The 136333-nt window shown below is 45.0% G+C and overlaps 1 protein-coding gene across 3 annotated transcripts; it reads left to right on the top strand.

Moving 5' to 3' along the window:
- The first annotated feature begins 40212 nt into the window (after positions 1–40212).
- Positions 40213–119031, top strand: LOC137383272 (cytochrome P450 3A21-like). Of its 3 annotated transcripts, none has more exons than XM_068055816.1 (13): positions 40213–40356; positions 51034–51127; positions 74584–74636; positions 75154–75253; positions 82960–83073; positions 89644–89732; positions 97926–98074; positions 99907–100034; positions 102124–102217; positions 102957–103117; positions 106745–106971; positions 118126–118288; positions 118467–119031. In XM_068055816.1, exons 1-13 carry the CDS (start codon positions 40259–40261, stop codon positions 118560–118562), a joined length of 1566 nt encoding a protein of 521 aa, XP_067911917.1. In that variant the 5' UTR covers positions 40213–40258; the 3' UTR covers positions 118563–119031. The 3 variants fall into 3 exon arrangements, with proteins under 3 accessions (XP_067911917.1, XP_067911919.1, XP_067911918.1); XM_068055817.1 differs by lacking the exon at positions 40213–40356 and adding an exon at positions 48384–48550; XM_068055818.1 differs by lacking the exon at positions 51034–51127 and having other exon boundaries at positions 40275–40356.
- Positions 119032–136333: the final 17302 nt, after the last annotated feature.

The raw sequence follows: 136333 nt of genomic DNA, 5'->3' as shown, positions 1-136333 counted from the left end.
GCCCCCTTTTGTTTTTGACAAGGGTTCCACACAATCCGCCAGCACTCTGCTGAAGGGTTCCCCAAAAGCCACTCTGGGAATTAGGGGTGCAGGTTTTATTGCAGGTTAGGGCTTCCCCACAACCTGGCATGTGTGGCAAGTTTTACAGAACTCCACCACATTTTTGTGGAGTTTTGGCCAGTCAAATACTGTCATATGTGGGCTTGCGTTTTTCATACACCGACATGTCCAACCATTGGAAGTTCATGGGTTATTCTCAATTTTTCCTTACTGAACCGCCATGACACCACTATATGATGAACCACTGTCCACTCTTTGTCTCCAGGACTTTGAGGAGGTCTCCACTTCCTCATCAGCACCTCATTCTTTAAATAGTAGCGCTCTGGAACTGCCTCTGCTTCAGCTTCAGTTTGGACTGCCTGTGCTAACTTTTTGAATACTGGGTCGGCTTGCTGAGCCTCGACCAAGGAAGACCTGTTGAGCACTTCCTTTTGGTCCTCTAATTTACCAAAGAAGATTTCAGATAACCAAACAGAGTCATCTGTCTGCAGTGCCAGTTCAGCCGCCTCTGAGGGAGCTTGTTTGTCCATGGACCAAATCACCGCACAGTCAGGGAAAATGTCAGGGACTTTCTCCTGCACCTGTCTCTGTCACCCTGACCACTTTGGGTCTCTAAAACTACTGGAGAAGCTACCACCTTTGCCCCTGCCAGTTCATTACCCAGGAGCAGGTCGACCCGTCCACAGGTAAACTGGGGACAATCTCCACGGTTACAGGTCCTGAAACAAGGTTGCACTCCAGCTGCATCTGATATAAAGGTATGGGTATATACCACCCTCCAATACCATTCACTAACACCCTAGCATTCAATGCGCTCTCTGAGGGGAAAGGTCATGCCTTTTCCCAGCAGAAAGGATTGGGTGGTCCCTACATCCCGAAGCATGACTGAGCTCACGGGCCTGGCTTGAGGGTTTGGGGTCACTTTTCCTTGGGGCACAAAATCCTGGTAACTTTCAGGGATTTTGTTAAGTTTACCTGCAATCACAGTGGTAGGTTACTGGGTCTTACTCCTGCAGTTAAAGGCACAGCCTGTTCTGCTGTGTTTTCCAACAGGGCCCCTTTTTCTGAATTGGTCTGGTGTGCCCTGATTAATCTTATAGGTTTTCCCCTTAACTTCCAGCAGTCAGCTCCAAGGGACTTCGGCATCGCTCCTGCTGTCAGCGCCGTCCTTTTTGGCCTGAGGAGGGCCCCCTGTGTGTCCAGCTTTCCCTTCTCGCCCTTGGCTGCTTGGGCTTCTATCACCTTCCCACCTTTTGGGGTTTTGAAGGTGACTAGGGAAGGGTTTCCCTTGGGGTAAAGGCTTGTCTACAAGGGTAAATTTAGTAGCCTGAATTGCAGCATGCCTGGCTCTTGGAACCTTTTTGTTCCTCTATGTGGGTTTTAATGGAAAGAGGGAGCCAGTTTTTTAACTCCTCGAGAAGGATCACAGCTCTTAGGTTTTCATATGTGGGCTGTATCTTGAGTGCCTGTATCCACTGGTCAAAAGCAAGCTGCTTAACTCTTTCAACATCGAGGTAAGTTTTTGTTCAGGTTGCTTTCGGGGGATTCGGAATATTTGGCGGTACACCTCCGGTATCAGTTCATATGCGCCCAGGATTGCATTTTTAGTCATCTCATAGTCGAATAAACTTTCATCAGGCAGCAGTGGATAAACCTCATGGGCTTTTCCTGTTAATTTGCTTTGCAATAACAGTGTCCGGGTTTCTGCCGGCCACCAGCTGTTTTGCAAGCTTTACAAAGAGATGAAAAATGCTTTCACATCCCCCTCATGGAACTTTGGAATCAACTGGGAGAACTAAGAGCTCAGCACTGGATCCTGAGCTAGGGATTGCTCCCTCACTAGCTGTGCCTTCACTGTGTGTATTGGGTCTTCCCCTAGTTAGTTCGAGCCACTTTAACTCCCTTTCCTCCTTCTCCTCCTCCTTCTGGAACGCTCTTTCTTTTCCCCTTTCCTGATACGTTCCTCTTTTTCTCTCTGGAAAGCTCCCTCTTTTTCTCTTTGCTGAATCTCTCTGCTCTTTCTCCTTCTGGAATTCTAATTCTAGTCTCCTCTGTTCTAGTTGTATCGTAGCTAATGTTACTTTGTCTGTTTCAGGATTCTATGCCTGTCTCTGGATCTTCAGGGTCATTTTAAAAATGGTTGGCCACAGGTTTTAAGATTTTGGATTTCTGAGCTTTTGGACAGATAGTAATCTCTATCTGCTCAGCTACATTCCTCAACTCTTCAATTAATAGGGTGTTTAACCTGTCCCAAGTTACTTCACTCTGGCTTAGGAAGGTACTGGTTTCAAATGTGGACATGGTAGTACTCTAGCAGTGAAAACCACAAGTAAATTGGTATTGAAGTTGTTAAATGTTTACTAGGAATGAATTTGGTTTCCCATTTCCAATTTCTTGTTTGTCTTTGGTTTCTGATCATGGACGAGCCACAATTTTCTAATACGATCAGGTGAGGAGGGTTCACAAGGCTCCCCTCTTGTCCTTCCTCTTGTTTGATCGCCACAGGGTTTATTCCTTTTTAAGCAGTGGATGTGCTTACCACTTTAGTGAGTGTTTAACCTTTTACCTTTTGCTGTCATCATAAAAATGAATCGGATAGGTTTTCTTGAGTTTAAACAAAAAAGAGGTGAATTTATTGTACTTAAAAATCTAAACCCGCTCGAGATAAAATAATAATAAACGCACATACGGACACACACACAAGAATCTCACACATACAAATAGATGACAGAGTAATGAGGAATAGTTTTTGGGTTGGATTAGAGTCCAGAACAAGTAAAAATAATATACAGTCTGTGGTGTCTGGTAAGTCAGTTGTCTTCTGCCTGCAGTTGGTGTTCCCAAATCCCTGACTGGTGGCAGCATTTTGCAGCTGGCCCACCTAGTTCAGCTCCTTCTTGGAGGCAGTGATTGTAGGTGGTTTTCTTCCCCGTGGATCTTTGTCTTGGTTCTTTTGCAAACCAGCAGGCAAGCTTTGAATGCCCCCATGGTCGCTTCGAGAGAGAGGAGAGAGAGAGAGAGAGAGGCATCCCCTGGCTTCAGCATACGAGGGGCTGGATCTTACCAGCCCCTTGACGGCATGGGTCGTGACAGGGAGGCCTGTAAAATGCTAACGGGAGCAGCCTGCCATGACACATGACGCCGAGAAGTTCCCGTCGGATATTAGCGGTGGTGGTGAGGCCTCGGAGCGGCCCCTGGGCTCTTCATTAAAATATTGAAATGAGAGAAATTAGCATGCAAATGAACTTGCCTGTCACCGGCGGCCATCCCATGCTGATATTATGGCCAACCAGCCACAACGTGCGCACCTTCGGAACTCGATACGGAGTTCAGAGGTGAGATACTGGTGGGGAGGGGGAGGAATAAAATTATCAGGGTGGGAGGGAGGGAAGGAGGGGAGTGGGGAAAACTATTCCTATTGGTTGTGGGGATGGTGGCAAGGGGTTGAGGGTCAAAGATGCTGAAGTTCGGGGGGGTGAAAGTCCAGAATTTCAATGTGTTTTTTTGGTGGATAGGTCAATTTATTTCTTGAGGGGTGGGGTGGGACAGGGGATTCAAACTTAAACTTTTATTGACATTTTTATCACACCGGCATCTTTCAATATTGAAATCTCTCCTGAAGGGTTTGAAGCCCTTTACAAATGGCACCAGCACCTGCGTGGTGGCTGGCGCCAGACGCCATTGCTGGGGGTGCGGATGCCGCCCCCTCTGTCATCGGGTGGCTGCTTCGCCCCCTTCATTTAAATGAGCCCCCGTGTGTAATATCATGGGAGCTGTGCGGTGGCATTTCCGTGTTGGAAGGCCACTGACTGGGATGGAAACCATCTGGTCCTGGAGATTTGTCACTCTTTACTGCCATTATTTTCTTCATTACTGTTAATTTTTGTTATTTCTGGTGAGTTTCTGACCCCAATTCAATATTAGTTTCCTTGGGATGTTTGACATGCTTACCTCTTCCTCTACTGTAAATACTGATACAAAGTAATTATCCGAATGACTGCCATTTCCTAATTTTCATTGACAATTGAAAATATCACCATGATAGGTGATAGTGCTCAGGATCAAGTAGGACACAGTCTGGTTTAACCTGTGACAGTGACCAGGGAAGACAATGGATTCAGTGGCTAGAAAATGGAGTTTGTGAAAGATAATGGGGGCAGCTTCTCACCTTAACCCCTACCAGAATGGTGGGATTATCTTCAGATCAGGAACCCGTCTGACCGATTTGCCCGGCTGTTGTTCTATCCCAGAGCAAACTAATTATCATTCCACCTCCAGGCTCCCCAACCAATTAGGGTGGGCACCCGGGATGATGCGTCCATTATGTCAAAGGAAGGGTTTCTAGTTAAGGGATCACAACATGGGTTCGAATGGCTTACCAGCACTTAGATTTTTGAGGCTGCTGCAATCACAGGAATGGAGAGGAGACCTGGGAAGGCTGGCCCGTAGGTCTGTCACTCTTACTTGGAGGTCCTGCTGCAAGATGAAGGGCTGCAGTGAGTTCAGCTCTCCCAACGATGGGGGAAGAGAACAACCTCCCCAACTAAGCAGGCATGGATGGAAGTAGCTGAGGAAGACAACGGAAGTGTGGTTCCTCCAATCTGGAGAGAGTGCTCTAGGAGGGTCCAGGACCTCAGGAGGGCAGGAAAGGTGAGTGACATAACACTTTCAGGTGCCAAGTACCACGCTCTGACTTTACCAGCATTCTCCTGAACAACACACCTCAGGTCAACACACTTCATCCCCATCCAAACAGCCAACACTCACACTTATGCTTGCTGGGGTACGGTGGCATAGTGGTTATGGCGATGAACTAGTAAACCAGAGACCTGGACTAATAATCCAGAGACATGAGTTCAAGTCTCACCATGGCAGCTCTGGTGTTTAAATTCAATTAATTAAATAAAAATCTGGAATAAGAAGCAAGGATCAATAATGGTGACCATAAAACTACAGGATTATAGTGAAAACCCATTTGGTTCACTAATAATATCCTTGAGGGAAGGAAATCTGCCATACTTATCTGGTCTGGCCTATATGTGGCTCCTGACCCACAGCAATGTGGTTGACTCTTAACTGCCCTCTGGAATGTCCTAGCAAGCTACTCAGTTGTCAAGGAGGTGGCTCATCACCACCTTCTCAAGGGCAGTTGATGATCGGCAATAAATGCTGGCTTTGACAGCGATGCTCACATTCTGTGAATAAATAATAAAAAAATCACCCTCACCCTATTGCCCTCTCACACCCAGGCCTCACACACACCCTCCAAAAATGTTGTCCTTCCCTCCTCTCCACACAAGCCATTACGAGCACACACACAACTCTTTCTTTTCTCTCCTTGCAGGAGAAGAGAGCGCACTACTTAGTGAGATGTCGAGAACCAAGGGGAGAAGGGGGTGATCCTCCAGTGATTGGCTCCTTGTCGGCCACTGGAAATGCCTCCCCACCTGCTCCGTTGGGAAGAAGGTCTTGTTCCAGGAGGATGCAGATGTCAGCAGCAATCAACCACGAGAGTCTGAGCCTCCTGAAGTACTGGTGCTTAGACATGTTGAGAGATCTGATCCTTTGCCTGTAGACCCTCAGTTGGGGTCTCGCCTCCTTCCAGCTGGATCTTGGTATCCATCCCCACTGCCCTGTGGAGGACATGCAGCTGAGGAAAAGGCTGTTGGTGTTGCTGCTGTTGCCGGTGGTGTGGCTTCTGCTCTTCTGCCTCATCAGAGGTGTAAGGTGGAGCTGCATAAGCTGCTCCCATGCCATGTTGAAGGCTGGCAACAGGGAAGTGCAGTTGAAGGTGAGTGATGTGCAAGACAGGTGAAATGCCTTCCAGAGGTTAGCAATCACCTGTCAAACATTGATAACACTCTCTGGGAGAAGAAGTGCTTTGAACAGCAGACTCTCAATGTCCATGGCTGGAGTTCTTCAGTTTCACTGATCAAAGTTTTCCCAGTTTATCAGTTTCACTGAAGAAGCTCTTCCCACTGCGCACTCGCCTTGGTGACCCTGGCAAATTGCAGACTGATGGGGAAACAAGTCACCTGGCTGGGAAATCCAGGATTCAGGGTTCAAACCATACTTAATTACCTTCATAACTACCTCAACTACTCTTAATTACTTACCCAAAAGATCTAAGGAGGTTCCCTGCTTGCTTTAAACTCCACCCCAGGCAAAGCCGGAAGAGGGCTGGATGATGTTGGGATCCTGATCCAATGTCAGTTTCAGGACTTTCCGGGAAGGAGAGGGATAGATCCTTGGAGGAAACTCCAAAAATAATGGTGCAGAAGTGTGAAGAGAAACCATTACTGGAGATGTTTTGGCTACAGCTGGATAGGAAAGAGGAGCCAGGCAAGGGCAATCGCACAGCAGGAGAATGGTGCTGTCAAAGATTGCAGGGGCAGGTTGAGAATGTTGAGGATGGATAGTTTACAACATCAAAGTCACGGGAGGTCATTTGTGAATTTGGTAAGAGCCTTATCAGTGCTGTGGCAGGGGTGGAAACCAGTTTGGAGCAGTTCAAACATAAAGCTTTATTGTGTGTGTTTTTATTAGCAAACTCTCAACTCAATCTGGCAGAAGTGTGGATAATGAAACTTAATTTACAGCCATTAAAAAATTACTATTCATCCTGCTAAGGGTATGTAATGAATCATGTCGGAATCTGGCAGATTTTCGATTAAAGTTGCTTTTATGCTACATCAGTGCAGGTTTTCTGTAACCTGCATTCTATGATGTAAACAAGTATGGCTCCCTTATCCCTGTTGCCTCATATTGTGCTTTTCCATTTGGTACTTGTGTAGCCTGAGTTGCACAACAGTGTTAGTGTGTGCCAGCACCCTTGTGTACAAACTGCAACAACTGGCACTCATCCACTGGTGAGATTGTAGACTTTGCTCTTGTGCTGGCCTGAAAACTGAACTAAAGTGTTAAATATAAAAAGTTAGCTTGTTAAACACCAAGTCCCCCTCGAACACCAGCTTGCGTTTATGTGGCACCTTTAAAATAATAAAGTGTCTTGAGACACTTCACAGGAGCGTCATCAGATTGGAGAGAATTTTATGCTCTCCCCTGTGAGAGTTTGGAGACAGAGAGCATTTAATCAGACAGAATGGTCGGGGGTGGGGAACCCCGCCACATTCCCTTATCCACCCGAATTAAGTCCGTAGTGGGAAGGCCCTTGGACTGCCTATCCGCCCTGCTGCCAATTGAGGCTCTTAAGTGGGCACCTAATATCCAGTTAAGTGCCTCACCCCGCCCCCAGTATTGGCCCAGTGTCGGGTAGACCTTTCACTGTCCAGGGAGCTCAACAAGCAAAACAGTGCAGGTTGCCTGCTGGCTCTGGGAGGAGGGGGGATGGTTTCCTCGTTCATAGGCACTTACTGCCTGATCGTGGAGTCAGGCATCGGGAAGGGGGGCGGCCCACTGAGAGATGCCTCCCTGCCTTTGCTGCCTACCTCCCTACATCCCTCTCCCCCACAACCCCCACCATATGAAATTCTTCCCACCCTGACTTCCCTGTAGCCTGGGTCCAGCGCCTCCGGTGAGTCCATTACCGGCAGCAACCACCGCCTCTGTGTTGGCACTGCTCAGTAAAAGAGCAGGCAGAACTTCCATCGTCGGGGTCCTTAATCCTAGGGAAGACCCATCACTGTGCACTTCATTGCTTAAGGACCTTCCCCAGAGGAGGCAACGCGGGGCTCTCACTGGCGAATCAGCCGGTGTCTGAGACCCCCGGCACCCACATAAAATTCCCCCCACTAAATTTGACACCAAGCCATATAAGGAGCTGTCACAACAGTGACCAAAAATGTGTTCGAAGTGATATGTTTTAATGAGCTTTTTAAAGGAAGAGAAAGAGACAGAGAGGCAAAGAGTTTTAGGGTTAGATTTCCAGAGCTTAGGATCCAGACAGCTGAAGACACTCTCATTTTCCGGAGCTTTGCCAACAAAGACAAATAAACAGTTGGATTTTCTTCCCTTTGGTTGCCCATTGTTGGACATATTCCAGGCACACAACGGAGGAAAATGTCTCAGAAAGATCCTGACAGATTTTCCTCAGATGCCACTGAGGGTGGGGGGTGAGGGGGAGTCAGATCTTCAGCCGCTGCATCCTCACCTCACCATATGCCAGTTGCATTGGATGGTCTCCAAGACATATTTTCAAGATATGTTGGGATCTACTTGTGGACGTCATGAGGAACTCAAACCCACAGGCCACTGGAACCCAGTAATTATGTTTTTCTAGTGGTTTTTAGTTTCAAGTAACATGCACTGAATAAAGGGGAGCTCGTTGACATACTGTACTTGGACTTCCAGAAGGCATTTGACAAGGTGCCACATAAAAGGTTATTGTGCAATGTAGGAGCTCATGATGTAGGGGGTAACATATTAGCATGGATAGAAGATTGGCTGGCTGGCTGGCAGAAAACAGAGTATGCATAAATGTATCCTTTTCTGATTGGCAGAATGTGACGTGGAGTCTGCAAGGGTTGTGCTGTTTACAATTTATATCAATGACTTAGATGAGGGAGCAATGGCATGGTAGTTAAATTTGTAGATGACACAAAGATAGATAGGAAAGTATGTTGAGAAGAGGACATAAGGAGATTGCAGACTGATGCAGATAGGTTGAGTGAGTGGACAAAAATCTGGCAGATGAAGTATAATGTGGGAAGATGTGAAGTTGTTCACTTTGACAGGAAGAATTTTTTAAAAATCAGTATTATTTAACCAGAGGGAACAACTGCAGAATTCTGAGGTGCAGAGGGATTTAGGTGTTCTAGTGCATGAGTCACAAAATGTTAGTATGCAGGTACAGCAAGTAATAAATAAGGCCAATGGATGCTATCCTTTATTACGAGAGGAATTGAAAATAAAAGTAAGGATGTTATGCTTCAGTTATACAGGGCATTGGTGAGACCGCATCTCGAATACTGTGTGCAGTTTTGGTCTCCTTATTTAAGGAAGGATGTAAATGTGTTGGAGGCTGTTCAGAGGAGGTTTACGAGATTGATACCTGAAATGAGCGGGTTGTCTTATGAGGAAAGGTTGGACAGACTAGGCTTGTTTTCACTGGAGTTGAGAAGAATGAGGGGAAACTTGATTGAAGTATACAAGATCCTGAACGGTCTTGACAAGGTGGATGTGGAAAGGATGCTTCCTCTTGTGGGTGAGTTCGGAACTAGAGGGCACTGTTTTAAAATTAGGGGACGTCCTTTTAGGACAGAGATGAGGAGAAATTTTTTCTCTGAGCGTTGTGCAACTTTGGAGCTTTCTGCCTCAGAAGGTGGTGGAGGCGGGGTCATTGAATATTTTTAAGATGGAGATGGTTAGATTCTTGTTAGGCAAGGGAATCAAAGATTGTCTGGGGTAGATGGGAGTTTGGAATTCGAGACACAATCAAATCAGCCATGATTTATTGAATGGCGGAGCAGGTTCAAGGGGCCAAATGGCCGAATTCTGCTCCTAATTCATATGTTAATATGCTTTTTAAAAAAAATTATTAAAGCTTCTTTAAATTTTTGAACAATATAAAGTCGATTTAAGAATTTGTAATCATTTAACAGTATTGTTAAAGGCTTTTTGTTCTACACTTTTTTGAAGTTTTAAGGTTTCAAATGGGATCTTCACGTGTCAAAGGGGTTTCTGTTTGCACCGCCCACTACCCCAACCTTCAAACCCGTTCCCTTGTTGTCACTGACTTTCCGTTCCTCAGTTAGCCTCAGTTCCTCTGTCAGCATCAACCCCCTTCCTCTGCTTTGAGGAGAAAAATCAGAAGACCCAACACAGAGATATCAGGGTGCAGAGACACCATAGTCAACCTCTAGTCCGTGTCTGCTGCTACTCAGGCCGTACCATCTGCAGATCGAGGTGAAATAGTTCACCCCAACACCATGGTGTCACTTTGGTTGTGCAGCCCCCGGCAGCCATTCACTGATGAGGTAAATCCAGCCCTCTGTTTCTGTCAGAAAGAGCTGAGGCATTTTTATATTCTGTTATGAAAGTGATTCTGTTTTGTTAAAAACATTTTTTAAAGGAATTTATGATCAAGCTGAATAAATGTTGGACCAGGTTTTTTTAAAAAAAGAGCCATCGAGAGGATGCTGAGGAAAGCCGGATTGGCAACAGTGTTGCTGATTGTCATATGGCTTGGGTTGGAGATGGAAGATGGTAGTTGATTCGTTTTAGAGGACCTCTTATCTCATGTCCATAAACTAATTCAAGAGGACAAAAACCTGTCGACTCATTCGATGAATCTCTAATAGCAAACAAAAGAAATTCTAGCCCTTTATCCCAATCATGGGGTTATTCAGGACAGTATGCCCTGCTCATTGTTTTGATGGTCTGATAGTACCATTCTAAAGCTCCTGTGTCTGTGGGTGGTTGGCTGAAGACTTTAACTGTGTTATACCGAAGTTACCCATAACTTACTGAAAAATCTACGACATAAAATTGAAACCGTGATCCGACTGAACCTCAATCGGTAATCCATATCTAGTGAAGAACTGGGTTAACTTCTCTACCACGACCCTAGCAGAAATTGTTCTCAAGGGAATGGCCTCAGAACCGAATGGCCGCATCCATAATAGTGAGTATATATTAGTTTCCCGCTATTGTTTCAGTAAAGGTCCTATACAGTCTGCTAGCACCCTACTAAATGGTTCCCCAATGACTGGGTATGGGAATTACAGGTGCCAGTTTTATGGCCCACAATCTGGCACGTATGGCACGTTTTATGAAACTGCACCACTTTCCTTGGAAAGACCTGGCCAGTAAAAATGTTGACTTATACATGCTTTGGTCTTCTGGTTCCCCACGTGTCCCGTTATAGGAATCACATGTGTTAACCTTAATAGTTCCCGGCGACACTTTGGTACCACTATTTGACGAACAACTGTCCAGTCTTCGTCTGCAGGTCTCTGAGGAGGTCTCTACTTCCTCGTCAGAATCTCATTTTCAATCTAATAGCCTTCTGGAACTCCATTTGCCTCAGTTTCTGTTAGAGCTGATTGTGCCACTTTATTCAACTCTGGATCAGCTTGCTGAGCCTTGATCAGAGAAGACTTATTAAATATTTCCTTTGGATTATCCAAATCTCCAAAAAAGTTTGAGATATTCAGCTATCTGACAGCGGTGCCAATATTCCCTCCGACAATGAAACTTGTTTAGCCATTGATCGGGTTACTACAGAAGAAGGAAAAATTCCTGGAACCTTTTCCTGTAACTGTTCTGTCTCTTTAATTTCACTTGGTTTTTCTGTGACTATGGGAGAAGCTACTACTTTCTCTCCGGCCAAATCATTCCTTGGGAATAGGTCAACGCCGTCGACTGACAAGCTATGGACAACTCCTATAGTTACTGTTCCAGACATCAGGGCCTGCATTTTGCCCTTCTCTGTGGCTCCGGGGCGGACGCGACTGAAGTGGATGAGGGCTCCGATTCTGCTCCGCGCCTCCTGGCCACTGGCATCACGCGCAGGGAAGCCAATTCGCGGCTCCGTGGCGTATTTGTGAAATGAAAGGGCGCGCACGGGCGAGATGATGATCAGCATTGGGGGCGGGGCCACATCCGGGAAAGGCTGCTGCAAGCCCTTGAAAAAGATTTACAGCAATGAAATTGAACAGTTAGTTCTTAACTGGCTTTAGATGAAGACATCAGTGGCATTAGTACTGGAGGATTAAAAGGCTCTACACCTGCAAGGAGAGAAGGAGGACTGGCAGTGTACAGGAAAAGTAAGCAAGAAACGTATAAAATCTGAATAACAATCAGCAGTGATGCAGGGGAGAAGCTTTTGGTCAGCAGCCCGATTATCAGATGAATCACTGCAGGTCCTCCTTCAGGCGGTTGAGGAAAGGCGGGAGATCCTCTTCAATCCAGATGGCAGAAGGCAACCCTCCCAAGTGACCAAGAGGGCCTGGCTGGAGGTCGCGGAGGAGGTCAGCAGCTGCGGTGTTGTAAGGAGGACATGGCTCCAGTGCCACAAGCACCTCAATGACCTGCTTCGCTCTGCCCGGGTAAGGGGCATTCCACATTCATCTAATCGTTAATGTGTCAAGGGAGGGTCTATGTGTCCTCATGCTGCAATGTGGAAGCCCGTATGATCGCTGCTTGGCTGCTGCCTTGCTTGGGGATGCAAGATGAGTAAATCTGAGATGCACGGTGATGTGGACGTGTTCAAGTTGCGCTTTGCACTGGCACAGCAGTGAAATGCAACATCAACCCCTTTGGGTGAGTGTGTGAGATGCCAACTAATATTTTTAAACTAAGTATTTTTGTGTAATTCGGGAAAGAGGGCACACAATGCCCGAGAGAGGTCCTGGACCAGTGGTGGTGTAGCCAGTCAGGCATACCGAAGTAGAATGGAGGAGGATGCACCGTTGCAGATGGCGAGGCTGGTGGACCTGGCCATGAGAGTGAGTGATCCAGAATGTGGTGTTAATGTATGGTGGGGGGGGGGGCAGTGATGGGCCAAGGGTGTGGTGATTGTCTAATGCACTGAAGGGTGTTCTCTATAGTTTAATCACACAGATGTGACCTAAATGGAGACAATAACATATACTTAAGTCTGGATTGCTGATCAAACCGATCAATATGATTTTCCCAACAGGTGAAACACAGCAGGGGCCAGGAAGCGTCTCCGTTGCTCAACCATCCACCTCTGAGGTGGAAGAGGGCGCCTCAGAGGGTGCACGGTCACATCCTCACAATGCACCAAGTACCAGCGTAGATACTTACACCACGATGGGGTTAGTGCGTCCGCGGAGTCAAATTCACAGACAGGTGTGAGCACAACACAGTTACCAGGCCAGCCACCAGAGGCAGAACTGGCCGATGCCTCACACACTCGGAGTGTGGGATACCAGGCCAGTGCAGAGCTGCAAGATGATGACGTGCCTCTGAGAACATCCATTCGTCGGGAGATGTTGCAGGTGCAGCATGCGGTGCATGGAAATCTGGCAGAGTTGCCAGACACGCTGCAAGCTATGACTCATACTCTGGAGACATCCATCCAGTGTATGACTTCAGCAAATTCTCAGGCATTTGAACATCTGGCTTCCTCCGTTGAAAGACTGGCGGCTGCAGTAGAGAGGCCAGTACTGGATGCAATTCGTGACCTCAGAGCGAGTGTGGCCTCCCTGGACCAGGGCACCAGAGAGCAGAATCAGATGCGCTGGCGACAGGTCGAGGCTGCTCATCCCTCTGATGTCACCATTTAGGACCAGCCAAGCCTCAGAAGGGCACAGGGGCAGCAGATCGCATATGGGAGCTCCTCTCAGCGTGCCTCTGATACATCCTGCAGCTCCTTGCTCCCTCTGCCAGGGACATGTGAACTGCGAAATCCCCGGGTGTTAGAGGGTGCTCATGATATTTATCAAGAGAACCCCGAGATGCCGCGGCCCTCATGGCCACAAGCAGACAGAGGACGTCCGCCAAAGTCATCACAAGCAGGGCGACAACCAGATCATCCACCTGCCTCTGGTGCGTCTGGTAGCGAGGGATCATCCACCCGCATGAGCACTCGTAAATGAATTAAGAAATCACTTTGACTTCACTCCTGGTTCACTGGGTTACTTGTGAGTTCTTTATTTGATTTGTATAAGAAAAAAGTGTAATAAATTGTGTCATGACTCTTTTACATGTCATTCCTGAAGTCACATCCAACATTGTTGCTCAACACAAGTAGTTTTAAATGCGAGGTCACAACCTTTATGCAGTGGTGCGCTGCTGCTTGTGAGACTCCACACAAGTCTGCCGCCGAGGCTTGGAATGAGACACACGCATAGAAGTTAAGAGCTATTGTAACCTTAAGAGCAACCGACATTGGATGGCCACCGATAGTTTGAGGCAACATCTACTGCCAGCATCTCACAAAGAGATGTGACCGTCTCCCGCAACAGCTGCAGTTGTCTTCTGCACTGGCGTTCTGACAGTTGCAGGTAGCTCAGACACGGTCGGTATGCCCTTCCTGCTGGGTAGGCACGTCTCCTGACATGTGTTTGCTCCCGGGCGACTCTGTCACCTGCTCTCCCTCCCACATTATGAGGATGCACTGGGCCAGCTGGTTGCACATTCCCCTGCCCATTTGTCCTTCTGTCTCTCCTTGGAGCATAGTCCTCCTCTGATGATGATCCAGCTCCAGAGTGAACAATTCCCATTGTTGTGCAGCAGACCAGATGCAATGACCACAGATATTAGCTTCCAGCTGTTAGGTCTGGCTCATGAAACCCCCTTCCATTCACCCAATAACTGAGCAGCTGGGGCCCGAGCAGCAGTGAATAACAGTTAGATGAACCCTTGTGCACAAGCTGCAAATAACACCCCTTGTTCGGACACACAAATAACATCACAATTAATAAAGAGCAAAAAGAAAATTAGTACCTCCAACTCCCTCATGAATCAATGCCTGCCGCCCTTTTAAACCTGCCAGGTTCCTGAGACGCCCCACGACCCGATTTACGGCCGTTAAGTCAGACAGCATACGTTAAATTGTTGTCAATTGCTTTATCAAGCACTTTGATGAGCTTTCAGTTGCTTGTGTTTGGGCAGTAAGCGCAGACTCGATCTCGCCCGACTTCCTACGTTCGTTAAATGGTGTCTGCGTGTCATGACGCCGGGGACCCGGCCCGACGTTATCGCATTCCATTTTACCTGCCGGACACCTCCGATGGGACCTGATTCCTGAAGGTAAAATTCTGGCCAAGGTCACACTCTCGGTGCACCCGATACAAAGGTACAGGTATATACTCCCTGCCAATACTGCTCACTAAAACTTTAGCGTTCAGTGCGCTCTCTTGTGGAAATGTTATGCCTTTCCCCAGCATAAGAGTTTGGGTGGCTCCTGTATCCCTAAGTATAACTGTAGGTTTACCTTCCTGGCCTTGAGGGATAAGGAGTTATGTTTCCTTTCGACAAGAATTCCCTATAACTCTCAGGTATCTTATTCACAACCCCTACACCCACAGTGGTTTTTGCAGCCTTACAGCTGCAGTCAGAACTATAGCCTGATCTGCTGTACTCTTGGTCAGGGTACCTTTCACTGCATTGCCTTTTTGCACCCTAATAAGTCCCATGGGTTTTCCCCGCAACTTCCAGCATTCTGCGTGAAAATGTCCCACCTTGTGACAATGGTAATATTTAGGCTTGCAGACCTCACTTCCACCCTCAGCACCTTCCTTTCTGACCTGAGGAGGAGATCCCAGGGCATTCCCAGCTGTCCCTCTTGTCTCTGACTACTTGCCTTCCTTTCACTCTCCCACCTTCTATCCTTCTCTGGTTTGTGGGGGTGACAGACAAAGGGTTTAGGCTTAGACACAAGCTCAAACTCATCAGCAATTTCTGCTGCCTGTCTGGTCGTTAAAACCTTCTAGTTCTCTACATGGGTTCTTACTAATGGAGGAAGTGAATTTTTGAATTCTTCCAGGAGAATTAGTTCCCTAAGGCTCTCACATGTGGCCTCTATCTTTAGTGCCTGTATCCATCAATCAAAATTAATTTGTGTTATCCTCTCAAATTCTATGCAAGTCTGCCCAGATGATCTCCAGAGGTTCCGAAATTTCTATTGGTACGATTCAGGGACTAACTCATAATCGGCAAGAATAGCCTTTTTTGCCATCTCATAAACTGCACAAGCCTCCTCAGAAAGCATGGCATAAACTTCATGAACTCTGCCCATCAACCTGCTTTGTATAAGCAGTGTCCAGCTTTCCTTTGGCCACTTTATCTGTTTGGCTATCTTTTCAAAAGCATTGAAAAATGCCTCTACATCCTTTTCCTCAAATTTTGGGAGTGCTTGCACAAATTTAAACAGCTCTCCACTGTGGCCTGAACTGGAGACTGATCTTTCCCCACCAGAACTTTCACTGGAGTCGAGACCACTCTTTTGACTTAGTTCCAGCTTTCTAATCTCAACTTCCCTTTCTTCTCTCTCTCTCTCTCTCTCTCTCTCTTTGCAATTCTAGTTCACGTTTATGTTGTTGTCAATTTTTCCTCAACCCCAAGTTTTCTTATTTCTATTTCTTTTTCTTTTTCCTGTTGAAGTTGAAGTTTTTCCAAATCTTGTTCCTGCTCAAGTTTTTTCATTTGCAACTGAATTATAGCTAATTCAACTGCACTACCCTCTGACTTGCCGCCTTTTTCTTTCAATTCCAAATGCTATGCTGTTACTTCAATCATGGCTACTTTCTTAGCTCCTGATTTTAACTCTAATGCCAACAGGTCTGCCAAATTCTTTGGTTTCACCTTGGTTAAGTATCTCATCACTGGGGGATACATCTTCCTTCTCCAGAAAAGTCGCAGCAACTAGTAAATACATTACCGTGGTGTAAACTTTATTCTATTGCACAAGAAACCTGGTTCCTTTTTTTCCCTTTTTCAATTATTATTCCCCTATTTACAATTGTATGTCATCAGCATTGGGTTTATCCCAGCATAAGCGAGCCCCCAATTAAATATGTTACGACCGAGGCAGGAGGAAACCCTGGTAACAGGGCTAATGAAATGACAAGTGCTCCTTTGATTGGACAAGCCCAGTAGTAGTAGAGCACTTGGAAGGGCAGAAAAACTGACAAGCTTTTTGGTTGTTGGTCAGTATGTGTGTGTTTTACGTTCTGGAAGGACATAAAGTTAAGACTGCTGCAGAAGAAGAGTATTCCAAGGAAGAACAGAAGACTACAACCCAGCTCACCTTCCAGCAGTTCCTTAAAAGACCCTGTGAAGTCCACTGTGTCAATTTATCTTGTTTCCTGTATTTGAAGAAAGCCTGCTAAAGATAATTTTCACCATTGCCTGAAGAGAGGGATTTTCACCATTGATTTTCACCAAGAGAGGAATTTTCACCATTGCCTGAAGAGGGAGTTCGGTGGCCTGCCTCAGTGTGCTTGGTGGTTGGACTGTGTGTCAGTTTTGGTGCAGCATGTCTCATCTGCTGTTTTCTTCAGGGATGGGCAAGAGATCTGCCTGGGGTTTTTTTTTGTCTGCAACAGAGCTCTTATCCAAAGCTCTTTTGACTTAGTTCCAGCTTTCTAATGATTAGATTAGATTAGATTAGAGATACAGCACTGAAACAGGCCCTTCGGCCCACCGAGTCTGTGCCGAACATCAACCACCCATTCATACTAATCCTACACTAATCCCATATTCCTACCACATCCTCACCTGTCCCTATATTTCCCTACCACCTACCTATACTAGTGACAATTTCTAATGGCCAATTTACCTACCAACCCGCAAGTCTTTTGGCTTGTGGGAGGAAACCGGAGCACCCGGAGAAAACCCACGCAGACACAGGGAGAACTTGCAAACTCCACACAGGCAGTACCCGGAATCGAACCCGGGTCCCTGGAGCTGTGAGGCTGCGGTGCTAACCACTGCGCCACTGTGCCGCCCAATGTACAATTCTCCCACTGGATTCTGCAGTGGCAAATGGAAACAACTCAACCAGCAGAGAATGGAGGGCACTGTAAACCCACAACTGCTCCCACTACACTACCTGTGCCACCCTGCTACCTTCCCAACCCTCACCCCTCCACACACAATGTGGTCAAGACCATAGGTATGCATCCTTGTCCGTCTTCGAAAGAGCCCTGCTCGCCCAGCCAGCAGGTGAGATAAGGACATAGAGATGCAGGACCCCCATCCCATATATCATTACAGGTGATCGGAGGGAGGTGTGGCCTGACTGAGTAAATGGATGAGATGCTGCATCGAGGCCCCGTCTGCCCTCTTGGGTGGAGGTAAAATATCCCACAGCACTATCTCGAAGAGCAGGAGGGCTCTCCCTGCTGTCCTGGACAAGATTTATCCCTCACACCAACATCACTAAAACCGATTCTCCGGTCATTATTATATTGTTGTTTGCGGTTAACCGGTGTATATATGTATGTGTGCGTGAGTGTGAGCTGCGAAGATAAAAAAAGTGGGACTTTTAAAATTTAATGTTGGTACTTTAAAAAATTTAATCTGTGGTGTTTATGTTTCACTTCATTAGTAGTTAAGGCTTGTTCTATGATAAACTGATAATTTTGTTGTTTAGTAAAGAAACGTGGTTAATGCATTCTATTCTGGGGAAAATAGAGTATATGATTGCCTGTATCGAAAATTTTAAATAATATATTTTGACTTGTGGAAAAGTGGGACTGAATTAACAGTGCACTCCTCCTGCCTCGGTCGTAACAATTTGAGGAGTGCAGTAACAGGAAATGTCTCATTCTTCCTTTGTTCCAACTCCCTGAAGGAACCTGATCTGTAAGAAATGATGCCATAGGTCTAGTGTTGGATTATAGCCTCCTGTTGAGTCAATTTAAACAAGGAAACTGCTCTGGCACATTTGCACTCTGTAAGGTAGATCTTCACTTTATGTGATAGCATAAAACAGGCAGTTCACGCATCTCCTGATTTCCAATGGAAACAAGAATCGGGATAAAGAAAGATTTGACAAACTTACATTTATATAGCACCTTTCAATACCTCAGGATGTCCCAAAAGCACTTTATCACCAGTGAAATACTTTTGGAGTTTAGTTCCTGTTGTAATGTGGGAAATGCAGCAGGCAATTTATGCACAGCAAGCTCCCACAAACAACAGTGTGAAACTGACCAGGTGATCTGTTTTTTAGTGATGTTGATTGAGGGATAAATATTGGCCAGAACACTGGGGAGAACTCCCCTGCTCTTCTTCAAAACAGTGCCATGAGACATTTTACATTCATCTGAGTGGACAGACAGAGCCTTGGTTTAATGTCTCATCCGAAAAAAACAGGAGAGATGCAGATAACCGACGGCCAATCCAAGATCACACATTCTACACGAGTTAAATTGTACAACTGTCTAGGTGAGTAAGAGGCGCCACCTTTTGTGAAAAAAATGGTGGAAAGTTAAGATAAAAGAGAGGGAAAAGTTTCAAATACAGCTCTGGAATTTAAGTTAAAGTGCTGGAAAATGGAGAATATAGCCAAGGTCTGAAGTTACCAAAGGGCTGCAGAGTGCCCAGGAGATCCTGCTCCTGACACCTGCACTGAGCTTGATCAGAACAATGTGTAAAGTCAAAGGTGGAGAGATCAGAGCAGGTCTAGGAGGACCAGTTAAGCTAATGCACCACAGGGAGCAGATTGTCACACTTGTGGACACCTAGGGCTGGATTTTAAGAGCCCACCGCCAATCTCGGCGGCGACTTCAGAACAGGTGGGCTGCATGCCATAGAGACACAGCAATCTCCTGTGCAGTGGCTCATTTAAATAGCCGGGAGGGCTTGCCTCCCACCCCCCAATGAAATGGAGGGGACGGTCTGTCCGTCTCAGGCAATGGCGCAGCTGTCTGTACAGCCAGCCCTGTTGGCAATTTAAATTTTTAAAGAAGTTACCCACCAAAATTAAGCACATTTTTATAATGCCCCTTTCCCACCCCCAGTAACAATTACAGTAACTATTTGCCCTTTCCCCCGCCCCTCACTGAAAACGTTTAATTTACCTTTTACATTGACTTTTCCAACCCCAAACTGCACAAAATTTAAAGTTCAACTCTTCCCACCATCCCCTACACCCATTCCATTTATTTGACCCAAATCCCTCTCTCCCCCCGGCACTGAAAGCCTTACCTCCTCCCTCTCCCTACCAGTGTGGCGCTGCCTTTCCCCAGAGGGCTTTTTGAAGGTGCAGGAGCTAAGACCGCAGCGGGCCCTCAAGTTTGCAGGTAAGTGTATGTTAATTCATTCATTTTATTGATGTGAATATTTTAATTGAGGTCTCATCTCCCAGTGGCAGGGCGCCCGCCACGGAGCCTTGCCGCCGCTGGGAGGATCGGGCCAGGCCCTCCTGGCATCCAAGTCCGTGGCGGGCCACATCCAGACCCATCTTCAACCCCCCAAATACGGAACCCGACGCTGGGGGGACAAGAAGATCTAGCCTATAATTTATGTCCGTTTCCCCATTGTAGAGGAGGCTGCAATGTGAACAGTGAATACAGTACAACGGACCAGAGGAAGGAAACATAATTTGCCATCTCACATGGAAGAAGGGTTTGTGGTCTTGGACAATGGTGTGGGAGAAGGTGAAAGAGCAGGTGTGGGGAGAGTGGAACAAGGCCCAGTTTCTTCATATATAATAATAAATAAAAGCAAGAAATGCTGGTCTGGCAGCATCTGTGAAGAGCGAAGCAGAATTAACGTTTCAGATCAGTGACCTTTCATCAGAACTGGAAAATATTAGAAATGTAATAGGTTTTAAAGAAGTAAAGTGGGGGTGGGGCAAGAGATAACTGAATATAACCAGTTTCTTCATGGTAGTTTAAAAAGAACAACATTTGGCGGCTGAGACCATTAATTACCATCCTCTATTCTGAGACACTGAAAACTAAAATGATGAAAATGTGTGGATAGAAGGGATAATAAAGAAAAAAATGTATACTGCAGAACTGATTGAAATGCATCAGTGAGTGACGAAAATGCAAAGTTTTCTTTTAGGTTTTTTTAAGCAAGATGTAAATTTAACTCCAAAACGCTGAGATTCTTGGGTTCTTCAGTTTCATTCTGGAAAGTTATATCGCACAGCTGCGAGAAATGGGGTTTCAGCACAGTCCAGCTGGTCAATGAAGATTGGCAATGTAAAAATGGGAGAGCAACAGATGGTGATGATTCTCATGAGACAGAATTTAGGAACAACAGCAATGTAAAAGCCTGTAATGTATAAAACATTAGAAACAGTCAAAGCTCAACCAGATGTTTGCCTCCTCTTCCCTCTCCATCCAAACACTGGAAACATCATTGAATCGATGGGGAGGGGTGGTGAACTAAGTTATCCAGCATGCAACGGAGAACCAGGGAGCCCTCTCTCTGGCTTGTTACTGCATTGGTAGTTTTATTCCTGCCCTAGCAGAAAAGGAAAAAAGAAAAACTTGCATTTGTATGACCTCAGGACATCCTAAAGCTCTTTACAACCAATTAAGTACTTTTGATGTGTAGTCACGGTTGTAATGTAGGAATCTCGGCTGCCAATTTGCAGATAAGGTCCCATAATCAGCAATGTGATAAATGACCAGATAATCATTTTTTGTGATAATTGAGCCATAAATATTGGCCAGAACCAGGGGAGAACTCCCCTGCTGTTCCTCAAAATAGTGCCATGGGATCTGTTCCATCCACCTAAGAGGGCAGACAGGGGTAACATCTCATTCGAAAGACAACACCTCCAACAGTGCAGCGCTCCCTCAGCACTACACTGAAGAGTCAGTCTAATTTTTTGTGTTCAAGTCTCTGCAGTGGGACTTGAATGCATAATCTTTTGATTCAAAGGCAAGACTGACCAACTGAGCCATGGCTGACACTGGACTTTCACAAACTGTTCCACCAGATGCTGCAGCCTGAATTCATTTCCCCTTTAAGAGGGGCAGATTACCTTCAAGAAATATGGGCTAACTGTAACTGGTGCTAGTCACACACACACCTGGGAACCCGGCTGACCATGCAGCTAGTCAGCAGCGGGTTTAGTGCTGGGTTGCACGCTGCAATCATGAACAGGAAAAACAAAGTCTGCATTCTGCCTGCATCAGCTCAACTTGGTATTTGCACATCACAAACTCTGTGCATGCTAATGAGCTTAATCGAATTTTTAGTCCTTAGAGTTTAAGCACGGTCTGTTATGTGCTGCTACTTAGAACTGCCAGTACAAATAAACATGTTGGGATAGACATGGTTGGAGATCAATATGACTGCACTGATTCTCTATTAATGATCTGTGCATAAACAAAAGGCCTTCATTTTGAGATCATCTTTGAAAGGTCCTCTCTCCAACATGCAGATTAGATGCAGAGTTTGTTCTGAGGATTAAATGAAGAGGGTATCTATCAACTTCTGAAATGCCTGGGTTATAAAGTGGTGAATTTTCACCATTCTACCCGGGTTTATTCTGCACTGCCTCCATGTAATGGATACAAGAAAGGTGACGGACTTGAATTTCGTTGACAAGGTCTGTGCAGGTTTCTGTGGAGCAGAGTACATTACTGCAGTGGTTCTCAGACTGGGATTTGTAGAGACTTTCCAGGGGATCTGTGAAATAATGTGAATGGGATCCGTTGCTGTGATGGTGTGGGGTGGGTGTGCATTGTTGGCCATTATTTTGATTTCCTTCATCCACTCGAGCAGCATTGCGGAGAGTCCGTGCACCAGGGAGTTTGATGTCAGGCCTGGGCCTGGTGCACTCGCACAGATACAGCGATCACTGGGCTGGCACTGGGGCCGAGGTAGCTCTGGAAGCGGACATGTAACCGGATTAACGGGTCCTCAAACTGACTGAGAATCCTGAGAGAGGAGACGAGAGGCGTCAGACACATTGGGTCAGGAGCTGGGGGAGGGTGGGAAGGAGCCACCACATCAGCCTTGTCCAGCAGCCTGGAATAACAATCAAGCTGATCTTTGTTCAGCAACTGGACCTGTGACCAGACCCAGACTGAAGCCACGGTCCCAATAACTGGCGGAGTCCCGATGGGAGAACGTTCACACATCAGGCAGCGTGCCAGTGATATTCCAGCACAGACAGACTGGCAAACAGCAGAGGGGGAGATAAAAAAAACCTGAAACACTCAGCAGCTGTGCAGTGGATATGCAGCAGTGGAGGGTTACACCTGAAACAGTGTTAGTGTTCTCAACAGGAGCTACCGAGCCCAATCTCACTTTGGGAAGAGCAGGAAGGTATCGTGTGGTGAATTATTCAACTGAACCTAGAGGGTTACCTTTCAAATGAAGGGAAGATAAAATGTTTCACATCACCAATCAGATCAATGTTCACTATATCAGACAGCCGAGGAAAACTTCATGCAAGTTTCTTTAACAGGGCATTGATGAACTTAATCTTCAGAAATGTAAATGTGCAAAGAGTTTATAGTATTTAGATCAGGGGTGTTCAATCTTTTCACATCACAATTTTTTTCTTATATGGGGCCGGGGAGACAATTTCGGAAAGATAAAGGCATTAAAAATGTAACTTACTATTAATCAAAACAACAACAAATGTGCATTTTGTGAAGAAACTTTAAATGAGAAGATTAATTACTTTCTCTTCACTATGTTGGACACTGATTTAGTGAGATAACTGGCATTTGTTTGCTTGCACAAGTAGTTCAACGTCTGCCTGCACACACTGTAGCGATGCAGAGTATAGGTGTCCATCCGTCAGGAGTGATCTTGATCACTCTCTCTCCCTCTATTTCTGACTCTCTCTGTCTCTGAGTCCCCCTTCTCTGTGTCCACCCCTGTCTGTATCCACCCCTTTCTGTGTTTTCCCCCCTTCTCTGTGTCCTCCTCGCTCTGTGTCCCCCCCTCTTTTTCCCTCTGTCACCCCTCCCTCTCTCTCTTTCTGCCCATCTCTCTTTTTGTCCTGCTCTCTCTGTCTGTCCCTCCCCTCTCTCTTTCCCCTCTGCTCTCTGTCGCTGTCTCTCTCTCTGTTCCACCCCCGCTCTCCCTTTCTCCCCTCTCTCTGTCCCTCTCTCTCACTGTCCCTCTCTCTCTCTTCCCCCCCTTTCTGTGCCCCCCTCTCTGTTCTCCCACCCTCTCAGAACAGACAACACCAGTCCTTATGGAATACCTTCTCCTCTACTTCTCTCCCAAAGCTGCAAATCCCTGTCCCACACACTCTCTCTCTCTGATAGTTGCGGAGAATGGGAAAACTCAGCACAGCAGCTTTGTGGTTGGTCAGTTTTTAAAAGAAAATCTTAAGTCAGTTTCACAGCTGTCAAGTCCCGCATGAGAGCGGGAACAGCAGCTTCTGAACTTCCCGGTTTTCCAGCAGCATCTGACTTTTTTTAAAAGCCCACCGGAAAAGCCCGAAGCTGTCCCAAGTTCAGAAACCATTGTTCCCGCTCTCATGCAGAACTTGACAGCTGTGAAACTGACTTATGATTTTTTTAAAAAGCTGGTCTGATAAAGAAGGCAATGGAAAATTTCTCATCTCATCTCTGAAGTACATCCACAGGCCGATGGAAATCTTTGGCGGGCCGGATCCTGGCCCACGGGCCATACGTTGGACAACCCTGATTTTGAAGGTGGGGGGTGGGGAGGGGGGCAGGGTCTGTGATTACTAATCCATTTGAAAAGGTGTCCTTCAACTAAAAAAAATTGAGAACCACTGCATTAGTGAATATAATATAGTCTGATTACTGTCTATGTTCAACACACCAGATATCAAAGCAACTCCTGTGCAACGTTTATGCCACAGGTTAGGGGGATGTTCTATGCTATTGCAGAGCTCCTTACTGTGCAGGAGACTTCAGTACAATGGTCGTTTGGTCCAGATACCAAGAGTCATGTTCATACAAGGTGACTCTGAATTTCATCACTAGGTGTAAAATAAGCCAGTAATAGAATATTGTAGAAATGTTTCATTGACCTTGAGAACTATTGAGACTTTAAGATCTTGAACAGGAGAGAAACAGAAAGGATTAACTGAACTCTTGACCTCTTATAAGGAGGATTAGTCAGTACTGCTCCTGCATGATTTTCAGAGGCTTTCATACTGATGGGTTCCTGGGTTTAGCTTCAGATGGTCTGTGACATGACCACATAGTTCCCAACTGTGCAAAAAAAAGTCAGTGTTTCGAGCTCCTGTCTCCACTGGAGATAGAGAAGGAACTGATTTGGGGACTACTGAACTCACCCAAAAATACCCTGTGCAGTGTTTCAGCAGTCCCAAGCTGTAGCTGACTCATGCCTGAATAGCACAAATGGAGGCTAGCAATGCTGCAATAGGCACAGGTCTACCCTCTGAAAGGCAGCCTAGCCACCTCAAACAGAAGAGGTCTGAACAGGTTCAATATGCCTTTCTCAGTTATATTATGGACATCAGTTCCTGCGCAAAACTAAGGAGTGAAATTGTAACACTTCTAGTCTTCATATTGCAGAATCATAGAGCACAGAAGGAAGCCATTCAGCCCATCATGCCTGTGCTTTTTGAAAGAGCTATCCAATTAGTCCCACTCAGCAGCTCTTTCCCTCTAGTCCTGCAAATTTTTCCTTTTCAAGTAGTGATCCAATTCCCTTTGAAAGTTACTGTAGAATCTGCTTCCATCACACTTTCAGCGATTGTATTCCAATTCATAATTATTTTCTACGTAAAAATGTTTTCTTCATGTCACCTTTGGTTTGTGTTAAAAATATCTTTTTCTTTTAGGCCTCCTTATCTCGAGAGACAATGGATACGCGCCTGGAGGTGGTCAGTGGTTTGTGAAGCAGCGCCTGGAGTGGCTATAAAGGCCAATTCTGGAGTGACAGGCTCTTCCACAGGTGCTGCAGAGAAATTTGTTTGTTGGGGCTGTTGCACAGTTGGCTCTCCCCTTGCGCCTCTGTCTTTTTTCCTGCCAACTACTAAGTCTCTTCGACTCGCCACAATTTAGCCCTGTCTTTATGGCTGCCCGCCAGCTCTGGCGAATGCTGGCAACTGACTCCCACGACTTGTGATCAATGTCACACGATTTCATGTCGCGTTTGCAGACGTCTTTATAACGGAGACATGGACGGCCGGTGGGTCTGATACCAGTGGCGAGCTCGCTGTACAATGTGTCTTTGGGGATCCTGCCATCTTCCATGCGGCTCACATGGCCAAGCCATCTCAAGCGCCGCTGACTCAGTAGTGTGTATAAGCTGGGGATGTTGGCCGCTTCAAGGACTTCTGTGTTGGAGATATAGTCCTGCCACCTGATGCCAAGTATTCTCCGAAGGCAGCGAAGATGGAATGAATTGAGACGTCGCTCTTGGCTGGCATACGTTGTCCAGGCCTCGCTGCCGTAGAGCAAGGTACTGAGGACACAGGCCTGATACACTCGGACTTTTGTGTTCCGTGTCAGTGCGCCATTTTCCCACACTCTCTTGGCCAGTCTGAACATAGCAGTGGAAGCCTTACCCATGCGCTTGTTGATTTCTGCATCTAGAGACAGGTTACTGGTGATAGTTGAGCCGAGGTAGGTGAACTCTTGAACCACTTCCAGAGCGTGGTCGCCAATATTGATGGATGGAGCATTTCTGACATCCTGCCCCAAGATGTTCGTTTTCTTGAGGCTGATGGTTAGGCCAAATTCATTGCAGGCAGACGCAAACCTGTCGATGAGACTCTGCAGGCATTCTTCAGTGTGAGATGTTAAAGCAGCATCGTCAGCAAAGAGGAGTTCTCTGATGAGGACTTTCCGTACTTTGGACTTCGCTCTTAGACGGGCAAGGTTGAACAACCTGCCCCCTGATCTTGTGTGGAGGAAAATTCCTTCTTCAGAGGATTTGAACGCATGTGAAAGCAGCTAAAAATATCAGCACTGCAGATTCAATAGTAACTTTCAAAGTGCAACTGAAGTTTGAACAAAAGTTTGAATATCAATATTGCCTCGAGATCTCAGCAAGGTAAGTGGCGCAGAATATAAAATAACATAGGAAAGACCTTTCATCAGAACTGGGAATGGTAGGAAATTGAATAGGTTTTAAGCAAGTCAAAGGGGGAGGGGGGAGAAAGAACAAAAGGAAAGGTCTGAGAAATTTGGTGGAAGACAGCAGAGATTAAATGACAAAACCATTCATGGGAGTGGTAATGGGACAAATAAAGAAACAAAAGATGTGTCTAGAGGAGATGTGAATGGCAGAATCATGAACAGCTGCTGCCTGAAAGCAAGGTTTAGCCAAGTTTAGTAAGACAAAGACTGAGCCAGCATGATGTTAAACACAATGGAGTCTTTCTTTATTCTGTTTTTACTTTCACTTTCTCTTTCAGCTCCCTCTGCTAGCTCATGTGTGCATGGTAGCCTCAAGTGAACAATATGTGCAATGCAATTGTCAAAACACCACATCCCTCCCCTTCTTAGTAAATGAGAGACATAGCATGTTTCAACAGTTTGTTTCCAAAAGTGTAAACGATAAACTTAAATATAAATAGTTCACTTCATAACATAGTCACTTAAGTATGGTGGCATTTTCTCACACGAGTACGATATTGTCTGGAACATAGGTTATAGGAACAGAAGTAGGCCATTCAGCCCCTCAAGCGTGCTCCTTCGTTCGACTAGATCATGGCTGATCTTCTACCCCAATGCCATTTTCCCAAACTATCGGCATATCCCTTGATATTTTTAATATCTAGAAATGTATCGATCTCTGTCTTGAACATACTCAATGACTGAGTCTCCACAGCGCTTTGAGGTAGTGAATTCCATAGATTCACCACCCTTTGAGTGTAGAGATTCCCCCTAAATGGCATGACTCTTATTCTGAGACTGTGTCCCCTGGTTCTAGACTTTCCCAGCAGGGGAAACATCCTTCCTGCATCAACCTTGTCGAACCCTGTAAGAATTTTGTATGCTTCAATGAGATCACCTCTCATTCTTCTAAACCCTAGAGAATATTGACCCAGTCTCCTCAATCTCTCCTCATAGGACAATCCTGCCATAGAAACATAGAAAATAGGAGCAGGAGTAGGCCATTTGGCCCTTCGAGCCTACTCCGCCATTCATTATGATCATGGCTGATCATCCAACTCAGCAGCCTGTTCCCACTTTTGCCCCATACCCTTTGATCCCTTTAGACCCAATAACTATATCTAACTCCTTTTTGAAAACATTCAATGTTTTGGCCGCAACTGCTTTTCTGTGGCAGCAAATTCCACAGGCTCACCACTCTCTGGGTGAAGAAATCTCTCCTCATCTCAATCCTGAAAGGTTTACCCCATATCCTTAGACTATGACCCCTGGTTCTGAACTCCCCCACCACCGGGAACATCCTTCCTGCATCTACCCTGCCAAGTCCTGTTAGAATTTTATAGGTTTCTATGAGATCCCCCCTCACTCTTCTGAACTCCAGCGAATATAATCCGAACCGACTCAATCTCTCCTCATACGTCAGTCCCGCCATCCCAGGAATCAGTCTGGTAAACCTTCGCTGCACTCCCTCTATCGCAAGAACATCCTTCCTCAGATAAGGAGACCAAAACTGCACACAGTATTCCAGGTGTGGCCTCACCAAGGCCCTGTATAATTGCAGCAAGACATCCCTGCTTCTGTACTCGAATCCTCTCGCTATGAAGGCCAACATACCATTTGCCTTTTTTACCACCTGTTGCACCTGCATGCTTACCTTCAGCGACTGGTGTACGAGAACACCCAGGTCTCGCTGCATATTCCCCTCTCTCAGTTTATAGCCATTCAGATAATAATCTGCCTTCCTGTTTTTGCTACCAAAGTGGATCACCTCACATTTATCCACATTATACTGCATCTGCCATGCATTAGCCCACTCACACAACTTGTCCAAATCACCCTGAAGCCGCTCTGCATCCTCCTCACAACTCACCCTCCCACCCAGTTTTGTGTCATCTGCAAATTTGGAGATATTACATTTAGTTCATTTAGTCATCCCAGGAATCAGTCTGGTGAACCTTTGTTGCACTCCCTCTACGACAAGTATGTCCTTCATCAGGTGAGATCATGTATAGTCTCATTTGACTCATGTTCTGTTGGAATTGGATTCAATGCCTATGAGTGGCGTTTTCAGTGCTTTGAAGAATCATGCATTTCTTGTGATGATTTGTGAACCATGGTGTAACTCTAAATTTCATGTTCTGCTCTGCATTAACTTTAATTCAATCCCCTGTTCTCGATCGTGTTCTTGTACATGTTGATCATTAGCTCTGTGGAGTAGCTCAGGTAGACGTGTGCATATAAGATGTGCAAAGCTGAGTGTAGCTGGAGGTGTTCCAGTAGCTGAGTGAGGAATCGCCCTGTAATTATGCATGAAGTGATAAAGCTCTTGCTTCCATGACTTGTTCTCAGCTGTAGCCGTACCTTTCACTTTTTCCAAGGTTCCCATAAATCTCTCAATTTCTCCATTAGCTCTTGGCCAATGGGGTGTGATTTTTGATGAGCGACCCCTCGGTAGTTGTGAATTTGCTGAACTCATCACTGTTGAATGGGGGTCCATTGTCACTTCTTAATGTTTCAGGGATTCCAAACAAGGCAAAGATCTGGTCAAGCTTTGGGATGATAGCTCTTATTGAAGTTGACAAAAATAATTCCACAATTGGGAATCTGCTGTAATCATCAGTAATAACAAGCAAGTGTTCGCCTGTGGGCAAATCTGTGAAGTCAACACTGGTCCTGGAGTAGTTCGGACATCTTGAGAGGATCATGAAGATTTGATATTGTGGTTGCTTGATATGGCAAATGCTGATTGATTTTGTGCTCTGCCATGCAGTCAATTCCTAGGAACCATAGCTTTTGCCTAGGGAGTTGTTTAGTCTTGGCAATTCCCTGGTGTCCTTCATGTGCCATATTGACGACACATTCCCTCAATGAATATGGAATGACAATACAGTTGTTGCGAAATACAAGATCAGATGTGGTTGTAACAGTGAGCTCATTTCGAACATTGTGAAGACCTTGTAGTGTGAGTGATTTTGTTTGTAGATGATTTCTTGATCACATCCTTCCAATTTTGTGAGTCTATAGCCTTCATAGATAGTTATAAAGCCTCATCTTGTTTTGTTGCTGCTTTGATGTCAGCTAGTTTTAGCAACTTTGACATGGCATTTATTCCTATGTATTGAGATGTTGTTCAGCAACCTTTTCCTCACTACTAGTAGGACCAACTATTGGCAACAGATGTTGCAAAAGATGGTCTGCTGGGTTGAGCTTGCATGGCTGATACTCAACATGTAGCTCGTACTCTTGTAGTTTGAGTATTCAATGTTCTATTCAAGAGGGTGGTTTGCAATGTGGATTGTTGAACAAGTTCACTAGTGCTCCATGATTGGTTATTACTTTCAACTCGCTTCTATATGGGTTAAGATGAAAATGTGAGATGCCCCTGTGATTGAGAGCACTTCTCTCTCTGTTTACAAATAACATTAATCTACAGGCATGAACGATCTGTTTGCCATCTCAACGATTGTTGGATTTCCTGTCTTGGTCTTCCTGTACAAGAACTGCACCTAAGCCAACCGGACTTGCATAGACAACTAGCTGGGTGGTTTTCTCTGGGTTGAAATAGGCATTTGCGCAGCTTGCTGACAAACTTGCTTTCAACTTCAACGCCAGGAGCATCCGGAATAAGGTGGGTGAGCTTGCAGCATGGGTTGGTACCTGGGATCTCGATGCAGTGGCCATTTCGGAGACATGGGTAGAGCAGGGGCAGGAATGGATGTTGCAGGTTCCGGGATTTAGATGTTTCAGTAAGAACAGAGAAGATGGTAAAAGAGGGGGGAGGTGTGGCATTGTTAATCAAGGAGAGTATTACGGCGGCAGAAAGGACGTTTGAGGACTCGTCTACTGAGGTAGTATGGGCAGAGGTTAGAAACAGGAGAGGAGAGGTCACCCTGTTGGGAGTCTTCTATAGACCTCCGAATAGTTCCAGAGATGTAGAGGAAAGGATAGTGAAGATGATTCTCGACAGGGGCGAGAGTAACAGGGTAGTTGTTATGGGGGACTTTAACTTTCCAAATATTGACTGGAAATACTATAGTTTGAGTACTTTAGATGGGTCAGTTATTGTCCAGTGTGTGCAGGAGGGTTTTCTGACACAGGATGTAGACAGGCCAACCAGGGGCGATGCCACATTGGATTTGGTACTGGGTAATGAACCCGGCCAGGTGTTAGATTTAGATGTAGGTGAGCACTTTGGTGATAGTGATCACAATTCGGTTAGGTTTACTTTAGCGATGGGCAGGGACAGGTATATAGCGCACGGCAAGAATTATAGCTGGGGGAAAGGAAATTATGATGCAATTAGGCAAGATTTAGGATGCGTAGGATGGGGAAGGAAACTGCAGGGGATGGGCACAATCGAAATGTGGAGCTTATTCAAGGAGCAGCTACTGCGTGTCCTTGATAAGTATGTACCTGTCAGGCAGGGAGGAAGTTGTCGAGCGAGGGAGCCGTGGTTTACTAAAGAAGTTGAAGCGCTTGTCAAGAGGAAGAAGAAGGCTTATGTTAGGATGAGACGTGAAGGCTCAGTTAGGGCGCTTGAGAGTTACAAGCTAGTCAGGAAGGAGCTAAAGGGAGAGCTAAGAAGAGCGAGGAGAGGACACGAGAAGTCATTGGCGGATAGGATCAAGGAAAACCCTAAGGCTTTCTATAGGTATATCAGGAATAAAAGAATGACTAGAGTTAGATTAGGGCCAATCAAGGATAGTAGTGGGAAGTTGTGTGTGGAATCAGAGGAGATAGGGGAAGCGTTAAATGAATATTCTGCGTCAGTATTTACAGTAGAGAAAGAAAATGTTGTCGAGGAGAATACTGAGATTCAGACTACTAGGCTAGATGGGATTGAGGTTCACAAGGAGGAGGTGTTAGCAATTTTGGAAAGTGTGAAAATAGATAAGTCCCCTGGGCCAGATGGGATTTATCCTAGGATTCTCTGGGAAGCTAGGGAGGAGATTGCAGAGCCTTTGTCCTCGATCTTTATGTCGTTATTGTCGACAGGAATAGTGCCGGAAGACTGGAGGATAGCAAATGTTGTCCCCTTGTTCAAGAAGGGGAGTAGAGACAGCCCTGGTAATTATAGACCTGTGAGCCTTACTTCGGTTGTGGGTAAAATGTTGGAAAAGGTTACAAGAGACAGGATTTATAATCATCTTGGAAAGAATAAGTTCATTAGCGATAGTCAGCACGGTTTTGTGAAGGGTAGGTCGTGCCTCACAAACCTTATTGAGTTTTTCGAGAAGGTGACCAAACAGGTGGATGAGGGTAAAGCAGTGGATGTGGTGTATCTGGATTTCAGTAAGGCATTTGATAAGGTTCCCCACGGTAGGCTATTGCAGAAAATACGGAAGTATGGGATTGAAGGTGATTTAGAGCTTTGGATCAGAAATTGGCAAGCTGAAAGAAGACAGAGGGTGGTGGTTGATGGCAAATGTTCATCCTGGAGTTTAGTTACTAGTGGTGTACCGCAAGGATCTGTTTTGGGGCCACTGCTGTTTGTCATTTTTATAAATGACCTGGAAGAGGGTGTAGAAGGGTGGGTTAGTAAATTTGCGGATGACACGAAGGTTGGTGGAGTTGTGGATAGTGCCGAAGGATGTTGTGGGGTACAGAGGGATATAGATAGGCTACAGAGCTGGGCTGAGAGATGGCAAATGGAGTTTAATGCGGAAAAGTGTGAGGTGATTCACTTTGGAAGGAGTAACAGCAATGCAGAGTACTGGGCTAATGGGAAGATTCTTGGTGGTGTAGATGAACAGAGAGATCTTGGTGTCCAGGTACATAAATCCCTGAAAGTTGCTACCCAGGTTAATAGGGCTGTTAAGAAGGCATATGGTGTGTTAGCTTTTATTAGTAGGGGGATCGAGTTTCGGAGCCACGAGGTCATGCTGCAGCTGTACAAAACTCTGGTGAGACCGCACCTGGAGTATTGCGTGCAGTTCTGGTCACCGCATTATAGGAAGGATGTGGAAGCTATGGAAAGGGTGCAGAGGAGATTTACTAGGATGTTGCCTGGTATGGAGGGAAGGTCTTACGAGGAAAGGCTGAGGGACTTGAGGTTGTTTTCGTTGGAGAGAAGGAGGAGGAGAGGTGACTTAATAGAGACATATAAGATAATCAGAGGGTTAGATAGGGTGGATAGTGAGAGTCTTTTTCCTCGGATGGTGATGGCAAACACGAGGGGACATAGCTTTAAGTTGAGGGGTGATAGATATAGGACAGATGTCAGAGGTAGTTTCTTTACTCAGAGAGTAGTAGGGGCGTGGAACGCCCTGCCTGCAACAGTAGTAGACTCGCCAACTTTAAGGGCATTTAAGTGGTCATTGGATAGACATATGGATGAAAATGGAATAGTGTAGGTCAGATGGTTTCACAGGTCGGCGCAACATCGAGGGCCGAAGGGCCTGTACTGCGCTGTAATGTTTTTTTTTAGAATTAGAACATCGTTTGATCTGGTGTACCGCCTGTTCATGTGATTTAATCCATTCCCACTTGTGTCAGATCGCATAGTGGGACAGATAGCATAGCGAGGTCAGGAATAAAATGACTTCATTATGTGACAAGTCCTAGCAGACTCCGGACTACTTGCACGTATGTAGAATCTGCAGCATTTGCAATGGCTTCAACTTTCCATGGATCTGGTGTCACTCCTTCACCACTGAACACATGACCGAAGAATTCAATTCTGCTTTCATTAACCAAGCACTTGTCTTTGTTCAAGGTGAGCTTACATTATCTGAGACATTGTAGGCATGTCTGTAGCTATGTCTCGAGTTCACTTTAAGTGCGGCCATAGATGAGAATGTTCAGCATGCCTTCAAGTCCTTGAAGTGCAGATTGAATCAGGTGCTGAAATACTTCAGCTGCTGAGCCGACTCCAAAGTTGAGCCTCTTGTATCAGAAAAGTCCAATGTTAGTGGAGAATGCAGTAAGATATCTTGATTCTTCTGCAAGCTCGATTTGATGGTAGCCTGCATTGAGGTCAAATTTAGTGAAGTGTTGAGCACCATTCACTTTCTGTACGATGTCATCAATTGTTGGTCACAAGTGTCTTTCTCATTGTATGGCTTGTTTTGATGTTTGCATATCAACGCAGATTCTAATCTGGTTGTCACTCTTGGGTTTCTTGACGACTTGCATGGGTGAGACCCAAGGGATAGTTTCATCCCCAACTTTCACAATAATGTCGAGGTTACGTAGTCATTGAAGTTCCTTCTCTGTTTCCTAACATGAGATGTTATTCATCGCCGTTGATGCATGACTGGGGGCACATTAGGGTCGACATGCAGCTTGCATGTAACAACTTTCAGCTTTCTGATACCAGTGAAGCAATCAGCAAACAATTTGAGAATGTTTTTGTTATGCGTAGGAATCACGTATGTGACTGCAATCATGTGCAGATCTGTTTCTGTCTGAAAACTGATAAGCATGTTGCATTTTCCAGATAGGACATAGAATAGAGTATTCGTTCTCGTGTCTTGAATGAGACTGGCATTTCAAAAGTTTCGAGAATTTTCAGCAGTTTGTCACTGTTGTAAGTGAAAATTGTAGTATTCCCTGGTTTGCAGAGACGGGGCTATCCTGAAGTCTGGTGAATGTTTTGTCTCCCATGACATTGACAGATGCTCCTGTGTCTGAGAGCATCTAAGTCTGAGCAGCCAATGATCACTGTCACATGTGGCTGTTTGCTGTGTCAGTGAGAGAGCTCAAAAGTATGTTCCGGGTCATCCACCTCTGTTAGCTGCATTCTTTTTGCTGCGGTACGCATATGTGGCACCCTTCTTTTGGTAGTTGATTTTACTGATAAGTGACAAACGTGAGCAAAGTGGTTAGGTTTTCCACAGGCTTTACACTGTTTACCAGTAGCAGGACACTCTGTCGAGTGTGGGTTAGCACCGCCACAGTGGAAACATTCTTTGGATAAGTCACAACTCTGTTTATGAGATGGCTGTTGCTGCTTTGCAGGTGGTTTCCTGGCATATGAGGAATAAACACTGTTAACAGATGATTGCACAATGTTCAGTACCATTCGCGACTCCTCAGATACTGAAGCAGTCTGTGTCCATATGCAACAAGACCTGGGCAACATTCAGGCTTGGGCTGATAAGTGGCAAGTTACATTCATGCCACACAAGTGCCAGGCAATGACCATCTCTAACAAGAGAGAATCCAACCATCTCCCCTTGACATTCAATGGCATTACCATTGCTGAATCCCTCACAATCAACATCCTGGGGGTTACCATTGACCAGAAACTGAACTGGACCAGCCAGGGAGTTCTGTGGCAAGTAACTCACCTCCTGACTCCCCAATGCCTGCCACCATCAAGTCAGGAGTGTGATGAAATACTCTGTATTTGCCTGGATGAGTGCAGTTCCAACAATGCTCAAGAAACTCGACACCAACAAGGACAAAGCAACATGCTGGATTGGCACCCCATCTACCACTTTCAACATTCACTCCCTCCACCACCAACACACAATGGCAGCAGTGTGTACCATCTACAAGATGCAGTACAGCAACTCACCAAGACTCCTACAACAGCACCTTCCAAACCACCTGGAAGGTTAGCAGATGCATGAGAACATCACCACCTGCAGGTTCCCCTCCAAGCCACACACCATCCTGACATGGAACTATATTGCAGTTTCTTCACTGTTGCTGGGTCAAAATCCTGGAACTCCCTTCCCAACAGCACTGTGGCTGTACCTACACCACATGGATGGCATTGGTTCAAGAAGGCAGCTCACCATCACCTTCTCAAGGGCAATTCAGGATGGGCAATAAATGCTGGCCCCGCCAGCGACGCCAACATCTGGTGAAAGACTAAAAAAAAAACAGGAGTTGAACTTTGAGTATGGTAGATACTGTTAGCAGCCTCAACTTCAGTGGCTCTGGACTCTGAGAGAAATAATGATCTTGCTAACTCCAGCAGCTCTGACAGTTTATGTCTTTCTTGAGTGCTTTTCGGTGTCTTTGACTGGAGAGACAGCCTGCGATGATTTGTGTTTTGATTTCCTATTCGTCATGTTCAACATCACCGAAGTCACATCTGGTTGCTGGTTGCCTCAATTGCATGTAATATTGGTCAATTGTTTCATTTGCTTCTTGCTTAGTGCTTCGGAAAACAATAGTTTTATATATTTTTCTTTGGTGTAAAATAGGTTGTCAGTGCATGTTTTGCTGAATCATCGTCATTTTTCTCAGGTGTAAGTGTCTCAAAGATATCTTCTAATTCTTCAGCTCCATAGTTTAGAACCTTTTGTCTTGTGCCATTCGTGATTGTGAAACCTGCCATCGTGCCTTTGAAATGTCTCAGCCACTTTTGCCAACATGGGGATATGGATGATGGCTCTGAATGCACATCAAAAGGTGGTAGGTTGGGCATAGACAATGCCATAGTGATCAGCAATGCAGTGATAATGCGTGATCAGGGGATCCGGGATTGCGTTCCTTTCAAGGAAACTTTTGTGCAATGATCTGAGGTTATATATTTTTTGATTGGATAGTTATTTTGGACAGGGATCAGTGTGTGTGTGTATACACTGGACAAGTTTCTTATGTATCACTCTAACACAGTCGCCAACTTAAAATGTTGTCTGTAAAATTGGACAAAAACCTCCAAAAATGTTCATACCTGAAAGCAATGTTTCTTGTCTTTCACCACCTGTTTTCTGTTTACCTTGGTGCTATTATGATGTTCTGGACTGGAGCAAGATTTTGCCAACTTTGGTAAAAAATATAAGGCAAAGACAGAGTCAGCATGATGTTGAACATAATGGAGTCTTTATTCTGTTTTTACTTTTACTTTCAGCTCCCTCAGCTGGCTCATGGGTGCATGGTTGCCTCAAGTGAACAATATGTACAATGCAATTGTCAAAACACTACGCCATCCACGTTGGACATGGCCGGTGGGGAGTGGGCATTCTGTCTACCTGCCTCTCTTCCACAGTCTTGTCTGGGCCCAGTTAACAATGGAGAAGGAAGACACAGTGTCCACTGGTACACTTGAGGCCTTCTGTGGCAACTGGGCACCACAGGGACTGGATGGTGTAGTCAACACTGGGAATAATATTATTTAAATTTATTATGTTTCTTTTGTATGATTTGGTTTTTAATAGTTGTGCATTTCTAAAAAGGGGAAACTAGTTTTTTTTTAACTTGATGGGAACCAAATGAGGAGGTCAGTGGACAGTAAGGAGGTAGTAACTAAAGCCTGTAAGGAACTAGATAATGAAGTCAGTGTGACTAAGGGAAAGAGTAGACAGGGAGCAGATGTTGACCGCAAAGGGACTGGTGGTCTGAGGTGCATTTGTTTTAATGCAAGAAGTGTAGTTGGTAAGGCAGATGAACTTAGTGCCTGGATTAGTACCTGGGAGTATGATGTTATTGCTATTACTGAGACTTGGTTGAGGGAAGGGCATGATTGGCAAGTAAATATCCCAGGATATCGATGCTTCCGGCGGGATAGAGAGGGAGGTAAAAGGGGTGGAGGAGTTGCAGTACTGGTCAAAGAGGATATCACAGCTGTGCTGAAGGAGGGCACTATGGAGGACTCGAGCAGTGAGGCAATATGGGCAGAACTCAGAAATAGGAAGGGTGCGGTAACAATGTTGGGGCTGTACTACAGGCCTCCCAACAGCGAGCGTGAGATAGAGGTACAAATATGTAAACAGATTATGGAAAGATGTAGGAGCAACAGGGTGGTGGTGATAGGAGATTTTAATTTTCCCAACATTGACTGGGATTCACTTCGTGTTAGAGGTCTAGATGGAGCAGAATTTGGAAGGAGCATCCAGGAGGGTTTTCTAGAGCAGTATGTAAATAGTCCAACTCGGGAAGGGGCCGTACTGGACCTGGTGTTGGGGAATGAGCCCGGCCAGGTGGTTGAAGTTTCAGTCGGGAACTACTTTGGGAATAGTGATCACAATTCCGTAAGTTTTAGAATACTCATGGACAAAGACGAGAGTGGTCCCAAAGGAAGAGTGCTAAATTGGGGGAAGGCCAACTATACCAAAATTCGGCAGGAGCTGGGGAATGTAGATTGGGAGCAGCTGTTTGAAGGTAAATCCACATTTGATATGTGGGAGGCTTTTAAAGAGAGGTTGATTAGCGTGCAGGAGAGACATGTTCCTGTGAAAATAAAGGACAGAAATGGCAAGATTAGGGAACCATGGATGACAGGTGAAATTGTGAGACTAGCCAAGAGGAAAAAGGAAGCATACATAAGGTCTAGGAGGCTGAAGAAAGATGAAGCTTTGAAAGAATATCGGGAATGTAGGACCAATCTGAAACGAGGAATTAAGAGGGCTAAAAGGGGTCATGAAATATCTTTAGCAAAAGGGTTAAGGAAAATCCCAAAGCCTTTTATTCATATATAAGGAGCAAGAGGGTAACGAGAGAAAGGATTGGCCCACTCAAGGACAAAGGAGGAAAGTTATGCGCGGAGTCAGAGAAAATGGGTGAGATTCTAAACGAGTACTTTGCATCGGTATTCACCGAGGAGAGGGACATGATGGATGTTGAGGTTAGGGACAGATGTTTGATTACTCTAGGTCAAGTCGGCATAAGGAGGGAGGAAGTGTTGGATATTCTAAAAGGTATTAAGGTGGACAAGTCCCCAGGTTCGGATGGGATCTATCCCAGGTTACTGTGGGAAGCGAGAGAGGAAATAGCTGGGGCCTTAACAGATATCTTTGCAGCATCCTTAAACACGGGTGAAGTCCTGGAGGACTGGAGAATTGCTAATGTTGTCCCCTTGTTTAAGAAGGGTAGCAGGGAAAATCCAGGTAATTATAGACTGGTGAGCCTGACGTCAGTGGTAGGGAAGCTGCTGGAGAAGATACTGAGGGATAGGATCTATTCCCATTTGGAAGAAAATGGGCTCATCAGTGATAGGCAACATGGTTTTGTGCAGGGAAGGTCATGCCTTACCAACTTAATAGAATTCTTTGAGGAAGTGACAAAGTTGATTGATGAGGGAAGGGCTGTAGATGTCATATACATGGACTTCAGTAAGGCGTTTGATAAGGTTCCCCATGGTAGGCTGATGGAGAAAGTGAAGGCGCATGGGGTCCAAGGTGTACTAGCTAGATGGATAAAGAACTGGCTGGGCAACAGGAGACAGAGAGTAGCAGTGGAAGGGAGTTTCTCAAAATGGAGACGTGTAACCAGTGGTGTTCCACAGGGATCCGTGCTGGGACCACTGTTGTTTGTGATATACATAAATGATTTGGAGGAAAGTATAGGTGGTCTGATTAGCAAGTTTGCAGACGACACTAAGATTGGTGGAGTAGAAGATAGTGAAGGGGACTGTCAGAGAATACAGCAGAATATAGATAGATTGGAGAGTTGGGCAGAGAAATGGCAGATGGAGTTCAATCAGGGCAAATGCGAGGTGATGCATTTTGGAAGATCCAATTCAAGAGTGAACTATACAGTAAATGGAAAAGTCCTGGGGAAAATTGATGCACAGAGAGATTTGGGTGTTCAGGTCCATTGTTCCCTGAAGGTGGCAACGCAGGTCAATAGAGTGGTCAAGAAGGCATACGGCATGCTTTCCTTCATCGGACGGGGTACTGAGTGCAAGGGTTGGCAGGTCATGTTACAGTTGTATAGGACTTTGGTTCGGCCACATTTGGAATACTGCGTGCAGTTCTGGTCGCCACATTACCAAAAGGATGTAGATGCTTTGGAGAGGGTGCAGAGGAGGTTCACCAGGATGTTGCCTGGTATGGAGGGCGCTAGCTATGAAGAGAGGTTGAGCAGATTAGGATTATTTTCATTAGAAAGACGGAGGTTGAGGGGGGACCTGATTGAGCTGTACAAAATCATGAGAGGTATAGACAGGGTGGATAGCAAGAAGCTTTTTCCCAGAGTGGGGGATTCAATTACTAGGGGACACGAGTTCAAAGTGAGAGGGGAAAAGTTTAGGGGGGATATGCGTGGAAAGTTCTTTCCGCAGAGGGTGGTGGGTGCCTGGAATGCGTTGCCAGCGGAGGTGGTCGACGCGGGCATGATAGGGTCTTTTAAGATGTATCTAGACAGATACATGAATGGGCAGGAAGCAAAGAGATACAGACCCTTAGAAAATAGGCGACATGTTTAGACGGAGGATCTGGATCAGCGCAGGCTTGGAGGGCCGAAGGGCCTGTTCCTGTGCGGTAATTTTCTTTGTTCTTTGATACTGGGGCACAACTGGGTAGATTGAAAGAAGCACCTTGTCCATATGCAATGTTTCAGGACCTCACATTGCAAAAACACAGATACCAGATATCAACCAATAACTCATTGCCTCCATGGAGAATATTCAGGCATTGGAGAGGCTGCAGAAAAGATTCACGAGAATGGTCCCAAGGATGAGGAATTTCAGTTATGTGATAGGTTGGAGAAGCTGCAGCTGTTCTCTTAGGAGAAAAGATTGAGGTGATTTGACATGAGGAAAAACTTTTTTATGCCGCTAGTGGTTAGGATCTGGAATGCACTGCCTGAGAGTGTGGTGGAGGCAGATTCAATTGAGCCATTGAAAAGAGAACTGGATAATTATCTGGGGAGAAAAAAATTGCAGGGCTACAGGGGAAAAGGTAGGGGAGTGGGACTAGGTGAGTTGCTCTTGTAGAGAGCTAGCAGGAGACGACAGGCCAAATGACGACCTCCTGTGCTGTATCCAGTTACTAAGTAAACATCCCGCCCTCTCCCTCCCTGCTTTGTGACTGATACTCCCTTTAAACTCTAAAGTCCCAGGTCAGGCTCCCAGTCGCTCTCTGACTTCTCTCAGGATGACTGTCCTTTTCCCAGAGAGTCTGGGGCTGATCCGGGGCGCTCTGTCCGACCAGACCTGGATCCTTCTCCTCACTTTCCTGCTCCTGCTCGCTTGGTAAGTGTCTGATTGATTTCTTTAATCACTGTCCTGTTTCCAACCATGTGAGAAATAGTCACAAAGTTTAACTGCATTCACTGTTTGAATGAGGAAGGTTGACAGCATTTGTCACTAATTTCTGTTTGTTTCTAAGTGTGTGTGTGTGGGGTGGGGGCTCCTCAGTCTCCCCCCTCCCCCAATGTCCACAGAGTGGGTGTGGGCTGAGCCGCGGACGGTGCTGGAGAATCGGTGTTGATTCCGGGGCATTTCCCCCTCCTCCTGCTCACTGCCCGCGGCTCACAGCACATCAGCCTTTTGGGGCTGGACCTCCGAGTTAATGCAAGTGATGCCAGAGTGGAGGTGGCATGGAAGCTGATCCCAGTGGGATTTTATTGGTGTGGGGGGGGGAGAGGCTGATTTTAATGGGATTTTGCGGGACAGACAGTGTTTGGGGTGGGCGAAAATCCATGGAAATCTGCAGCGCCGGGAGAAGCAATTTCACCCCCTTTATTATTTTTATTGGATGGAAGCTGATCCTGGTGGGATTTTATTTTGGGGGAGGAGGATATCGATTTACATGGGATTTAAATGTAGGTGGGAATTGGTCGCTTTTTACTTGTTTTTCCAGTTTCCACTTTAGGACAAAATGAACCTCAGGACTGGTGAGATTGAAATCCTGCTGCTTTATTGCTATTTACACCAAGCTGGGAAATCTTGTAATCTCAAGTCTGCTCTGTATAAAAGGGATATATTTCACTTCTGTACAAACAGGGGCAATCATAATAAGAAACACTTCTACTCTGCAGGGATTTATAATACAAGACACGGTGTAAAGTGTGGAAGGACTGTTCTCTTATCTGGGTTCAAAATTACATAATGCACTCCCACACCCCTGCCAAGTTAGTTAATGTTCTGATGAAAGACCTAAAACATTAACTCTGTTTCTCTCTCCATAGATGCTGCCAGATCTGTGTATTTCCAGCACTTTCTGTTTTAATTTTAGTATAAAAGCTCCCCAATATCACTCGCAAATCACCCTGCAAGGAATTCGTCCCAGATTTGTTCAGGTGCAATCCTTCTGACCTTTACAGGTCCCATCTTCTCCAGAACTGCTCCCAGTGTCCCAGGAATCTAAAGCATTCCCTCCTGAAGCTTCTTTCCAGCCACACATTCATCTGCTCTATCCTCTTATTTCCATACTCACTGTGCATGGTATCGGGGGTAATCTGGACATTATTACTTTTGAGGAGCTGCTTGCTAGTTTCTTTCCAAGCTCCCTAAAATCTGACTGCAGGCCCACATCCCTCTTCCTACCTATGTCGTTGGTACCAATGTGGACCACGGCCGCTGGCTGTTCACCGTCCCCCCTCAGGGTGCTCTGCAGCAGTTCAGTGACATCCTTGGCTCTGGCACCAGGGAGGCAACACATTGTCGCCCAACTCATGTTTGTGCCCATAGAAACACCTGCCTATTCCCCTAACTATTGAATCACTGACCATAATTGCTCTTCCAGTCTTCTTTGTGCTCCCCTGTGTAGCTGAGCCAGCCATGGTGCCATGTACTTGGCTCTCGCTGTGCTCCCCAGATGAACCATCACTTTTCTCAGAACTGAATCCTGGCTGGAGAGTGAGACACAATCAGAGGACTCCTGTACTACCTGCCTGTTTCTTCATGGCTGCCTGGTGATCACCTGTTCCCTCTCTCCCTGCATACTTTTAAGCTCCAGGGTGAGAACATCTATACAAGTGCTATCCACAAAGCTCTCAACCTCATGGATGTGCCACAGTGCTACCAGCTGTTGCTGAAGTTCGAAAACCCGAAGCTCAAGCTGCTGCAACTGATGGCACTTCCTGCACATATGATTATCCAGGACTCGGGAAGTGTCCTGGAGTTCCCATATAGCACAGGATGTGCACTCCAGAGGTCAAAGCAGCCCTGCCATTCACCTATCTATTAAATAATAAACTTTGCTCTGACTAAAAATCATTGCTACTGCTTATAAACCTTGCTAATACCTGAGTTTCAGGACAAAAAAGGAGAGAAAGAAAGTTTAAAAGTAGAAAAAATTCTCACTAACCAATCACTTACCTGCTTCCTAATAATGTCACACTTGATTATCTTTCGAATGCTGTCAGTCAGCTCTGAACCCACACACTATCCGTCACTCCAGTTCTGCTCGCTCACTGGCCCGTTCTTTTCTAATCCGCCATCTCGCTGTAAACTTAATGCAAACTTATACCAGTTAAACTACTGCCTCCATCTGGAGGAAAAAAAACAACTTAAAACCCATTAACGACACACCTGCCTTCTCAGCTAATTAATGCTTCCAGCCTCTGCTCTCTCGTCTTGCTGCTGGTCTCCGGCTCCCTTTCTCAGATCGCTCCTGTTTTTGTAGAAGATCACAGCAGCACCTCCTCCCTGACTGTACCGAATTTCCCACAATTACCAAATTCCCAGCTCACTCTCTGTCTCGAGCTGCACTCCGTCACCAGCAACTACCTTTGTGCCTGCTTGGTAAAGGAGTTGAAGCTTGCAATAGGAATGACTTCCCGGAGGATTGTCATTGGTCCATTTAAATTGGTCACTGGTGCTCATTAAGGTGGCTGAATGGAATTCTGGAGGATAGTGCCTGACCTAACGACCTCTCCTAACAGCGACCAGCTGAATGGGAATAAACAAATCATTGCAGTGGATTGAGAGCTTTAATTACCTTTTACTGTTCACTCTCTGCTGAAGGATTGAAGAGGATTTTTGAAACACCGAGAAACTTTCTGTTTGTCAAGACTTCACCAACACTCTATCAACATTTATTCCAGAAATTCTCTGAGGCCTTCACCTCAAAGTAGAGTGAGTGCTGTGTTAGTCTACCTTATTGGGCACCTCATAGGAGTCACCAATAGAAATGTCATTGATATGTTACTAGGGGTCCTCGTTGATCTGCAGGAGGAATGTGAGGAAGAGATGAGGCCAGGCAGAGCAACACAAGTTGCTGCAGGGGAGAGGGACAGGAGAGTGAGGTGGGCTCCTCTCCCCACCCCCCACCTTAATGTCTTGTTGCTTCAAAGTGTGGCAAAGACCAGGATTATGACTTATCCTTTCACATTTGCTTGATCTAAACTAACTTCCTCTTCATAATAAGGCAGCAGATCACTGCTAACATAGAAACATAGAAAATAGGAGCGGGAGTAGGCCATTTGGCCCTTTGAGCCTGCTCCACCATTATGATCATGGCTGATCATCCAACTCAGTAACCTGTTCCTGCTTTCTCCCCATACCCTTTGATCCCTTTAGACTTGAGAGCTATATCTAACTCCTCTTGAAAACATACAATGTTTTGGCCTCAACTGCTTTCTGTGGTAGCAAATTCCACAGGTTCACCAGTCTCTGGGTGAAGAAGTTTCTCCTCATCTCAGTCCTGAAAGGTTACCAAAGAACAAAGAACAAAGAAAATTACAGCACAGGAACAGGCCCTTCGGCCCTCCAAGCCTACGCCGATCCAAATCCTCTATCTAAATCTGTCGCCTATTTTCTAAGGGTCTGTATCTCTTTACTTCCTGCCCATTCATGTATCTGTCTAGATACATCTTAAAAGACACTGTCGTGCCCGCGTCTACCACCTCCGCTGGCAACGCGTTCCAGGCACCCACCACCCTCTGCGGAAAGAACTTTCCACGCATATCCCCCCTAAACCTTTCCCCTTTCACTTTGAACTCGTATCCCCTCGTAATTGAATCCCCCACTCTGGGAAAAAGCTTCTTGCTATCCAACCTGTCTATACCTCTCATGATTTTGTACACCTCAATCAGGTCCCCCCTCAACCTCCGTCTTTCTAATGAAAATAATCCTAATCTACTCAACCTCTCTTCATAGCTAGCACCCTCCATACCAGGCAACATCCTGGTGAAGCTCCTCTGCACCCTCTCCAAAGCATCCACATCCTTTTGGTAATGTGACGACCAGAACTGCACGCAGTATTCCAAATGTGGCCGAACCAAAGTCCTATACAACTGTAACATGACCTGCCAACTCTTGTACTCAATACCCTGTCCGATGAAGGAGAGCGTGACGTATGCCTTCTTGACCACTCTATTGACCTGCGTTGCCACCTTCAGGGAACAATGGACCTGAACACCCAAATCTCTCTGTGCATCAATTTTCCCCAGGACTTTTCCATTTACTGTATAGTTCACTCTTGAATTGGATCTTCCAAAATGCATCAACTCGCATTTGCCCTGATTGAACTCCATCTGCCATTTCTCTGCCCAACTCTCCAATCTATCTATATTCTGCTGTATTCTCTGACAGTCCCCTTCACTATCTGCTACTCCACCAATCTTAGTGTCGTCTGCAAACTTGCTAATCAGACCACCTATACTTTCCTCCAAATCATTTATGTATATCACAAACAACAGTGGTCCCAGCACGGATCCCTGTGGAACACCACTGGTTACACGTCTCCATTTTGAGAAACTCCCTTCCACTGCTACTCTCTGTCTCCTGTTGCCCAGCCAATTCTTTATCCATCTAGCTAGTACACCTTGGACCCCATGCGCCTTCACTTTCTCCATCAGCCTACCATGGGGAACCTTATCAAACGCCTTACTGAAGTCCGTGTATATGACATCTACAGCCCTTCCCTCATCAATCAACTTTGTCACTTCCTCAAAGAATTCTATTAAGTTGGTAAGACGTGACCTTCCCTGCACAAAACCATGTTGCCTATCACCGATAAGCCTATTTTCTTCCAAATGGGAATAGATCCTATCCCTCAATATCTTCTCCAGCAGCTTCCCTACCACTGACGTCAGGCTCACCGGTCTATAATTACCTGGATTATCCCTGCTACCCTTCTTAAACAAGGGGACAACATTAGCAATTCTCCAGTCCTCCGGGACCTCACCCGTATTTAAGGATGGTGCAAAGATATCTGTTAAGGCCCCAGCTATTTCCTCTCTCGCTTCCCACAGTAACCTGGGATAGATCCCATCCGGACCTGGGGACTTGTCACCTTAATGCCTTTTAGAATACCCAACACTTCCTCCCTCCTTATGCCGACTTGACCTAGAGTAATCAAACATCTGTCCCTAACCTCAACATCCATCATGTCCCTCTCCTCGGTGAATACCGATGCAAAGTACTCGTTTAGAATCTCACCCATTTTCTCTGACTCCATGCATAGCTTTCCTCCTTTGTCCTTGAGTGGGCCAATCCTTTCTCTAGTTACCCTCTTGCTCCTTATATATGAATAAAAGGCTTTGGGATTTTCCTTCACCCTGTTTGCTAAAGATATTTCATGACCCCTTTTAGCGCTCTTAATTCCTCGTTTCAGATTGCGCCTACAATCCCGATATTCTTTCAAAGCTTCGTCTTTCTTCAGCCGCCTAGACCTTATGTATGCTTCCTTTTTCCTCTTAGCTAGTCTCACAATTTCACCTGTCATCCATGGTTCCCTAATCTTGCCATTTCTATCCTTCATTTTCACAGGAACATGTCTCTCCTGCATGCTAATCAACCTCTCTTTAAAAGCCTCCCACATATCACATGTGGATTTACCTTCAAACAGCTGCTCCCAATCTATATTCCCCAGCTCCTGCCGAATTTTGGTATAGTTGGCCTTCCCCCAATTTAGCACTCTTCCTTTAGGACCACTCTCGTCTTTGTCCATGAGTATTCTAAAACTTACGGAATTGTGATCACTATTCCCAAAGTAGTCCCCTACTGAAACTTCAACCACCTGGCCGGGCTCATTCCCCAACACCAGGTCCAGTATGGCCCCTTCCCGAGTTGGACTATTTACATACTGCTCTAGAAAACCCTCCTGGATGCTCCTTACAAATTCTGCTCCATCTGGACCTCTAACACGAAGTGAATCCCAGTCAATGTTGGGAAAATTAAAATCTCCTATCACCACCACCCTGTTGCTCCTACATCTTTCCATAATCTGTTTACATATTTGTACCTCTATCTCACGCTCGCTGTTGGGAGGCCTGTAGTACAGCCCCAACATTGTTACCGCACCCTGTCTATTTCTCAGTTCTGCCCATATTGCCTCACAGCTCGAGTCCTCCATAGTGCCTTCCTTCAGCACAGCTGTGATATCCTCTTTGACCAGTAATGCAACTCCTCCACCCCTTTTACCTCCCTCTCTATCCCGCCTGAAGCATTGATATCCTGGGATATTTAGTTGCCAATCATGCCCTTCCCTCAACCAAGTCTCAGTAATAGCAATAACATCATGCTCCCAGGTACTAATCCAGGCCCCAAGTTCATCTGCCTTATCGACTACACTTCTTGCATTAAAACAAATACACCTCAGACCACCAGTCCCTTTGCTTTCATCATCTGCTCCCTGTCTACTCTTTCCCTTAGTCACGTTGACTTCATTATCTAGTTCCTTCCAGGCTTTAGTTACTACCTCCTTACTGTCCACTGACCTCATTTGGTTCCCATCCCCCTGCCACATTAGTTTAAACCCTCCCCAACAGCTTTACCCCGTATCTAAGGATACCCCGTATCCTTAGACTATGACCCCTGGTTCTGGACTCCCCTACCATCGGAACCATCCTTCTTGCATCTACCCTGTCAAGTCCTGTTAGAATTTTATAGATTTCTATGAGATCCCCCCTCACTCTTCGGAACTCCAGCGAATATAATTCTAACCGACTCAATCTCTCCTCATACGTTCATCCCGCCATCCCAGGAATCAGTCTGGTAAACCTTCGCTGCACTCCCTCTATAACAAGAACATCCTTGCTCAGATAAGGAGACCAAAACTGCACACAATATTTCAGTTGTGGCCTCACCAAGGCCCTGTATAATTGCAGCAAGACATCCCTGCTCCTGTACTTGAATCCTCTCGCTATGAAGGCCAACATACCATTTGCCATTTTTACCGCCTGTTGCACCTGCACGCTTACCTTCAGCGACTGGTGTATGAGAACACCCAGGTCTCACTGCAATTTTTGCTTCAAATATTACTGCATGCATAGAAAATCAACCAATGAAGAATCAGCAAACAATTACCAATATGCTCTACCTAGCAATACCTGATATTTTCTTGCATGTTTGCAATTGCTGTTGTGCTTTGCCAATAAGCAGAGCAGGGTGCTGAAAATAGTTTCTAACATAACAAACACAAAAAAACCTTGAACACATACCCTTAAAATTCTGGAAACCACCCCAATAAATCTTGCCCCTCGTGCCTGGAGCTTCAGTGTTACAGAATTCCTATAGCTTACATTTTTGGACTTCGTGTATGCTGAGGCCCCAGGACACATGCTGTAAGACTGAGCATCATTCCTTTTTACGAGTGTGTCTCCTCCGTATTGTGGAGACTAAATGCCAATTGGATAATTTGCTTTGCCAAATCATTCCGTCTACCAGTGTGATCTGAACCTCCCTTTTGCCTCATCACCTTACCTCCCTTCTTTCCTCCCCACCCCCAGCCCCCATTCTATGGGATTTCTGCTTTTAGCCTTCTGTACAGTTCTAACCAGTCTCTATGCAATTCAGGAACAATATCTCTTTTGGGCACTCTGCAGCCTTTCGTCTGAGCATTAAATCAGTCAGTGCCAGGACTCTATTCCATATGATTATGATACTCGGTTCACTTTTGTTCATGTCATTGTACTTTGAGTTGCTGCCATCCAGTTTCATATCAGTCATGTACTGCTGGTTAGTGATTTGTAGTTTGTTATCCATATTGCATAATCTTATGTTTGTATTGGAATGCAGTAAGTTAGACTGTTGTGCGTCCCTATTCTCCAGTGGCAAATTTATGCTGCAATTTTCTGGAGAGGTTATTAGAATATGCCGCAGAGAGTCTGAAGCAGAGCAGCCAGTGATGAATCGATAGGTCCAAGGTTCTGAGCTTTGACTATATCAATAGTTGTTTAGAGGAACTGATATTTGATAAGCTACCACATAATTGGCTAAGGGACAGAAAGCAGAGGGTAGTGGTGACAGGAGGGAAGTAAGTCTACAGTTGTTCCCCAGACGTCAATATTAGGCACGATAATATATCTTTTTCATATATATTAATAACCAGGACTTAGGTATACTGAGCATAATTTCATAGTTTCCATTGGAAACATGCCAACTCTCGCCAAGTGACCGTGAGAATTGTAATTTCTGGCTGAAATATGTCTCTCATGACCTTTTAGACGGCTCCAAAATTTTGGGATTTTGCTGTACATCATTGCTGAAAAATCAGGTGAGGCTGGCAGCAGAGATGGGAAGCTGGTGGCAGCTGTGTGCAAGAGCCTGCACCTGTGGGTAAGGCAGAGGCTGAGGGAAGAGAGAGAGCGAGCACATGGGCCGACAGCCACTGCCAGCGGTGTGAGAGACCTCAATGGTGGCAGCAGCTCTCTCAGTCAGTGGAGTAGTTGGTGCTTCAAGGCAATGCCATATCTCTCTTGATATTGTCTTCCCCCAGGTTTGCTCTCCTCCTCTTCTGCGGAGTGCCTCATTCTATGATGTGGTTAGATAATGGGTGCAGTCAGCTTTCTGGTAACTTGCCCAAGTGCCCATTCTTCATGTGTCAGCTACATACTGAGTGTGTCTGGTTACTTGGCATTGCAGTTTATCCTGTGTCACGGAACTGTATTTTTTTTCTCCTCTGTTTGAAACAGTGTGACTTTAAGACTCTGTTAAAAACAGTATACTTTTAAGACAGAGACAGAATCTTTTAGATTTCTGAAAACAGTGTGCCACAGCAACAGTTGTTACCTAGGCAACCACAGGTGAGTGAGGAGGTCACATGGTATAATGTTTCAATTTAACTGTGTGGAAAACCAGCTAAAATAGAAAAGATCTGGACAGACACCAGCGAAGTGTGCTTACTGAAGGAAAGAGCTGTCTGTTTCTCTCAGCAGAAATTCTACAAGGAGCAACAAGCCACGCTAATTGTCTAAGGAGGAAAAAACACTTTGAAGAGACCATTTGTACTGCTGGAGGTAGCAAAATTCCTTTTTTGTACTTCCAATCTAAAAAGACTTTGCTTCAAGATTGAATCTCTCTTGACTGATTGTGGTTGCTGGAATTCGCAGTAAAGTTTCGACTGAGAGATTATTGGTTTTAAAATTCAAGTAGACCTATTCCTGTACTCATCATTGAAAGAACTGTGTGATATCTGCTGCAACCGAAGTGTTTTGAATGCCGATCTACTAAGAGACTGTTTCATCAAATCTGCGCGGAGACTTCAAGTGACATTTGATTATTTTTACACTAGGATACCTCACCCATCAGGAACATAACCCACAAAGACTAACAACCCAGTTATTTATTTATTCTTAAGAAACAGCTCATTTTTAAAACGTCATTTAAAAAAAAAAGCAGTTAACTGTTGATTTTTGAGTGTATGTGTGTGAATGGGGGGGGGACATTAAGTTAAAATAAAAAGTTATAAGGTCTTTAGACATGATCGTGTTTAAAATTTTGTTTTTAATAAGTAGTTAATTTGTTGTCTAAAGATACCTGGTTTTGTCTGTTTTATTCTGGGGGTTACCAGAGGGTTTAATTTGGCTGTTTTCTGGTTGAGTGGGAAAACTTTAATAATATGCGGCGACCTATGGAATGATGGGACTGAATTGACAGTGCACTGCTCCCGCCTCAATCGTAGCAGCTATCTGAACATGGATTTAATTATCAGCCGATATATTTATATTCTCAGGTTTCTGAAGGTATTAGAGGATAGTAAGCAGGAATCCTGTTTTTTGTTGTTGTCTGTCCCCCTATCCCAGGGATTCGGAGGCCAATTGTAGTGTTGTCACTGTTACCTGACCAAGACGATGTATAGATCTGAGCTTGGGAATGTCTCAGCACTTCATCATGCAAGGCATTTACAACGATGACTATTCGAATTTATATGGGGCCTTTAATGTTAGGAAAAGGTAGAAGAAATTAAGAAGTAGATCATAAGCTATTGTATAGGTTAGGAGAGAGAGATCCAACTGTTCAGTCGAAAAGATGAGTCATGACAAGGTTGTTCTGGTGAAGGAGCGGAAGGGTTTATGGAGAGAGCTTCAGAAAATAGAACATTGACATTATCAATGATTCATCCAGGTTGTTTGAATCAATGCAGAGACAATGCATCAGTGGTGGGGGGTGGTCCGGTGGCGGGGGTGGGTGCGGTGGAGGGGAGGTCCAGGGTGTTAAAAAGGCTGGAGCGTTGTGACCAATTTGGGGCACACACTTTAGGAAGGATGTCAAGAAGGTGGAAAGGAGATTTACTAGAATGGTACCAGGAATGGAAGACTTCAGTTATGTGGAGACTGGAGAAGCTGGGGTTGTTCTCCGAGCAGAGAGGTTTAAAATGGGGATTTGATAGAGGTTAAAAATCATGAAAGGTTTTGATAGAGAAAGTTAGGAGAAACTGGGTCGCTAACCAGAGGGCACAGATTTAAGGTGATTGGCAAAAGAACCCGGGGCAACATGAGGAAACTTTTTTACACAGCCAGTCAATGAAGCAGTTACTAAAGCAATGCACAATCCTGTCCTGAAGTCTCTGAAATCCTGGACCTTGTTTGAAGATTTCACTTTTCACATTTTTAAGTTCAGATATCCGTTGAACAAGAGATGTTTGAGAGATTATATTGAGGGATTTGTGTCTAGGAGGGCATATTTAATGTGGCTCATACTAACCTATTTATGTTTTGTTGTTGATAAGGATTGTAAGCACTTAAATTCAATTTGTAGGTGCAGTGTTTCACCATATGGGCTATTTAAACGGATTGGAGTTCCAGGGCCAAGGCCACTGCCGTTCATTGGAACATTTCTACATTACAGAAAGGTATGTTTTATTTCCCTCTCTTGACCATGTTAATAACTCCAGTTAGAACGTGACCTGTTATGAAACTATTCTACCATAGTAGTGCTTCTTCCTTTAACTGAGAACTGAGAGAGACGTCTTCAAAGCTCCTGCTTATAGTCTTCTGTGGGTGAGAGGAGACTCAGGGCAGAGCAGGGATGGCGCTGACAGACCGACTGCGTGGATTTTATTTTGGCAACAGGCCTCCCAGTGATGGGCTTAAGGTGAGGGGTGGGGCCGGGTGGGGTGACCCCGCCTTGGCTCTTTATCGGCCCCCAGATGAGTTGAACAGCAGACAGGCAATTAACTGCCCGCTGTCGGGGATGCCCTGCCCTGTAAGGGACAAAATCCTGCCCAAGAGTTGCCTGGCAATCAGAAGGCTGACAACTCATCAGTTCTAGCAGTGCAATTGGGCGCCATGTCCACTGCTGGCACAGCAGGAGGCTTGGAGCAGCTGCCATGGAAGAGGCGCCAGAAGACAGGTGAGTGGGGTCTGGCTCACCAGGGCCACTCAGGCAGGCCCGGCAAGGTGGGTGGGTGGGGTGTTAATTACTGAGGCAGGTACGGTGGGTTTCAGCATTGGCGGGAAGGGGTGCCTGAACTCACTAGGAGGCTGCCAGGTCTTACCTGGCAATGTCTGCACATGGCAGTATGCCCCTCGATGTTGGCTAAATGCCAGTATCAGATGGACCACAATGGGCTGGAAATTCGTGTGCGCCATTTTTTGGTCACAACTCATGACCTGTCTACACTTGTTCAGATCGAGGTGGGCAGCACCCAATTTTGGTACAGCAACTTCATTGAGTGATAATGGCACCAAAGGAGGCAATTCAGCCCATCGAGTCCATGCCAGCTCTCTGTAGAGCAATCCAATCAGTCCCATTCCAATACTCTATCCCCTTAGCCTTTTATTTCCCTCAAGTGCCCATCAAATTTCCTTTTTGAAATCATTCATCATCCCAGCTTCCACCAGCCTCATAGGCAGTGAGTGCCATATAATTATCAGTCACTGCATTAAAAACTCTTCCTCACATCCCCCTGCATCTTTTGCCCAAATCCTTAAATCTGTGTCCCCCAGTCCTTGCACCATCAGCTAATGGGAACAGCTTTTCTTTGTCTACCCTATCCAAGCCTGTCATATCTTATACACCTCAAAAAAATCTCCTCTCAATCTCCTTTCCTCCAAGGAGAACAACAACCCCTTCTTCTCCAAACTAACCTTGTAGCTAAAATCTTCCATTCCTGGAACCATTTTGGTAAATCTCCTCTGCACCCTCTCAAGGACCCTCACATCTTTGCTAAAGTGTGGTGACCAGAACTGGATGCAATCCTCTAGTTGGGTCCGAACCAGAGCTTTATAAAGGTTCAGCATAACCTCCTTGTTTTTGTACCCTATACCTCTTATTTATGAAGCCCAAGATCCCATAGTCTTTGCAAACTAATGTCTCAATATGCTCTGTGACCTTAAAAGATCGATGCACATGAGCACCCCCCCACCCCCCCCAGGTCCCTCTGTCCCTGTACACTCTTTAGAACTGTACCATTTAGTCTATATTCCCTCTCCCTGTCCCCTCTGCCAAATGCATCACCTCACATTTTTCTACATTAAATCCAAACTGCCATTTACCTGCTCGTTCTGCTAGCCTATTTATGTCCTGTTTTAGTTGTTTGGTATCATCTTCACTGTTGCCCACACTTCCAAGTTTGGTATCATTGGCAAATTTTTAAATTTTATCAATATCCAAGTCATTTATGTACATCAAAAAAAAAACAGTGGTCCTAACACTGAACCTTGGGGAACACTGCTGTCTACCATCCTCCAGTGTGAAAAACAACTATTTACCATGACTTAATGTTTTTTGTCCTTAAGCCAATTTTTTATTCAAGCTGAGAACTGCTATAGGAGGGAGGGCACCAGATTTCTGAAACACTGGGACCGGTTCTGGGACAGATGGGACCTGTATAAGATGGACGGGCTGCATCTTAGTTGGACTGGGACGAATATCCTCGCAGGGAGATTAGCTATTTCTGTTGGGGAGGTTTTAAACTAAATAGTCAGGGGGATGAGAACCTGAGAGAGAGCTCAGATCGGAGGGAAGCAAAACTGGTAACTTGACAAGGGGATGGGAACCAGGAGCAAGTATCAGAGAGGAATACCAAGGTGCACAGAATACTGGGGGAGATAGAGAGCATGACAGCAGGGAATAGTAAGTTATTTGGTGGGGTCAGAGTAAGGGAGAAAGTAATAAAGTCTGAATCAGGGTTAATGTGCATGTATGTGAATGTATGGTTAACAAGACTGGTGAGGTACAGGCACAGATTGCCATGTGGAAATATGATGTCGTGGCGATAACAGAGACCTGGCTCAATATTCCTGAATACAAGGTGTTCAGGAAAGATAGGAAAGGGAAAAAAGGGGGATGGGTGTCGATATTGATGAAAGAGAGCATTGCAGTGCTGGAGAAAAAGGATGTCCCAGAGGAGTTGAGAACAGAATCAATTTGGCTCGAGCTAAGGAACAAAAAAGATGCAGTTACATTGCTCGGTGTTGTCTATAGGCCACCAGCCAGTGGGAAGGACATGGAGGAACAAATTTGCAAGGAAATTACAGAGAGGTTCAAGAATTATAGGGTTGTTATAATGGGGGACTTTAGTTATCCAGACATAGACTGGGATAATAGTGTAAAGAGCAGTGAGGGGCAAGAGTTCCTAGAGTGTACGAGAAAGGAAGCAGTTCTGGGCATCTGGTTCTGGGAATGAGGTGGGCCAAGTATCAATAGGAGAACATTTAGGGGACAGTGATCATTGTATCATAAGGTTTAGGCTGACTATGGAAAAGGGCAAAGAGAAATCCAGGGTAAGAATAATTAACTGGGGGAAGGCCAACTTCAGTGGGGTAAAAATGGAGCTGGGGCGAATAAATTGGAGACAAAAGCTGGCAGGAAAACCGTAGATGATCAATGGGCTACCTTCAAAGAAGAGATAGTTCGAGCACAGGGCGGCACAGTGGCGCAGTGGTTAGCACTGCAGCCTCACAGCTCCAGCGACCCGGGTTCAATTCTGGGTACTGCCTGTGTGGAGTTTGCAAGTTCTCCCTGTGTCTGCGTGGGTTTTCTCCGGGTGCTCCGGTTTCCTCCCACAAGCCTAAAGACTTGCAGGTTGGTAGGTAAATTGGCCATTATAAATTGCCACTAGTATAGGTAGGGAAATATAGGGACAGGTAGGGATGTGGTTGGAATATGGGATTAGTGGAGGATTAGTATAAATGGGTGGTTGATGGTCGGCACAGACTCGGTGGGCTGAAGGGCCTGTTTCAGTGCTGTATCTCTGAACTAAACTAAACTAAAAACTATGTTCCCTCAAAGGGGAAAAGTAGGGAAAACAAAACCAGAGCTCCCAGGATGACAAAAGAGATAGAGATTAAGATAAAGAAGAAAATGTGTGCTTATGAGAGATGCCAAGTAGAAAATACTATTGCGAACCAGGCTGAATATAGAAGGTACAGAGCAGAAGTGAAAAAGCAAACAAGAGAAGCAGAGAGAGCATGAAAAGAGACTGGCAGTTAGCATTAAATGAAATCCCAAAGTTTTCTATAGGCATATAAATAGTAAAAAGGTGGTAAAAGGAGGAGTGGGATCAGAAAGGGGATTTACACCTGGAGGCAGAGGGCATGGCTGAGGTATTAAATGAATACTTTGCATCTGCCTGGGTTGCATCTTCTTCCTTGATAAAGACAATGTTAAAAGAGGAGGTAAGTCAGACACTAGAGGGGTATACAATTGATAAAGAGGAAGTATTAGATAGGCTGAAATAAAAACAAGAAATGCTGGAAATACTCAGCAGGTCTGGCAGCATCTGTGGTGAGAGAAAAAGAGTTAATGTTTAAGGGCAGTAAAGAAGGGCACTGACCTGAAACGTTAACTCTGCTTCTCTCTCCACAGATGCTGCCAGACCTGCTGAGTATGTCCAGCGTTTCTTGTTTTTATTTCAGATTTCCAGCTTCCGCAGTATTTTGCTTTTATATTATATAGGCTGTCCATACTTAAGGTGGATAAAGCACCAGGACCAGATGAGATGCATCCAAGGATACTGAGGGAAGTGAGGGTGGAAATCGCAGAGGCACTGGCCATAATTTTTCAGTCTTCGACTCAAGGGTGGTGCCAGAGGACTTGGAGAATTGCAAATGTAACAGCCTTGTTCAAAGAAGGTTGTAAAGATAAGCGCAGCAACTACAGGCTAGTTAATTTAACTTTGGTGGTGGGAAAACTTCTAGAAATAATTCGGGACAAAATCAATGGTCACATGGACAAATGCGAATTAATTAAGGAAAGCCAGCATGGATTTCTTAAGGGAAAATCATGTTTAACTAACTCGCTGGTGTCTTTTGAGGAGGTAACAGAGAGGGTTGATGAGGACAATGCTGTTGATGTGGTGTACATGGACTTTCAAAAGGCATTTGATACAGTGCCACGCAACAGGCTTGTGAGCAATGTTACAGCTCATGGAATAAAAGGTATGGCAGCAACATGAATACAAAATTGGCTGAGTGATAGGAAACAAAGAGTATTGGTTAATGGATGTTTTTCGGGCTGGAGGAAGGTTTGTGGTGGAGTTCCCCAGGGATCAGTGTTGGGCCCCTTGCTTTTCTTGTAATATATTAATGACCTAGACCTTGATGTACAGGGCACAATTTCAAAGTTTGCAGATGAAACAAAGCTTGGAAGCATTGTGAACAGTGAGGAGGAGATTGTAGAACTTCAAAAGGACATAGACAAGTTGGTGGAATGGGCAGACAGGTGAAAGATGAAGTTCAATGCAGAGAAATGTGAAGTGATTCATGTTGGTAGGAAGAACATGGAGAGACAATATAGAATAAAGGGTACAATTCTAAAGGGGGCGCAGGAGCAGAGGGACGTTTTCTTTTTATCTTTCGCACTGATGTGCTGGGCTCCCCCATCATTGATGATGGGGATATTTGTGGAGCCACCTCCTCCAGTTAGTTGTTTAATTGTCCACCACCATTCACGGCTGGATGTGGCAGGACTGCAGAGCTTAGATCTGATCCATCGGTTATGGGATCGCTTAGCTCTGTCTATTGCATGCTGCTACGCAGTTTGGCATGCAAGTAGTCCTGGGTTGTAGCTTCACCAGGTTGACAACTCATTTTGAGGTATGCCTGGTGCTGCTCCTGCAGTGCCCTCTTGCACTCTTCATTGAACCAGAGTTGGTCTCCTGGCTTGATGGTAATGGTAGAGTGGGGGATATGCCGGGCCATGAGGTTACACATTGAAGTTGAATACAATTCTGCTGCTGCTGATGGCCCACAGCACCTCATGGATGCCCAGTTTTGCATTGCTGGATCATTTCGAAATCTATCCCATTTAGCACGGTGCAAGTGCCACACAACACGACGGACGGTATCCTCAATGTGAAGACTTCTTCTCCACAAGGACTGTGCGGTGGTCACTCCTACCAATACTGTCATGGACAGAAGCATCTGCGGCAGGCAGATTGGTGAGGACGAGGTCAAGTATGTTTTCCCTCGTGCTGGTTCCCCCACTACCTGCCGCAGACCTAGTCTAGCAGCTATGTCCTTCAGGACTCGGCCAGCTCGGTCAGTAGTGGTGCTACCAAGACACTCTTGGTGATGGACATTGCAGTCCCCCACCCAGAGTACATTTTGTGCCCTTGCCACGCTCAGTGCTTCCTCCAAGTAGTGTTCAACATGGAGGAGCACTGAGTCAACAGCTGAGGGAGGGCGGTAGGTGATAATCAGTAGGAGGTTACCTTCCCCATGTTTGACCTGATGCCATAAGACATCATGGGGTCCAGAGTCGATGTTGAGGACTCCCAGGGCAACTCCCTCACTACTGTAGACCACTGTGCCACCACCTTTTTTTTTCATTCATGGGATGTGGGTGTCACTGGCTGTGCCAGCATTTATTGCCCATCCCTAATTGCCCTTGATAAGGTGGTGGTGAGCTGCCTTTTTGAACCGCTGCAGTCCATTTGGGGTAGGTGGACCCACAGTGCTATTAGGAAGGGAGTTCCAGGATTTTGACCCAGCGACAGTGAAGTTTATTGCCCATCCCTAATTGCCCTTGAGGAGGTGGTGGTGAGCTGCCTTCTTGAACCGCTGCAGTCCATTTGGGGGAGGTATATCCACAGTGCTGTTAGAAAGGGAGTTCGAGGATTTTGACCCAGTGACAGTGAAGGAACGGTGATATAGTTCGAAGTCAGGATGGTGTGTGACTTGGAGGGGAACTTGCAGGTGGTGGTGTTCCCATGTATTTGCTGCCCTTGTCCTTCTAGTTGGTAGAGGTCGCGGGTTTGGAAGGTGCTGTCTAAGGAGCCTTGGTGCATTGCTGCAGTGCATCTTGTAGATGGTACACACCACTGCCACTGTGCGTCGGTGGTGAAGGGAGTGAACGTTTGTAGATGGGGTGCCAATCATGCGGGCTGCTTTATCCTGGATGGAGTCGAGCTTCTTGAGTGTTGTTGGAGCTGCACCCATCCAGGCAAGTGGAGAGTATTCCATCACACTCCTGACTTGTGCCTTGTAGATGGTGGACAGGCTTTGGTGAGTCAGGCGGTGAGTTACTCGCCTCAGGATTCCTAGCCTCTGACCTGCTCTTGTAGCCACAGTATTTATATGGCTACTCCAGTTCAGTTTCTGGTCAATGGTAGCCCCTAGGATGTTGATAGTGGGGAATTCACCGATGAAGATGCCGTTGAATGTCAAGGGGTTAGATTCTCTCTTGTTAGAGATGGTCATTGGCTGTCACTTGTGTGGCGCAAATGTTACTTGCCACTTATCAGCCCAAGCCTGGATATTGCCAGGTCTTGCTGCATTTCTACATGGACTGCTTCAGTATCTGAGGTGTCACGAATGGTGCTGAACATTGTGCAATCATCAGCGAACATCCCCACTTCTGACCTTATGATTGAAGGAAGGTCATTGATGAAGCAGCTGAAGATGGTTGGGCCTAGGACACTGCCCTGAGGAACTCCTGCAGTGATGTCCTGGAGCTCAGATGATTGACCTCCAACAACCACAACCATCTTCCTTTGCGCTAAGTATGACTCCAACAAGCGGAAGGATTTCCCCCTGATTCCCATTGACCTCAGTTTTGCTAGGGCTCCTTGATGCCATACTCGGTCAAATGCTGCCTTGATATCAAGGGCAGTCACTCTCACCTCACCTCTTGAGTTCAGCTCTTTGGTCCATGTTTGAACCAAGGCTGTAATGAGGTCAGGAGCTGAGTGGCCCTGGTGGAACCCAAACTGAGCACCACTGAGCAGGTTATTGCTAAGCAAGTGCCGCTTGATGGCACTGTTGATGACGCCTTCCATCACTTTACTGATGATTGAGAGTAGGCTGATGGGGCGGTAATTGGCCGGGTTGGACTTGTCCTGTTTTTTATGTGCAGGACATACCTGGGCAATTTTCCACTTTGCAGGGTAGATGCCAGTGTTGTAGCTGTACTGGAACAGCTTGCCTAGGGGCGTGGCAAGTTCTGGAGCACAGGTCTTCGGTACTATTGCTGGAATATTGTCAGGGCCCATAGCATTTGCAGTATCCAGTGCCTTCAATCATTTCTTGATATCACACGGAGTGAATTCAATTGGCTGAAGTCTGACATCTATGATGCTGGGGACTTCAGGAGGAGGCCGAGATGGATCATTAACTCGGCACTTCTGGCTGAAGATTGTTGCAAATGCTTCAGCCTTATCTTTCGCACTGATGTGCTGGGCTCCCCCATCATTGAGGATGGGGATATTTGTGGAGCCTCCTCCTCCTGTTAGTTGTTTAATTGTCCACCACCATTCACGGCTGGATGTGGCAGGACTGCAGAGCTTAGATCTGATCCGTTGGTTTTGGGTTTGGTTAGCTCTGTCTATTGCATGCTGCTTACACAGTTTGGCATGCAAGTAATCCTGGGTTGTAGCTTCACCAGGTTGATACCTGGTGCTGCTCCTGGCATGCCCTCCTGCACTCTTCATTGAACCAGGGTTGGTCTCCTGGCTTGATGGTAATGGTAGAGTGGGGGATATGCCGGGCCATGAGGTTACACATTGTGGATGAGTACAATTCTGCTGCTGCTGATGGCCCACAGCATCTCATGGATGCCCAGTTTTGCATTGCTAGATCATTTCAAAATCTATCCCATTTAGCATGGTGATCGTGCCACACAACACGATGGAGGGTATCCTCAATGTGAATGCGGGACTTCATCTCCACAAATACTGTGCGGTGGTCACTCGTACAATTACTGTCATGGACTGAAGCATCTGCGGCAGGCAGATTGGTGAGGACGAGGTCAAGTATGTTTTTCCCTCGTGTTGGTTCCTCCACCACCTGCCCCAGACCTAGTCTAGCAGCTATGTCCTTTAGGACTCGGCCAGCTCATCAGTAGTGGTGCTACCAAGCCACTCTTGGTGATGGACATTGAAGTCCCCCACCCAGAGTACATTTTGTGCCCTTGCCACCCTCAGTGCTACCTCCAAGTGGTGTTCAACATGGAGGAGTACTGAGTCATCAGCTGAGGGAGGGTGGTAGGTGGTAATCAGTAGGAGGTTACCTTGCCCATGTTTGACCTGATGCCATGAGACCTCATGGGGTCCAGAGTCGATGTTGAGGACTCCCAGGGCAACTCCCTCCCTACTGTATACCACTTTGCCACCACCTCTGGTGGGTCTGTCCTGCCGGTGGGACAGGACATACCCGGGGATGGTGATGGCAGTGTCTGGGTCATTGTCTGTAAGGTATGATTCCGTGAGTATGACTATGCTGGGCTGTTGCTTGACTAGTCTGTGGGACAGCTCTCCCAACTTTGGCACAAGCCCCCAGATGTTAGTAAGAAGGACTTTGCAGGGTTGACAGGGCTGGGTTTGCCGTTGTTGTTTCCGGTGCCTAGGTCGATGCCGGGTGGTCCGTCCGGTTTCATTCCTTTTTATTGACTTTGTAGCGGTTCGATACAACTGAGTGGCTTGCTAGACCATTTCAGAGGGCATGTAAGAGTTAACCACATTGCTGTGGGTCTGGAGTCACATGTAGGCCAGACCAGGTAAGGACGCAGATTTCATTCCCTGAAGGGCAGTGAACCAGATGGGTTTTTACAACAATCGACACTGGTTTCATGGCCATCATTAGACTAGCTTTTAATTCCAGATTTATTAATTAAATTCAAATTCCACCTTCTGCTGTGGTGGGATTTGAACCCATGTCCCCAGAGAAATACCCTGGATCTCTGGGTTACTAGTCCAGTGGTAATACCACTACGCCACCGCCTACCCCTCGGTGTATATGTGCATAAGTCATTGAAGGTGGCTGGACAGGTTGCGAGCATCTAGTAAATCATACAGTATCCTGGGCTTTATTAATGGGGGCATAGAGTACAAGAGCAAGGAAGTTATGTTAAACTTGTATGAGACACTAGTTCAGCCTCAGCTGGAGTATTGCGTCTAGTTCTGGGCGCCGCACTTTAGGGAAGATGTGAGAGCACTGGAGAGAGTACAGAAAAGATTCATGAGAATGGTCCCAGGAATGAGGAATTTCAGTTATGAAGATAGATTGGAGAAGTTAGGACTGTTTTCCTTGGAGAAGAGAAGGCTGAGAGGTGATTTGATAGAGGTATTTAAAATCATGAGGCGTCTGGACAGAGTAGATAGAGAGAAACTGTTCCTACTCATGAAAGGATTGAGAAAGAGGGGGCACAGATTTAAAGTATTTGGATGAGAAGCAAAAGTGACATGAGGATAAACCTTTTCATGCAACGAGTGGAATGCGCTGCCTGAGAGTGTGGTAGAGGCAGGTTCAATTGAAGCATTCAAAGGGGAATTAGACCGTTATATGAAAAGGAAGAATGTGCAGGGTTATGGGGAGAAGGCAGGGGAATGGCACTGAGGGAATTGCTCTTTCAGAGAGCCAGTGTGGACACGATGGGCTGAATGGCCTCCTTCTGCACTGTAACGATGCTGTGATTCTGACACTGACCCTCCTATTCCATGAACCTCAATTTTGCTCAACAGCCTATTGTATGGTACGTTGTCAGAGTCTTCCTTAAAATCCATATCGACATCATCCATTGCTTTCCCTTCATCAATCTTCTCTTATACTTCATCAAAAAAGTCAATTAGATTAGTCAAGCATGATCTGCTGTTTAGAAATCCATACCAGTTATCCTTAATTAACCTAATCCTCTTCGAGTGCCTGTAGAAAGACACGTCCAGACAGTCAAAAGAACTATTGAGAAATGCCGAGAGATGAAGGAAGACCCAAACCTGGCCTTATTGTCACTGTGATTCACACCTCTCAAGGCTGACATGAAATCACCTGGAAGAAAATATAAAACTACTCTGCCAAGTGACCAGGCAAAGTGAGACAACAACTCACTGAAGCACAGGTAAGAGGAGAGCAACACTTCAACAAATATGCTAAATCCCTACCTCAGCTGTTAAAAGGGCAAACTGTACATGTACAGGATCCAGTCATGAAAACCTGGAGCCCAGCACAAGCTGTTGGTGAAGCTGAGACTCCAAGATCATACATCTTTGAGACCGAACTCAGTTACCAAATGAGAATGAACAGAATCCATTTTTGACCTGCACCTGAGCTGGACAAAACAGAAAAGACCATCATCAACACCGGAAATATCACTATCCAGTGAGACAACATTAATAATATCATTAGCATGTAACACAACATTTGAAACAGCAGGATACCAAGTTCCTGATGCATGATTGAGGACTCTGACCCTCTGTCCTACTCGCAGTTGAGTTAATTCTGGTCCTCCCTGCCTTACATACAGTGGCTTCATCTTCCCTTATTTTGAAAGAAATATTTCCTTTGCAGTGGAAAACATAGAAAGACAATGACTGGCAGCATCACAAATCACTGGCAATCCCTCTGGCCTCTGGGTACTTGTTGCAACGAACTGAAGCTCGAGGAGAGACCTCCTGGACATATCGCCTCTTCGTGTCAAGACTCCCAACCTTTGTGACGTCCTTTACATGGACTGATCCAATACATTCAACCTGGATATTTTTTTACCATCTTCAGTGTGTTACTGACTTCATGTATTGTGACAATCCGTAACTCTTGGCATACTGGAAATCCTGTGACAACACGTCCAGTTGTGTCTACAATATAAAACATCTGGTAGTCATTTGGAGCTCGCATAGCTGCACTGTAAGGTTAACATTCGAATGCACTTGATTGGAGAACTGTTGTAGGCAGTCAGCCTAGCAATGGTGGGTTGTACCATAGATTCACTTTCTTTTGGTACATATCCTTCACTAGACAGAGGGGTAGAATATTTGCACTTGCCCCAGTGTCAGTTTTCACTCTGAGTTTATGCTTGCCACTCTTCTGCAGGCATATTATCTGATCATGACGAATGCCTCATGCCTCAGATTGCGCATATTGATCCAAGTAAACTGTGTGAAATGCTTGCCTGCTGTTTGCACGTGTGCATTCGTCATCCATGTCCTCCTGGCAATCTGTCTCTCTGCTGATCTGATGTACCTGCTTCAGCTTTTGTTGTGTGTTGCCATACCTTTTGTTGTGTTTGCCATTCTGTCTTGCAGATATTGTCTCTGCATGTGATCTGCCACCATTCCTGTGTACAGTATCTAAGTTTGGCCTTTTGCACTGCCTTGCCCAATGTCCTCGCATGCCACAAGCTTTTCACTGGCCCTGGTACACCGGACAGCTGTGAATTGGGCGAGTGAGGCCACAAGGCTTGGCAGAACTCTGAGCCTTCGTTACCATACCAGTTGTTGTAACCGCCCCAATGCTTGTAACAGTTGGCACCCAGTCATGATGGCTTCAAATTTCCTTCCATCATTATGTAGTGCATCTACAGTGTTTGGGAACCTGAGTAAGAGGGAAGCAAAACTGGCAACCGGAAGTAAAAAAGCAGTAAGCGAAATTAGAAGGCAGACGAAATGAAGGCAAACATCAAATAGGATCAGAATGTTTAGACAAGTTTAAGGGCACTCTATCTGAATGCACGCAGCATTCGCAAAAGGTAGATGATTTAAAGGCACAAATAGAGGTAAATGGGTATGATTTAATTGCCATTACGGAGACGCGGTTACAGGGTGACCAGGACTGGGAACTGACTGTTCAGGGATATTCATTACTTAGGAAGGATAGGTGGAGGGGAAAAGGAGGTGGGATAGCGCGGTTAATAAGGGATCAGTTTAGCGCATTAGTGAGAGAGGATCTTAGATCAAGGGAGCAAGATGTAGAATCAGTTTGGGTGGAGCTAAGAAACAGCAAGGGGCAGCAAACATTGGTGGAAGTTGTTTATAGGCCACCAAACTGTCGTGTAATTTTGGGCACGGTATAAATCAGGAAATTAGAGCTGCATGGAACATGGGCAATACAGTAATAACGGGCGACTTCAATTCACATGGAGACTGAGTAAATATAAACCTGGGTAAACCTAATTAGCACTAATGCTGTGGAGAATGAATTCCTGGAGCATATATGAGATGGATTTCTGGAGCAGTATGTTGAAGAACAAACTGGGGATCAGGCTATTTTTTAAATTTAGATTTATGGCTAATTAATAACCTTGCTGTAAAGGAGCCATTAGGAAATAGTGACCACCGTATGATATTTCTTCTTCTTTCTTTGGCCTCCTTATCTCGAGAGACAATGGGTAAGCGCCTGGAGGTGGTCAGTGGTGTGTGGATGATATAATTTGACATTAAGTGTGAAAGAGATTTAGTTCATTCTGAAACTAGGGTCTTAAATCTGAACAAAGGAAACTATGAAGGTATGAGGGGCAAGTTAGCTATGGTGGATTGGGAAAATACATTAAAAGATTAAAAGGCAGGCAATGGCTAGTATATAAAGAAGTATTACATGGTCTACAGCAAATATACATTCATCCAAGACACAAAAACCCAATAGGAAAGCTGAATCAACTGTGGCAAACAAAGGAAGTTAAAGATTGCATTAGATCAAAGGAAGTGGCTGATCAGGTCACCAGAAAAAGTGGTAAGCCCGAGGATTGGGAGCAATTTAGAATCCAGCAAAGGATGACCAAGAAAATGATAAAGAAAAGGAAAAGAGAATATGAAGGCAAGCGAGTGAGAAACATAAAGGCGGACTGTAAAAGTTTCTTTAGGTATGTGAAAAGGAAAAGATTAGCAAGGACAAATGTGGGTCCATTACAGGCAGAGGGAGATAGGAGACTTTGTGGTGGAGAATGGGGAAGTGCTGGAAAGACTGAACAATTACTTTTTGTCTGTCTTCATGGAGGAAGATACAGAAAATCTCCCAGAAATACAGGGGAACTAAGGGACTTGTGAAAATGAGGAACTGAAAGAAATTAGTGTCAGTAAAGAGGTAGTACTCGAAAAATTAATTCGATTGAAAGTTGATAAATCCCCTGGACCAGCTGAGCTACCTCCCAGATCATTGAAGGAGATGGCTATAGAGATAGTGGACACATTGGTAGTTATTTTTCAAAATTCTATAGATTTTGGAAGGGATCCTGCAGACTGGAAAGTAGCAAATGTAAGCCCCCCTACTTAAGAAGGAAGCAAGAGAGAAAACAGAAAACTACAGATCTGTTTGACGTCAGTAGTAGGGAAAATGTTAGAATTTACTATAAAGATGATAACTGGACACTTGGAAAATAATGATATAATTGGGCAGAGTCAACATGGATTTATGAAGGGGAAATCATGTTTGACAAACCTGGAGGAGATTTTTGAGGATATTACTTGTAGCATAAATACAGGAAAACCAGTGGATGTGGTGTATTTGGATTTTCAGAGGGCTTTTGATAAGGTCCCACACAGGAGGTTAGTAAACAAAGTTAGAGCACATGGGATTGGAGGCAATATACTGCTATAGATTGAGAATTGGTTAACAGACGGAAAGCAGAGAGTAGGAATAAACGGGTCATTCTCAGGATGGCAGGCTGTTACTAGTGGGGTATCGCAAGGATCAGTGCTTGGGCCACAGCTGTTCACAATCTATATAAATGATTGGGATGTGGAGACCAAGTGTAATTTTTCAAATTTGCTGATGACACAAAACTAGGTCGGAATGTAAGTTGTGCGGAGGATGCAAGGAGGCTTCATGAGGATTTGGACAGGCTAAGTGAATGGGCAAGAACATGGCAGAATATGATGTGAATAAGCGTGAAGTGATCCACTTTGGTAGAAAAAAACAAAGGCAAAGTATTTCTTAAATGGTGAGAGGGTGGGAAGTGTTAATGCCCAAAGAGTCACTAAAAGCTAGTATGCAGGTGCAGCAAGCAATTTGGAAGGCAAATGGTATGTTGGCCTTCATTGGAATGGGATTTGAATATAGCAGTAAAGATATTTTGCTGCAATTGTATAGAGCCTTGGTGAGGCCTCACCTGGAGACTAAAACCTGGGATGGCAGGATTGTCTTATGAGGAGAGATTGCAGCAACTGGGCCTGTATTCTCTAGAGTTTCGAAGAACAAGAGGTGATCTCATTGAAACTTATAAGATTCGTATAGGGCATGACAGGGTAGATGTGGATAGGATGTTTCCTCTGACTGGTGAGTCTAGAACCAGGGGACACAATCTCAGAATAAAGGGTAGGCCAGTTAAGACTGAGATGAGGAGGAATTTCTTTACTCAGAGGGTATAACTTTAAACTGGAACATATATATTGTTACGTCAATGTGTTTTGTTGAATGATAATTTTCTTTGGTCCACTGATCTGAATTTATAGTTGTTTGAAGAAATTTAAGATCAACATTTAAAAATGGATATCTACTGGCAGCTTTCTGCTACATTGTATCCTAAATTGCAAAGGACTGTTAAGAGGGAGATGAAATGTCTGTGCATTCCCCAGCAAGAACCAAGACCCAGGAAGTTTAAAGGAACTATCTGTTCTTTTCAGCAAGCAGAGAAATACTGTTCACTGCTATGTTTGAATCATCTGAGTGACTGTCATGTGACAAGCCCCTCCCCATCTGTGGTTTTAAGCTGGTGTTTTTCTCTGCAGCAGAGGAGATAAGTGGTGATCTCTCGCTCTCGCTGTTGCTCTCTCTCTCTCTCCATTCCAGTTTGAAAGCTTTCAAATCAGGTCCACTGAATTCAGCTAGAAGCCAGCCAAATCACCAAACTTCACAGACTGTATAACTTTATTTTTATGGACTCTAACTCAACTAGTCTACCTTTCCCCACTCTGTAACCTGTAAATCTTCAGTGATTGTGCATGAGTGAAAGTTGGTGCATTGTTTATTATTTTAATAGTTCAGTTTAGGTACAACAAAGTTAACCTCTTTCTTTGTTAACTCAAGAAAACCTGTCCAATTGGTTCTTGTTATGATCATAGTAAGTAAGTAATCAAACACATACTGAATTGGCCAGTACATCCACTTTAAGAAAGAATTAAACCTGTTGTGGTCAAACAAGGAGAAGGAAAAGAGCGAAACCCTTCGATCCCTCTTCACTTGACCATAAGAATTCTCCAGAGACAGCCAAGATGGAATGCATTGAGACATCGCTCTTGGCTGACATACTTTGTCCAGGCCTCACTGCCATAGAGCAAGGTATTGAGGACACAGGCTTGAAATACTCGGACTTTTGTGTTCTGTGTCAGTGCGCCATTTTCCCACACCCTCTTGGCCAGTCTGGACATAGCAGCGGATGCCTTTCCCATGCGCTTGTTGATTTCTGCATCGAGAGACAGGTTGCTGGTAATGGTTGAGCCCAGGTAGGTGAACTCTTGAACCACTTCCAGAGTGCGGTCGCCGATATTGATGGATGAAGCATTTCTGACATCCTGTCCATGATGTTCGTTTTCTTGAAACTGATGGTTAGGCCAAATTCGGTACAGGCAGCCACGAGCCTGTCGATGAGTCTCTGCAGACACTCTTCCGTGTGGGATGTTAATGTGGCATTGTCAGTAAAGAGGAGTTCCCTGTTGAGGACTTTCCATACTTTGGTCTTCACTCTAGGACGGGCAAGGTTGAACAACCTGCCATTTGATCTTGTGTGGAGGAAAATTCCTTCTTCTGAAGACTTAAACGCATGAGAGAGCAGCAGGGAGAAAAAAATCCCAAACAGTGTGGGTGCGAGAACACAGCCCTGTTTCATACCACAAAGGATAGGAAAGGGGTCTGATGAGGCACCGTGATGCTGAATTGTGCTTTTCATATTGTCTTGGAATGAGGTGATGATACTTAGTAGCTTTGGTGGACATCCGATCTTTGCTAGTGGTTTGAAGAGACCACGTCTGCTGACGAGGTCAGAGGCTTTGGTGAGATCTATGAACGCAGAGGGGCATCAGTTGTTTGCGGCATTTCTCCTGTAGCTGGTGAAGGGAGAACAGCATGTCAATTGTGGATCTCTCTACTCGAAAGCTGCACTGTGCCTCAGGGTAAACACGCTCAGCCAGCTTCTGGAGTCTGTTTAAAATGATTTGAGTGAAGGCTTTCCCTGCTGTGTTGAGTAGGGAGATTCCACGGTAATTGTTGCAGTCACTGCGGTCACCCTTGTTCTTATACAGGGTGATGATATTGGCATCGCACATGTCATGTGGTACAGCTTCCTCATCCCGGCACAGGCAAAGCAGTTCATGGAGTGCTGAGAGTATAGCAGGCTTGGTACTCTTGATTATTTCGGGGTAATGCCGTCCATTCCAGGGGCTTTTCCGCTGGCTAGAGAATCAATGGTGTTACTGAGCGCCGATTTTGTTGGCTGTTCGTCCAGCTCGTCCATGACTGGCAGAGACTGGGCTGCATTGAGGGCGGTCTCAGTGACAACATTTTCCCTGGAGTACAGTTCTAGGTAGTGCTCCAGCCAGCAGTCGATTAGCTTGCGTTGGGCAGTGATTGTGTCCCCTGATTTTAGATTTGCGGGGGGAAATCTTCTTGATGGTTGGCCCAAAAGCTCTCTTAATGCCATCATACATTCCTCTGATGTTTCTGGTGTCGGAGGCCAGCTGAATACTACTGCATAGGTGTTGCCAGTAGTCATTTGCACAGCGCCTGGCTGTTCTTTGTGCAGCGCTTCTGGCCACATTAAGTGCAACGGATGTTAACTTGCCGGGGGCTTTCTTGTAGTTCAACAGTGCAGTGCGCTGAGTGGCTATGACAGGTTCCAGCTCTTCAAAGTGAGATTGAAACCAGTCTGCATTCTGCTTCTCACGTTTGCCAAAGGTGGTCATTGCTGAGTCATAGATGGCGCCTCTCATGTGGGCCCACTTCGTCTCTGCATCCCCTGTAGGAGTGTTTTGAAGGGCTTTTTCAAGCGAATTGAGAAACTTTAGTGGCAGCTGTGGGTAAGAAATTCTGTTAGTGTTGATGTGTGGGTGGCCCTTCTGTTTGGAGTGATGTAACTTCTTTGGTTTGAGTCTAATATCGCTGCACACCAGGGAGTGGTCACTGTCGCAGTCTGCACTGTGGAAGCTGCGTGTGATTTGAACACTGTTTGTTTATGGAGGCTCGCCTTGTGACGATGTGGTCCAGCTGGTGCCAATGACGCGATATTAGGTGTCTCGATGAAACCTGGTGACGGGGTTTAATTTGAAAAAACGAGTTGGTGATGCAGAGGTTATGATAGGTACACAACTCAAGCAGTCTCTGTCTATTCTCATTCATCCTTCCAATGCCATAGCGCCCGAAGCAGGAGGGCCATGAGTCATGGTCGGCCCCAACACTGACGTTAAAGTCCCCCAGCAGGAACAAATGTTCGGTGTTAGGAATGCCACTAATGATATTATGGAGTTCCTCATAGAACTGGTCTTTAACGTCAGGTGGGGAGCAGAGTGTTGGAGCACAGATGCTGAGTAGATATACAGGACCAGAGGCGGTGAGCAGTCGGATGGACAGTATGCGTTCTGAGCCATTTGAAGGTGGTTCTATCATGCTGAGCAAAGAGTTTCTGATGGCGAAGCCCACTCTATGCTGTCTTGGTTCTTCAGGATCCATACCCTGCCAGTAGAAGGTGTAGTCTTGCTTCCTTAGTGATCCATTTGCAGGGAGGCGTGTCTCCTGAAGTGCTGCAATGTCCACAACGAGTCTACTGAGCTCGTTGTTAATGATGACGGTCTTCCGAGAGTCCTTGATTTGTGTAAGATCTTCTGACGGGCCAGGCCACATAGTTCTGATGCTCCAGTTTGCAAAACGAAGGGCTGGTACCTTCTTTCCATTTTTTGTCGTGCTGTTTGGTGCGGTGTTACAGTCCACTTTTCGGGCAATGACCCTGAGCTCCAAGCACCCATTGAAGCAGGTGGACGGTGGCGGGACAGAACCTTATTGACCGGGGGCTGCTCGGTTTCAGGTGGGCGGTAGTTGTCCAATGAGATGCGATGACCTCTCCCACCAACAAAGGCAACCCGTGGCTCCCAATCTCTACGCCAATTAAGCTGGACTTAAAACCTGTAACTGCTGCCTTCTGTGTTGTTTTGGTGGCTATGAGGTGACTATGGAGTGACCTCTCCATGGCGTATGCCTGGGTGTAATGTATGGAGGTTGTGAGTTGCCCAAGCATCAAAATCTACGTCTCGGCCTTCCTAGTGGGGTCCACAGGAGTACAGAACATGACGTTTGGCACCAGTTTGGCTGCAGGAACTGCCAGAAAGATACTAAAGGTGACACATGACTGCCTTAGGGGCTCCGCTCCAGATTTTCTTCAGGCTTTACTCCCTTAGCCTTAGTCTTTCCTGAGACGCCCACAAGGCAGTGGGGTTGTTAGCTCATATCCCTGAACAGCGGCCCTAACAAGTAGAGTACACACTCTAGTTGTAGCAAAAGCCTTGAATATCCACGGCCACTCGGCCCATCGAGGTCATGCTATCCCCTGGACATAATTCAAGGCAAATGAGCGCTGAATGAAGAGAATCCACCTTCACCCGGAGACATTTCCCCAGCAAGGCCGCCCCCCCCCCCCCCCCCACCCCCCACCCACACTCCGGCTCTCTGAGCCCTCGAAACGTGACTCCCAGACCTAGCCCCGGACTCAAGGTCACACTGGAAGCTGCCGAGCCCCCGGATAAAGTCAGTACAGTGCAGAAGGTGGACTTGGTCAACGTCACTTTCCGCAGGTAGTGCCTGCAGCCCAGGTGACGGTGGTGGCCACTCGCCGCTGCTTTCCCGCGGCCCAACAGCAGGCTGGGGTTGGGGCTGGATCCACACTATGGCTTCCCCAAGCGGAGGCATGTAGCCCGGCTTTACACCATCCGCCTGCATCCTGCTTGGACTCTGGGTGTGGGGTGGGGCGCCCAGCCTCCTCTCTCGCAGCTTTTCTCAGTTGAGTCCCACTGCTCTCTGTACCTAACATGTATATATCACACAAGCACATTGGGTCAGTCTATTAATGCATAAATCGGCCAGAACTTTCAGGTCGATTTAAGTTGGTCTGCCATTAGCTTCACACAAATGACCAGGACTAGTGTTGTTTAAATTCAGGATTTTGGCATCACATCAGCCAGCTAGTGTGTGACGTCAGGATAGCGCTGCCTCACAGGCTTCCTGTGCTCACTGGGGATGCCCACGAGTGAGCCATTTTGAGTAACCTGCACCACAAACCACTGGCGGGCTGCGTGCCCCCAGAAAACATTGCTAGTCCTCTGTAATGCCACTGGAACTGAATTTCACACCCATTGTTTTCTCATTGTCCTAAACCTGTTCAGGAGGTTTTTATTTTTAAAAGATTGCTTGTTTTTTTCACAGGGTGACAAGAATACATTTTAACTTCCTTTCTGTACAGCCCAAATGTATTAGCAGGTGACCTACTTACAGGCTTCTGAGAATTTCTTGAACTGGTTGCTAGGAGATGTATGAGAGAGGCCTCGGGTGAGTTAGAGTAACTAACACCCATTCCTGTTCTCTTTCTGTCTAGTCAGTATCTCATCTAGTGACCAGACTGGGATTAACAATACTGTGGAGACGGGAAAAGATTCTGATGTTGCCTCTTCTTGAAATAGTGCCTTACTACAATGCTTTAGTCTATTACATAGAATATTAAATAAAACGTTGGCGTGGCCTATAATTCTGCACTGAGGGATTACAAATCTGCTAAACCAGTGCAAAAGGTCAGGGAATTTTAATTATAAGTCAGTTAGACCCAAAATCACTTGTGTTAGTGTGTTTTCCATGATATTGTACATTGGTTCAAGATTCCATTTGTCAGGATCAGGCCACAAAATTGGCCGGAACCCCAGGTCAAAATTGCAGATTCTAACAATTTGTGTTTAGGAAGCTTTTCAAATTGTTGTCCATTTTCTTAGGTGTTCGGGCACGAGTCGGCAGTTGGCATGTTTCAGAAATATTCATATAAAAAAAAATGTGATGGATGAAGAAACTGATTAGTGTACACCAATAAAATATTAAATGATTCAATATCGTTTTAAAGTCATTTTCAGTGATTTTTGTTTAAATCGGTTTGCTCACCAACTGGGCGCCTTATTAAAAATATTTACTTTGCCGATAAACCCATATTCTGCTACATTATTAAAACAACACCAAGTTACTACTTTACATCAATACTTTTTAATGGAAAGAAAAATAAAGAAACTATGGTTTCCTCCGAAGAAGGGTCACTGACCCGAAACGTTAACTCTGCTTCTCTTTCCACAGATGCTGCCAGACCTGCTGAGTGGTTCCAGCATTTCTTGTTTTTATTTCAGATTTCCAGCATCCGCAGTATTTTGCTTTTAATTTAAAGAAACTTTGGTGTCAGTTCATGGAAGATTTTATGTTTGTGATTGTGCAAATAAATTTTGCAGAAACTTCAACTGTAATCTAACCAGTGCAATTTTGAGAGAATTTTCCTAATTACTCCCAAAGCTGAAACTCTACCTGGTGATGTCTATTGATTAAAGTAAAACAGGCAGTGAGGTTCTTGATATAAGAGGACCGTCTACTGAACATGCAGTTAATATTAGCTTGAAATATTTAGTCATCCATTGCTTGGAATCTCTGGGCAGCAGCTGAGTCAACCTTTCCTGCTATGACTGTGATAAATGAGCAATATTTTGGTAAATATGAGGTTTGAGACCTTCAGAAGGGGGGAAAATAGGTGGTTCTGGTTAATGAGTTTGGTGCTGTGTGGTATTTGTAGCATCACAACAGCGTGCAGTTGGACAGATATCTCAACTGATTTAACCCTTGTGGTCACTGAGTGTTGAAAGATTTTCATATTGTGTTTTTTTTTATTATTTCGTGAGGGTTCCCCATTTGAGCCACCCTGCAGGCTGAGCGGCTTCTCTCTGGGAGGGAATGGGGAGAAATGGTTCTTTGGTACTTCTAGCAGGCAGCTGAGATCCAGTCACCCAATGCCCAGTTAATCACAGCTGATGAATCACCAGTTAGACCAGGGTGAAGGTAAGGAGCAGAAGGTTTAGCTCGTGTCTGCCCTGCCTCATGCCACCTGCTGCTGAAACCCTTATCCATAACTTCTGCACCTCCAGACCTGTCTATTCCAATGATCTCCTGGTTGCCGCCCAACTTCCACCATCCATAAATTGAATCTCATCAAAAATTCTCCTATTACTTGTGTCCTGATTCCTATTAAGTCCCATTCACCCATCACCCCTGCCCTCACCAACCGACAGTGACTCCTGGCCCTTGAACACCTCACTTGTTTTAAACATCATCCTCATGTTTAAGTCCCTCCATGGCCTCACCTTTCCCTATCTGTGAAATCTCTAAACTCTCTGAGAACTCTGCGTTCCTCGATCCTTGGGCTCCTTTGCATCCAGCACTTCTTTTATCTCACCATTGGCAGCAGCGTCACCAACCATTTCGACCCTAAGCTCTGGAAATACCCCTAAACCTCTCTGCTTAGACCTTTTACAATCCCCCGGCCCTCTTAATGTCTCTCTCTGGACTAAGTTTTTGATCCTAATGTTTCCTTCAATTCATTTCCTTTTTGTCTGATTTATACTGCTGATGAATGTCGGCATTGTACGATGTTAATGGAGTGGCCTTAAAGAAAGATCTTGCATTTATATAGAGCCTTTCACACCTCAGGATATCACAAAACACGTTACAACCATTGAAGCACTTTTGAAGTGTAATCACTGTTGATTGTGGGAAATGTGGCAGCCAATTTGCAAACAGCAAACAACAATATAATAATGACCGGAGAATCGGTTTTAGTGATGTTGGCTTGAGGGATAAATCTTGTCCAGGACAGCAGGGAGAGCCCTCCTGCTCTTCGAGATAGTGCTGTGGGATATTTTACCTCCACCCAGGAGGGCAGACGGGGCCTCGATGCAGCGTCTCATCCATTTACTCAGTCAGGCCACACCTCCCTCCGATCACCTGTAATTATATATGGGATGGGGGTCCTGCATCTCTATGTCCTTATCTCACCTGCTGGCTGGGCGAGCAGGGCTCTTTCGAAGACGGACAAGGATGCATACCTATGGTCTTGACCACATTGTGTGTGGAGGGGTGAGGGTCGGGAAGGTAGCAGGGTGACACAGGTAGTGTAGTGGGAGCAGTTGTGGGTTTACTGTGCCCTCCATTCTCTGCTGGTTGAGTTGTTTCCATTTGCCACTGCAGAATCCAGTGGGAGAATTGTACATTGGGCGGCACAGTGGCGCAGTGGTTAGCACTGCAGCCTCACAGCTCCAGGGACCCGGGTTTGATTCTGGGTATTGCCTGTGTGGAGTTTGCAAGTTCTCCCTGTGTCTGCGTGGGTTTTCTCCGGGTGCTCCGGTTTCCTCCCACAAGCCAAAAGACTTGCAGGTTGATAGGTAAATTGGCCATTATAAATTGTCACTAGTATAGGTAGGTGGTAGGGAAATATAGGGACAGGTGGGGATGTTTGGTAGGAATATGGGATTAGTGTAGGATTAGTATAAATGGGTGGTTGATGGTTGGCACAGACTCGGTGGGCCGAAGGGCCTGTTTCAGTGCTGTATCTCTAATCTAATCTAATCTAACAGCAGCTGCCCTCCTCCAGCGTGTGGGATGTGCTACCACAAGGAGTGGTTGAGGCGAAACGCATTAATGTATTTAAGGGAAAGCGAGATAAACATATGAAGGAGAAAGGAGCAGAAAGTCCTGCTGATAGGATGGGAGGAGGCTCGTGTGGAGCATAAACACTGGCATTGACCAGTTGGCCCAAATGGCCTGTTTCCATCATTGAAAGTATTTTCAAACTGTCTCCTGTGATTGGTTCTTTTGAGGTCACATGATTGCACACATGTAAGATGTGGTTTATCTTGAAATATGATTGTTGGGGCAGGGGAAGGGAACCAAACTTCCTTTTTTAAAGCAATAAAACAGGTTAAGTATTTATGACCCTTGTTCCTTACCTTCATTACCTTCATAACAATACAAGATAATATCTTCTTACCCGCCCTCCCCCCTCCCCCACCACAACACAGTGTCCCCACACTCAGATTAAGTAATTATTGTTCCACTTTTTGTATTATGTGAACATCTTTGCTGATGATTTTGTTTTCTTCCTGGTCAGGGTATGTTTGGGTTTGATACGGAATGCTACAAGAAGTATGGAAAGATGTGGGGGTGAGTTCATTTCATCAGCCATAATGTATATGAAGATATGGACTTTTATCCTTTTCAAAAATACATTTTACTCCAGTAATGTAAAATGTAGTCCAAGAAGTGCTGTACAGGTCATAATCACAGTTTAAAGGCACAGATCATTCCAAGTAGTCTTGGTACTGATGCATTCAATTCTAGCACTTCAAAGGATGCTGTATTTATATTGATGTACACTGTTGGCAGGAGTACCTTCACTTTTATCATTGCACTGAAGACTGCTTCCCATTGTTCTGGTTGCAGTGTAACTGCAGCTGGATTAAATACTGCAATTTGAAACATTGGCCATTATTATCGTAAGGATATATCTACAAATGCTCATGTGATGTCATTATAGTGATGGAGACCTGGCTGTCAAGAGCTCCCAAAGTTGTTGCAGTAAGTCTGAATTAGTGGGGTTTACCCAGGCCACCCCCCAGTCAGACAATACACTTTTCCAATGCCCAGATTCACTTTGTCACACTTCTGCCTTTTCCTTTAGGATTTATGATGGGCGGCAGCCCATTCTCTGCATCATGGATACTGACCTGATTAAAACCGTCTTCATAAAAGAGTTTTACACTTTGTTTTCCAACAGATGGGTAAGTATTCACCTGCACTGAGGGATATTTGCTCTTTACTGCTTTTTCTCATGATTACAATAATCCCTTGTTTTCTTCATCTATTTAGACTTACTTTGGTGGTTCAGCTACAATGTAACTTAGTTCCCATGTTTTTCCCAACTGATGTTTCGATCTCATGACATGCAGGGTAAAGGTCAAGCTTATCAAACAAAAAACTGCTGGTGTATGAGGAGAAGTGTATGTTTAACAGGGGAGACCTAATGGGCTGAAGCTGTGTGGTATTGTCCTACCTCTAGCTCTATCTCTATCTTTGGGTTCAACCAAATTCCCAGTGATTCCCTGTCCAACTTTGACCTTTGGAAGTTTGGACTGAACCATATTGTTGAGGTAGAGTAGAAGGTGTATCTCACCCAAGCTTTATCTGACTTGTTGCTTGGAACTTGCACCTCTCACCTTGGAGAGTGGATTCTGTAATTGTCTTGAATTCTGACAATTTTCTCACACTGGAAAAGGATTTATTAACAGTTTTTTTTTATTCATTCATGGGATGTGGGCATCGCTGGCTATGCCAGCACTTATTGCCCATCCCTAATTGCCCTTGAGAAGGTGGTGGTGAGCTGCCTTCGTGAACCGCTGCAGTCCATTTGGGGTAGATATACCCACAGTGCTGTTGAGAAGGGAGTTCCAGGATTTTGATCCAGCGACAGTGAAGGGACCGCGATATAGTTCCAAGTCAGGGTGGCATGTGACTTGGAGGGGAACTTGCAGGTGGTGGTGTTCCCATGTATTTGCTGCCCTTGTCCTTCTAGTTGGTAGAGGTCGCGGGTTTGGAAGGTGCTGTCTAAGCAGCCTTGCTGCATTGCTGCAGTGCATTTTGTAGATGGTACACACTGCTGCTACTGTGCGTCGGTGGTGGAGGGAGTGAATGTTTGTAGATGGTGTGCCAATCATGCGGGCTGCTTTGTTCTGGATGGTGTTGAGCTTCTTGAGTGTTGTTGGAGCTGAACCCATCCAGGCAAGTGGAGAGTATTCCATCACACTCCTGACTTGTGCCTTGTAGATGGTGGACAGGCTTTGGGGAACAGGAGGTGAGTTACCCGCCTCAGGATTCCTAGCCTCTGACCTGCTCTTGTAGCCATGGTATTTATGTGGCTACTCCAGTTCAGTTTCTGGTCAATGGTAGCCCCTCGGATGTTGATAGTGGGGGATTCAGTGATGGTAATGCCGTTGAATGTCAAGGGGAGATGGTTAGATTCTCTCTTGTTGGAGATGGTCATTGCCTGGCACTTGTGTGGCGCGAATGTTACTTGACACTTATCAGCCCAAGCCTGGATATTGTCCAGGTCTGCTGCATTTCTACACGGACTGCTTCAGTATCTGAGGTGTCACGAATGGTGCTGAACATTGTGCAATCATCAGCGAACATCCCCACTTCTGACCTTATGATTGAAGGAAGGTCATCGATGAAGCAGCTGAAGATGGTTGGGCCGAGGAGACTGCCCTGAGGTACTCCTGCAGTGATGTCCTGGAGCTCAGATGATTGACCTCCGACAACCACAACCATCTTCCTTTGCGCTAGGTATGACTCCAGCCAGTGGAGGGTTTACCCCCAGATTCCCATTGACCTCAGTTTTGCTAGGGCTCCTTGATGCCATACTCGGTCAAATGCTGCCTTGATGTCATGGGCAGTCACTCTCACCTCACCTCTTGAGTTCAGCTCTTTTGTCCATGTTTGAACCAAGGCTGTAATGAGGTCAGGAGCTGAGTGGCCCTGGCGGAACCCAAACTGAGCGTCACTGAGCAGGTTATTGCTAAACAAGTGGCACTGTTGATGACACCTTCCAACACTTTACTGATGATTAAGAGTAGGCTGATGGGGCGGTAGTTGGCCGGGTTGGACTTGTCCTGCTTTTTGTGTACAGGACATACCTGGGCAATTTTCCACATTGCAGGGTAGATGCCAGTGTTGTAGCTGTACTGGAACAGCTTGGCTAGAGGCACAGCAAGTTCTGGAGCACAGGTCTTCAGTACTATTGCTGGAATATTGTCAGGGCCCATACTTTTGCAGAATCCAGTGCCTTCAGCCGTTTCTTGATATCACACAGAGTGAATCGAATTGGCTGAGGTCTGGCATCTGTGATGCTGGGGACTTCAGGAGGAGGCCGGGATGGATCATCAACTCGGCACTTCTGGCTGAAGATTGTTGCAAATGCTTCAGCCTTATCTTTCACACTGATGTGATGGGCTCCCCCATCATTGAGGTTGGGGATATTTGTGGTGCCACCTCCTCCAGTTAGTTGTTTAATTGCCCACCACCATTCACGACTGGATGTGGCAGGACTGCAGAGCTTAGATCTGAAGTGATAAATCGTATGATTTGAAACAACTTGATGAATATGGAAACATTACAGTTGATTTTAATTTTATTGTCGAGATTGGAGGGAGGTGTGCAACTCATGATATGTATCATAATAATAATCCATGATTTATATTTGTACTCTGTCTATGGTGCATGCAATGGCAATAATCTACTGAAATGGAATACTTCAGTTTCTTTGTGAATATCTAAACTCTCATCTGTTCTTTGCAAGCAAAGGAAATGCAATGAATTACAAGTTCTGGCAAGAGTTGAGCAGCTGTGTGTGTTCTACAACTGCCTGCTCCTGGTATCCCAACTATAGCATGGATGGGCTGAATATTACAGATAATCTGACGTCGGGGTCGTGGCGGGCGGGTGTCGGAAAATGCCTCCGGAAGAGGGCCGCCAAACACCTCAATACCAGCAGGGCGCGGCCCTAACATGCTGGCGGCAGCAAGGGAGGCCTCGTGGCGGCTCCCTCTCCCCTCCCCCCACCCTTTCACTCGGTGACGGGACAGCATTAACATTTGTAAATCCATTAAAATTAATGAATTAATCAGACCAGCGCCTCCGCCTTCTGTCCTGCGGCGATCTTCATGCTGCTGGCCGGCACTCCTGCGCCTTTGGATCCCCATCTGGGGAATCGAGGCAGAACACTGGTGGGGAGGGGAGCGGAGGTAAGTTTCTCAGTGCAGGGTTGGGGAGCAGTGTCAAAGTAGTATCATTGTTGTAGGAAATGGTGGGGAGCATTATAGTGTAAAGTTTATGAACTTTGGGAAGGGGAAAGGTCAGGTGGACAAGGTAAATGTTTTGTTGGGGAGAGGGCAAGTAATTAATTCAATGCTTATTGGGGGGGGGGATTGGGAGAGGGGCAAAATAAATGTTTTTAATTTTTAAAAAATCAGTGTGTCTTACCTGATGATGCCAGTTGCCTGTGCACATTGATGCCATTGCTGGGGACAGACAGCCTGCCCCCTCCACATCATCGGGGGGTGGGGGGGATCCGCCCCGACTATTTAAATAAGCCACTGCGCTTAATATTGCAGTGGGAGTTAAATTTCAGCCCGATTTTTATTTTTCATCAAAGGGAGAAACGGGATTTAAATAATTTTGTGGAGGATCGGATTATTTGATGTGAAGTTGTGCCCTACAATCTATTTAGAGGAGCAAGAAAGATTCACTTTGGTACAGTTGAGTAATTATTAAACATACACATTTTATACATTATCTGCAAAGCTGTAACCAAAGTCATTTTGTGCAGCCACTGTCCAGAAAAATGGTCATGTGTGTACTATATTGTAAAGCCTGGCTTGGGTATAGAATTAAAACCCGACCTGGGTCTAACCCGACAACGCCAACCTGAACCGGGCCCGAGTCCTTTAACTTTTTAAATGTCCTACCTGACCCGAAAATAACTAACATATTTTTGAAACAGAAAAGATCATAGACTAAAACAAAAACAACAGGAAACAAAACAGTACAGTCCAGCCCGACCCGATGCCGAAGACAGACCCAACCTGAACCCGACACGTGGTCGGGTTTGGTTGGGTTCGGTAGCCAGGCTTTACTATACTGATCAGTATGCTGTTAATATTAAATGAGGATAATAGACCTTGGGTCAAAGTAACAGGAGTTTATTTACTGGGGTCTTGTCTCTAAGGCATCTACATTAACACTGAGCAACACGATATTCAGACTCGTGATATCACATCCTGTGATGATGCTTAAGGTATACATAATCTACCCAGCAACAGCTTATGTACATTATAGTACAATGAGGTGGAGCTTGCATGTGAGTTGGGGGTGGGGGTTCAGGGTTGATGGCGGGGGGGGGTGGAAAGTGGAGATTAAGTTTTTAAAATGAAAAGTGTGCACTTAATTGGTATTCATTTAGGAACAATTGATTTGCACAGCAAATCGATGAAACACACCAAACTTAAACCCACAGTGGGAGGATGACACAGTTCAATGTGTACACCTGACCTCACTACACAACCAGTGACTCACTCTGGTAATCTCTTAGAAATACAGAAAATTTTATGGCACAGAGGCCATTTGGCCCATCATGTCTGTGCCGGCCAAAAAAGAGTTATCCAGCCTAATCCCACTTACTAGCTCTTGGTCTGTAACCTTGTAGGTTACAACACTTCAAATGAATATCCAAGTATTTTTTACATGTGATGAAGGTTTCTGTCTCTACCACTCTTTTCAGGTAGTGAGTTCCAGATCCCCTACCACGGTCTGGGTGAAAACATTTCTCTTCAACTCCTCTCTATTCCTTCTGCCAATTTCTTTAAATCTATTTACCCCAGTTATTCACCTCTCTGCTAAAGGAAATAGGTCATTGCTGTATACTTTATCTAGGCCCCTCAATTGTAAAGCCTCAATTAAATCTCGCCTCAGCCTCCTCTGTTCCAAAGAAAACAACTCCAGACTATCCAATCTTTTCTCCTAGCTAAAAGTCTATGGTCCTGACAACATTCTCGTACATTTCCTCCATACCCTCTCTAGTGTGATCACATCCTTCCTGTAATGTCCAATGGCAGCAAGGCACAAAGGGGTAGAAATTAGTTTAGGAAGATGGGAATATAGGAACACTCAAGGACTGGTCACAGGGGACTTAGAAAATCATTAAATGATTAAGAAGAGACAACACAGATTTATGAAAGGGAAATCGTGTGTGACAAATCTGTTAGTTTTTTGAAGATATAGCTGGTAAGATGGATAATGGGGAACCAGTGAATGTGGTGTATTTGGATTTTCAAACGGCATTCAATACATTGCTATACAGGAAATTATTACCCAAAATTAGGACTCATGGCATTGGAGGTAAAATATTAGCATGGATTGAGGATTCGTTAATGGACAGAAAACAAAGAGTAAGAATAAATGGGGCAGTTTCAGATTGGCAGGCTGTAACTAATGGAGTACCGCAATTATCAGTACTTGGGCCTCAGCTATTTACAATCTATATTAATGATGTAGATGAAGGGATTGAGTGTAAGGTATCCAAGCTGGTTGATGATACAAAGTTAGGTAGGTGGGAAAGTACTCAGTGAGGAAGATGCAAAGAGGCTGCAGTGGGATGTCGACAGGTTAGGTGATTAGACAAGAACATGGCAGATGGAATACAATGTGACCAAGTGTGAGGTTACTTTGGTAGGAAAAATAAAAAGGATATTTTTTGAATGGTGAAGAGATTGGGAAATGCTGACATTCAAGGGGACCTGGGTGGTCTTGTACATGAATCACAGAAAGTTAACATGCAGGTACAGCAAGGAAAGCAAAAGTTACGTTAACTTTTGTTCCAGAGGGATTGGAGAATAATAATAAAGAAGTCTCACTACCATTGTACATGGCATTGAAGAGGCCACACCCGGAGTACTGTGTGTAGTTTTGGTCTCCTTACCTAAGGAAGGACATACTTGCCCTGCAGAGGTCTAGTGAACAAGGTTCACTAGACGGGTATAAAAACAGAAAGTGCTGGAAATACTCAACAGGTCTGGCAGCATCTGTGGAGAGAGAAGCAGAGTTCTGATGAAAGGTCACTGACCTGAAATGTTAACTCTGCTTCTCTCTCCACAGATGCTGCCAGACCTACAGAGCATTTCCAGCACTTTCTGTTTATTTATTTTTATTTAGAGATACAGCACTGAAACAGGCCCTTTGGCCCACCAAGTCTGTGCTGACCAACAACCACCCATTTATACTAACCCTACAGTAATCCCATATTCCCTACCACCTACCTACACTAGGGGCAATTTACAATGGCCAATTTACTTATCACCTGTAAGTCTTTGGCTGTGGGAGGAAACCGGAGCACCCGGCGAAAAGCCATGTGGTCACAGGGAGAACTTGCAAACTCCGCACAGGCAGTACCCAGAATTGAACCCGGGTCCCTAGAGCTGTGAGGCTGCGGTGCTAACCACTACGCCACTGTGCCGCCCAGAAATTTCAGATTTCCAGCTTCCGCAGCATTTAGCTTTTATTTCACCAGACCGGTTCCTAGCATGAGGGTACTGTCCTCTGAGGAGAAACTAGGCCTATATTCCCTGGAGTTTAGAAGAATGAGAGATGATCTAATTGAAACATATAAAATTCTTAGGGGGCTTAACAGGGTCGTTGCTGAGAAAATGTTTCCCCTGGCTGGGGAATCTAGAACATGGGGTCACCATCTCAGAATAAGGGGTCAACCCATTCAGACCTGAGATGAGGAGAAATATTTTCACTCAAAGGCTTGGGAATCTTTGGAATTCTGTGCCCGAGTGCTGTGGATGCTCTGTTGTTGAGTATATTCAAGACAGAGATTGATAGATTTTTGGGAATTCAGGGATATTGGGATCGTGCAGGAAGGTGGAATTGAGGTAGAAGATCAGTCATGATCTTGTTGAATGGTGGAACACACTCGAAAGACCAAATGAGCTTCTCCTGCTCCTATTTCTTATCTTCTTGAGCCTGCTTCACCATTCAATCACATCATGACTCATCTGTACCTCAAATCAATTTATCTGCCTCGGCTTCGTGATTCCTTGATACCTTTACTTAAATACCAATCTCAGTCTTGTAATTGTCGCAGCTTCCACAGTTTTTTAGAGGAGAGAATTCCAGATTTCTGCCAGGCCCATTTTAGGATCTAAAATAGACAGTGTAATTAGAGGCCAGATTCTTGTCCCAAGCTCGGCCTCAGACTACATTGGAATAATTCCGCCAAGCTGCTGATGTTGGTTTGCCAAATACCAACATGGGTCGCCTGCGATTCCAGCAGTGACTCTTGGGTAGTTTGGAGGGGGGAAGTGGGTGAACAGAGGCAAGGTGGGCAGGCAGTGTTGCTGTGGAGCCAGAAGGTGCGCTCCTGCTCCCCCTGGCTCTACATTAACGTAAGTTGCAACAAAGAAAAGTACCTGTTGTTGTCAGCCTCTGGACAGTCCAGTTCAGGATCGCTACTTGGCCCACATATGAGCCAAAGAACTGAGGTCTAGTATACGTGAATGGGTACTGGCGGATTTCCAGAATTAGTCCAAAACTTTCATTAGGTCTCTGCTAATTTATGCACTGCCTGTTTTAAGTGACTACCAAGGAGGCCTGAGGAGTGCCTTGACCAATATGACGTTGGACACATTTCAGGGGCCCTTGGGGTGTGCGAAACAACACTGAGATCTTGCCACATTGTTGCCCTTGTCCTGTGCCCCAAAAAAGACACAGTGGGATCCAATTGTTCCCCCTCCCATAAACAAACTATCCCTCCCAATGGAGCCTGAGTGCACTGTGCAGTTTTAGCAGAAATCACTTTATGAATTAATATGTCAATGAACCCGATATGTAATTTTAAAACAATAGAGGTTAAATCTTCCTACTTTTTCCCTAGATCTTTGGTCTGGATGGGTCACTGGAAGAGTCTATCCTGATCGTGGAAGATGACCATTGGAGGAGAATCCGAAGTGTGCTTTCACCAAACTTCACCAGTGGGAGACTGAAAGAGGTAAAGACCCCCAATCCCACTCCCCAATAGATCGAATCCTTTTTCTGTTCTTGTACTTGTGATGTGTAAGATTCGACAAGTGAGTCAGATTCAAAATCATCCAATAATAAGTGACTTCTTATGATGTTGAAGGAGTAGCTGCTGATACACTCAGAGGAACGATAATATATGAAGTTAAAATACAAAGTAATTACGACATTGACATACAACCTGTTCACATCGACAAGGGTCCAAGGTGATCAGACTCCATGTTACCTTTACTTGAGCATGTCCAGTACCACGTCGAGAACGTTCTGATAATCTCAGCTTTACATTTTCCCTGTATACATTAAAAAGGCACCTTACTCTTAACTAAGATTGTTCCCTTGAAAGGCCTCCCATTAATCATAGTCTTTGTCTTAGCCTAACAGTCATCTGTTCGCCTAAGTCATCAGAGATAACACAGTACCTGACTCTGCTGGCCTCTATAAAACCATTCTATAAAACATATGGTAATATAAATGCCTCCTTACTTAGAATGCTGCAAAGACAGGCTTGACTAAACACTGTTTCAGTTTTTACCTGGCTAATTGTTAAGTATTTATCTATGTATATTGACATAGAAAGTCTTATAAAAATTGAAGCCTTCCTCTTACATGCAGAGGTTCAGCTGGGGCAGCTAGTTATTAGATTATTGAGTCACAGATTACCATCAGTCTCAGCTGATCCTATGGTCTGATTACTATTACTGAGACTTTCATCTGTATCGTGTGGTAAAGATGTTTTAGAGAGGGAAAAATTAAAAAGGATCAAATGCCAATTGTTAATGGGAGACGTACCTGAAAGATTGATAAATAAGACGGTCTTCAAGAAAGCATTTAATGGCAGAAACTTCCAGAGTGTAGAACTGAGGTGGATAAAAGCTCTTTCCCCAATGGATGGAAGGGAAGGAGAGATAGACAGAAGCCCAGAGTTGACCTATTGGCAGAGATGTAAGGTAGGCTGAGGTTGCAGACTGATGTAGGGTGAGACCATGGAGGGATTTGAAGGTATGGATAAGATCTTAGGTTTACATGTTGGGAGATGCAACCAATGTAGATCATCAAGACCTGGTGATGGGTGTGGGATTTGCTACCAGATAGGATATGCACAGCTGAGTTTTGAAGTGTGCAGATGGATTCACAGATGAAGTGCACGTGTTCTTTACACTAGGTGTATCTTAGGGGACTGGGAAAGGGGTGTGAGTAAGCAGTTTCTGTTTGGAGATGAAGGAGCCATGGATTGCTTCTGCCTGACAAGGTAATCCCGAAGTGATGGGAAGACTATAGCTGAGGAGTGTGAAATAGAGTAGAATGTAAAATGTTTCACTGCTCCAGAGTCATTCTGGAGAACAAAGATAACTCCTGGATTTCATCTGCAGTGTTAGCCTTCTCCTGAAACCCCTTCCCCTGCCTCTCCATCCGCATCTCCAAGTCTGAGAAGGTCATGGCATTCTTTGTCACTCAGATTCAGGCCATCCATTCAACTGCCTCTGCTTCATCCCAACCCCGCCCCTCTCCATGTACTAACCCTGAGCCCAGACTGTTTCTAGTTTCCTTCTGATCTCCCCTCATGTCCTCTCCAAGTTCATCTGATGCATGAGCCCCACCTCCTGCTCCCTCGACCCATTTCCCACCACCTGCTGACCACCCAACCTCCTTTCCTGGCCTGCTGATTGAGATTGTAATTCACTCCTTTTCATTCCTTTTTCAGCAATGCTTTTATCCCCACTCCCCTTTTCAAAACTGCTGTCATCACGCATCTCCCCCAATAAACCCAGAACCCTCTGTCCTTACAAACTATCACTCAATGCCCAATATCCTAAGTCCTCCATAATGGAGTTTTCTCCCAATCTGTGTTACACTTTTTTCCGCAACTTGATGTTTGCGTCTCCTCAAAGAACAAAGAACGGTACAGCACAGGAACAGGTCATTCGGCCCTCCAAGCCTGCGCCGATTATGATGCCTGTCTAAACTAAAACCTTCTGCACTTCCGGGGTCCATGTCCCTCTATTCCCATCCTATTCATGTATTTGTCAAGATGCCTCTTAAAGTTGCTATCGTACCTGCACCTCCCCCAGCAGCAAGTTCCAGGCACCTGCCACCCTCTGTAGTGGTGACCAGAATTGCACGCAATATTCTAAGTGTGGCCTAACTAAAGTTCTGTACAGCTGCAGCATAACTTGCCAATTTTTAAACTCTATGCCCCAAATGATGAAGGCAAGCATGCCGTATGCCTTTTTAACTACCTTATCCACCTGCGTTGCCACTTTCAGTGATCTGTGGACCTGTACGCCCAGATCTCTCTGCCTGTCAATACTCATAAGGGTTCTGCCATTTACTGTATACTTGCCACCTATATTAGATCTTCCAAAATGCATTACCTCTCATTTGTCCGGATTAAACTCCATCTGCCGTTTTTCCGCCCAAGTCTCCAACCGATCTATATCTTGCTGTATCCTCTGACAATCCTCATCACTATCCATAACTCCACCAACCTTTGTGTCGTCCGCAAACTTACTAATCAGACCAGCTACATTTTCCTCCAAATCATTTATATATACTACAAACAGCAAAGGTCCCAGCACTGATCCCTGTGGAACAACACTAGTCACAGCCCTCCATTCAGAAAAGCACCCTTCCACTGCTACCCTCTGTCTTCTATGACCGAGCCAGTTCTGTATCCATCTTGCCAGCTCACCTCTGACCCCGTGTGACCTCACCTTTTGTACTAATCTGCCATGAGGGACCTTGTCAAAGGCTTTACTGAAGTCCATGTACACAACATCCACTGCCCTTCCTTCATCAATCATCTTCGTCACTTCCTCAAAAAACTCGATTAAGTTAGTGAAACACGACCTCCCCTTCACAAAACCTTGCTGCCTCTCACTAATAAGTCCATTTGTTTCCAAATGGGATAAATCCTGTCCCGAAGAATCTTCTCCAATAATTTCCCTACCACTGACGTAAGGCTCACCGGCCTATAATTTCCTGGATTATCCTTGCTACCCTTCTTAAACAAAGGAACAACATTGGCTATTCTCCAGTCTTCTGGGACCTCCCCTATAGCCAATGAGGATACAACGATTTCTGTCAAGGCCCCGGCATTTTCCTCCCTTGCCTCCCTCACTATTCTGGGGTAGATCCCATCAGGCCCTGGGGACTTATCTACCTTAATGTTTTTCAAGATGCCCAACACCTCCTCCTTTTTGATATCGACATGACCCAGACTATCCCTTCCCTAGACTCATCATCCACCAAGTCCTTCTCTTGGGTGAATATTGATGCAAAGTACTCACTTAGTACCTCGCCCATTTCCTCTGGCTCCATGCATAGATTCCCTCCTCTGTCCTTGAGTGGGCCAACCCTTTCCCTGGCTACCCTCTTGTTCTTTATATACGTATTTCATGACCCCTTTGAGCCCTCCTGACTCCTTGCTTAAGTTCCTTCCCACTTTCTTTATATTCCTCAAGGGTTTCGTCTGTACCCAGCCTACTGGTCCTTACAAATGCTTCCTTTTTCTTTTTGACTAGGCTCACAATATCCCTCGTTATCCAAGGTTCCCAAAACTTGCCAGACTTAGCCTTCATCCTCACAGGAACATGCCAGTCCTGGATTCTAATCAACTGACGTTTGAAAGACTCCCACATGTCAGATGTTGATTTACCCTCAAACAGCCGCCCCCAATCTAAATTCTTCAGTTCCTGCCTAATATTGTTATAATTAGCCTTCCCCCAATTTAGCACCTTCACCCGAGGACTACTCTTATCCTTATCCACAAGTACCTTAAAACTTATGGAATTATGGTCACTGTTCCCGAAATGATCCCCTACTGAAACGTCCACCACCTGGCCGGGCTCATTCCCCAATACCAGGTCCAGTTTGGCCCCATCCCTAGTTGGACTATCTACATATTGTTTCAAGAAGCCCTCCTGGATGCTCCTTACAAATTCTGCCCCATCCAAGCCCGTAGCACTCAATTATGTGTTTTCCCCACCTCTCCCCTGTTGTCGAACTGAGTAGTATTACACTCATGTGGCTCCACTCTTAACCAATCTGATGGCAGCCAGAGCATCTGCAGCAATGGCTTGTCTGCCCATCAAATGCAACATTACCTCTGGTATTCTGTCGGTAAACCATCATCTTCAGTCCCTGCCACACTCCGTAAACTTCATATCATCCAGAATTCCACTGCACATATCCTGCACCAAATACCACTCCTGTTCCCATCCCTCCCAATGCCTTCAATGCAGATTTTTGCCCTTGTGTTTAAATCTGTTCATGGCCTCATTCCTCCTCGTCTCTGCAACGTCCCTACCCTGACCCCCGCATACTCTTTGTTTTTCTGATTCTGGCCTTTTGCGCACCTTCCCCATTCCATCCCCCTCACCGCACCATTGGCGGCCATGTTTTCAGCTGCCTTGGTTCCACACTGGAATTCACTGCCTTAGCTTCACTGCCTTTCCACATCCCCCTCCTCCTTTTAAATCCCACCTGTTTGACTGAGCCTTTGGCCGCCCCTCCGAATATTTCCTCCTTTGGTTTGGCATCCATTTATTTTTGATTCGACCTTGGGACTTTTCCTACATTTAAAGACACAATATAAATGAAAGTTATTTGCTTTTTTTTCTTGTAGATCTACTGAAAGAAGGCTAAAAAAAACTCAATATGTCCATTCATCCATATTCCTTTAGCCATCGTGCTCTCACAAATGATTTGTATCCGGTGACTATCAGCATGTTGACCTCTATTCTGCAACACAAGGTTATGCAGGTGTAAAATATTTAATAATGTGAACGATTTTGATATAATTGATGTCAGATTAAGTTGATACAGGGTGTGGCTTCCATTTTCCCTTTCTGATTTAAAAAAAAGTTCTCTTGATGAGGAGAGCAGGTTCTGTGAGTTAACAACAACAGTTTTCAATTATATAATGTCTTTAGTTTTAGTTTTAGTTTTTTTAGTTTTAGAGATACAGCACTGAAACAGGCCCTTCGGCCCACCGAGTCTGTGCCGACCATCAACCACCCATTTATACTAATCCTACACTAATTCCATATTCCTACCACATCCCCACCTTCCCTATATTTCCCTACCACCTACCTATACTAGGGGCAATTTATAATGGGCAATTAACCAGCAAGTCTTTGGCATGTGGGAGGAAACCGGAGCACCCGGAGGAAACCCACACAGACACAGGGAGAACTTGCAAACTCCACACAGGCAGTACCCAGAATTGAACCCGGGTCGCTGGAGCTGTGAGGCTGCGGTGTTAACCACTGTGCCGCTTTAACTATGAAAAATGTCCCAAGGTGCTTCAAAGTATCATTGTTAGATAAAATTTGACACTGACCCTCATGAGGTGATATTAGGGCAGGTGACCAAAAACTTGGTCACAATAGGTTTTAAGGAGCCTCTTAAAGGAGGAGAGAGGGAGGTGGAAAGGTTTAGGGAAGGAATTCCAGAGATTGGCGCCTGGTTGACTGAAGGCAGGCCACCAATGGTGGGATGAAGAAAATTGAGGATGAACTAGAGGGTGGAATTGGGGAATGTGGCGATCTAGGAGGGCTGTAGGGCCAGAGGAGGTTACAGAGATAGAGAAGGGAGAGGTCATGGAGGGATTTGAACAGCAGGATGAGAATTTGAGAAATGAGATTGTGAGCCCATGCAGGTTGCGAGCGCAGTGATGATGAATGAATGGGACCTGATACAAGTTAGAACAAGGGCAGAGTTTTTGGTGAACTCAGATTTATGGAGAGTTGAAGGTGGGAGACTGGCCAATAGAGATTTGGAATAGCCAAATCTGGAGGTAACAAATGATCCTATAACTGTTCAACCTTGTCAGTTCTGCTTTGAGTGGGAACAAGAAGAAACATGTAGAATAGAGAACAACATCAGAGGTCTTGTATTCTAACCTGTGTAACAGCTGAGATAATCAGCTTTGGTCGGATTCCCACTTAATGCCCTGGTCACCTGCTCTCCATTTTATTATAGGTCTGGTCTGCCTGTTTCTGATTTCAGAATGAAGTCAGCCATTTTCTAAGGGAGAAGATCTACTCCTGACCAAGAATTCATTGAGGTGGCCAGTATGGATACAAACCTCAGTATAAGCAAGAGTTTTAAGAAGGAATTCACTAAATTTCAGTGATCCCAGATCATTTGTGTCTCGAGTTACCATTTCCCCCAGGATTACCCTGGAGTCTCCAGGAATTTGAGACAAATCTCCAGGAACAGTGAGCGACCCATGAGGAAAATCAGAGGGGCTTTTTTTTTCAAAGGAATTTTTTGAACACTTTGCTTACTCATTATAAAAACATTGGACATGGGATAATATGCTCATTGAGAGTCAAGAATCAGCCAATCTGGGAATGAAGCTTTCTGATTGGATAGGAAGGTGGTACACCACGAGATGGACATGACAAGAGACCAATGGCCAGAGTGTGGCGGTGGCGGAGGATGGGGGGTGGTTGGAGACCGGAGGTCATGTGCTGAAATCTCCAGGATTACATCTTTATGTACATCCCTTACTTTAGTTGCCTTTTTCTCTCCCTAGATGTGTTCAATAATCAATCACTATGTCGAAAACCTTGCGAAAAATGCAGTAAAGAAAGCAATGCTGAAGGAACCTGTTGACATAAAGGAGTGAGTAATTTGTCTGTCTGATTACAGATCTGCATTCCTTCACAACAAACCATCAAATCATTTTACATACGAATGTACAAGAAACGAACTAGGAGCAGGAGTAGGCTATTCGGCCCCTCAAGCATGCTCTGCCATTCTGTAAGATCATAGCTGATCTGTTTGTGGACTCAACTCCACTTTCCTGCCTACCCCAATACCCTTTAACTCCCTTATTTGTCAATAATCTGTCCACCTCTGCCTTAAAAACGTTCAATGACCCTGCCTCCACCGCTGTCTGGGGAAGTTCCAGACTCACGACCCTCGGAGAAAAAATTTCTTGTCATCTCTGTCTTTAATGGGACACCCCTTATTTTCAAACTATGCCCCCTGGTTTTAGTCTCTCCCACGAGGGGAAACATCCTTTCAACATCCACCCTGTCAAGTCCCCTCAGGATCTTGTATGTTTCAATAACATCATCTCTATCCTTCTAAACTCCAATGAATACAGACCCAACCAATCCAACCTTTCCTCATAAGATAACCCACTCATCCCAGGAATCAGTCGAATGAACCTTCTCTGAACTGATTTGAGTGCAATTATATCCTTTCTTAAGTAAGCAGACCAAAAATGTACACAATACTCTAGATGCGGTCTCACCAATGTCCTGTACAACTGTGGCAAAACATCTCTATTTTTATATGCCATTCCCCTTGTAATATACAACAATATTGCACTTGCCTTCTTAATCACTCACCATACCTGCATACCAACTTCCTGCATTTCGTGTACAAGGACACCGAGATCCCTCTGTATCTCAGAGTTCTGCAATCTCTCTATTTAAATAATATGTTGCTTTTCTATTTTTCCAGCCAAAGTGGCCAACTTAATATTATGCTCCATCGGCCAAATCTTTGCACACTCGCTTGACCTATCTATATCGATTTGCAGACTCCTTATGTCCTCTTTGCCACTTACCCTACTATCTATCTTTGTGTTAGCAAATTTAGCAACCGTGCATTCTGTCCCTTCTTCTGGTTATTGATATAGATTGTAAATAGTTGAGGCCCCTGCACTGATCCCTGAGGCACTCCAATAGTTACATCTTGCCAACCTGAAAACGACCCTGTTAGCTAACCAATCCTCTAGCCATGTCACTTTGCTCCAAGGATCTGCTAATTCACACTGTTCTTGGAGTGAAATTAGCGAGACATTCTCTGACTCTTCCATGAACTGACTGTTTGTTCTGTGTTAACCATTTATACCTGCTTATCAGCTGGTTGTGATGGCACATAATAACTTCTCATTTTAGCTTATAAGCATACAGCTTCCATATTGGAGAACCTCTTGTACACTTGTATTTTATCCTTAATACAATTAAATCCTTAGGAATTTAAATCCTTCTATTTATTTTTCCCCTGTTGGGTAACAATGATCATAAGATTATAGAATGAGTATAACACAGATATAGGCCATTCAGCCCATTATGTCCATGCCAGCTCTCGGCAAGATCAACTCAGCTAGTCCCACTCGCTGCCCTTTCCCTGCAGCCCTTCAAATATTTATCTTCAGGTACTTATCCAATTCTCTTTTGAAAGCCATGATTGAATCTACCTCCACCACACTCTAAGGCAGTACATTTCAGATCCTAACCACGCGCTGTGTAAAAAATAGTTTTTTCTCATCTTGCCGTTGGTTCTCTTGCCATTCACTTCAATGCTGTGTCCTCTGGTTCTCAACCCTTCGATAGGTCTGTCAGGGCAGTCCTGTTAGTGGGCTGTTCGAGTTTGGGGGACTATGAGGTTGGAGGCATGGAGGGAAGATTTTCAGAGGAGATGAGGTCACTGGCAGTCCTGGAGACAATGTCTTGATGTTCAGTGGTGGGGTCATGTTCCGGGGGAAATAGGAGGAAGTGTCAGAGAGTTGACTTTCAGCCTCTGCTCAGTAGAGGTCGGTACGCCAGACAACGACAGCATCACCCTTGTCAGCAGGTTTGATGACAATGTTGGGGTTGGACCTGAGAGAATGGGTGGTGCAAGTTCAGAGAGAGATAGTTTAGAGCAAGTGAGGGGAGCAGAGAAATAGAGATGGCCGGCATCGTACTGGCAGTTCTCAGTAAAAGATTTTTTAAAAAAGGTGAGAGGCCAGAGGGAAGGTCCAGGTGGAGGGAGGATACAGGAGATGGGTAAAAGGGTCGCTGTTGGGGGTGGGGGATGACTTCTGGCCAAAGAAGTGGGCGTAGGGGCAAAGGCAACGGAAGAAGAGCTCAGCATCGTGCTGAATTCCAAATTCATTGAGGTGTGGACGTCAGGGGATGAAGCTGAGGCCGTGTTTTTAGTGGCGCATTCGGCAGGCAGCATCAGGAAAACCAAATCCTGAGCAAAGACAGATCCGAGGTCAGCACCATTACATGTGGTGACCGAGAGGCAGGACAAGAGAAAAGAAAAGCGAATGCAAATACTCGATACTCCAGGTGAAGGGAGTGAAGAGATCATTGAAATAATGCTGCAAAGCTGTGTCCAAGAAATAAATAGAGTCCAGCAGAGAGATTTCCCAGGGAAAGAAAGTGACCGCAGCGGGAGTCAGTGCGAGGCTGAGCAGTGCGGGAAAACTTCCAACACTGGAAGGAAAATATAAAACAGAAAGTAAACTGCCTAGAAAGCTTAGAAAGGCCGTGGATCTTAAATTTATGCTACCAGAGAGTTTGGACACAAGGAAGGCCCAAATCAAACTCAAGTTGGTCACTTTGGAGAAAAATATTTTTGAGGCACAGAATTGCTTCAAAATTAGACAGCAAGTCTGAAGCAGAACAAGTCAACACATTACTTTATTCCAGAGGAGTAAAAGTGGACAATGTTCTTTCAAGACAAGGCATTAATGAGACATCAGAAAAATTTGAAGAAGTCTTAAAAGTCTTTGATTATTATTTCAACCTGAGGAGCAATACGATTCTTGAATGCATCCATATCCACCAATATTGCACGCTAGGTTGGCACAGCAGCGTCCCAGTGGTACAGTGATTACAATCTTTTTTGAATACAGAAAGCACTTTACCATTGTGGTGATGTGCTGGTATATAATGAGAGGCTGGTGATTCCGGTCTCGCTCGGAGCAGACATTTTTGGAGAAAATACACCAGGGCCACATGGATACAATAAAATGTAGAGCACGGGCTCGTCGTGCATCTGGTGGCTGGGAATATCGACAATGATACAGAAGAAATAATTTCTAATTGCCAGGTATGTGCAGTGTCCAGACCAGACCAGAGCAAACCGCTTATTTTGACCCAATTTCCAATCAGACTGTGGGAATATCTGAGGATGGATCCATTCATGTTTAATGGGAAATCCTATCTGATAGTCATTGATTTTTCCAGTGAATCGAAGTTAAACGTTTGCACGGAATGACCACTGAGACAGTCATTTGAGCTTTAATGGCGATTTTTGCAACACATGGCATTCTTGACTAGGTTGTTTCCGATAATGGTCCACAATTTGCAAACGACTACTTCATGCACTTTGTGGAAAACTGTGGATTTGTACATCTTACAAGTTCCCCTAGATATCCTCAATCTAATGAAAGAGGAGTCAGAACTATCAAAGCACTATGAAAGAAGAATGAAGATTTTCAAACAGCACTCCTAAACTACAGATCTACTCCATTGCTATGTGGATTAGAACCATCAGAACTGTTAATGGGAAGGAAGCTTAGAACACAACTTCCCATCCTACCCAAAAAATCATTTCCAGGGCTAGAAGTCCAGGATTATCAGAGTTCAAGACGGAAAAGTCTTTATTGAAAACAACAAACTTATAATAGGAGATATCGTACCAAGAACCTACCCAAGTTGATGCATGGACAAAGGAATGGGTATGAAAACAAGGCAGAGAAGAAGTAATCGTCCAGAGAGATGATCAACGGAGATCTTGTTTAGTACAAACTTCAGCAGGTACTATATGAAGAAAAAGAAGAAATTTTATTTCTATTCATCAAAGATGTCAATCAGTCATACGTTTGGATGAGCTAGATGTTGAACCTGAAATTCAGAAAGTACCCAATACTACTAACCTCAATGAAAGCCATCCAAGTTCACAAACAAGAGTTCAGAGAAAGACAACTGATCTTCCAAGTCTGACAACACTATCAGGGAGAGTTGTGAAGGCTTCTGACAGATTGAACCTGTGATGTCAGAAAATTGTGAGGAGATGGGGTAGAATGTAAAAATAAAAATGAACATATAAAAAAATGGACAAAGACTTGGGGGGAGATGTAGTATAAAGGTTTGAAAGGGTTCATGTCTGGGACAGTGTGAGTAACACATCCCACTATGATGATGTAAATGATCACATGAGAGAGGAGACTTGAAGAAGAAGAAGCAGCATGGCATCAGTGGAGTGAGACACACTTACGTAAAATCAGTATATAGTTCTTTAATATGTAATAAACTAGTTATTGTTAAAACTTACCAAAAACTCAGTAATCTCTCCTTGCTAGACCAACTAAACATACAACAGATATAAGCTGTGAAATTGGGCTCCATAGCACCTGAAGGTACGAAAAGGCATAGATCGCATTGCTGGCTACTTCAGCCATGCTGGGCAAGGCGCTGGTAGCATGAGGAGAGCTCTGTTAATGACTTCATTCAGCTGTTCTGGTTGATTTGACGCAAGTTCCTGAAACACCAGGTGAACATGCTTTCAGCTGCATGAAGAAATTCCCACTAGTGCAATTTAAAGGACGAGCCATCTAACTTGCAGGTGAGGTGCTTTTGACTTACTTCTGCTTAGCCTGAGTTTGTGGAGGTACTGTGGCTTGTTTTTGGAGGGCTGTTGGTGAGCTTGTACATCCATTCAGGGAGGGCATTTGCTCACCTGCAGTCTGCAAGAGGAATGGAGGCTGTCATTTCATCTGCCTCTGGGTCTGAAACAGGACCAACAAAAGGAGCAGAGGCTGCAGAGAGGGGAAGCTCTGTGAAGAGGGAGGAGGAGGACTCTCCACAGAGGATTTCTGGGATAACTTCTCACATCTCCATCTGAACCAGGAGCAATGTCTAAGATGACACAGCTTCACCAAGGAGAAGGTTACCAATGGCTGAAGTCTGAGCCTGTGTGGCAGCAAATATGGATCTCATGACCTCTGTCTGAGTTTTCACAGCAGCACTGAGATGTTTGGATGGCTTTTGCCTGTGCTGCAATGGAAGCTTAGACAGCGACGACCAGACATTGCATCATGGCTGGGTCTGCATGTGTTGTGATGGAGTTGGCCACCACTTCCACGTTGAAAAGGATGGGCTCCAAGCTCTGTGCAAAGCTCTCTACCACATTGGAGACTGGACTCTTCCATGCACCTTGACAGTGACAGCCATTGCACCAAGCATCTCAGTGTGTATGTTCATCAGTGTTCTCCTGTAAATGCCCTGCAGCAGAATCCGTCTGTGACCTCAATCTATGGTAGCTGGTACACGAGCTATCCTTTCTCCCTGGCCTGGCTGCAGCCCACTCATACCCAGTGACTCGCCTCTCTAAACTAGCCCCTAAATTTTCAGTATTTCAATCTGAGCTGGTGGCTGTGATTGTCAGATCCAGTGACGGAGCTTCTTCATCAGTGATGTGCTGTTGCTCTCTCTTTTCTCTCTGGTTTGCTGTGGTTGAGCAGGTGGCAGTTCTTAGGTTTCTCAAAGCAGAAAATCAGAAGGGGAGAATTGGGGTGATGGCGGGGAGTGTAAAGCAAGAGATAAGCTGTGAGGAGGACACAGAGAGGCTGCAAAGGCATATGGATAGGTTAAGTGAGTGGGCAACAAGATGGCAGATGAAGTATAATGTAGGGAAGTGTGAAGTTATTCACTTTAGTGGTAAGAATAGAAAAGCAGAATATTTTTTTAAAAGTGTGAAACTTGCAAGTGTTGATGTTCAAAGAGACTTGGGTGTGCTTGTACAAAGAACACAGAAAGTTAGCATGGAGGTACAGCAAGCAATTAGGAAGGCAAATGACATGTTTATTGCTTAATTGCAAGGGGATTGGAGTACATGAATAAAGAAGTCTTGCTACAATTGTACAGGGCTTTGGTGAGACCACATGTTATGTACTGTGTGCAGTTTTGGTCTCCACATTTAAGAAAGGATATATTTGCATTGGAGGCAGTGCAGCGAAGGTTCACTACATTGATCCTTGGGGTGAGAGGGTTGTTCTATGATGAGAGGTTGAGTAAATTGGGCCTATATTCTCTGGAGTTTAGAAGAATGAGAGGTGATCTCTTTGAAACATACAAAATTCTGAAGGGGCTGGATAGGGTAGACACTGAGAGATTGTTTCTGCTGGTTGGGGAATTTAAACATAGGGGCACAGTCTCAAAATAAGGGGCCAATCATTTAAGACTGAGATAAGGAGAAATTACTTCACTCAAAGGGTTGTGAATCTTTGGAATTCTCTACCCCAGAGGGTTGTGGATGCTCCATCCTTGATTCATTTAAGGCTGAGGCAGGCAGATTTTTGGTTTCTCAGGGAATCAAGCGATACGGGGAGTGGTTGGGAAATGGAGTTGAAGCCTAAAATCAGCCATAATCATATTGAATGGGTGGAGCAAGCTCGATGGGGCATATAGTCTACTCCTGCTCCTATTTCTTGTGTTCCATGTTCACACCATCTGAAGGTTGATTATGTCATTTTGCAGAATAAGGTAGGAGTTGAGAAGGGACATAAGACAGGAACATAGCAACATCCTGAATGTTCTCGGTCATGCCAGTTGCGATGGGCTCTGTCACTGCCGACCCTGTGATGTGCAGTACCATCTCCTCCAGGCTCAGGGGATGAAGGTGTGTCTGTCCCATGAGGGTTCAGTTTTGCTAATTTCAATTGTAGGCAACCTTGTCCTGCAAAAGAGAGGGCAGAAGGTCAGTGATTGTTTTGCAGTGTTTTTGGGTGAAGTCTCTGCCACAGCTGAATATCTGGTTTTATGTGGAAGCAACGAGAGGTGGGTGTGAGGCTGGCAGTATTGGAAGGTGTGTGAGGGTGAGGTGGAGTATCTGAATGTTAGGTGTGTGTCCTGAGTGCTGGGGATTGCTGATGGCTGAATGATGGGTGTGTGGTGCATTGAGCAACGTGAGAAGTTTGTGATGCGGTGGGCAGGAGATGTCATTTGAACCTTGACCATCCACGTGAGGTCGTGGAACTTCTTCCTGCCACATCCTTGGGGCCAGACTCCGAGTTCACCTCTTTGGCCAACTGCTCTCATTCTCTTCAGAAGGCGGCTCATGGCCCTGGTGGAAACTTGGCCTTTCTCCTCCTGTTCACCTCCATGACTGAGGCCTCCAGTGCCACATCCATGAACTGCCGAGCCCACACTCTGCCCTGGTGCTCCAGTTCCCTTCTCACCAATAACAGCAGCAGACTCCTTTCAGTCAGTTCTAAGAGAGGCAGTCTGCCGTTAAGTATTGAAAGCTAACTGGATGTCATAATAGCCTCTGTTAGGCCCTGTGTAGAGCTTACAACCAGTCAGCAGCTTGGGTCAGACTGGGCTGCAAGCTGAAATCATTCAAATGAGATGTTGGGATGCTGCCTGCCTCAACTGGAACGGATACAGGTGGATTGTGAATCGCGACCCCGCGCCCAAAACAGGTGTGAACAAATTTTTAACCAACAGAGTCATTGGAGAAGATGCAAAAAATAACAATTTACAAGGATGATAGGAGGACTGAGATTGTATCCTCATCAGGAAACATCTGGGCGCTTTCTCTCTAGAAAAGAGAAGGCTGAGGGGTAACCTAATAGGGGTCTTTAACATTATGAAGGGATTTGATAGGGTAAACATGGAGGCAATGTTTCCACTTGCAGGGCAGAGCAAAGGTAAGGGCTGTAAATATGATAATCACCAATAAATCCAATGGGAAACTCAGGAGAATTGTCAATTAGTGTTAAGAATGTGGAATTTGCCACCGTAAAGAGTAGTTAAGGAGACTGGAATAGATGCATTTAAGGGGAAGCTAGATACATACATGAGGGAAAAAGGAATAGAAGAATATGCTGATAGGATTAGATGAAGATGAGTAGGAGGAGGTTCATGTGGAGAAAAAACACTGGCATAGACCAGTAGGGCTGAATGGCCTGTTTCTGTACTGTACATTCTATGTTATAGTTTAACTCTGCCTCAATTTGCAAAAAATGTCTTTCTTTCTTTCAGTTGTTGACCAGTTGTAACAAATACATTTCTCTTCCGCCAGTACCTTCGGAAGATACGGCATGGATGTAGTTACCAGCACTGCATTCAGTGTGGATATCGACTTCATCAACAAGCCTGATGATCAGTTTCTCAGAAATGTCAAGAAAATAATAGGCTTCAGCGTCTTTGATCCTCTACTTATCATTTCTTGTAAGTGATTCAAATGTTTATTTTGTTTTAGTTGAGCCAGGGTCGTGATATTGTTTTCTCTTTGGTTAAGGAGATATCCTATTGGTTGTTCTGTTCACTCGGGTCCCAGGTGCCCTGTTTCCCTCACTGCCGTGTTAGCAGCTCACACTTCCAGCAACTTTATGGGCAAATTTATTTGAGCTAAAGGTGGAGGGGAAAGTCTAACGGCAGACCCTGCTACATCTAAATCTGCTTCAATGAGTTTTATCTATGTGAACCCATCACTCTATAATTTCACAGTTTGACTGCCAGGTGGCTTTTCTCGAGTTTGCTCAAACTGGTTTCTGAGAATTTTTGAGGCCCACAGACGTTCAGGATCAATCTCATTGGATAGCACGCTTGACCTGAATCAGAAGACTGTGGTTTCAAGTTCCACTCCAGAGACTTGAGCACATAATCCAGGCTGATAGTTGAGTGCAGAACTCAGGGAGCAATGCACTATTGTAGCTTTCCTGCTGTTTTCATGATTTAATTTAATCCAACAAACCACTATGGGTACAGATATATGTTGGTTATAAGCATAGCAGATTTATTAAATAGTTTACATCCAATACCAGGAAGTAATACTTAACAACAACAATAGTAACAGTCTGACCCTCAGAACGTCTGCGGTAGCCCTCCAAGTGACTGTGGTACGGTCTCTCTTTTGCTGTGTTCTGTTAACTGAAGATTCTTTTCTTTCTTCCTCTGGGTTTTTCGTGCTGCTTCTCATGTTCACCAGCTATTCTTTTATACCCTTTTTCTCCTTTGAACCTACATGGCAACTGACTATCACCTGGTGGGCTATCTCACTCATTCTGTTTAATCATCATTTTTTAAAAACCTTTTAACATTAAATTCTATGCTTAATCTTTTGGCATCACTTTGTTCCATCTTCTTGCAACATAGTTATTCCTTATCTCGGAGCTTCATACAAACAGTTGTTACATGAGTTACAGCAATGTCTTTTACTCTAATGACAACAGATCTCAGAAACGATAAATCTTCTGTTTTAATTATAACTTAATTAATTGTTCTGCCTTTCATTATCTGTTAGTTTCAAACATACCTCTACATTCTTTTCATATTTGATCATTTTTATTTTCTCACTGCCAGCTAGTTATTGAACATAACCTTGGCTCAGCTTTTCCTTTTTTTAATTTTAACATCAAGTTGGCTTAAATTCATTGTCATGCTTTGCTTCTCAGCCTCGTACCATGTTTAACTGAGCTTACACATATTATTATAGTTACTTTAACAATATTTATTAAAGCATTGTTACCTATCATAATCACTTCTAATTAAGTTTATACATTTTAAGACATTACACCAAACAGTGAACTCTAGCTTCCACTATCAAAGGTACTGTCTTTCGGATGAAATGTTAAACCAAGGCCGCATTTGCCCTCTCAGGTGGGTGTAAAAGATCCCATGTTACTATTTTGAAGAACAGTGGAGTTCTCCAAGTTTCTTGGCCAATATTAATTCCTCAACCTGCATCACTGAAACAGTTTTTATTATCAAACTGTTGTATGTGGGGTCTTGCTGTGTGTGAATTGGCTGCTATTTTCCTACATCACAACAGTGAGTCCATTTCAGAAATATTTCATTATCTATCAAGTACTTTGGGATGTCCTAAGTTTGCGAATGTTGGCTTTACAAATGTCTCTCTTTCTTCTCTCTTTTTCTCTCCCTCCCTCTTTGTCTGTTCTCTCTTTTTCTCTGTCTCTTCTTGTCCTTTCTAAACCTATATATGCAGGCCTACTGCTATTGTTCATGTGTATGATTTTTGATTTTTTTCCCTTTTATTCCAGTTATTTGTCCTGCCCTGATGCCAATCTTGGCAAAACTTGGTTTGAGCTTCGTCCCTCGAGATGTGAATGAATTTTTCATGAACGTTTTGTCGAGTTTGAAGGCAAAGAGACAAAAAGGAGTGCACACCGTGAGTGTTAAACTAACCATTGAAATATTTCGGGTTCCTGCATCTGTTCTGTCTCTCTTCCTACCTCAACACTGACCATCCTTCACTTCCTTCTTTTCATAACTAGAAAGGAAGTATCTATAACAATATTGGTATAATTAGAAGACGAGAGTACTTGGAGAATATTGTGTTCTATTGCAGTTGCTGAAGTTTACTGGCTAGCTGTGCAGTTTAAGTGTTCAAACTGGTTGCAGATAGTTCTACAGTCACACGCCTGGGATTGTTACTGGGATTCTCCAATCTCCCAATGTAAAGTGGGACTGGCGGGTACAATGGCTGCTTTCACCCTTTCTCTTGGGCTTCTGCTGAGGTTACAAAGGGAGTTCAGGAGATGTCTGTGTAAATTCTACCCTGTGGTGCTTTAGGATGTGTATTTTCTTCAGAACTCGGAGCCCAGTAGTTAGAAAAACACTTGGATGACCTGTGAATACGAGATCTCATTAAAAAAGCTGTGGGGGGTGGGGAGGGTAAGGGAGGAGAAGAGGTAACTATAACAGTAACCTTGGTGTGAGTGAAAGCAGTCTGATCTTTTCTCTTGGTCTGTGTTAATGTTGATTAGAAATCTTGTATATTTAAGAAGGCCTCTAACTATTCCATCTCCTTTCGGCATTTGTTTTATGATTGACAGCTATAGTGTATAATCCGTTTGACACTTGGTGCCCTGGAGCTTCACCACCTGTTTGGACTTTGCTCCATTAAATGTCCAGAGCAAAACTGGAATTTGTTTAGTTGATGGACAGTATTGGCTGTAATGAGACAAAGATATTGTTGCAGATAAATTGGATTAGAGGATGTCATCCTACACTGGGGATGCCTTTACAGCAGAGTTGTTGATAATTAAAAGTTAGGAGAAGTGCCTGTCAGTGATTGTGCAGGAGAAACGCTGGAGTTTGTTTGTCAAGTTGAACATCTTGGATTCAAAGTAAAGTTGGTTAAATTGATTGAAGACCAAGAGTCTGAATTGATTCCAACCTGCCCAATGTGGAGTAAATGTCTCCTTGACGTGTTGAACAGACTCTGGTGAGGGCTTGGAGAGCTTCACTAGGATAAATCAGGGATGAGAGGTTTTAGCTATGAGGAGAGATTTGAGAAAGTGGGGCGTTTTCACTGGAATAGAGACAGTTCAAAATGTTGTCAAGGTAAAGATGGAAAAACGTTTCCACTGGTTGGGGAGTTGGTCACTAGAGGACATAAATTTAAAACCATCAAAAGGAAAGGTTAGGCAAAATTATTTTTATGCAGAGGATTGTTGGGATGTAGAATGTCTGACCAGAAACAGAATCTATTACTGATTCAAAAAGGGAAGTGGATGAATATTTTTAAAGGGATTTTTGGAAGAGTATTGGGAATGGAACAAAGTGGACAGCTCTGAGAGTCAATGTAACTGTGATGAGCTGAGTGATCTTCTGTGAAAAGCTATAGCCTTGGAATTCCATGACTCCTGCTCTGCCACCAGCAGATTGGAGTAGTGGGGATTCCCACTGGTCACCCAAGGCCATCAGTGTTGATCCTGTTCCAATTGTACAGGATGGAGTAATTTAAAGAGATGCTGTGAGTGAACTTGCCTGACTGCAGGATATAAAATTGGAGCTGACCCCTGCTGCTCCAGTCAGGAGAGCAGGGAAACCTTGAAGGCCAAACTTCAAACTTGTTAGATTTTTGTCTTCTCCCCACAGGGATAGAATGATGATCCCTCTGGGATTGATTACCTTTCTCTCAGGCAGTTTTGGGGGCCCTTCACTAGGTCCATAATCAGCTGACATGAGTTCCATTGGACTTCGGGAAAATGTAATGGACAGAATACCCAGTGTAGATCAGGAAGTCCCTCCCACACACCCTGGAGGAGTCTTTGGGTATATATGGGTTAGTGGAAGGCTTGACTGCTCTTCTCTGACTAGAATTCAGGGTGGATTCTGATTCCCGTCCCTCTGGAGGCAATATGTTCTACTTCCTACTTCCCAGCCCTCTGGAATTTCAGGATTGATGACTTTAATCCTGTTTCTGTGCCATCATAGCTGAGTTCTCACATTGTTTTTTTTTTAACTCTCAGGATCGGGTGGATTTTCTGCAGTTAATGGTTGATTCTCAAATGACTGATACCAGCTCCGGGAAGCTGAATGGTGACGGCAAGTCAACGGACAAAGGTACCATCAGTGGAAAGCTTCTCATTCCCTTCATCCTTGTTTCTTTCTGCTCCTGAAGTTATTGCTCCCTGTTCAATTATTTTTGTTCCTTTTTTATCATTGTGGTCTTCCCGTACCCTACCTTGCTGGCAGTTCAGATATGTGACCTGCTCCCAGCCCCTTAAACCCCAGTGAGGGATTATTTGAGAACAGTCTGGGGAAGCATAACTCTTCTGGGATTTGTTACCTCTCGCCCGACTGGGAATTGTCTGGTTTCTGGTCGGTGTTTCCACACTGTCATGGGTCTGAGTTTGTAAACTTGGGGTAATGAGGGAAATTGCAGGCACACATTAATCATTGTTACACCCTTGTGTGACTGGGCAGTGGAGTTTCAGTGTGCACTACCTGCACATTAATCCTGTCAATGCTGACTATCCTGCAAAGGCATAAAAGTGGTGACATACCCAAGGATTAGAAAGTAGATTTCAACTGCCAATTGTCTTGTGTCCTCTCACTAAACTCTAGCTTGTAATCTATTCCACCTACGGTGCAGTGTATTTATTCAATGATTTGAGTATTTAATTTAATGTTCCAAGCACATTATTGGAAACATTGAATTACCTGTGGCATAGCACTTTTAAGTAGTTGGTAATAATAAAAAGATTTTCGAAATACTAGCATTGAAAACCCAACATTTTAAGCCTCTGTGTTGCAAGGTGAGGTTTGTGGTACAAATTCTGATTCTTCCAATTCTCTGCAGCTCTGACTGACACAGAGATTCTGGCGCAGGCCATGACCTTTATCGTTGCCGGGTATGAGACCACCAGCAATACATTGTCATTTGTCGCATACAATCTGGCTACGCACCCGGACGTACAGAAGAAACTGCAGCAGGAAATAGATGAGGCTTTTCCCAACAATGTGAGTCCATGAGAAAGAATGTGAAATAACTTGCATTTCTGTAGTGCCTTTCATGATCTCAGGACATCCTAAAGCTCTTCACAGTTAATTTTTGAAGTGTCGTCACTGGTGTAATGTAAAATGTGGCAGCCAATTTGCACCCAACAATGTGACAATGACCAGATAAATATTGGCCTGAGAATTCTGCTGCGGGATGTTTTACATCCACCTGAGAAGTGCCTCGGTTTAATGTCTCATTTGAAAGACAACATCTCTGACAGTTCAGCACTCCTTCAGTACTGCATTGGAGTGTCTGCCGGGATTATTGTGCTCATGGCTGGAATTTTACAGCCCCCGCCCCCCACCCTTGGGAGTGGGCTTGAGACGGGGGAGGGGGGCCTAAAATCAATTGGAAGGCAGGGGGCACTGTCCAATCGCCTGCCGCCCCTGCTGCCATTTTACCAGCAGTGAGGGAGGTTGAAAATGCCCCGCCCGCCCCAGGCCTCTTGGCCAATTACTTGCCACTTCAGCTCCTCCTTCTGCCGCCGCTTATATTTTACCACACTGTACCCCATGGAGGACACCGCCCTCCCCCAATCAGCACAAGCCACCCCCACTGGAGCACTTCCCCCCACCCTCCTGACCGACCTCCAACCCCCTCACCAGGGCACAGCCGATTATCCCCGGGAAGGCCCGGAACCTCACTCACCTTTATGGAGGCCGATGTCCACGTTCCTGTTCTGGCTGGGACTGAAGAGCTGCTGACCCTCTGATTGGCTGGCAGTTCCTGGAGGCAGGACATCTTACCTCAGAAAGGCGGACGTCCTGCCAGAGGCCAATTAAGGCCTGGGCCACGCAAAATCGCTGCTTGGCTTCCAGGCCCAGTGGAGGCAGGCTCGCCCCCAACTTTTAAGCTGTTGAGTGTCAGCCAACTCATAAACCTCCGGCCCAAGTTTCAGGTTTGGACTTAAAACCACGACCTTCTGACTGAGGTGAGAGTGCTACCAGCTGAGCCATGGCTGATACCTAGAGAGCTGTGGTTACCTAATCGGGATCATTTTCTGCGTGCGTGCCGGTGATGGGGAAACTTCATCTGCTGGGAGCACTTATTGGGGAAAATAATGAGCAGGCTGCTTGCAATTTTCCATTCTTTTGACTTCAACATTACTGGCGTGTGTTCAGGGAATTCCCGCAGCCTCACAAGGCTTTGGTATCCGAGGCAATGAATGGAGTTCATTTCCTATGGTGTTCAATCACCAACAGCTGCTCTACTTTCCTGTGGCCTTCAAATGTCCACAAGGTGATGAGTTTAATCTGCTTTGAAGTCAAATCCTTTCCAGGTCTTTGATGAACAACTGTTCAGTAAAATCTTTGTGGGGAAGGAGAGAACAGCCAGGAGAACTCTCTATTGTTTCCATCCTGATGATGAGCTCACATGAAGTGAATGACCTCATTTACATTGCATTCCATTCCGGACTCCGGTGTTTAACATCTCCGGATAATGAGAGTCATCGATTCAAAGTCATTACGGGAGAGAAGGAGGCCATTCTGCCCATCGAATCCATGTCAGCATTCTGTTGAACAATCCAATCAGTCCCCTTCCCTCACTCTATCTCCGTAGCCCTGTTCGTATATTTCCCTCAAGTGCCCATCAGATTTCCTTTTGAAATCATTCATTGTCTCTGCTTCCACCAGCCTCGTAGGCAGTGAGTTCCAGGTTATTGCCACTTGCAGCATAAAATAAATTCTTCCTCATATCCATCCCCTGCATCTCTTGCCCATAACCTTAAATCCTTTGTCTACCTGATCCAAACCTATCATAATCTTGTACACCTCTATCAAATCTCCCCTCAATCTCCTTTGCTCCAAGGAGAACAACCCCAGCTTCTCCAACCTAACATTGTAACTAAAATCCCTCATCCCTGGAACCATTCTGGTAAATCTCCTCTGCACCCTCTCAAAGACCCTCACATCCTTCTAAAGTGTGGTGACCAGAACTGAATGCAATACACTAGTTGTGGCCGAACCAGAGCTTTATAAAGGTTTAGCAAAACCTTTATACTTTTTTATACACCATACCTCTTTTTATGAAGCCCAAGATCCTGTCTTCATTTCATTCGGCATTTTTATTCCATATGGTAACTCCAGCCACTCCCACACAACACCCCTCCCACCCCCCCGCCACTCTTTATTGAGTTGTTTTGTTCTTTTCTCCACACCCCCACTCACCTATTTAGATCTTCTTTCATCACTCTTTGCCCCCTAACAGACAGCAAGTAGACAATCTGCTCTCTGGCTTTCTGCATTACTCTGAAATAGCCGACTGTGAGCTATGGGAGAATGGCCATTCCTGTTGGAAACCTAGTAGTTTCTTCCATATATTTCTCTCCCTGCATCCCAGACTGTCAGTTTCTGTCACCTTTCCCAATTATTGTATTAATCCTGTGTCTTAAAACTAATATGTATCTTTCCTATTTTGTTCACCTCATCTGCTGTCTGGCTCTAACTTACTCCATCCCATCCTCTTGAATAGTCTGAAGTTCCTGACCCACAATTCCTTAGTGTCCACCTCTTTGGGTAACATTACATCACTGATGGCAATCTGTGAGAAGAGGTAAGTATGGAGAAGCCTGGATTTTATTAGCATGCATACTGTATATTAATCAGCTAGTCTCGGTTCTTGGTGTTTTGTCTAAAATAAATTGAATGTGATTGAGTGACACGCTGGCATCAACATTTCCAACCCAAATAGATACAGCTGAAGTCCATTTACAGATGTGCTGAGCCTCCTAATCTACACAGTGCCCACAATGTCAAGCTCTGCTCTCTGCCTTTTATTTATTGTCATTATGAATATAAAGCACTTAGTGGTCTTTGCTCTGTTTTGTGCTCATGTGACGTATTACACAATCTTCACAGCATAGAAACAGGCCATTGAGCCCAACTGGTCCATTCCAGTGTTTATGCTCCACCTGAGTCTCCTCCCATCCTTCATCTAATCTCATTAACATATCTATCTGTGCTATCTGTCTCAACCACTCCTTGTGGTAGCGAGTTCCACATTCTAACCTGTCTCTGTAAAGAAGTTTCTCCTGAATTCTCCTTTAGATTTAATAGTGACTATTTTATATTCATGACCTCTAGTGACAGTGGTGCAGTGGTTAGCACTGCAGCCTCACAGGTCTAGTGACCCAGGTTCAATTCTGGGTACTGCCTGTGCAGAGTTTGCAAGTTCTCCCTGTGACTGTGTGGGTTTCCTCCAGGCGCTCTGGTTTCCTCCCACATGCCAAAGATTTGTGGTTGATAGGTAAATTGGCCATTGTAAATTGCCCCTAGTGTAGGTAGGTGATATGAGAATTGAGGGTAGGTGGGAATGTGAGAGGGAAATTGGATTAATGTAGGATTAGTATAAATAGGGTGGTTGATGGTCAGCACGGACTCATTGGGCCGAAGGGCCTGTTTCAGTGCTGTATCTCTCTATGATTCTAGTTCTTGTCTCCTCCACAAGTGGAATTATCTTCTCTATCGATAAGCAATAACAGAGAATGTTTGTTTCTCCTGCCCTGTAACAAAATATTTTAACTTTCTGGATTGCCTCCCTTTTCACTAATGTCCTGTTCAGTTGTTAAAGTGTTTTTCTGTGTGAAGGCTCCTCCCACATACGATGGGGTGATGCAGTTGGAGTATATGGAAATGGTGATATCTGAAACCCTGCGACTGTACCCTCCTGCACCCCGTATTAACAGAGTGTGCAAGAAAGATGTCCAGCTCAATGGGATATCCGTTCCAAAAGGGACTGTAGTCATGGTGCCCGCCTACGTCCTGCACCATGATCCAGCATACTGGCCAGAACCTGAGGAGTTCAGACCTGAAAGGTACGTCGTAATGACTTTTGTCTATGTCAAAGCGTCACTAGCACTGGACAGAACAATGTTCTCTTTGAATAGCAAACATACACACCTACTTTCCAGCAAGTATAATGATCAGGAGCAGATACCAGCGATGTTTCACGATTGTATTCCATTGACCTTGGACTATTGAGACTCCTGTCAAATACTCCCAGGGCAGGTACAGCATAGCGTTAGATACAGATTAAAGCTGCCTCACAATATAGCAGTGTTATCCCCACTCTGACTGAGGCCCACTAACTCAGCACTGAGCAGACATCAAATTTTGGACTTTGCTGTTTAGTGTGTTAATGAACTTAACCAGCAAGAACCTTTTGTTTTTTTAGCTGAACCTGTGCCATCAGTTTTCTTATATATCTGCACATTGCTCCGACCAAGGCAGGAGAAATGCACTGTTAATTCAGTCCCACTACTTCACTTGTCACAGCATATCAATAAATTTTCCCACCTACTGAAGCATAGCCAAATTAAACACTCTATTTGTCCGACCCAGAATAAAGCACACCAAGCCAGGTTTCTCTCAACAACAACATTAACTATTTATTCGAAAATAAATAATAAGTCTTAACTACTAATGAGATAAATCTATATATATGAAAAGCTCTTTAGTCCCTTAGCCCTCATACACACACATACATTCAAAGAAAAGTTAACCACGAAAAACTCATTTTGGTTTACAGCTGTTTCTTAAGAATAGAAGGGATAATAAAAATAAATCAGTTTGTCGCATTCTGGTAGGACATCTTTGGTTGGATGAGGTGTCCCAGAGTCAAATAGTCAGATGCCACTCGAAGTCTCTCCAGGCGAGGTCGATGAACATTTTTTCATGGGTAGGTATTCAAGGCAATTCGACTACAGCAGGCTTCACATAGGTCTTTCAGAAGGGGTGTAGCAAGTGGCCTGCGCAGGATTCACAGCATTAGAAGCTTGCTTCAGGTTCCAAGATTTCCCAAAACACAGAAGGCAACAGGAACCACACTGGATGCAGGAATTCTTGAGAGACAGGAGGCAATAGGAACCTGCTACCTTTCAAATGCAGGATTTCTTTTCAAGGGATGCAGGTTTCCTTTGCAGAGAAATGTCTTTTTCTCTAGTCTACAGGCAGGTTAGGTCTATGTTTCAAATGCCTGCTCTTTGTCCAACTCACCGGTTTTTAAACATCCAAAGTAAAAGCAAAAAGCCTTCCTGATCTGATCACATGACCAGACACAGTGTCTCCTCTGTCATTCAAAGTGTTGCTTTGAGGAGGTCAAACACCTGGCTGGCTTCCTTGAAACTGCTTTCTTTCTTATTATTGTATACAAAGTCAGCATCCAAAAGTTCCAGCTTTTTGCAGGTGTCCAAGTCAGTTTTTTAACACACACAGATTTCTAAAATTTTCGTACAAAGTAACACCTCATAACAGTTGCGCCCTTGGTGAAATGAAACACCATTCTTGAATGTGTTTCATTACAATGTAAAAACAGAAGTTGAAAACATTTTAAACATATGCACTCATATGGGGGCATATACACTCATGCCCCCATTCACTCTACTGTTAGTAGTACAAATTTGCTTTGTATCATTGTTACTCATGTAACTCAACAAAGTTAAATTTGTGATAAAGCATCTTTGATAACATTGTTTTTTCCCGAAATATGTACAGTCTTCAAGTGATAAAGCTCTAGCAATAAAATCCATCAGAATATTCTGGCATTTTGGGTTTTAAATTTTTCCACAAAAGTTAGTGGATTATGATCAGTGTATATCAGTGTTTCTTTGTAGTCATAGTGGACATATACTCCAAAATGTTTAAGAGCCAGCAATAGGCCTGACATTTTCTTTTTCCACGGTGGAATACTTTTTTTGGTGGTGATTCAATTTTTTTGAAAAGTACCCTGCTGTTTTCTTCAATGCCAGATTCATCATCTTGTACTAGGACTGCACCGACCCTCAGGTCACTAGCACCAATCGCTACCTTGAAGGGTTTAGTAAAATTTGGACCAGCCAACACTGGTTCATTAGGCAAAATTGCCTTTAGCTTTTCAAAAGATACTTGATATTCCCCTGACCACACTACCTAGGTTTTCTTTTTCTGTTGCAAATCGGTTAGTGGAGCAGCTACAGTATTGAAATTTGGTCCAAACTTTCTATAGAAACCACACATCCCCAAAACCTCATGATTTCACGCTTAGTCTTGGGGATAGGGATCTCCTCTCAGGCTTGTACTTTTGCCGTTCTTGGCAACGCTTGTCCTTGCCCAATGATATGCCCAAGGTAGCTTTTGCGAATTCACTTTTTGCCAGATTTAACACTAAATCAGATGTTAGTAATTTTTTTAATAGGGTTTCTAGCTGTTTTAAATGTTCCTTTCAAGTGTTACTATATGTTAGCACATCATCAAGATACACTACACAGTTTGGAACACTGGCTACCACTTGATTCATTAGTCTCTGAAATGTTACTGGGACATTTTTTAGCCCGAATGGCATCATTCAGCACTGGTAAAGACCATCTGGTGTGACAAAAGCTGATATTTCTTTAGCTCAGGGTCTTAAAGGAACTTACCAGTATCCCTTTATCAAACATATCTTTGTAATTGGAGAGGCGGTGGCATAGTGGTATTGTTGCTGGACTAGTAACCCAGAGACCCTTGGTATTTCTCTGCAGACATGGGTTCAAATCCCACCACAGCAGAAAGTGGAATTTGAATTCAATTAATAACTCTGGAATTAAAAAGCTAGTCCAATGATGGCCATGAAACCATTGTCAATTGTTGGAAAAACCCATCTAATTCACTAATGTCCTTTAGGGAAGGAAATCTGCTGTCCTTACCTGGTCTGGCCTACATGTGACTCCAGACCCACAGCAATGGGTTGACTCTTACATGCCCTCTGAAATGGCCTAGCAAGCCACTCGGTTGTATCTAACCGCTAGCACTATGGGGGCAGCTCACCACCACCTTCTCAAGGGAAATTAGGGATGGGCAATAAATGCTGGCCTGGCCAGTGATGCCCACATCCCATGAATGAATTTAAAAAAAGAAACATGGCACTGCCCACTCTGTCAATACAGTCTGCCAAGCGAGGAATTGGATAGGAGTCTGCCTTTGTTACTGCATTGTGTTTTCTGTAGTCTATCCCGAAACTAGGTCGCACTCCGGGTGCACCCGGTGTATAGATACAGGCATACACTTCCCTCCAATACCATTCACCACCATTCTGGTGTTCACTGCACTCTCTCGGGGAAAGATCAGGCCTTTTTCCAGTAAAAGGGATCTCGTGGCCCCTGTGTCCCTGAGAATCACTATGGGCTTGCTTGCCCCACTCGAGGGGTATGGGGTTACTTTCACTTCAAAACCCTGATAACCTTCAGGAATCCTACTAAATTTTCCTGCACTGGCCGTAGTAAGCTTCCTGGGCTGCACTCTTACTGAAGTTAAAGACACAGCTTGTTCTGCTGTGCTTTCCATCAGGGTCTCTTCACTGAGCGGGTGTGCCCTGATTAACTCTACCGGTTTTCCCTTTAGTTTCCAGCAGTCAGCTTTTAAATGCCCTGCTTTATTACAATGGAAGCACATGGGTCTCCGGGTCTCGCTCTTGCTCACAGCACCTTCCATTTTGGCTGGAGTAGGGCCCCCTGTGTTTCCTGCTTTCCTTTCTCTCCCAGGACTGCCTGGACGGAGATCACCTTCCCACCCTTTGACCTTTTTGGATTTGTGGGGGTGATTAGGAAAGGTTCTCCCCTGGGAAACCGACTGATAAATTAAAGCAAACTCATCAGCCAGAATGGCCGCTCTCTGGACCCGCTGCTCCTCTACGTGGGTCTTTATGGAGAATGGAAGAGAGTGTTTAAATTCCTCTAACAGAATTACTTCCCTGAGATTCTCATAGCTGAGCTCTACTTTAACAGCCTTCAGCCATTGGTCAAAAGCTTACTTCTTTCAAACTCCAGATAAGTTTGATTAGCTTGCTTCTTGAGGATTCTAAACTTTTGGCGATAGACTTCGGGTATGAATTCATATGCCCCGAGGATAGCATTTTTGGTCAGTTCATAATTTGATGAACTCTCATCTGGCAACAAGGAATAAACCTCATGGGCTTTTCCAGGTAGCTTGCTTTGTAGTAAAAGAGAGCAGGTCTCAGCTGGCCATTTTAGCTGCCTTGCCAGTTTCTCAAAAGACACAAAAAGTGCTTCCATGTCTTCCTCATTGAATATTGGGATTAGATGAGCTAGTATTAACAATTCTGTGTCCAGCCCTGAATTATGCTCCTCCATATTGGCCATGCTTTCACTGGGTTTACTCTGACACTCTGTAGTTAACTCAAGCTGCTTCAACTCTCTTCGCACTCTTTCTTTCTGGAATATCCTTTCTCTCTCTCTCCTCTCTCTCTCGTTCCTTCTCCTGTCTTTCATTTTCTTTATGTTCCTTCTGGAAGGCTCTCTCTTTCTCCCTCTCCTGTCTCTCTTTCCCTGTCTTCAAATTCAAGTTTCCTTTGTTCCAATTGTATCTTTGCTAACAATAGCCTGTCTAGGTCTACTTCTAACACTGCTTCTGCTTCTTCAGATTCAAGGGAAAAATGGTTGGCCACTAGCCTTAGGAGTTCAGACTTCCTAGCCTTGCCACGTACAGTGATTCCACACTGCTCAGCCATTTTCCTCAACTCGTTCATAGACAGTGCTTTTAACTTATCCCAAGTTACTTCACCCTGGCTTGGAGAGCTACTAGCTTCAGTTGCAAACATGTTAGTATTCAATCACACACATTCACAAGAAAACCTGTATTAATCTTGCTTTTTTTTTTGATTAGGAACAATTTGGCTTCCCACTTCCAATTTCTCTCATTTGTCTGTGGGTCAATCCCGGACACTAGCACCCAAATTTCTGTTACGACCAGGTGGGAAAGATATCTAGGTGTCCCTCTTAGACTTCACCTGGTCTTACTGTAACAGGGTTTTATTTCAAACACACCGTGTTTTGAGCTCCCCCTTAGTGAATCCTTGTTCACCGCTTTCCAATTATCAGGCAAAGAAATGAACTCAAACAGGCTTTTAGGTTTAAAGAAGAAAAGTGAAATTTATTAAACCTAAACTAAAAACTCTAATTCGGTTAACGCCTACGGATACATGCCGTACCCCATGCTAGCATGCATGTGCAATGCTCATGCAAATAGGGACAGAAAAGAGCAGAAGAAAAATAAAGTGGAAAGGTTTGCGGCAATATCTGAAGAGTTTTTTTGTTGCGGGTCTTCAAGCTCACTGTAGAGTGCTTGTTTGTAGGTGAATCTTGCCTCTCGTTGGCCCCCAATATTCTTCTTAAACCTTGTTCACTGTAGAAGACTTTTCTCTCTTGGGGTTCATGTGTCTTTAATGGATCTTGGAGTTCCGTGAGAAAGAGATGGGAGTAGACAGGAGATGCGTTGGTGAGCCAGCCACAAGGTCTTTTCAGTCCTGGAGCAAACAGCTTTCTGAGTTCCAGCTCTCTGTGGCAAGTTCAAAAAAAACTTGAAAGAGCCAGTTAGTAAAGTGACCAGCTGGCCTAATCAGTTCTCGCCCTAGTGGATTGTCTTGTCCTAGCAGACCTTGTAATGTCTCCTCTACACACAATAGCTAGCGATCAAAGGTCCATTGTGGGTTAAATTGGAGCAGGGAATAGTCCCTTTGTCTTTTCAAGTACCATCTGTCAATATGCAAAAATGTCTTTCCAGCCCGTCTGGTAGCCCTTGTAATAGGCCTTTTTTCCCCAGCAACAATTTGAAATTTAATGTCCATGTGGTGAAATTAATATGCCTCATTTTCGGCATTTGGGGGCCTGCATGACACCAGACTACCTATTTATGTCCAAGCCAAATCTCTTAACCTGTTAGCAAAGGTGCACTTGTAACGTAATGTAATTATATAATACAGACAACTTTCAAATGACATTGTGGTTATCTGCTCTCAAACTGGATAGTAAATGATGCACATTGCAGTTGCTGAACTTTGACATACAAGTAAAACTTGTCCTTTAATCCAATTCACAGCAAAAAAATCAGTTAATAACTGTTTCTAACATGGTCATTGAAACATCATACATTTTTACTATGTTTTCCCCGACAGTTTTTCAAAATGCAAATGCAGCATGGATTTTGTTAAGGAATCATAGACAGTTCATCATAGATTAAGGTTTATTAAAGTTGTCCGTTACATTGTATTTACTACCTATTGTATATGGGTCAACAGCATCCTGTTTTCACCAATATCACTCAGCCCCAGTACTCTTCTATTCATGAGGAACATACAGTATCGAGTTCTGGAGATTCCTTGGATTTTCTTGCCTGTTTTCTGCTTAATACAAGTTCTGTAACAATGTGATTCCAAATAGATAGCAGCAGAATTGTGGCATTTATATAAAAATAAAAGTCCAATATATTTCAACATGTCACTGAGCTTGTGTCCCAAGTGATGCGTGCCATAGTGTAGAAATCAAGACATTCCCTAAGTGACTTTTGCTATATTTAAATAAGTTGACATAACACAAGGCTTTAAACTTGTGTTTTAAAATCACCGAGCTGCTAAGTTATTTTAAAACACAAGGTTAAAGGTTGAGAGTAGGGCTGTTCAGCCTTTTTGCATGGGGAGCCAGATTATAGTTTTGGTCTTACATAGTGGGCTGATGAGACAATTTCGGAAAGATAAAGGAGCCCAAGCAAAGCTGGAGTCAATGGGACTCGGGGAAAATTCTCCACTGGTTGGAGTCATACCTAACACAAAGGAAGATGTATGTGGCTGTTTGAGGTCAATTATCTCAGTCCCAGGTCGGCAGGAGTTCCTCAGGGTAGTATCCCAGGCCCAACCAACTTCAGCTGCTTCATCAATGGACTTCCCTCAATCATAAGGACAGAAGTGGAGATGTTTGCTGATGATTGCACAATGTTCAGCACCATTTGCAATTCCTCAGATACCGAAGCAGGCCATGTTCAGATTCAGCAAGACCTGGACAACATCCATGCTTGGGCTGATAAGTGGCAAGTAACATTCACGCCACACAAGTGCCAGGCAATGACCACCTCAAACAACAGAGAATCTAACCATCTTCCCTTGATGTTCAATGGTATTACCATTGCTGAATGTCCCACTACCAACATCCTGGGGGTTACCATTGATTAGAAACTGAACTGGACCGATCATACAAATACTGTGGCTACGAGCAGGTCAGAGACTGGGAACTCTGCAGCGAGTAACTCCTCTCCTGTCTCTCCAATGCCTGTCCACCATCTATAAGGCACAAGTCAGGAGTATGATGGAATACTCTCCACTTGCTTGGATGGGTGCAGCTCCAACAACACTCAATAAGCTCGACCCCCATCTAGCATAAAGCAGCCTGCTGGATTGGCACACCATCCACCACCTTGATCATTCAACCCCTTCACCACCGGTGCACAGTAGCAGCAGTGTGTACCATATACAAGATGTACTGCAGCAACTCACCAAGGCTCTTTTGGCAGCACCTTCAAAACCCACAACCTCGACCACATAGAGGGACAAGGGCAGCAGATGCATGGGAACACCACCAGCAGCAAGTTCCCCTCCAAGCCACACAGCATCCTGACTTGGAACTAGATCACCATTCCTCCACTGTCACTGGGACAAAATCCTGGAACTCCCTTCCAAACAGTACTGTGGGTGCACCTACACCCCAAGGAATGCAGTGGTTCAAGAAGGCAGCTCACCACCATCTTCTCAAGGGCAATTAGGGATTGGCAATAAATGTTGGTCTAGCCCAGTTCCCATGAATGGATTGAAAAAAAAACACCTGCAGCTTGTAAATCAGAAGAGATTGTGGGATGAGGGGGATGTGGTATTTGAGAAGGTGGATTCAGTAGAAACGTACTGCCATCATCTGCAATAGTTTCAGCCCCACTGTTGGCCATGGCCCCAGCAATGCCACTCCAATGATTTCAAGCACCGTTCCCTCCATTGGGGGGAGGACATGCTGTTCCCTGCCGGTTAGGTGCTGCTGTCTACGGTTATGTGCCTGTGAGAGAGGGAAAGAGGTCAGTGAATGCGGCACAATGTGTTTCGTTGAATAGCTGGCAGTATGTGCAAGCTGCGAGATGTAGATGCGAGGCTTGCAGCAGTGCTCAGTGTGTGAGAATGAGGTGAAGCAATGAATGTGTGGTATGAGTGGTGGTTGATAGAGATTGTTTCTGGCTGAGTGAAGGGTGGGTGTTGAATGGAACAGTGTCTGACACTAGTGGTCCAGTTGTAAGGATGTGGCATCTAAAGATGCATTCACTGACGTTGACCACTCGAGTGAGGTCACTGACCATCTTGCAACCCTGCATCCAGGTCCTGGGGGCTAGTCTGCTAGCATTGACTGCAATGGCTATCGGCTCCCACTGCCTTCTTAATGCTTGTCTGGAGGGCCTCCTGTTCCCCTGTGGGTAAAGGACCTCCCTCCTCCTGTCCATCTCCTGCACCAACAAGACAAGTAGGTTGAGCCAGATTTCTGATTGGTCTTCTGGCAGGACAATACACACCCAGCAGTTTGTCTGGAATGTGTAATTTGATCCTGCCTACTGTAGAGCAATTGAAGGTCTCTGCATAGTGTAACATAGGAACATAGAAAAATTTAGGGCACAGAAGGAGGCCATTCAGCCCATTGTGTCTGTGCCAGGTGAAAAACAGCTATCCAGCCTAATTCCACTTTCCAGCTCTTGGTCCATAGCCCTGTAGGTTACAGCACTTCAAGACCATATCCAAGTATGTTTTTAAATGCAGTGATAGTTTCTACCTCTACCACCCTATCAGGCAGTGAGTTCCAGACCCTTACTGGTTGAACCTCTGATAAAAAGATTACTTCTCAATTCCCCTTGAATCACTTTAAATCTATGCCCCCTGGTTATTTGGCCACTGTGCTAAAGCTATTAGGTCTTTCCTATCTACTCTATCCAGGTCCCTCTTCGTTTTATACACCTCAAATAAATCTCCCGTCAGCCTCCTCTGTTCTGACAAAAACAACCCCAGCCTAACCAATCTTTCTTCATTGCTAAAATTCTCCAGCACCGGCAACATCCATATAAATTACCTCTGTATACTCTCCAGTGCCATCACATCCTTCCTGTAATGTGGTGACTGGAACTGTACTTAGCTGCGGCCTAACATGTTTTATACAATTCTACGATAACGTCCCGGCTCTTATATTCAATGCCTCAGCCAATAAAGGAAGGTATCCCACATGCCGTCTTTACCACCTTTTATCTACCTGTCCTGCTACCTTCAGGATCTCTGGACATGCACTCCAAGATCCCTCTATTCCTCTACACTTCTGGGAAGCATACCATTTATTGTATATTCTCTTTCCTTGTTTGTCCTCCCTAAAGCTCACACTTCTCTGGGTTCAATTCCATTTGCCACTTTTCTGCCCACCTGACCAGTCCATTGATACCTTCCTGCATTCTACATCTTTCTTCCTCACTATCAGCCACACAGACAATTTTCATATCATCTGCAGACTTCTTAATCATGCTCCATACATTTAAGTCTAAATTTTTGATATATAGCATGAACAGCAAGGGACCCAGTACTGAGCCCTGTGTAATTTGATCCATTGTCAGCCAGGCAGGCTATCGAGTTATGCTGTGATCCCATAGTATGGCTGAGCAAGATACAAATTCTGTGTGAATGGGGATGTGGTAAAATGTAGTTCGCTTTGTGAAGGTCCTCTGATTCACTCTTCTGCAATAGTAATTATAGTTGTCCTTGGCGAGTAAAATAGAAGACTTTATAATCTAATTAGTGGCCTAGTTACTTCTTTGGACTTTTATGCTTTATTTCCCCTTCTGGAAGTGATAAAAATTCATGAATTCAGAATGACTGGGCCAATGTCAATGTTACAACTTTAAGGTAGAAATGTTAATTAAAATTCAACAACCAGGTTAGCGGAATTCCAGTCCAGCACATGCGGCATGACCTTCCTACAAGATTTTGCAGGGTGTGCCTTTGTCATTTCCTGTGCCTAGGTCGATGCTGGATGCTCCATCCAGTTTCATTCTTCTTCGACTTTTCTGTAGCAGTTTGATACAACGATACAACTGAGTGACTTGCTGGGCCATTTCAGAGGTAGTTAAGAGTCAGTCACATTGCTGTGGGTCTGGTGTCACATGTAGGCTAGACTGGATAAGGACAGCAGATTTCCTTCCCTGAAGGACATTAGTGAAGCAGATGGTCTTTACGACAAAATGGTAGTTTCATGATCTTCATTAATGAGACTAGCTTTTCATTCCAGATTTATTAATTAATTGAATTAAAATTCCCCAGCTGCCATGGTGGGATTTAAACACCTGTGTAATTGAGCCTTAGTGCAGGCTCAGGATTACTGGTCCAGTGACATCACCACTACGCGACCACTTTGGATCTGACTGAGCAGATGAATTGGGATGGCCAAATAGCCTTTCTCATCCTAACTATCTTGTGATCCTGTAAAAACAAATCTCTGATGACCAAAGCGCAGATTTGAATTCCTGCAATCTTCCTTCTTGATCCTCTTTTCCGAGAGTTCCATACAATCTTGATTTTCACATTAAACTGAATGATGGGAAATTGATACTGTGAACCAGATAGAGACAGAGATATATTTTGATTGTAACTTAATGTGAACAGTCATCCTGGAAATCATTGCAATTGTCAAAGGTGAGGATCTCAATTTGGGCTTGTTATCCGAACTCCTCAGCACCCTGTTTGCAACAACAATCAGGCTGTTGCTACTTTGAGGGCCCAGCACTGTTTAGGTAGTCGGCTCATTTCAAATGCAAATGTGGGGTCCTATGACATGCGTGGCAACCCAGTTACCATTTTGAAATAGATCTCCACACAGTTGGATGTCAAGTGAGGACAGGATCAACCTTGGCTGTGCTGCTGTTGTCCACAGTTGATTAGTCTACCAACACTCCACAGTCTGGGATCACAGTTCTCAGGATTGGCACCCAGTGAGTGTGCAACGGCAACTCAAGAAACATCAGTAAGTGAAGGAGTTGCTGGGACAAATCTATAGTTGCAGTTTCAAACTGTGGTATTCTCCAACCATCTTTTTGATAAATGCAAACTTTAAGAAAATTTGACTGATCTGTTTCACTTGTTTTGCCTTTGCCAACATCACTAGGTTCAGTAAAGCGAATAGAGAGTCTCGGGATCCTTGTATCTTCCTGCCATTTGGGGTGGGCCCTCGGAACTGCATCGGAATGCGATTTGCCCAACTTACAATGAAGATGGCTCTGGCTTCATTCTTGCAACGCATGACCTTTGTGCCCTGCAAGGAGACACCGGTGAGAATTCTAGAATATAGAAATTATCTGAAGGTGTGAATGAATATTGTAAATTTGCATTTTTTGTTTTTTTGAAGTGAATACTGATGACAGGGAAGATTGAGATGGAACAGGACCATCTATCACTGTACTCGAACCTTCTTTTGACTTCCTATCACCATTACTCTTTCTATTCCAGATCCCATTAGAATTGGATACGAAAGGATTCATGCAGCCTAAAAAACCCATAATCCTGAAATTTGTTCCACGAGTGAATGCTGATTCAAAGGAATAAAACATCGCACCATGTGGAACTGTAAAAATGTGTAGGAGAATGTACATCTCAAACTCAAGATAGTTAGAATCTTGCACTGCTAATGAAATGAAAATAAATGGAAACTTACACACTTAATAAAAACATATAGGATACATAGTTTATGGATGCTTAAGACTGTTGGGAGAGTCACTGTTGTTCAACAGAGATACCATAAGAGTGATTATTCAACAGGAAAATATCTATCAACTATTACTGTCTGATCAATAGAATGTTGCAAAATGTATTTTTTAACCTTGGATATTGAAATGAATCATTGATTACAAAACTATTTGATTATAGACAGTCAGTCATTCCAATATACTCAATGTTTTCCAAAGGAAATATGTCTGTAAAAAATTCTTAAACAAATTACATATGTTTTCACTGCTTTTTAAGCAACATTGCATATCTAACAAACTTCAAATAAATTTAAAATCGTTGAGTACAATATCATGTTTCGGCTACATTGTATTGAAAGAACGTTGCAGGATTTTTCTTGGAATATCATTATGAAATGGCTCTGTGGCTCACTGAGAAAACACTCTTGAAATAGAGAGAGTGTTTCTGAATTTGGATCAACACGCTGGAATCCAAATAGAATGAGATCACAAATTTGAAAAAAGCAAAACACTGCAAATGTTGGAAACTTGAAGCAAACGGGAAAAAGTACAAACACGCAGCAGGTCAGCCAGCATCAGTGCAGAGAATGGACATTCGGGCTTGTGTCCATCTTCAACACTGAAATTCAAGGGATGAAAAGTATATCAAACAAATCGGAAACAAGGAGGGGAGGAGCTACAAGAGGCCCTCACCAGGGGCCCCAGCCATGAAATATGGGCTTAGGAATGAGGTCAAAACACACCCTTTGACCCTTTAATGACCCATTATTTGGCTCAGATGTCATTTTACTCACGATTCTATCTCTGGGTTTGTCTAATATTTCCATTACATACTTTCCCTTCCTCCCTTTTCCGAATTGTATTGATACGCCTGGGCACCTCTTATTTTTCAGTTTTGAAGAAGGAGACATGCTGAAAAAAGTTACCTGTTGGTATCTCCACAGACTATGGACTGTTGTGTGTTTCTAGAATTTTCTGTTTTTTGCTTCTGATTTCCAGCGTCCGCAGTAATCTCAACACAGGGTCAAGCAGGACTCCAATGTTATACATCGCGGGCTTCAGCCTGAAGAAGGAGATGGGATGAGAAAGTGGAATTTTAGAGCGAAGCTAACATTTTGTTTTCAGTTAGAATTTACAAAGCATATCAGCAGTTTATATTTTTCAAATAGCAGATGCATGAAAATATAAATTGTACACCAGATGGCATCAGAATACAGCATCTGTTGCTAACTACAGCAACATTCATTATGTATGTTTAGTGTTAGTTCCAATATAATCTTAGAGTTAGTGCTTTATTTGTCTGACATTCATTAATAATCAGTGAAGTGCATGATATTCACTACCGCTTTTATGGTTGTGAATATAGTCGGAGCTGTTTTACTGACACAGATAAATAGAGCATTGACTTTTGTAGGCACAACAAACTACATACCAATTTCCGTTTAATCTGTTTGCAGTGGACCTACCCACAAGTGTAATTGTAATTTAAACTGCTTTTATATTGATCTTTTAATTTGGATTCTGGGAGGCCAGCAATTGGTAGCTGGCTCATGGACATTTATTCTGTTAAATCCCTTTACAGTAGTCTGTTGGAAGATTCATAGACCCAGATCAACAAGTCAGCTGCCAGGCTTTTGGAAGACAAGTTAGATTCTCACAACTCTGTAAAGAAATTCTTCCTAAACTCTTGTATTCATGCCCCTTTCTTCTGGATTCACCCACAAGGTGAAACAGTTACTGTACATCAATCCTATCAAACTCCTTCATAATTTGCAAGACATCTATGAGGTCTCCTCTTTTTCCAGAGAAAAGATCCTGCCTGCTCAATCGTTCCTGATAGGTGCATCCTTTCAATTCTGGTAACAGCCTTGTAAATCTTTTCTGCATTTTTTCCAGTGCTTCAATATCCTGTTCATAATAAGGAGACCAGAACTTCACACCATGCTCCAAATGTGGTCTAAAATTACGTCCCTGCTTTTGTTTTCTATTCCTCCAGACAAAGCTCATTACCTTTGTTTGCACTATTTTTGGCATTGTCAAGTTGAGATTGTACTTTTAGCTATTTACGCATCTATTCCCAGATCACTGTGCTTTCCTCCCTCATTTAAGTTTCGTACTTTCTAAGGAATACATGGCCTCCTTATTCCCCCTGCCAAAATGAACCACCTCACACTTTACTATAATGAATTTAATTTCCTATTTATCCACCCACACTGCAAGCCTGTTTATGTCTTCCTGTACTTTTGGAGCATGGACCGTATTATTAGCAATCCCTCCCAATTTGGTTTCATCTGCACATTCTGACACCACACCTGCACTTTCTGATCCACGTCATTTACGTACATATTGAACAACATGGATCCCTGCTGACACCACTTCCCACTTTCTGCCAGTCCAAAAACCTCAACTCCTACCCTCTATTTTGTATCTTCCTTTCAATCCATCCCTGATTCCACATGCTGGGAGTCAGTTTTTATATGCAGGGCCTTGCAATCTAAATTAAAAGAATATAAGAGCATCTATCCAGGCCCTTTAGGCAGAATGAACAACAACAATGTGCATTTATAAAACATCTCAAGGTGCTTCACAGGAGCATAATCAGACAAAAAATAGACGATAGTCAGAATTTTGCCTGTGAAAAACTGGACTCCTCCGAGATGTCCGAGACATAAAATGGCGGTCGGTGACGTCGGGTCGGGTCCCTGACGTCATGATGCACAAACACCATTTTACGCAGGTTGGATGGCGGACGAGATCGAGGTGCAGCTCGCCATCTGCTTTCAATCAATTACAGGGTAATTGAGGTCGTTAAAACACCAATTGAAAGCCATTTTACGTTGGTTGTCAGATTTTACGGCCGTAAAATGAGTTGAGGGGCATGTCGGGAACCCGGCAGGTTTAAAAGAGCGGCAGGCAGTGTATCTGTGAGGGACAAAAACAAGAAATGCTGGAATCACTCAGCAGGTCTGGCAGCATCTGTGGAAAGAGAAGCAGAGTTAACGTTTCGGGTCAGCGACCCTTCTAAGAAGGGTCGCTGACCCGAAACGTTAACTCTGCTTCTCTTTCCACAGATGCTGCCAGACCTGCTGAGTGATTCCAGCATTTCTTGTTTTTGTTTCAGATTTCCAGCATCCGCAGTATTTTGCTTTTATTTTAGTATCTGTGAGGGAGTTGGAAGTACTGATTTGTTGGTTCTTTATTCATTGTTATTTATTTGTGTGACTTTGCAGTTTGTGGTCGTTTCAGCTTGTTCAGCAGGATTCATCTGAGTGTTACTCACTCGGGCCCCAGCAGTATTGGTGTCTTAGGTGAAAGGGAGGGGGTTGTGTGTGCCTTTCCTTACAGCAGGCTGGTAATACCTGAAGTAATTGCATCTGTGTAACACAGCATCAATGTGAATTTTGCACTCTGGAGGCGGCTCATCTAATGAGGAGGACTATGCCCCAAGGAGGAACAGGAGGACAACTGGACAGGGGAACACGCAACGTGCTGGCCCAGTGCAGCCCCGTAATGGAGGAGGGAGAGGGGTTGCCAAGTGGCCCAGGTGCAACCACCTATCAGGAGATGAGCCTACCCAGCAGGCAGGGCCTACCGCCCGCATTTATGTTTCCTACAACTGTCGGAGTGCCAGTGCCGAAGAAGACTGCGGCTGTCACATCTCTATGTGAGATGCTGACAGCAGAGGTCACTTCCAACTGCGTGGGTGGCCATCCATTGCTGGTCGCACTGAAGGTAACAGTAGCACTGAATTTCTATGCATCAGGTTCTTTCCAGGCTTCATCAGCAGACATGTGCGGAGTCTCCCCAGCATCAACGCATCACTGCATAAAGGTTGTGACTGATGCCATGTTCAGGCATGCCAACCATTTAATCAATTTCAAGATGGACATCGCCAGTCAGGCCGAGAGAGCCAGAGGCTTCTGCACCATTGTTGTGTTCCCAGTGGTCTGGGGTGTAATAGACTGTGCTCATGTGGCCATTCGAGCACCTGCAGGTCAGTCAGGGGCCTTCATTAATCACAAGGGTTTCCACTCAATGAATGTTCAGCTCGTCTCTGACCATCGTAATGGAATCTTGCAGGTGTGTGCACGTTACCCTGGGAGCAGTCACGATGCTTTCATCTCCAGAACTCCCAGGTGGCAGCACTGTTCAGACCTCCTGAAAGCCTGCAAGGATGGATACTTGGTGACAGGGGTTATCCACTGAAGACATGGCTGATGACACTGGTGAGGAACCCAAGGAATGACGCAGAGGAACATTACAATAGGAGCAAGGCGGCCACCAGAGTGACCATAACACAGATTATAGGTCTTCTCAAAATGAGATTTAGGTGTCTCGATTGCTCAGGTGGAGCCCTCCAGTACTCACCATCAAGGGTCTCTCGAATTATTGTCGTCTGCTGCACTTTACATAACCTGGCGAGGGAGAGGGGAGAGGCCCTGATCAGCGCGAGGCTTTGTCAGACAGGATGGTGATACGGATGAGGGAGAGGGGCTGCAGTCACCTGAACGGTGGGCAGAGGGAGCTGAAGGTCAGGTGGAGTTGAGTGCAAGGGAGACCCGGGAGGCTCTAATACTCAGGCGTTTCTCCTGAACAGAGTCTCATCAACCATAAACTGACATGGCAGTCTGAGATGAGGCATTAACAGGAGCTGGAAGGGCAGAGGCACTCACCTTCAGGAGGAACTCTGATCTGAACTGGGCCACCTTTCCATCAAAACCAACACAGCTCAAATGTGTCACCTCTCAAATAATCCTTCTCATGCAGAGCAACCACATTGCCTACAACATCAGTAATGACCTGTGACATGCAAAAATGCCAAGTGAAAAATTTAATCACTTTTAGTGCGTTTATACATCAAATAAATATTTACAAATTGCACCAGTGACCCCGGAGTTCTGTTAGTTTGATTTTTGAAACATTTGCGAGTGCTCATGCATGTGGACGATCCCTCGCCCCCAGCCACACCAGAAGCAGGTGGCTGACCAGGCTGCCGCGTTGCTCTGGATGACTTAGGCGGGCGTCCTCTGCCTGCCCGAGGCCCTGCTGGTCACGGCTTCGCAATGTGACCCTGAGAAGTCTCAGAAACACTGACACCCTGGGAGTATGCAGTGCTGATGTCACTGGCAGAGGGGACAAGGAGCTGCAGGTTGCATCAGGAGCGCCCTGAGAAGAGCTTCCAAATGAAATCTGCTGCCCCTGAGCCCTCTCGAGGCTCAATTGGTCCTCAGTGCTAACCTCAGAAGGATGAGCAGCTTCCAAATGTCGGCTGAGCATCAGAGTCATATCTGTAATGCACTGGTCCATGGAGGCCACGCTCTGTGAGGTTATGCATGGCCTCCAGGATCGGGCCCTCCACTGCAGCCACCAATATGTCAATGAAGATGGCAGAGAATGTGCGGTACTGGAGCCCTGGATAGACATTTCCAGTGTCGGAATCATAGCATGCAAAGTCTCTGGTAACTCTGCCAGATCTCCACGCACCGCACGCTGCACTTGCAGTATATCCCGCTGCATGGATGTCATCAGGGACTCGTCATTAGCTTGTGGCTCTTCACTGGCCTGGCCTACCACAGTCCTCCAACTGTCAGAGGCATTGGCAGGTACTGCCTCTGGCAGCTGGCCTGACAGTTATGTGGTGCTGACACCAGGTTGTGACCATGAATCCAAGGAGATGCGCATCCCAATTGAGGTGACTGTCTCTGCGCTGGCACTTGGTGAGGTGCGAGGATGTGACGCTGCACCCTCTGAGGTCCCCTCCTCATCCTCAGAGGTGGATGGATGAGCCCCGGAGATGCTGCCCGGCTGCTGCTGTTTCACCTGCAGGGAAAATCAGAATGATCCGTTGTGATCAGCACTCCTGACTGGCGGACATGTTATAGACTGCATTGTGGGCACATCTGTGTGATTTCACGTTTGGGATCACCCTTCAGTGTCTGAGACAATCGCCGCATCACACGCTCCCCTTCCTCACCCGCACCCCCCCGCCAACCACCACCCTGGCAACCCCGCACCTGGACCACCACACACTGGGGAAGTCACTCTCCTGGACAGGTGTGCCGGCCTCGCCATCAGCTATAGAGCATCCTCCATCCTCCCCTGCTAACATTAATACATCCTCCTCCTCAAATATGCCAAGTTGGCCATGCTGCCACGTGCCCATTATGCGGCCCAAGGCATGGCTGCAACCAACACTGAACATGGAATGGCTTCAATCTTGCAGCATCAGAACCCATTGACCCTCCTGTGTCACATAAAACATGAGTTGAGTGTGGAATGCCCCTTACCCCAGCAGAACACGGGTCATTGATCTGCTTGCGGCACTGGAGCCATGTCCTCCTAACAACTCCAGGGCAGCTGAGCTCCTCTGCTACCTCCAGCCACGCCTTCTTTGTGACTTGGGAAGGCCTCCTTCTTCCATCTGATGGGAAGAGGACCTCCCGCCTTGTCTCAGCCGCCTGGAGGAGGACATGTTAGGATTCCTCTGAGAAGTGGGGGTCCATGCGGCTACTTCTCCTTTCCATTCCTGTAATGAGGTTCTGGTGGGTTTCTGATTTTTCTCAAAGTGGGCACTTTCAGTCCTCCTACAGTCCTTTCAACCTCAGTCCCTTGTTTTCCCTTGCAAATGTGCATTGTCTCCTCTCAAGGAGACACTTGCTTCAGGTCAGCCTCTCAGAGCTGCAGAGATTACTGAAAGCCCTGTTAAATGCCCCGTCCCCGCCGACGCTTAGCCTCCCGCCTGTGCGTGCCCTTTTCATTTGGAAATACGCTGCAGGGCCGCTAATTAGCTGCCCCGCGTGTGATACCGGCAGCAACAAGGCGCGGAGCAGGAGCGAGTTCTTCAACTGCTTCCAACCCATCGGACTCCAAGCCGCCGACAGCAGTAAAATTCCAGCCGATGAACCAAACAAGGAAACATTAGATGACCATATGCTTGATCAAAGATGTAGGTTTTAAGCAGCCTCTGAAAGGAGAAGGGAAAGGCGGAGAGATTTGGGGAGGGAATTCAAGAGCGTAGGGGACCAATGGTTGAGTGAATCAAGTTGGGAACAAGGCCAGAATTGGTTGAACGCAGTGATCTTGAAGGGTTGTAGGTCTAGAGGATGTTGGATGTTAGATATAGGGAGGGGAGAGGTCATAGCGTGATGTGAAAACAAGAACAAGAATTATAAAATCGAGATGTTGACAGAGCTGGGCCCAGCATGGGTCAGCAAACACAGGGGTGATGGATGATCAGGACTTTGTGTGAGTTTGGATATGGATAGTAGAGTAGAGGTTTGGATGTGTTTATAGAAGATGGGAAGCCAGCCAGAAGAGCATTGGAATGGTTAAGTCTAGATGTAGCGAAAGTATGGAGTGAGGGGTTTCAGGAACAGATGGTCTGAGACAGGCGATATTAAAATGGTGCAAGTAGGCAGTCTTTGTGATGCAGATGACCTGGGATAGGAAGTTCAGTTCATAGGAGCAGGAGTAGGCCATTTAGCCCCTCAAGCCTGTTCTGCCATTCAATGAGATTGTGGCTGATCTGCAACCTAACTACATATATCCACCTTTGCCCCATATCCCTTAATACTTTTGGTTAACAAAAGTCTATCAATCTCAATTTGAAAGTTAACAATTGATCCAGCATCAGTTGCCATTTGTGGAAGAGTATCCCAAACTTCTACCACCATTTGCATGTGGAAGTTTTGCCTAATTTCACTCCTGAAATGTCTGGCTCTAATTTTAGACTATGCCCCCTAATCCGAGACTCCCCAAAGCATAGCTAGTTCCTTAACAACAGATATTAGGTTAACTGATCTATAATTCCTCGATTTCCCTCTTGGACCTTTCTTGAATAGCAGAGTGACCTGCAATTCTCCTATCTAAAGGAACAGTTCCCAAATCAAAAGGACTTGAGATGAATATAGTTAGGGCATCTGCAATTTTCCTATCTGCATCCTTTAAAACCTTGGGATGGAAACCATCTGGTCCTGGAGATTTGTCACTCTTTTGTGCCATTATTTTCTTCGTTACTGTTATTTTGTTTGTTATTTCTGGTGAGTCTCTGACCCCCAATTCAATATTAGTTTCCTTGGGATGCCTGACATGCTTACCTCTTCCTCTACTGTAAATACTGATGCAATGTAATTATCCAAATGACTGCCATTTCCTAATTTTCATTGACAATTGAAAATATCACCATTATAGGTGATGGTGCTCAGGATCAAGTAGGACACAGTCTGGTTTAACCTGTGACAGTAACCAGGGAAGACAATTGATTCAGGGGCTAGAAAATTGAGTTTATGGAAGATAATGGGAGAAGCTTCTCACCTTAAAACCTGCCAGAATGATGAGATCATCTCCGGATCGGGAACCCGACTGACTGATTTGTGCACTCAGCCGTTGTTTTTTTCCGAGCAAATTAATTATTATTCCACCACCAGACTCCCAGACTAATTAAGCAGGGTAGATGGGATGATGTGTCCATTTGTCAAAGGAAAGATTTCTAGTTAAGGGACCACAACGTGGGTTCGAATGGCTTACCAGCACTTAGATTTTTGAAGCTGCAGCAATCACAGGAATGGAGAGGAGACCTGGGAAGGCTGGCCCCTAGGTCTGTCACTCTTACCTGGAGGACTTGCTGCAAGATCTGAGGGGCTGCAGTGAGTTGAGCTCTCCCAAGGATGGAGGAAGAAGACAACCTCTCCAGCCAAGCAGGCATGTTTGCACCATACGGTGCTTATCCATTTGGCACTTGTGTAGCCTGAGTTGCACAACAGTGTTAGTGTGTGCCAGCACCCTTGTGTCCAAACTGCAACAACTGGCACTCGTCCACTGGTGAGATTGTAGACTTCGCTCTTGCGCTGGCCTGAAAACTGAATTACTGAAGTGTCAAATATAAAAAGTTAGCTTGTTAAACAAAATGTCCTCCTCTTAACAAGAGCTTGTATTTATGTGACGCCTTTAAAATAGTAAAACATCCCAAGACACTTTACCAGTGCGTAATCAGACTGGGGGGAATTTTATGCTTTACCCCGGTGAATGGAGAATGGGCGAGCATTTAATCGGGCGGGATGTTGATGGGGGCCGACCCCACCACGTTCCCGTCTCCACACCAATTAAGTCCATGGCAGGAAGGCCCTTGGACCGCCAACCCACCCTGCTGCCAATTGAGGCGCTTTCAGTGGACAACTAGTACCCAATTAAGGGCCTCATCCCGCCCCTGCCGGTATTAACCCAATGGCGGCCAGACCAGCCGCCATACGAGGAACACACCAAGCAAATGCGTGTGGGTTGCTTGCTGGCTCGGGTGGGGGGGCTTTCCCTCCTTCAAAGGCACAGTGCCTGATCGAGGAGCCAGGTATCGGGAACAGGGGGACTCACTGAGAGTCAACCTGCTGCTGACCCCCTCCCCTGCGAGCCTGATCCCGCACAAATCCTCCCATCCTGACTCAGCTGTGGCCCGGGTCCAGCACCTCCGGTGAGTCCATTACGGGCAGCAGCCACCACCTCTGCGTTGGCACTGCTCAGTCAAAGTGCTGCTGGCCTCTGATTGGCCGGCAGCTCTCAGCAGGTGGGACTTCCATCGCTGGGCCCTTAATCCAGGGGAAAGCCTGCCAATGTCCACTTACGTACCTAATTGGCACGTAATGCGGTGGGCCTTCCCCAGAGGAGGCGATGCGGGGCTGTCGCTGGCGCAACAGCCAGTGACCAAGATCCCTGGCGCTCCCATAAAATCCTCCCCAGTAAATTTAACACCAAGTCATATGAGGAGCTTTTACAACAGGTGACTGAAAGCTGGGTCAAAATGATATGTTTTAATGAGCTTTTTAAAGGAAGAGAAAGAGACAGAGAGGCAAAGAGTTTTAGGGTTGGATTTCCAGAGCTTAGGATCCAGACAGCTGAAGACACTCTCATTTTCAGGAGCTTTGTCAACAAAGACAATTAAACAGTTGGATTTTCCTCCCCTTGGTTGCCCATTGTTAGACACAGTGGCGCAGTGGTTAGCACAGCTCCAGCGACCCAGGTTCAATTCTGGGTACTGCTTGTGCGGAGTTTGCAAGTTCTCCCTGTGACCCTGTGGGTTTTCGCCGGGTGCTCTGGTTTCCTCCCACAGCCAAAGACTTGCAGGTTGATAGGTAAATTGGCCATTATAAATTGCCCCTAGTATAGTTTAGTTTAGTTTAGTTTAGTTTAGAGATACAGCACTGAAACAGGCCCTTCGGCCCACCGAGTCTGTGCCGACCATCAACCACCCATTTATACTAATCCTACACTAATTCCATATTCCTACCACATCCCCACCTGTCCCTCTGTTTCCCTACCACCTACCTATACTAGGGGCAATTTACAATGGCCAATTTACCTACCAACCTGCAAGTCTTTTGGCTTGTGGGAGGAAACCGGAGCACCCGGAGAAAACCCACGCAGACACAGGGAGATATAGGTAGGTGGTAGGGGAATATAGGAAAGGTGGGGATGTGGTAGGAATATGGGATTAGTGTAGGTTTAGTATAAATGGGTGGTTGATGGCACAGACTTGATGGGCCGAAGGGCCTGTTTCAGTGCTGTATCTCTAAATAAATAAATAAATAAATATTCCAGGTACACAATGGAGGAAAATGTCCCAGAAACATCCTGACAGATTTTCCTCAGATGCCACTGAGGGTGGGGGGAGGGGGAGTCAGAGATCTTCAGCCCCTGCATCCTCACCTCACCATATGCCAGTTGCATTGGATGGTCTCCAAGACATGTTGGGATCTACTTGTGGACGTCCTGAGGAACTCAAACCCACAGGCCACTGGAATCCAGTAAATATGTTTCTCTACTGGTCTATATTTTTAATTATTTTTAAGTACCTGAATTTTTTTTAACAAATAACAAAAACTTCTTTAAATTTTTGAACAATATCAAATAGATTTGAGAATTTTGTAATTATTTAACAGTATTTGACAGGCTTTTTGTTTTACATTTTTTGAAGTGCTGGGATGTCACGCTGGACCCCCCACCTGCCAAGAATGAGGCATATTAATTTTGCCATATGGACATTAAATTTCATCCTGTTGCTGAAGTGAAGAAAGGACTTGCTTAAAAAAATCACCAGGCCCTTGACTGGAAAAACATTTTTGCATACCAACAGCCAGTGCTTGGAAGGACAAAGGGCTATTCCCTGCTCCAATTTAATCCACAATGGACTTTGAGCACCAGGTATTGTGCGTAAGAAGAGACATTTCAGGGTCGGCTAAGACCAAAGAATCCACAAACAGACATGGCCAGACCAGCTAGTCACATTACTAACCTGCTTGGCAACCTGGGTTTTTCTGAATGGTACAAAGAGTTTGAAGTCAGAGTGTCTGTTTGCTCCTGGACTGAAAAGACCTGTCCTGGCTAGCTCGCCACAGCCTCTCCTGTCTGCTCCCATCTCTTTCTCACAGAACTCTAAATCCACTGAAGACACATGAACCCCAACAAAGAAAAGTCTCCCACAGAGAACAAGGTTTAAGAAGAATACTGGGCCCCAACGAAAAGCAAGATCTACCTACAATCAAGGACTCTACAGTGAGCTCGAAGCTCGATAACAAAAACCCTCTTCAGAGATTGCATCAAACTTCTCCACTTTATTTCTTCTGCTCTTTTCTGTTTCTATCTGCATGTGTGTGTCACATAATCATGCTAGCGTGGGCACATCGCGTATCAGCAGGCATAAACCGAATTAGAGGTTAAGTTTAATAAATTTCAACCTTTCTTCTTTAAACTTCAGAAATCTATTTGTGCTGGTTTCTTTGCCTTATATTTGGAAAGCAGTGAACAAGGATTCACCAAGGGGGAACTAAAAACATGGTGTGTTTAAAACCAAACACTGTTAGTTAAGACCAGGTGAAGGCGGAGAGGGAACCCTAGACAGAAGCCTAGACAGCTTTCTCACCTGGGCGTAACAAAGGTTACAGACTGAACCTTCAGGAATCAAGGGGTTTTCTGTTTGCACCGCCCACTCCCCTCACCCTCCACACCCGTTCCTGTTACCACTGATTCTCTGTTCCTCAGTTAGCCTCAGTTCCTCTGTCAGCACCAACCCCGTTCCTCTGCTTTGAGGAGAAAAATCAGAAGACCCACCACAGAGATACCAGGGTGAAGAGACACCATAGTCAACCTCTGGTCCCTGTCTGCTGCTACCCAGGCCATCCCATCTGCAGATCGAGGTGTGATGGTTCGCCCCAGCACTGTGGTGTCACTTGCGAAGGTTGTGCAGCCTCCGGCAACCATTCACTGATGAGGTAAATTCAGCCCTCTGTTTCTGTCAGAAACAGCTGAGGCACTTTTACATTCAAGAGTGCAGCCAACAGGAAATGTCTCATTCCTCCTTTGTTCCGACTCCACTAAGGACCCAGATCTGTAAGGAAAGATGCCACACATTGAGTATTGGATTAATACCTCCTGTTAAGGCAATTTAAGCTACGGGGAATGGAGCAGACCTTTGGGGAGAACGCCGAGAGCGGAGACTATAAATCGAAACTGAGGATTGAGGCCCAGTCTCTTACCTTCGGGAGAGCAGTCCAGGCGTGCCAGAGTTTGTAAAAAAAAAGTCAACAGTGGCATCACAGGAAAGCAGCAAGGTAATTAGTTGGTGAGTAGCTGCTGTTAGGGAATAGCTCTACATAGTTCGCTTTGTAACTAAGGTAAGAAAGGTCTACAGTTTATTTTCATATATAGTAAGTAGCATTTTTTAGGGAGTTCAGTCGAACGAGGACCAGGGAAGAAGGGCCCTAGAGTAATTGATATTATTTGATATTAAGCGTCTTCCAAAAGGTTTAATTTAAAGGGTTAAGTCATGGCAGGAGAGCTCAAAGCCGTGGTGTGCTCCTCGTGCTCTATGTGGGAAGCCAGGAACAATTCCAGTGCATGTGTGCAGCAAGTGTCTCCAGCTGCAGCTCCTGGAAGCCTGGGTTTCAGAGCTGGAGCGGCAACTGGGGACACTGTGGAGCATCCGCGAGGTGGAGAGTATCGTGGATAAGACGTATAGAGAGGTGGTCACACCGCAGGGTCTGACTCCACAGGCAGGAAGGGAATGGGTGACCACCAGGCAGAGCAAGAGGACTAGACATGCAGTGCAGGAATCTCCTGTGGCTATTCCCCTGCAAAACAGATATACTGCTTTGGATACTGTTGGGGGAAATGGCCTCTCAGGGGAAAGCAGCAACAGCCCAATTCTTTGCACCACGGTTGGCTCTGCTGCACAGGGGAGGAGTAAAAAGTGTGGCAATGCAATAGTTACAGGGGATTCAATTGTAATGGGAATAGATAGGCGCTTCTGTGGCCGCAAACAAAACTCCAGGATGGTATGATGCCTCCCTGGTGATGGGTCAAGGATGTCTCAGAGCGGTTACAGGACATTCTGAAGAGGGAGGGTGAACAGCCAATGGTTGTGGTACACATTGGTACAAATGACGCAGGTAAAAAGGGGGATGAGGTCCTAAAAGCAGAATATAGGGAGTTAGGAAGTAAGTTGAAAAGTAGGACCTCAAAGGTAGTGATCTCAGGATTACTGCCAGTGCACGTGCTAGTCAGAGTAGAAATAGCAGGATATATCGGATGAATACGTGGCTGAAGAGATGGTGTGAGGGGGAGGGTTTTAGATTCCTGGGACATTGGGACCAGTTTCTGGGGGAGGTGGGACCAGTACAAACTGGACGGGTTACACCTGGGCAGGACCGGGACTGATGTCCTTGGGGGAGTATTTGCTAGAGTGGTTGGGGAAGGTTTAAACTAAAATGGCAGGAAAATGGGAACTTTTGCAAGGAGTCAGAGGAAGGGGTATCAAAGATAAGAACAAAAGATAGTAAGGGGAACAAGAAAAGTGATAGGCAGCGGAATCAAGGGCCAGAATCAAACAGGACCACATTGAAAGATAGTGGGAAGGGGACAGGTAATGTTAAAAAGACAATCCTTAAGGCTTTGTGCCTTAACACACGGAGCATTCACAATAAAGTGGATGAATTAATCGCGCAAATAGATGTAAACGGGTATGATATAATTGGGATTACGGAGACATGGCTGCAGGGTGACCAGGGATGGGAAATGAACATCCAGGGGTATTCACTATTTAGGAAGGACAGACAAAAACTAAAAGGCAGTGCAGCTGCATTGCTGGTTAAAGAGGAAATTAACGCAATAGTGAGGAAGGATATTAGCTCTGACGATGTAGAATCTGTATGGGTAGAGTTGAGCAACACTAAGGGGCAAAAAACGTTAGTGGGGGTTGTATATAGACCCCCAAACTGTAGTGGTGATGTTGGGAATGACATTAAACAGGAAATTAGAGACATATGCGATAAAGGAACATCTGTAAATATGGGTGAGTTTAATCTGCATATAGATTGGGCAAATCAAATTAGTCACAATACCGTAGATGAGGAATTCATGGAGTGTATTGGGGATGGTTTTCTGGACGAGTACATTGAGGAACCAGCTAGAGAACAGACCATCCTAGACTGGGTATTGTGTAATGAGAGAGGAATAATTGACAATCTAGTTGTGCGAGACCCCTTGGGGATGAGTGACCATAATATGACAGAATTCTTCATCAAGATGGAGAGTGACCGAGTTGATTCTGAATCTAGGGTCCTCAATCTTAATAAAGGAAACTATGAAGGTATGAGGCGTGAGGTGGCTATGATGGATTAGGAAACGCTACTTAAAGGGATGACGGTGGATAGGCAATGGCAAACATTCAAAGAGCGCATGGATGAACTGCAACAATTGTTTATCCCTGTCTGTCGCAAAAGTAAAACGGGAAAGTTAGACAAACCATGGCTTACAAGGGAAATTAGAGATAGCATTAGATCCAAGGAAGAGGCATACAAATTCGCCAGAAAAAACTACAGACCTGAGGATTGGGAGCAGTTTAAATTTTAGCAAAGGAGGACCAAGGGATTGATTCAGAAGGGGAAAATAGAGCACGAGAGTAAGCTTGCAGGGAACATAACAATTGATTGTAAAAGTTTCTATAGGTATGTGAAGAGAAAAAGATTGGTGAAGGCAAATGTAGGTCCCTTACAGTCAGAAGCAGGGGAATTTATTATGGGTAACAAAGAAATGGCTGTCCAACTAAATGCATACTTTGGCTCTGTCTTCACAAAGGAGGACACAAATATATCATACCAGAAACGTTGGGGAACACAGGGTTGAGTGAAAGGGAGGAACTGAAGGAAATCAGTATTAGTAGAGAAATGGTGTTGGGGAAATTGATGGGATTGAAGGCCGATAAATCCCCAGGGCCTGATAATCTACATCCCAGTGTAAGAACAAAGAACAAAGAACAGTACAGCACAGGAACAGGCCATTCGGCCCTCAAAGTCTGCGCCGATCTTGATGCCTGCCTAAACTAAAACCTTCTGCACTGGCGGGGAGCATGTCCCTCGATTCCCACCCTATTCATGTATTTGTCAAGATGCCTCTTAAATGTCGCGATTGTACCTGCTTCCACCACCTCCCCCGGCAGCAAGTTCCAGGCACTCACCACCCTCTGTGTAAAGAACTTGCCTCGCACATCCTCTCTAAACTTTGCCCCTCGCACCTTAAACCTATGTTCCCTAGTAACTGACTCTTCCACCCTGGGAAAAAGCTTCGGACTATCCACTCTGTCCATGCCGCTCATAACTTTGTAAACCTCTATCATGTCGCCCCTCCACCTCCGTCGTTCCAGTGAAAACAATCCGAGTTTATCCAACCTCTCCTCATAAGCTAATGCCCTCCAGACCAGGCAACATACTGGTAAACCTCCTCTGTACCCTCTCCAAAGCCTCCACGTCCTTCTGGTAGTGTGGTGACCAGAATTGCATGCAATATTCCAAGTGTGGCCTAACTAAAGTTCTGTACAGCTGCAGCATGACTTGCCAATTTTTATACTCTATGCCCCGAACGATGAAGGCAAGCATGCCGTATGCCTTCTTGACTATCTTATCCACCTGCGTTGCCACTTTCAGTGATCTGTGGACCTGTACGCCCAGATCTCTCTGCCTGTCAATACTCCTAAGGGTTCTGCCATTTACTGTATACTTCCTACCTGCATTAGACCTTCCAAAATGCATTACCTCACATTTGTCCGGATTATACTCCATCTGCCATTTCTCCGCCCAAGTCTCCAACCGATCTATATCCTGCTGTATTCTCTGACAATCCTCATCACTATCCGCAACTCCACCAACCTTTGTGTCGTCCGCAAACTTACTAATCAGACCAGCTACATTTTCCTCCAAATCATTTATATATACTACAAAGAGCAAAGGTCCCAGCACTGATCCCTGTGGAACACCACTAATCACATCCCTCCATTCAGAAAAGCACCCTTCCACTGCTACCCTCTGTCTTCTATGACGGAGCCAGTTCTGTATCCATCTTGCCAGCTCACCTCTGATCCCGTGTGACTTCACCTTTTGTACCAGTCTGCCATGAGGGACCTTGTCAAAGGCTTTACTGAAGTCCATATAGATAACATCCACTGCCCTTCCTTCATCAATCATCTTTGTCACTTCCTCAAAAAACTCAATCAAATTAGTGAGACACGACCTCCCCTTCACAAAACCATGCTGCCTCTCGCTAATAAGTTAGTTTGTTTCCAAATGGGAGTAAATCCTGTCCCGAAGAATCCTCTCCAATAATTTCCCTACCACTGACGTAAAGCTCACCGGCCTATAATTTCTGGATTATCCTTGCTACCCTTCTTAAACAAAGGAACAACATTGACTATTCTCCAGTCCTCTGGGACCTCACCTGTAGCCAATGAGGATGCAAAGATTTCTGTCACGGCCCCAGCAATTTCTTCCCTTGCCTCCCTTAGTATTCTGGGGTAGATCCCATCAGGCCCTGGTGACTTATCTACCTTAATGCTTTGCAAGACACCCAACACCTCCTCCTTTTTGATAATGAGATGACTGAGACTATCTACACTCCCTTCCCTAGGCTCATCATCCACCAAGTCCTTCTCTTTGGTGAATACTGATGCAAAGTACTCATTTAGTACCTCGTCCATTTCCTCTGGCTCCACACATAGATTCCCTTCTCTGTCCTTGAGTGTGCCAACCCTTTCCCTGGCTACCCACTTGCTCTTTATATACGTATAACAAGCCTTGGGATTTTCCTTAATCCTGTTTGCCAATGACTTTTCATGACCCCTTTTAGCCTTCCTGACTCCTTGCTTAAGTTCCATCCTACTGTCTTTATATTCCTCAAGGGATTCGTCTGTTCCTAGCCTTCCAGCCATTACAAATGCTTCCTTTTTCTAGGCTCACAATATCTCTCGTTATCCAAGGTTCCCGAAACTTGCCAAACTTATCCTTCTTCCTCACAGGAATGTGCTGGTCCTGGATTCTAATCAACTGACATTTGAAAGACTCTCACATGTCAGATGTTGATTTACCCACAAACAGCCGCCCCCAATCTAAATTCTTCAGTTCCTGCCTAATATTGTTATAATTAGCCTTCCCCCAATTTAGCACCTTCACCCAAGGACTACTCTTATCCTTATTCACTAGTACCTTAAAACTTATGGAATTATGGTCACTGTTCCCGAAATGCTCCCCTACTGAAATTTCGACCACCTGGCCGGGCTCATTCCCCAATACCAGGTCCAGTACGGCCCCATCCCTGGTT

This window comes from Heterodontus francisci, chromosome 24 (assembly GCF_036365525.1).
Source record: "Heterodontus francisci isolate sHetFra1 chromosome 24, sHetFra1.hap1, whole genome shotgun sequence".
Classification (NCBI taxonomy): domain Eukaryota; kingdom Metazoa; phylum Chordata; class Chondrichthyes; order Heterodontiformes; family Heterodontidae; genus Heterodontus; species Heterodontus francisci.
The sequence above is the reverse complement of the archived record's forward strand: the minus strand, read 5'-3'. Positions and strand labels throughout refer to the sequence as shown.

Excerpts from the sequence above, each read along its gene's own strand:
- LOC137383272 (XM_068055816.1), top strand. The coding sequence starts at position 40,259 with ATGACTGTCCTTTTCCCAGAGAGTCTGGGGCTGATCCGGGGCGCTCTG. Across the intron at positions 40,357-51,033 it reads TTCCTGCTCCTGCTCGCTTG|GTGCAGTGTTTCACCATATG; the intron begins GTAAGTGTCTGA and ends TTCAATTTGTAG. Across the intron at positions 100,035-102,123 it reads GACAAAAAGGAGTGCACACC|GATCGGGTGGATTTTCTGCA; the intron begins GTGAGTGTTAAA and ends TTTAACTCTCAG.